Source organism: Capricornis sumatraensis, chromosome 10, assembly GCF_032405125.1.
Source record: "Capricornis sumatraensis isolate serow.1 chromosome 10, serow.2, whole genome shotgun sequence".
NCBI classification, from domain to species: Eukaryota; Metazoa; Chordata; class Mammalia; order Artiodactyla; family Bovidae; genus Capricornis; species Capricornis sumatraensis.
This window is the reverse complement of record NC_091078.1, coordinates 14,296,291-14,439,915: the sequence shown is the minus strand read 5'-3', so window position 1 is coordinate 14,439,915 and position 143,625 is coordinate 14,296,291. Positions and strand designations below refer to the sequence as shown.

The 143,625-nt window shown below is 45.0% G+C and overlaps 2 protein-coding genes and 1 long non-coding RNA gene across 4 annotated transcripts; 2 read left to right on the top strand and 1 right to left on the bottom strand.

The window, feature by feature from the left end:
• Positions 1-8,253: 8,253 nt before the first annotated feature.
• VDAC2 (voltage dependent anion channel 2) lies at positions 8,254-22,395 on the top strand. Of its 2 annotated transcripts, XM_068982779.1 has the most exons (10): positions 8,254-8,384; positions 8,588-8,642; positions 9,707-9,775; positions 10,585-10,634; positions 13,977-14,129; positions 14,222-14,274; positions 15,288-15,515; positions 16,498-16,648; positions 20,591-20,648; positions 21,865-22,393. In XM_068982779.1, exons 2-10 carry the CDS (start codon positions 8,612-8,614, stop codon positions 21,954-21,956), a joined length of 885 nt encoding a protein of 294 aa, XP_068838880.1. In that variant the 5' UTR covers positions 8,254-8,384; positions 8,588-8,611; the 3' UTR covers positions 21,957-22,393. The 2 variants fall into 2 exon arrangements, with proteins under 2 accessions (XP_068838880.1, XP_068838879.1); XM_068982778.1 differs by lacking the exons at positions 8,254-8,384; positions 8,588-8,642 and adding an exon at positions 9,048-9,150 and having other exon boundaries at positions 21,865-22,395.
• Positions 22,396-24,592: 2,197 nt separating this feature from the next.
• COMTD1 (catechol-O-methyltransferase domain containing 1) lies at positions 24,593-26,641 on the bottom strand. The gene is made up of 7 exons (XM_068982112.1): positions 26,445-26,641; positions 26,170-26,297; positions 25,820-25,925; positions 25,613-25,731; positions 25,458-25,512; positions 25,071-25,204; positions 24,593-24,825 (listed from the first exon to the last, which is right to left on the bottom strand). The coding sequence occupies exons 1-7, from the start codon at positions 26,536-26,538 to the stop codon at positions 24,673-24,675; spliced, it is 789 nt and encodes a 262-aa protein (XP_068838213.1). The 5' UTR covers positions 26,539-26,641; the 3' UTR covers positions 24,593-24,672.
• Positions 26,642-31,541: 4,900 nt separating this feature from the next.
• On the top strand, positions 31,542-113,888 carry LOC138087416 (uncharacterized). The gene is made up of 6 exons (XR_011145477.1): positions 31,542-32,127; positions 32,946-32,993; positions 36,352-36,452; positions 37,208-37,370; positions 107,967-108,100; positions 112,434-113,888. It is a non-coding gene; the product is annotated as an uncharacterized lncRNA (long non-coding RNA).
• The last annotated feature ends 29,737 nt before the right edge of the window (positions 113,889-143,625 follow it).

The window sequence follows — 143,625 nt, the reverse complement described above, 5'->3', positions numbered from 1 at the left end:
AGCAAAAAACCACCATTTCCCATTGAAATACGGTATCCCACGGAAAACTACTCATTTTCCTACATTGTCCAACATCCTAGGGCTGCACCTGGGGACAGGAAGGGTGGCCACAGTCTTAATTCCTCCTCCCTATTATAAAATCATCTCCTTTGAGATTCGTGCCATCAGTTCTACCATTCTTCACTGTGGTCATCCTTTATGACCAGCTTCCTGTGTTCCCTGAGGACTTTGGGACCTGACTCAGTTTTCCCCTCTACTACTTATCCTTGCAACATCCTGGTAACTTCTGTATCTCTGCCAGCAACTTGGACCTCTTCCACTATTGTATATTGGGTGTTGGGGAGTGGGCGGCTCCAACAGCCAAGCCTCACCTGTCCTTGACCACCTTCAACTCCGGGGAACTTCACTTCCACTTCATCTTTCCATGGCTGCTCACCACCCAGGCTGCTCCACTGCTAAATTACATTCCAACATCCCACATTCTAACCATAATCACAGCTTAGGGTTCTTTCTGTCTCTTTCACTTGTCTCACTTCAATAAATGTGTGTTTCAATTGCATAAAGATTCCCAGTGCCTATCCCTTAAACCTGAGCAAAAGGAGCCCCCAACCTGAGCCTCATGCTTGAGGGGGCTCCACTCTAACCCAAACCAGTCAATCCTAAAGGAAATTGACCCTGGATATTCATTGGAAGGACTGATGCTAAAGCTGAAGCTCCAATACTTTGGCTACTGGATGCGAAGAGGCAATTCATTGGAAAAGACCCTGATGCTGGGGAAGCTTGAAGGCCAAAGGAAGAGAGTGGCAGAGGATGAGATGGTTAGATAGCATCACGGACTCAATGGACATGAGTTTGAACAAACTCCGGGAGATAGTGGAGGACAGGGAAGCCTAGCATGCTGCAGTCCATGGGGTCACAAAGAGTCAGACATGACTTAGCAACTGAACAACAACACTCTAACCCTTCTCAGATTGTGCCTATTCCCCCAGGGTGAGGAGTCTGCAAGGCCGAAGAAACAAGCTCATCAAAGCCATCAAATCCTGTCCACCCTCTTCATATCTGGACCAAACTCTGAATACAGATCTCGATTTTCCCTGTTGAAGCGGCCCTAGGGCTGCTTCCGGGGCCTGCATGGACTTTGTCCTCAGAGTTGTTTGTCCTGAGCATGGACTGAACTGCCAGTGACACACTGCCATGGGATGGTCAAGGAGTGGGCTGTGTGGGAGGGTGGAGCTTGCATGCAGCGGCTAGGGTATACCCTCACACTGTGGGCCGGAGCCTGGGGCAGGAAGACAAGGTGCGAGTCCACGGCTGGCTCTCCCCACGTGACGTCATCTGGCACCGTCAGGAACAGGACTGAGTCGTAATAAGGGAACGTTGGAGATTGGCCCGGTGGGATTGCAGAACTGCTGTGGGCTCCACTGTAGGTCCTGTTTCCCTCCTTTCACCAGGGATTTCTCTTAGCGGTTTCTGTGTGCCTAACCTACTCTGTGTGTGTTGGATATGTGTACGTATGGGAGTAGGCAGCTTCTCTTTAGTTCATAGAGCTTCAGATTAAGGGAAACTGTACTGGAACTGCCGTACTTAAAGAAACTATACCAGAGAAGCCTCTTGCTGATACCGTGAATGTGGCGATGTGAGGGAGGTTTTAGGAGGGAGTTAGTGTATTTTCTGTGTAGAAGAAATGTCATGTGACCAGAGTGTTGACTATGATAGTTTAAAATATATCCACAAATTCTTTGACACTCCTTCAGAAGGAAGAGACTAATTTTTCTTGCCTTAATGACAATCCACTCCAGTATTCTTGCCTGGAGAATCCCATGGACAGAGAAGCCTAGTAGGTTACAGTCCACGGGGTCGCAAAGAGTCGGACATGACTGAGCAACTTCACCTTCACCTTAGGGGCGGACTGGTCTTAGTTAACTCACTTCTAACAAATAGAATAAGGCAGAAGTGACAGTGTGATTTTTGAGGTGGGATCATGTAAGAAATTGTGGTTTTTGTCTCTGGGATCACCGGCTCTGGGAGGAACCAGGGGCTTTGTCAGGAAGACACTCAAGCAGTCGCTCTATGGAAAGAGCCATGTGGGGAGGAATGGAGGCTTCTTACCAAGAGCTACATGAGGGAGCCACCTTGGAAGCCAGTCCATTAGCACAGTCAGCCCTTCATATGACTGCTGCTGCTGCTGCTGCTAAGTCACTTCAGTCGTCTCTGACTCTGTGTGACTCCATAGACGGCAGCCCACCAGGCTCCGCCGTCCCTGAGATTCTCCAAGCAAGAACGGTGGAGTGGATTGCCATTTCCTTCTCCAATGCATGAAAATAAAAAGTGAAAGTGAAGTTGCTTAGTCGTGTCCAGCTCTTAGCGATTCCATGGACTGCAGCCTACCAGGCTCCTCTGTCCATGGGATTTTCCAGGCAAGAGTACTGGAGTGGGGTGCCATTGCCTTCTCCCATATGACTAGCCCAGCTAAAACCTCATGGGAGACTCCGAGCCAGAGCTACTTAGCTAAGCTTAATTTTTAACCCATGGGAAGTTTCAGATACTAAAATGCTTGTTGTTTGAAGCTATTAAGTTTTGGGGTGATTGGTTACACAGTAATAGTAACGAATGGTCAGTCAGTCTTGACCTCACTTGACCACTCCTCAGGATATGACACTGCTCAGCACTTCTTCTCCCATTGAGGCTTCCAAGAAAGTACCTCCCCTTGAGTTCTTTTTTTAACTCGGCCAGTCTTTGTCAGTTTTCTTCATTAGCTTTTCCCTGAAATAACCAATTCTCCTAAGATTTCTACTAGCTTTATTCCTATCACATTGCTTACTGACTTTAGTCACAGCTATAATTCAGTCAGTCAGTTCATACACACAATGGAATATTATTTAGCCTTAAAAATGAGAGTTTCTGACATATGCTAAAACATGGTGAACCTTGAAGATACTATGCAAAGGAGAATAAGGCAGACATGAAAGGACAAACATTGTAGAATTCCACTGGTTGTGTCTCAACTCAGTTCAGTTCAGTTGCTCAATCATGTCTGACTCTCTGCAACCCCATGGACTGCAGAACACCAGGCCTCCCTGTCCATCCACCAACTCCCAGAGCTTGTTTAAACTTCTGTCCATCCAACTGGATGATGCCATCCAACCATCTCATCCTCTGTTGTCCCCTTCTCCTCCCACCTTCAGTCTTTCCCAGTATCAGGGTCTTTTCAAATGAGTCAGTTCTTCACATCAGGTGGCCAAAGTATTGGAGTTTCAGCTTCAGTATCAGTCCTTCCAATGAATATTTAGGACTGATCTCCTTTAGAATTGACTGGTTGGATCTCCTTGCTGTCCAAGGGACTCTCAAGAGTCTTCTCCCAACACCACAGTTCAAAAGCATCAATTCTTCGGCATTCATCCTTCTTTATGGTCCAACTCTTATGTCCGTACATGACCACCGGAAAAACCATAGTTTTGACTAGACAGGCATTTGTTGCAAGGTAACGTCTCTGCTTTTTAATATGCTGTCTAGGTTGATCATAGCTTTTCTTCTAAGGAGCAAGTGTCTTTTAATTTCATGATTGCAATTACCATCTGCAGTGATTTTGGAGCCCCCAAAAACAAAGTCCCTCACTGTTTCCATTGTTTCTCCATCTATTTGCATGAACTGATGCAACTGGATGCCATGATCTTAGTTTATTTTTTTAGGAATAATGGATTTTTATTTTGAGATAATCTTATATTAACATGCAGTTGCAGAAACTAGTACAGAGAAATCCACTGTGTTCTTCATCCAGTTTCCCATAGTGGTGACATTTTGCAATACTCTAAAATGAAGAAATGACAATGGTTTAATCCACTGACAATATTCAAATTTCAACAGTTTTAGTCGATTTTATAATCCTTTTTCTTCCAAATGAAACATGTCTTTAGAAAGTTTTGAATATTTGACTTCATGATCTTAGTTTTTTGAATGTTGAGTTTTAAGCCAACTTTTCCAGTCTTCTCTTTCATTTTCATCAAGAGGCTCTTTAGTTCCTCTTCACTTTCTGCCATAAGGGTGGTGTCATCTGTGTATCTGAATCATAATTAAAACTAAAATTTTCATGCCAATGCCTCCTACCCAGACCTTTTTCCTGGGCTTTGTAACTGCTTACAGGAAATAAACTGTGGAAAATTCTGAAAGAGATGGGAATACCAGACCACCTGACCTGTCTCTTGAGAAACCTATATGCAGGTCAGGAGGCAACAGTTAGAACTGGACATGGAACAACAGACTGGTTCCAAATAGGAAAAGGAATATGTCAAGACTGTATATTGTCACCCTGCTTATTTAACTTCTATGCAGAGTACATCATGAGAAACGCTGGGCTGGAAGAAGCACAAGCTGGAATCAAGATTGCCAGGAGAAATATCAATCACCTCAGATATGCAAATAACATCACCCTTATGGCAGAAAGTGAAGAAGAACTAAAAAGCCTCTTGATGAAAGTGAAAGAAGAGAGTGAAAACATTGGCTTAAAGCTCAACATTCAGAAAATGAAGATCATGGCATCCAGTCCCATCACTTCATGGGAAATAGATGGGGAAACAGTGCACACAGTGTCAGACTTTATTTTTTGGGCTCCAGAATCACTGCAGATGGTGGCTGCAACCATGAAATTAAAAGATGCTTACTCCTTGGAAGGAAAGTTATGACCAATCTAGATAGCATATTCAAAAGCAGAGACATTACTTTGCCAACAAAGGTCTGTCCGGTCAAGGCTGTGGTTTTTCCAGTGGTCATGTATGGATGTGAAAGTTGGACCGTGAAGAAAGCTGAGTGTCGAAGAATTGATGCTTTTGAACTGTGGTGTTGGAGAAGACTCTTGAGAGTCCCATGGACTGCAAGGAGATCCAACCAGTCCATCCTAAAGAAGATCAGCCCTGGGTGTTCATTGGAAGGGCTGCTGCTAAAGCTGAAACTCCAATACTTTGGCCACCTCATGTGAAGAGTTGACTCATTGGAAAAGACTCTGATGCTGGGAGGGATTGGGGGCAGGAGGAGGAGGGGACGACAGAGGATGAGATGGCAGGATGGCATCACCGACTCGATGGAGGTGAACTTGAGTGAACTCTGGGAGTTGGTGATGGACAGGGAGGCCTGGTGTGCTGCAGTTCATGGGGTCGCAAAGAGTCGGACGCGACTGAGTGACTGAACTGAACTGAACTGAGAGGCAAACTCTAGCTAGAGTTGCTGGTCCTGGCTCCTCATGCTTATTTGAAATGGAATCGCCCTCTTGGCCCTCACACCTGTCCCTTTCCCACAGTCCTTGCAACAGGTAGTGGTGCCACTGTCCTCACAGCGGCTTAAGTCAGAGTTGTTGCTCCCAGGCACCCCAGGCTCCTCCTCGAGTGCTGCTTTCAGGACCTTAGGCTTTCGCCTCCAGCCAGTATCTTTAGACTAACCCTGCAACGTTTTCTACAGGTTTTTCCAGCTTTACTTAATTACTTGTGGTTTCCAAACAATTCTTGCCATTTCAAACTCCTGTGTGGCTTTGCACAAGCCTCTTTCTAGAATTTGTTTTTCTTTCCTTGATCTGTTGGCTTTCCACCCTTGGTAAGTCCTGCTTTCAAACTTTAGTGCAAGAGTCTCCTCAGCCTGACTGCGCCCATAGTTCTCTTTGCTTATGTTTAGCATCATGCTTGCAACTTTTGAATTCTCCATCCTAATTTGTAGGACAATTTTCCATGTTATTTCTATGTGTCTTATGAGTGACAGCTTTTATCTCACACTATCTTCTCAAACAGTCTTGGGAGAGAGGGGTAACTTCTTCTGGGACAAGAGGCAGATTTTATGTCCACTGAAGTATAATAATGTAATGTATGTCTCTTGGACAAAGGTGGGGCAGGTTAGCAGCTCCTTATAAAGCAGGACGTTTTCTAAGCTTAGAATTCCTCAACTGTGACACAAACACATGGTATGCAGTTTCTACCTAGGGTGCTTTGCATTACCTCTGTGGAACACGGAAGGCAAGGGGAACTGATGTGAACACAGACGTTATGCTGCATGCTGAGCCATTAAGTAATAAAGTCCTTTGATCTTCGAGTTTCATGTCTTTCGCCAGCATCTATGAACCTGTGAAACTATGGCAGGCTAACCTGCTAGCTTACACCCAGAGAAAATCTTGAACTCTTCCCAGTTCTTGCCACCTTGCCACCTGCTGGACTGTAAGTACCTTGAGAGAAGGAGCTGTGTCTGAATGGACTTTGCTTCCCTTGTGAGTGACACAAGGTAGTTGCTCTGTAAGTGGTGGCTGCTACAGATGCTTTGGTCCAAAGGGGTTTGGATGTAAGCACTCAAGACATATTTACTGAATACAACTTTGAAATCACTGCCATGATTCTGCTCCTGGTTATTAGGTACTGTGTACATTCCTTGGAGTTGTAGAGGGTGAAGCCTCAGATCTATGTTCTGTGGCACAGTGAAATTCTTTGGGGGTTATAAATGCTAGACAGTTCACAGAGTGAATAAGCCCTGCTGCAAGTAACGTACCTGAGCAGAGTCTAGGGTTTTCTGGGAGGTGGTGTATTATGCTGCAGTTGTGATGGGATGGCATTCTCTGCCAAGAGCCTCACAGTAGCATCAAACATGGCCCAAGCAGACCAATTCCTTGCGGAACCAGGCTGATTTCAGACCAACTTGTTTGTGCTTGAATGAAGGAATTAACCAGTGCTTCTGGTGCTTGGGCTTCCCTTGTGGCTCAGCTGGTCAAGAATCCATCTGTAATATGGGAGACCTGGGTTCAATCTCTGGGTTGAGAAGATCCCCTGGAGAAGGAAAAGGCTACCCACTCCAGTATTCTGGCCTGGGGAATTCCATGGAGTATACAGTCCAAGGATTGCAAAGAGTTGGACAGGACTGAACAACTTTCACTTCACTTCACTTCTAGTGCGTGAACTTTACCAGCAAAGACTCTTACCTTCGTCTAACCCTTTACAATGAGTAATCCCAACCACGATGAAGCAAGATTGCTGGCTGGGGTTGCACTGGGAGGGAAATCCAACAACCTGCAGCTTTTTATTCAGGTTTGCATTGTGAAAACCTATCTAATTATCCTTTTTTCCTGGTTTAGGAGGATATGGAACCTTGGCAGCATTTGAGCAGAGGTGACTTTCAGAGCCAGAGTCCGGGAAGGAAAAAAGGCTTTGCTCATAGTCTACGGTTGTTAATGGCTATTAAAGACCACTTCATCTCATTTAAACTTAAAAGAAGCTGGGGTACAGAGGGGATAAACTGCTGATATTGGCGATAGATTCCGAAGCCTAAACTGACTCTACTTATATCTCATTAGATGGCTCGTTTTTTCTTATTCCCTTGGTTCTCCCACTCTTCTTGCACACCCAGTGAACTTGAGTGCACCATTCTAACGCTTGGTCAGCATGTTTCCCAAAATTTCCAGCAGGATTGACTCATTAAAACATCTTCAGTTCTCTGAGCGTGTAAGGCAATCTTACCTCTAACCGGGACAGAGGCGGCAGAAAACGAACCCTAGGGCCTTAGCCCGGGTGGGGGCGGGGGATCGAGGCAAGGTGGGGCACCCCGAGACACGCTCAAGTTTGTTCAGGGAGGGGCAGCCCAAGATAGCTTCTCAGGCCGAGTCCTGCTCAGCAGGGCAATTACACCGGGACGAAGATAGGGAGTGCCCGAGGAGCAGGAGGTGCGCCTGTGCTCCACTCCTTTCTCCCTGGGCCAGGAGACACACAGGGTTTTTCAGAAGCGCACGCTGCACACGCTCAGTGTAAAAGAGGTAGTGCTCAGCTGACTCCTTCCTAGACTGGGGATTGGCTCTGCAGGGTGTGCGAACCACAGGGGAGAAAGGGAGTTGGAGAGATGTACGTGACCAGCGGGGTGTGCAGCCGCGCCCAGTCGAGCCGAGCCCCGCGCAGACACGCTCCTGACGCCCCGCCCCGCCCGTGACGTGCGCGCGCGGGGCCTCCACCCCATCCCCCCGCCCGCGCGTTACCCCCCGCGCTGCCTCCGCCGTTCCCCGCCCCCTCGACTCTGGGGCTGCCCTCGTCGCTGCCTGACCCAAGGTCCGGCAGCTTCTACTTTTCCGGCCCCCGCCGAGGGACCGAGGCGGCCCACCCCAGGGGAACGGGTGCGCTCGGGACACGTGGTCGTTTCGGAGCAGGTTGGAGTGAGTAGCGGGCGGCGCTGCGGGGACAGGCGCGGCGGGCAGCCCCAGGGGCAGCGGCAGGGTCCTGGCGGGGGGAGGACAGGGTTGCGGCGGGCGGAACGGTGTCTCCTTCACTTCGCCCTCCAGCCGCGGCAGCTGCAGCCCGACGCCGAGCGAGCCGAGCGGCCTCAGCTGCTAGCGGAGCGGCAGCGGCGCCTTCCCTTCCCCCCCTGGAGACCACCAGGTACCACCACGCCCGCCTCACTCGGACCCTGGGCCTAGGCCCCGGCGGCCAAGCAAGACGCCTGAGTCGGACTCGGGGTCGGCCCTGACTCCCTAAGATGGCCGCGCTGCCCCGCGGCCCCTCTTCCCGATATCTGAGACCCCCTTCTGGCCCCTCGATTCGCTTTTGACCCCTGCTGACCGCACTTCTTGTCCCTCCCTCAGATCACCTCTCCCCACGGCCTCGCCATGGCGACCTACGGACAGAACTGCGCGCGGCGTAAGTCTAGCGGGGTTCTCTGCGGGGTGGGGCGGCGGTGTCCGGGCAGCCGAAGCCTGTTGACCAGAAAACCACAGCTTCTTTTCTCGTATCTTTCCAAGGGCTTGTAAACTCACCCCTTTCGGTAGCCAGTCCACTGTCTGACTTCCCTGGCTCTGCGGAGGAGGGTGTAAGTGGCATGGATTTCGGATAGGGGGACTAGGCCTGGGTAGTTGGTCTGTGGCCGCATTCAATTTCAGTTTTTGGACGTGCGTTTGATGAACTCAGAAGCAAAAAGTTATTTGTCGGATTCAGCCTGTGGAGGATTGGGCCGGTCACTTTTCTAGAGGAAGTAGTAACTCCCCTTCTGAGAGCGCAAGGTCATTACATGTGCTCCTAAGGGCGTGGACGCGCTATGTAGAATGAATGAGCTGGTGTGGCGAGTTCAGATTGCTTGCCCTTAAGCCTCATAGCATTGGCCGAGGACTTGAGTGTCATATTAATATGTTTAAAGTGTATTGGATGTTTAGTTGATGCAGACGGTTGAGTTAAACATAGGTAGCTGGATTTTTTTAAGTTCCAGTGTTTAGGTTGCCCAAATATGAGTTACTTTTCTCTTTCCATTCTAGAATATTGCTTTGGCCTCAGTGCGGATACTAAAGGATAAATGAGGGAGCGAAGGGGACATGTCTTAGTATTTTATTTTAACTCATTTGGTTAAATTGGCCCATTCAAGTGGATTTTGGCAGATAGATTTTTACATATAGGTATATATGTGTATGTGTTCAATTTTTTGTACTAGTCCCTAGGAAGTGAGGTTATAAACACTGTAAATTTAGGAATAGAAAGTCTGGAGGGAGTTTCCCAAGTTTGTATAGTTACTTAACTGTTATTATCCATTTTAGAAATAAGCCTTTGGTGCTGATATTTCCCTCATGGAGTTTTATTGTCTTTTTATTGTAGCTTCTAGTGGTTTCAAAACCAAGGTGGCCTTCTTGGATTTAATGATACAGTGGGTCCTAAGTTAGTTTTGGGGCAGACTGGGAGAACAAGGACATTAACACAGGAATGTTTCTTCCCACCAGCAATGTGTATTCCTCCATCATATGCTGACCTTGGCAAAGCTGCCAGAGATATTTTCAACAAAGGATTTGGTAAGAACTGTTTAAAAATTCTAGATTAGAAGTGAAGATGTGTAAGTTTGTACTGCTCGGTGAAATTAATAATTTCTTCAGATAACTCTCCTGGTGAAAGAGTACCGTAACAATCTATATTCCCCCTCCATCCCAGTTTTCTCCATTTTTTCATTCTTTAGTTCAAGAAATTTACCTTTAAGGGAAAAAAAAAAATGTATGCTTTTATGCTCAATGATACAGTTTAGGCCTTGGTTGACTAGAATTACGTGGTTTTTTTTTTTTTTTTTTTTTTACTGTTTTGGGCTTTTATGGTGGTGACTTCTAAAGGATTATGGGGTTTTTCAAATAAATTTGGGTTTTCTTGACGATTTTGTCCCATATCCCACCCTCCCTATCCTTTTAGCTCTTTCTGAAGTTGTTTAGATTATTGATCCCAAACTGCAGTATGCTTTTGGGACAAATGTTGTAAATGCTTGTATTTTAATAAGTTGTTGACAATTCTCGTATTTAAATTGAATCGATTGTCTGATCTGATATTTAGGTTTGAAAAGCATTCTTTAGTACGTGCTTTGTTAAAAATGATTTGAAAGCCTTTTTGAGGATGGGTGCTAAATACACACTGACACACTAGGCATAGCTTCCTAGAGATGTTCTGTCCTTTACATGTTAGTTTATAGAGTAAAATTGTTTTCATTTAAATACTGTGTATTAACACATTTATCTTTCTCTAAATATGTGAAATTTTTTTTTATATGTGGAGTCAGCCATTGGTATGCATCTTTTTGTACAAAAGAATCATTTTGTTCTTTTTTGCTTTCTTCTTGAAGGTTTTGGGTTGGTGAAACTGGATGTGAAAACAAAGTCGTGCAGCGGCGTGGTGAGTGTTAGGTATTTGATAAGTTCTGACAAACTTTTATGTAACTTTTCAACACATAAAATAGTTATAACTGAAAGATGTCTACCCACTTTATTTTAAAGAAGAGGGAAAAGATAATTTCATTTTAAGAGAATTTTATCTTGATGTATTTTGGCTTTAGATATGATTTCTGATTTTCATGTGTTTTGCCATGCATGAGAAATTCAGAAAAGACACTTAAGTCTTGTTTGCAAGCTTGAAGGTAGGAAACTTGTTACACTTTTTTGTAACCCATTTAATACCTTTGAAAAGCGTTCAGGGGGACTTCCTGATGGTCCAATGGCTGAAACTTCGTGTTCGAAGTGTTGATCCCTGGTCAGGGAACTAGATCCCACATGCTACAATTAAAGGATTCGACATGCTGTAACCAAAAAAAGGATCTTGTATTGCTGCAGCTGAGACCCAGCACAGGCAAATGAATAGATAAATAAATATCTTTTGAAAAAAGGAAAAATACTTAAGAGTCCTGGGCATAAACATACTCAATAACTCTTAATTTGAGTGTACTAATTATTTATATAATGGTCATAATCTAGCAGCCCTCCTTGGGGGGAAATTTCCACTTGTATTTTGTGAATTTAGAGAGTCTTAAATTTGAGTTTTTTTTTTTTTTTAAATTTGAGTATTTTTAAAGAGGTTAATATTTTTATATTTGGATGTCTTGATTCTGCCTAACAAACTCCCTCAAAGAGAGTAAAGTAAAATTATATTTTTTGTAATTTTTTTTCCTCCTAAAAACTTTTTTAGATTCTTTAGGGGATGGGTATAGTGTGTGCATATTGAATGTTATTGATTATTTTAATAAATTCTTTCTATAGTTAACTCCCTTAGTATATTTAGTGCACTTTGCAGTTGGTATTTACTTAAATTAATAATTTTGTAGTTTCTTAATGCCTAGATTTGGATTTCTTGGATTTTATATTGGTCACATCTGTTTGGTTTCTTTGGTCAGAAAGGAAGCCTGAGTATTCAGTGTGGGTGAGTGACTTACTAGCCCAGGGTAACAGGTTACAGAGAGCAGTGGCTTGGTGTTTGTTTGTGTTCACTCTTCTGACTTGTTGGCCCCTTTTAAATAAGTTGCTGAAACACAAAGCCCTTCTTAAAAAAAGTAGAAGATTGAGTTCTAGTGTTTAAGATTTTACTTGCTGGCTGAAGGGACAAAATCAGCTTTAAACTGGGTAATAATCAGAGCAGTATATCTAGTACTAGATTGTTTGATAAATCAAAATCTTTGTTTGAAAGGAATGGTTTACTGTGGACAGGAATGTATTTTATATTGTTTTCATAATGCATTCCTTTTGTGTTCAGTTCAGTCGTTCAGTCGTGTCTGACTCTTTGCGACCCCATGAACTGCAGCACACCAGGCCTCCCTGTCCATCACCAACTCCCAGAGTTCACCCAAACCCATATCCATTGAGTTGGTGATGCCATCCAACCATCTCATCCTCTGTTGCCCCCTTCTTCTCTTGCCCTTAATCTTTCCCAGCATCAGGGTCTTTTCAAATGAGTCAGCTCTTCACATCAGGTGGCCAAACTATTGGGAGTTTCAGCTTCAACATCAGTCCTTCGAATGAACACCCAGGACTGATCTCCTTTAAGATGGACTGGTTGGATCTTCTGCAATCCAAGGGGCTCGCAAGAGTCTTCTCCAACACCACAGTTCAAACGCATCAATTCTTCTGCATTCAGCTTTCTTTAGAGTCCAACTCTCACATCCATACATGACCACTGGAAAAACCATAACCTTGACTAGATGGACCTTTGTTGACAAAGTAATGTCTCTGCTTTTTAATATGGTTTTTAATATCCTTTTGTGTAGAGCACGTGAAAATAGGCAAAACTTTGACAAAATCAGACCTATTTAATCCTCCAGAGATAGGAGGCTAAAACTTTTTAAAGTTGCGATAACTGAGACCCGGAAAAGTGTCTTCCTTAGTGTTACTCATTTAGTAAATGCCAGCCAGAACTTGATATCAGGACTCCTGATTTTATATCCAGTGTTCTTTGCTAACACAATCTGGTGCTTTTTACTATGGGCGTTGAGTGCCGAGTTTTGACTCAGTTTCTATTGATGAAAGCATCTAATTTCAGGAGACAATGTGTAAGACTCTTATATAGTATATATGACCCGAAGAATTGAGTCTGTGTCACTGCAGAGCAGCAGCTACACAAATGATGTTTTGTAAGTGAAAGATGATTGGTCTTTTCTCCAATGGATACAGCTTTGGATATTTCCGCATTCTGCAAGTATCACAATTTCAGGTTGAAATTCTCTTCTTATCTCTAAAAAGTTCATATCAGCCATTTTTAAATTTGGCTTTCCCATATAGAGTATAACATTGGTAGTCAAATTAGAACCCTCAAGGCATTTTAATATTTTATGTTGGAAGAGTTCAACTGCTTGCCTGTATACTAAGCTCATAAAGATTAGATTTCTGGATTATCTGTAGCAGATTTTAAATTTCAGATAAGCTCTTTCCATATTATATCTTCCTTTTCAGTTGGTGTACAGTTAGGGATTGGCAAGTTATTTATATTTGCTACAAACAGAAGATTATATGATATATCTCAAATCAGTCACTGCACAGATTTTTCTCTAGTGATCATCTGTTCTACAGAGTATAGTTTATATTATAGATGATACGAACCAGTTAAAGGGAATTTCCTTCCACCAATTTTTTTTTTTATTGAAAATGTGAAAGGTGATTGGAAAGGCATAGAACCTGATGAAGACTGTGTCAGAAAAACAGAATATTGAGGTTACCAAAGAATTAAAAACTTTGTGTCATAGATTCTTTCAGTAGAGTGCTTTCCTTTTAGGGAATTTCAGGGACCATTTCATAGTAAATTGTGTGTAAACTGATTTTAATGGAGGGAGTCTATGATTAGCCATGCTGACCTAGTTAGTGTTTCATTGAATATCTGGTAGATTGGAAGCAGTTCTGAAATATCCATTCACTATCCCTCTCCCCCCACTGATTTTTTTTTTTTTTTTTAACTCAGGATCACTTTAGCAGAAATTTCCTTAAAAACTTTATAGTTTGTTGTTCACTTGAGAATCATATTCAAGTAACTTTTGATCTATTGGTTGAAAATGTCAGCAGTAACAAGATGGTAGTCAGTAATTAACAAGCTAGTTTGTCACTCTTGTATTTACTCAGTAGCAGAGGGTTAGGAGTGTTTGGGAAGCTAGAAAAAGGGATTAGTGAATTACTAAGGGTTTCAGTGGGGTTTATGCAAGTTAGAAAGTGTATTATTGTAGGCTTACGAGAAAGTTTCTGAACTTTTTTATTGTCTTGTTAGGAATTCTCAACATCTGGTTCATCTAATACAGACACTGGTAAAGTTACTGGGACCTTGGAGACCAAATATAAATGGTGTGAGTATGGTCTGACTTTCACAGAAAAGTGGAACACTGATAACACTCTGGGAACAGAAATCGCTATTGAAGACCAGGTAACGTTTTGAAAATGTGCTTTAGTATTATTTTATTTTTGTGTTTCAAAAAGGAAATAAACTGAAAAAAAATTCTTTTTCTCTTGAAATAGATTTGCCAAGGTTTGAAACTGACATTTGATACCACCTTTTCACCAAACACAGGGTAAGCATGGGCATTTTTATCTGCTTTAAGTTTAAAGCTTTCTTCAGTGTATTTAAGGAAGGTACACATTCAGGTGCTGTGTGTTGGCAAGTTTTCTGTTTCTGCCTTTGGAGCATGAGCAGTATGGTTCTTGGCTTGCCTTCAGCTATTTGCCTTTTATCACTGTGCCACTAACTTGGAATGAACATTGTTTTAAATAGGTTTTTGTGACTGATAGCAACTCTGCAAAGCATTCTTCCTATAGTAGTGGCAATCTAGTCACCCCAGGTGCCTTTGTCTTTTAGTTCATTGAGCTGTGGGTTTGTTTGGTTTTTTCTTTTTTTAGCCTCTTATGATTATCTTGCCACCTGTTTGGAGGCATACCTTAGAGATATTGGAAGTTTGGTTCCAAATCACCGTAGTAAAGTGAATATTGTGAAAAAGCAAGTCTTCCAGATTCTCTAGTTTCCCAGTGCATATAAAAGTTCCATTTACACTAGAATATTGGCTAGTAAGTGTAAATAGCATTATGTTGGGGGAAAAACAATATACATACCTTAATTTGGATGGCATCACTGACTCGATGGACTGAAGAAAGCCTGCATGCTGCAGTCCATGGGGTTGCAAAGAGTCCGACATGACTGACTGAACTGATACCTTAATTAAAAAACACTTCTTCATCTGAGGCTTCAGTAGTAGCATCAAAAGATGAGTGACCACAGATGACTGTTACAAAGACAGTATAATAATAAAGATGTTTGAAATGCTGTGAGAACTACCAAAATGTGACACAGAGGCACAAAGTGAACAAATGCTGTTGGAAAAAACACCAACAGGTTTGCTTGGTGCAGGATTGCTGTAAACCCTTACTTTGCGTGTGTGTGGGGAAGCACTATAAAGTGAACTTTGATAAAACAGTGAAGTATGTCTCTACTCCCCATTATAGTGAGATTGATTTAAGTCTGTTTTGTACCCTCTGTCTGTAAATCTTTTTTTACTGGCATCAGTTTTAAGTCAGTTTGTTCTTTTTCTAGAAAGAAAAGTGGTAAAATCAAGTCGTCTTACAAGAGGGAATGTATAAACCTTGGTTGTGATGTTGACTTTGATTTTGCTGGACCTGCAATCCATGGTTCGGCCGTCTTCGGTTATGAGGGCTGGCTTGCTGGGTACCAGATGACTTTTGACAGTGCCAAATCAAAGCTGACAAGGAATAACTTTGCAGTGGGCTACAGGACTGGGGACTTCCAGCTACACACTAATGTGTAAGTATTTCTTTCTGGGGATATTATGATGTGGGACCTCAGAGTGGTGTTGCTATCTCTTGTCATCTCTGAATCTTGGTACAACCTAAAGGAGTTCTCCTAACATAAAAATATCATCTTTGGGCATTTCTTGAGTGCCCTCTCAGAAGTATATAGAAATGTTACTCTGTATAAAAAACGTTACTCTGAATTTTGGTCCTGAGAGAGTAAAGTAAGTGTTCATTTCACATTGAGGCTTAATGTGCTTTGGATTTTTGGAAGAGGCTAAGACTTGGTGGTCTCCTTGGTGGTCTCCTGGTTAGGATTTGGCACTTTCTCTGCCGTGGCCTGAGTTCAGTCCCTGGGCGGGGGACTGAGATCCCACAGGCTGCACAGTGTGGCCAGGGGGAAAGCTGAGCTGCTGCCAGACTCTGCTAGTGCTCTCATTTGATTGTCTGATGTGTACGGTGCTCGTTTGGTAGGATTGCCTAAAGTGTATGGAGTCTTTTCTTAACCCAAAGTAAATGTATTTGTGGAAAGGACTTAAAGAACTTTTTCCCCTACAAAAATGATGCATTGGTATGTAACAAGTAAAAGAAGAAAACCAGAATTGTCCATAATCCCACCACCTAGATGTATAATTTTTGTTAACTATTAATGCTTTGATGTTTCACCTTTTTAAATGTGTATATATAAAATACATGCCAGAAAGACTGTTTCATAACCTTGTCCGCTACATTAATGTATTATGATCATTTTCTTATAGTGTTATAATTATGTAGTTTTAGTGATTGTTAGTGGCTGCGTGGTAATTCTGCTGAATGGATATACCATGATTTATTTGACCAATTCATGTTTTTAGAACTTTAAAGCTTTTAGTGAAACACTAGAGACCCGTGTAAGCTGTGGCTTTTATTTAGATGTAATGCTATAGTGTCAGCCATGTGCATTAGACATGATTACATTGTGTAGTCTAGAGTGACTAATTTAAAATATCTCATAGCAATGATGGTACAGAATTTGGAGGATCAATTTATCAGAAAGTATGTGAAGATCTTGACACTTCAGTAAACCTTGCTTGGACATCAGGAACCAACTGCACTCGCTTTGGAATTGCAGCTAAATATCAACTGGATCCCACTGCTTCCATTTCTGTAAGTACTCTTGTGGGCTTAGGGTGGGATTTTCATTGTGGGACTTAATCTTTGGGTCTATTAGATTGTGTTGAAAATTGTAACTGTGGTTGGAAATTGTAATTGTGAACCACAGTTTATACACAGATTGAGATTAGAGCTTGTAACGCTGGTTTTTCTGCGGCGATAGTGTTAGATGTTTGATATCCAGGCCACAGGAGTGTGTTTTAATTAACCTCCAAGCTACTGAAGTAGTACGAAAAGTGAAAGTGTTGGTCGCTCATTGTGTCTGACCCTCTGCAACCCCATGGACTGTAGCCTGTCAGGCCCTTTGTCCATGGGATTCTCCAGGCAAGGATACTGTTGCCATTCCTTTCTCAAGGGGATCTTCCCGACCTGGGAGTTAGACCCAGATCTCCTGCACTGCAGGCAGGTTCGTCACTGTCTGAGCCCCCTGGGAAGCCCACCGAAATAGCACAGATGATGACTGTGTGCCCCAGTCCTGTCCAGGCCGGGGAGGCCAGTGTTTCCGGGTCCTGGGCAGCTCTCCTTGTTGGGAACTAATAGTATTTTGTTACTTTGTGCCTGACTTCAGTGGTTTACAAAATATCTTCTGACTTGATCTCAGCAGCCAGTGGTACACATGCTGTTTTGCAGGTGAAGAAACTACAGCTTGGAGAGGAGGACTTAGTCCACTGCAAGGGAGGGAAGAAAGGAGGGGTAGTCCAGGACTGGACATGCAAGGCTTTCAGTCTCCCTCCTGTCTAGGGTGTCCAGGTAGCTCATTTTGCTTTGCCTGGGACTATCCCTGCTTTAGCACTGGAAGTCCTACAGAAACTTCCCCTTTACCTCAGGTTAATTGAGTTGCATGGCCACCCTAGTCCTGTCCTTGGACCCTTTCTGCCGTTTCTTCCTTCAGTCATAGTGGATTGTGGTAGGAGGGAGTGCAGTGTCTGAGGTGTGGAGCACCGGCTCCAGTTCCAGGCAGATCAGCAACTGTTCTGTGTGTTGGTTGGTTACAGGTCAGGCACTGTTTATACTGGAATAAGAAACCTTCATGAGTTACTTCTGTTACATAAAATGATCTTTATTCTTGGGGACAATATGTTTTAATAATTTAGGCAGTTAAGTTTTAACCCCATTCTTGTTTCTTAGCAGAGTTGTTATCAGAGAGAATGAGAAGCACCCAGAATGCTTTTCCCATTGGCAAAACAGTGATTCATTTATTTTCCTCTTCTCTGTTTCTAACTACACCTCAGCAGTAAAACCCTCAGGATCCACACTGTGCTGTGGTAGCTGCATTGCTGTTCTTTTCAAATGTGTGTCTCTGGCACCCTCACAGGTTTAATACCAGCAGAAGATGCAGCTCTTTCACAGTCTAAAATGGGAAGAATGCAGCTTGGGACTTGTGTATCAGTGAATGACTTCAGAGGATTAATTTGGAAATGTATTTAGCATATCCCACCTAAGTTGTGCTGCTGTTACTGTAATCAGGCATCACCCCTGAAGCCTTGCATAATGCTCCATCAGTTTTGTGGTTGAGTCCTGAAATAGTAGGAGCTGTTTTATTGTCTGGGCTCTTGATTTGTTTGGCAGGCTTCCCAAGAGGCGCAGTGGTAAAGAATCTGCCTGCTGATGCAGGAGATGCAAGTTTGACCCCTGGGTTGTGAAGACCCCCTGAAGAAGGGAAGGGCAGCCCACTCCAGTATTCTTACCTAGAAAAATTCCATGGACAGAGGAGCTGGGCAGTCTGCAGTTCACAGGGTCACAAAGAGTTGGACATGACTGAACTACTCAGCACCCTTGATTGGTTTGGCACAAGATGGTTACTGGTGGACATTTCTTCCTTAGATAACTAACTCACATGGTCATGGGAGGCTCATGGAGATTTGGCTATATATAGTGCCAAGTGAGTACAGGTGTCGTTTATCTGACTTTTGTCTGTATGTCAGGAACTACTTGTTACCTTTTTGTTTCCATAGCACTCAGAATGCTGAAGAGCAAAGAAACCAGACTAGGCAACCTGGGCCATGGAGATTGGGATGAGATTATCCCATTACAGCCATAGGCCTCTGGTGTGGCTTAATGGTCTTAGAAGTGGGAGAGAGTGGAGCTAGAAGCTTCTGACCATGTCTTGCTCTCCAGAATTTCACATAGCCTTTGAAAGTCTGTGACTAAAATCCTAAAATAGTGGAATGGTACAGGGAGGGTAGGGATCTGGACTGGTCAACAGTGCTCCGTTGGAACATCTTCTGAAGCACAGTCTAGTTATATGCAGCCAGGACTCAGGTTTGTACATGAGAGGTGTAGGAAAGTGAGGTAAAGAAGCTGTAGTCAGTCTTTTTCTTCAGAGGAAGTGCTTATCATTTGGAGATTTAGAATATGCATGGTTTAGATTCGTAAGGAAGACCCTTGAAAGTAGTGTGTGTCATAGTCACAACTTTATACACACGCCATATTTTGAAGGTGGTGTGTATGTCATGTTGTGTAGTTACTGAGCCTGGTAAACTTCCATTACATTCTGGTGTGGTTTTGTTGTGTTAGATTAGATTCAGCAAGAACAATTTTTATGAGAGTACTTGGCTTTTGTGCTCTGTGGACAGTTGAGGGTCTGTAGATACATCCTCAAAGATAGCAAGAGTTTTGTGTCCTGCTGACAATTTGAGTTTAGTAGATAAGAATTAAGTGGGGCCTGGTTTTTGCTTCAGTTCAGTTCCGTTGCTCTGTTGTGTCTGGCTTTGCGACCTCATGGACTGCAGCATGCCAGGCTTCCCTCTCCATCACCAACTCTTGGAGCCTACTCAAACTCATGTCCATTATGTTGGTGATGCCATCCAACCATCTCATCCTGTGTCGTCCCCTTCTCCCACCTTCAATCTTTCCCAGCATCAGGGTCTTTTCCAATGAGTCAGTTCTTCACATCAGGTGGCCAAAGTATTGGAGCTTCAGCATCAGTCCTTCCAATGAATATTCAGGACTGATTTCCTTTGTGCTCGACTTGTTGGATGTCCTTGCAGTCCGTGGGCCTCTCAAGAGTCTTCTCCAACACCACAGTTCAAAAGCATCAATTCTTTGGCACTCAGCTTTCTTTAGAGTCCAACTCTCACATCCATATGTGACTACTGGAAAAACCATAGCTTTGACTAGGTGGACCTTTGTGACAGAGGCATGGGTTGGTGGTGGCCTGCTGCAGGGTCGAGGGCATTGAGTGCAGCAGTGCATGGGACCTTTTGAAGGAGGCCGCCATTATCTTCATTAAGGGAACACAGCCCATCAACAGAAAATTGGATTAAAGATTTACTGAACATGGCCCACCCATCAGAACAAAACCCAGTTTCCCCCCTCAGTCTCTCCCGTCAGGGAAGTTTCCATAAGCCTCTTATCCTTATCCATCAGAGGGCAGACAGAATGAAAACCACAATCACAGAAAACCAACCAAACTGATCACATGGACCACAACAGCCTTGTCTAGCTCAAGAAAACTATGAGCCATGCCATGTAGGGCCACCCAAGACAGACAGGTTATGGCGGAGAGACTTCCCTGATGGCTCAGACGGTAAAATGTCTGTCTACAATGCGAGAGACCTGGGTTCGATCCCTGGGTTGGGAAGATCCCCTGGAGAAGGAAATGGCAATCCATTGCAGTACTATTGCCTGGAAAATCCCATGGACAGAGGAGCCTGGTAGGCTACAGTCCATGAGGTCGCAAAGAGTCCGACATGATTGAGCGACTTTACTTTCACTTTCTGACAAAATGTCCACTGGAGAAGGGAATGGCAAACCACTTCAGTATTCTTGCCTTGAACAGTATGAAAAGGTTTTTGCTTAACTTAATACAATATTAAATTTTACTACCTCACATGGAAAAGTGAACATGTCATATTTGCATGATAGGGAAATACCTAGGGCCTTGTCTCTCCATTCAAAGATTTGTCTTACATGTGTTTTTGCATTTTATCTTAGGCAAAAGTCAACAACTCTAGTTTAATTGGAGTGGGCTATACTCAGACTCTGAGGCCTGGTAAGTTTTAAGGGTTGTTCTGATAGTATTTTCAAAATCAGTTTTCATTTCTCAACTTATTTTGTAAACCTTTCAAAACAGAGGAATTGACAAAAGTACATTTTGCTACAATTTTATTTTTATTTTTTTTAATGCTGGGCTATTTGGAAGTTGTAGCTATGATGACATTTCCCTAAATGGTTTAGTATGCAAACATTGTCCTTCATAGGCACAAGACTGGTTATTTACTTTTTTCACTTGTGCCTGAAATGTCTTGTCGTAATTTTTATTTCTCCATTGTTCGCTCATTGCTTTGGTTGTTTGATCTCTAGAGTCTCATTTACTTTACGTAATAATTTGAGCCTTGCTTGTTTTCCAGAGCAGTACTTCTCTAATGCAAGGGTGCCTGAATCACTTTTGGGAATCTTATTAGAGCACATAGATCTGGGGTATGGGGTTCTGTCTTTCTGACAAGCTCTTAGGTGATGCCAGTGTCACTGGCTCTTGAACCAGCATTTGAATAGCAAGGTTCAGAAGCACTTGGAACCTTTTCCCCATACTTTGACTATTCTGAAACCTGAAGAAAAGAATGGTGCCTTGAACACTCAATCTTCCCTACAGTGGCCAGTTACTAACATTTACCGTGTTTGTTTTCTCCCTCCTTGTCTGTATACATAATCCTTTTCTCTTTTTTTTTACCCACATATTCTTACAAATTAAATGTATATTTTGCAAACATACAGACACATTAGCCCTAGCATACATATGAGAGTAAAACATTTTTAACTGCATCACTTTAAAGGCATCATAACTACAGTACTGTTTTCACAGCTAAAGAAATGAACAGTTTAAAATAATACCTAATACATGGTCGATATGCAGATGTCCCTACTTGTCCCAAAATGTGTCTTGCTTGTAGCTTTTCCTTTCCTGGGGTCCACATTGTCTGTTAGTCTGGATAGTGCACTGAACATGATTGTATTTTCTAGAGCTATTTTGAGTTTTTTTTTTTCCTGTTTGAGCTTCATTAACATTTTTATGCTCTGTGGCTTGATGCTTTCCTTGCTCAGGATCGTGCCAAATGAATTGCCTGGTCTCTCAGGTACTCCCAAGTGCCCTCTGGTGGCTGGCACTATAGGTCATCTGGCAAGCTGAGAAAAAGTGACAGGCTGTGAGCTAACTGCTGGGTCCCATGAGGTCTTGCAGGTACATGATGGTTGTCTGCTTTTGTTTACAGGTGTGAAGCTTACACTGTCTGCCCTGGTAGATGGGAAGAGCATTAATGCTGGAGGCCACAAACTTGGGCTTGCCCTGGAATTGGAGGCTTAATTCAGCTGAAAGAAACCTCTGGAAATGGGTATCAAGATTTGGCCTTAATATATTTCCAGTGTGACCAGCAGGCTTCCCCCCGCAGCCCCCGAAGGTGATCAAAACAAAGGATGATCTAAACAAGAGCTGTATTTTAAATATTTAGACAGTTACTTGTTAGCTGGTTTCTAGTTGAATTGGATGTCTATCTAGTTACCAATACTGCAGTCATGCAGTCACCTATACATTATTTAAATGTATTTAACTGTTAAATGCGCTACCCACCAATAATGAAATAGACATTTATGAAAACTGTGCAGCTGTGTGCATGTTTGTTTTTATGCTCCTTTTAATGTTGAATATTGCCGTTGAATGAGATGGATCAGTGGATGTCTTAAGGTTAAGATTTTTTGTTAAATTCAACCATCATTAGAATTACTTTTGGTATCCTGAAACATTACAAATTATGAATAAAATGAGTATATGTTATTAATGACTCCAAGTATTTGCAGAGTTAAAAACTTGGCAGCTAGGGTCAAATATTCCTGGTAGGATATCTAGCTAGTACTTTATTTTTCCAGTGAGCATTTATTTTGCTCTTTTTATAAATATGTGCCACAGAGTCCTCTGACCCGAGAATAACTCCATAAAATGTTTAGACTACAGTAAAATAAGAAGATACATGACTTCATATCTTCAGTTTGTAAATTTGTATAAAATTACATTGGATCATTATTAACTCCAGGAAAGATAAGTGAGTAAGTGATGAAGAAGAGAAATGAAGGGATGGTGCTGAAGGTTGTATGTACACACCATACCCCTTTGGGCTATTGCTATGGAAATGATCCAGGCCCTAGTTAGGTGGGATGGGACTAGGTGTAGTCCCTAGTGGAATAAGTGGAATAAGGAGTAGACAGTGTCAGTACTCAGACAGTCTATATGGGCCCCAGGGAGAGATCTAACTCATCTCTTTCCAGGTAGACACTGAAAAGCTTGGGCCTAAGTTTGTGAGCAGAGTGGCTTCAAGCTAGGTGGCCATTGGCCTTAATCTGAGCTTGAACTGAATGATAGCAATTAATAGATGATTCTGGTTGGAAAAGTAGGAAAGGGGAATTTTGATGGGAGGAGAGTTGGAACAATATCATTGAAAGTTAGAGAAGAGTTTTGTTCAACACATTCATAATACTAGATCTGTGGCATAGTTCGTAGTCAGAGAACAAAGAAGAAAATGTAGTACTTGGACTCATCCAAAAAGTGATACATGTTGAAAATTTCTAGGTCAAGAAGAATCTGATAAGAGAAACCCAGATAAGCTGTCCACACAGATGGAATGTGGGGCACAAAGATCCCTCTGATTTTACTGTTTGTCCTAAGGAACAGGCTGGAATGGCCCACTGTATAAGACACAGACTTAATGGCAATAAGTTGGGATTTGAGCCAGTTTATTTTGAGTCATGCAGGAACTATTGCTAGGAAAGAAGAAAAACAAGAAAAGCTGTCTGCAAGCTAGGTGTGAAAGTGTCTATACCTAAGAGTAAAATGGACCTGTTCACCCATGTGCATCCCGGTATGCTTTTATGATTGGGAGAGCGGAAAATAGGTTTTCACCCAGGTTGCTGAGGGTTGTCTGAAATGCAGGGTATATCCGAGACGCCCAAGGGCTGTGAAAGTTGTCGGCTGTGGGCTCGGGCTCCTGTGGCCTTTCTTCTAGCCTCCTCCAGGTTTCCTTCTACTTCAGGACTAATGTGGGGGCAAAATTGTGTTCTAGGCTGATGCTATTTCTGCCTGAAGCCTGAGGCAGTTTTAGTGGAAAGAACACTTCATATATGAGCCTGATCTTCATTTGTGGTGTAGAGGTAAGAACTTCCTACAGATCGGGGAGGTGCAAACAGGTTTAAACCAGAAGAGTGAAGCACCTGGCACCCTCTGCTCCTCCGCTTACATAGGCTTTCATAGAAAACCTAACGTTCTTTGTCTCTCTCTGGGGAATGTGTTAAAAATTGCCTCCTACCTAGTGGACTGTCTGCTTCACACCTCTGGCCAGTGATCCCATGTCTCATGTTCCTCCAGGACTTATGGGGAGGACAGAATATATGAACTCCAGTCAGCCCTGAGGTCCTCAGTCAAGTGGCCTGGTGCCTCAGGGGATGTTGACTAGGGCCTCCACTGCACAGGTGAAGCCAGGTTCAGTTTTGTGAAGACGTGGGCACATGGCTAGCAGGATTGGTGTAGCCTACAGCGGTGCATAGTGCAAGGCCCGTCTGCTGCCACCAGATGCCAGTTTCTTCTCCACTAGTGTCCTAGCTTCAGTGAACAGTAACTTCATTCATTTGCTTCTCTTAGGAAGAGATGTAAAGAGGGAGTCCAAGAGACCTCTACCAGTCTCCCAGCCCTTCGGTCCCCTGGATGAAAATCTCCATAAGGATCTGGGGTTTCTAACCAGTTGCATGTGGGCGGGTCAGTTAAAACTTAATATCTGCCTCCAGTCAGCTGGAAGTTCCTGTGGTCAGGCCACAGCCCTCTGGCGCCAGCAGGTCCTCTGGAGTGTGCCAGAGAGGAGATGAATGTCTGTGGCCAAAAGGTTCCCTTTTGGTGAAGAAGTGGCCTTCCCTCCCTGCACCACTGAAGCACGAGAAGATCGTGTCCCAGGCCTCACTTTATTGTCGATTCAAAGCAGGTGTGGAATGGCTGGGGTTCCCAGGGCCCCTCCCTTGATGCCACTCACTAGGGGCCAGCCCTAGATCTTGAAGGCTAAGGTGAGGCCGTCGCCCAGGGGCAGGAGGCTGATGTGGACCCTGGCATCCCGCAGAATGCGCTCGTTCAGGTTTCGAACACACTGGACCGCCTTGTCCTGTGGTTTAGGCTGCAACACCTCTCCCTGACACAGGACCTGCGGAGGGGCGGGGCATTGTGGGGGCGGGGCCTGGGGGGCCTGAGCAGGAGATGGGGCGAGAGCTGGCGACCTGGGATGAGCAGGGCAGAATGGAAAGCCCGGGAACTCTGTTGGAATCCCTGGGGGAGGAGCTTAAGTGGCTGTTCTGGGCAGGGCTTTGGAGCACCGGCGAGGAGAAGCCTGAGGAATAGATGCACCCAGGCCAAGAGGGTCTCTTCTACCCCCCGGGGGCTGCCCCTTACACTGAGCAGAGCGAGGACACCTCCGGGCCGCAGCAGCTGCAGACACCGCTCATAGTAGGCGGTGCAGTTTTCCTTATCCGCGTCCACCACAGCGACGTCGAAGGTGCCGGCCTCACCCGCGGCCAGGAGCTCGTCTTGCGGGGGAGGAGGGGCAGAGGCGGCTGAGTCCGCAGGCCCCAGCAGCCAGCAGCCCCCGCCCAGGCCGGCCCAGGCGCTGTGGCCATTCAGGTGCTCGAGGGCGCCGGCCTGCCACCCTGCGTGTGGCCGCGGACCGGGTGGCGGGGGGCTGTCACTGCCCAAGCCCGCCTGGTGGACCGGGTCACTGGCTCGCGCCGGGTGGTCCCATTAGGGAAATGGCGCCCAGGCCCTTTCCACTCCGTTGCTCACCCAGGGTCTCCAGGGCGGGCTTCAACCGAAGGTCGATTTTGTGCTCCTCTTCAGCCTGCAGGAGTGGGGTCAGAGTCAGCATGTCCCTTCTCCTGGAGCTGGGAGTGGTCGGGCTCCAGGGGCCTGACGAAGGCTCAGGTGTGTGGGACACTTACCTGCCTCCACAGGGGACGCCCCAGCTCGGGGGGCCCTGCGTCCACCTCGCAGGTCACCACGCACCCGGCCGGGGGAAGGGCCAAGGCCAACGCTAGGGCTGAGTAGCCTGTGAAAGTGCCTGGGGAAATGGACACGGACAGGCTCAGACCAGAGTAGGGTGACAGCCCGGTGACTCCAGTCCCCGGTGTCCCCGGCCGTATGCCTACCCAGGTCCAGTGCCTTCTTAGCCTTGATGAGGCGAGCCAGGTTGGCCAAGAGCTGGGCCTGCTCACGGGTCATCATGGAATCCCCCTGCGGCTGCTCCAGGGTCAGCTGCGTCGAGGGAGGAGAAGGTCGCACTAGCTCTGCCAGTCACCCCTCTGCACCCGAAGTTTAGAGCTCCAGGGGCGTGGCTGTGGGCGTGGCTCAAGGGCGGACCCTCCGAAGGCTCACTGTGCCTGGCCTAGAGAGCCCGGAAGCCCAGAAAGGGACACTGCCGCAGCCCAAGGTCACACGGCCACGTGGGTCCCTCCCGGCCCGAGCTTGGGCGCCCAGTCCCGCTCTCGGCCCTGCTGACCAGCCGCAGGCTCCGCAGCGCCGGGTGCTCCCGGATGGAACGGCTCAGCAGATACTGCCACAGGGGGCTGTCCTCAGGGGGCAGCAGGCGCTTCTCTCGCCGGGATCGCCAAGGAGGGAACCATCTTCCTGCCGGGGAGGGGTGGTGCCGGGTCAGGGCCTGGGTCTCGAGTGCTAGGGGTTAGTTAGCCTCAGCCGCAGTCAGCCTCGCTTCTGCGCCCGCCCGTCTCCCCGCGAGGCCTTAGGCTAGGGTACCGAAGGCCCGGCGCTACTCACCCAGGAAGAGGCCGCTGGCGAAGGCAGCGCCCAGCGCGGCCGAGCCCAGGGCGAGCGCAGCGGGCACAGAGATTCGGGGCACTGGCTGGGTCATGGTGCGGGCCGGAGGCAGCTGGCGTCCAGGTTACTTGCGCTGGGGGCTACTGGGACCGCCGCAGGACCCGCGGACCCTCGCGGCTCCGCCTTGCCGGGGCAGTGTCCTCGGAGCCGCGGTCTCGACCACCATCTGGCGGCCACATGGCCTTACTGCAAGCCCCCGCCCGAGGGGTTCTGGTGTCATCTGGTGGCCGTTTTAGCAACTGCGCCGCGCAAGGAGGAAGCACTACATCGGATGTTTGGGTTTCTCCGTCCGACGCCAGAGGTCTAGGGGCCTAAGTACCAGAGGAAAATCTGCAGTGGCTCAGATAGTAAAGAGTGTGCCTGCAATGCAGGAGACCCGGGTTCGATCCCTGGGTTGGGAAGATCCCCTGGAGAAGGACAAGACAACCCACTCCAGTAATCTTGTCTGGAAAATCCCATGGATGTAGAAGCCTGGCAGGTACAGTTCATGAGGTCTCAAAGAGTCAGACACGACTGAGCGACTTCACTTTCACCTTCTGGCTCTGCTTCTTCCTCATCTCTACCGTTTTTTTCTGAGAACCCCTTGGGGCATATGTGAGTGGATGAGCGGACTGTCGGTATAATAGGATAGTAACAGGTACAAAATGATAGAAATTAAAGGAGCCCTGGGAGTGACTGAGAGAATCAAAGGAGGCCTCTTGGGGGAGGTCACCAAGGATGTCAGGCTGAAGGAGTGTGTGTCTGGGGGGGACACAACCATAGAAGGGGTTCAGGAGCTGGGGCAGGTCTGGTTGATGGGGTGCTGAGACAATATCCTTAGCTAGAATCCTGGGTGCCAGCTGGACTTGGGTGTGAGATCTCGGCCCCATCAGTCTCTCTGAGCCTCTGTTTTTCCTTTGTGTAAAACTGGGACCATCGTCTTAACATTACTGATACTAGATCACACAGCCTGGCACACAGTAGGTGCTCCAGAAATGGCAGCCGTGGTTATGGTCACAGGTTGGAGGGAAGACATCTTGAGGAGGGGGCATCAGAGGGCAGGTGAGTCCCCCTTGCAGCTCTGTTCAGCAGGGATGCAGGGATACTGTCCGCTGAACAGCGAGGAGAGCACCGGCTGTGTGCTGAATGGGGTGGGCGAATGAGAGAAGCTGTCCTGGCTTGTGTTCATGACGCTGAGCTCAGAGACCACAGGACATAGAGAACTGGTGAGCAATCCCAGCTTCACAATTTCCTCTTCTGTAAAATGGGGTTCTTCATAGTCCCAACCTCCCTAGGGTGGGGCGGGGGCGGGGGGTGTGTGGAGAGAAATGGAGTGAAAAAATCCAGGTGAAGGATTCACATAGAGCCTGGCACTTAGTGGGCTATAAGTGTTACATTTAAATGAGTCCAGTTCCATCGGCCGCTGCTCCAAGGCTGTCCCCTGACACCAGCCTTTCAGAAAACGCACTGGGCAGACTGAAGCTCCGCTGCGGGGAGCTTCCCAGGCGAGGATCGGCCCAGCAAGGCTCAGAGACCGGCTTGCTCGGGGGCTGGCGCGGGGGCGGCTTGGCTGAGGCTGAAGACCCGGGCGAACTGAAGAGGCCCGGAGCCCAGAAATTACCCGAGCTGTGGGAGCCCAGGTACGTGGGTAGACCACGAGGAGTGGAGGGTGGGATCGCCTTGCAGACCCAAAGGTGGGCTGATCCTTTAACCAATCAGCCCGCGGCCCCCCGGGAGGGGTTACGGGAGGAGCCTGTTGTCTGGGTGCTGGGTGGGTTTGAGTCAGCTCTCCTAGTTCCTCCCAGTTCCCCCCAGTGCCCCGTCGCCAGGCAAGCGGCCTGCTGGGAAGGATAGTGCGTTTCCCCTTGCCTTTTGACCTTTTGCATCCTGCTTGTCCCCGTAAATGTTTCTCTGACCTGACTATTCTCCAGGGTAAGGACTGAGGCCACTGTTCTCTCCCCCACCACCCGCTCCCAGCTGAGCACACAGCAAGTGCTAAATAAATGTTCTCTGAATACCGAGCTGGGGAAGCCTCCGGCTCCTGGCTGCTGGAACTGCCTGTCAGGACGGTGCAAATAGTAACAGCGAGGGGCGTTTCACTGAGCATCAGGCACTGTCATCCAGCCTCCTTGTGAGTTCAGTTCAGTTCAGTCGCTCAGTCGTGTCCGACTCTTTGCGACCCCATGAACCGCAACACGCCAGGCCTCCCTGTCCATCACCAACTCTTGGAGCCCACCCAAACCCATGTCCATCGAGTCGGTGATGCCATCCAACCATCACATCCTCTGTTGTCCCCTTCTCCTCCTGCCTTCAATCTTTCCCAGCATCGGGGTCTTTTCAGGTGAGTCAGCTCTTCACATCAGGTAGCCAAAGTATTATTCCCATTTTCTGGAGGAGAAAACCAAAGCTCAGAGAGACTACTTCACACTTACTTCCCCAGCCCTGATTTGTTAACCTCTCTGGCCCCCTGGTTGGGGGTCCCACAGTGAGCTCTTTTGACCCAGAGGAAACCAGACTTCCAAGAAGTGCTTTCCTGGCACCTCCACTGAGACCCTTCCACCAAACCAGGTGGCACTGGGGCCCTGGGCTCAGCCTGGCCTGCAAACCCTCACTCTCCTTCCTGTCTGGAGGTCTGGGTTTGGGCAACCCCCAAGCTCACACCAGAGCCTCCCTCTCTGAGCCTGGCTTCAGCCTGGAGCCTGTGGAGGTGGGGGGCAGCCGGGGAGGGGAGGCATGTCACCATATATCCCCGTCAGATTAAAAAACTAATTTGAAAAGATTAATGTATTCCATTCCTGTTACGCTGGCTCTGATACCTCTGGGCCTGCGGCTGCTCTGCCTCCTGATTATTGAATTTTTATGGCCTGGTAATTAATTGCAGATTCCCTGTTTTGTTCTATTTCTTTTTCTCTGACATTTTAATTTCAACAAAAAGCAGTGGTCTCCATGCAGGTTCTCTCTGGAGATCCTAATGGTCTATAAAACAGAATGACTTATAGACGTGGCACCCACTTCAGTTGGCGAGCGATTGTTTGAAACCTTGCTGATCACGCAAAATTTAATTTTTCCACCTCCCTCCCCTAGTCGCTACTCATTTCTTGTCTCTTCCATTACAGTGCCCGTATCTCAGCTCACAATGAGGGGAGCAAAGTGTCGCCTCTGAAACTGTTACAGTGCCTTTTCCTCGAAGGCCAGGGGGCTAAAGACAAAGTAGGCTTCGATTACTTTCCTTGGAGGTGGCCCCAGTGGTGGTGGTGGGAGCTGGGCCTCCCGAGAGGGCCACATGGATGTGGGCAGCTGCCCCCAGGGGTGAGGGAGAGGGAGGGTCTTTTCTGCCTCTCTCAGTTGCCCTTTAGGCTGAGTGCAACTGCCACATTAAGCACCAAGGTGCCCACAGGCTCATGAGGGCAGGGAGGATGGGTGCCCATATGTGCTCTCAGTCCACACCAGGAAACCAAGGAGGTTGACCCCTGCCAAATTCTTAGCCAGACTGGGTCACTGGAAATAGCTGTTCACAAAGACAGATCTGGAAGAGGCTCCTGCACTCCTACATCTCCCGGCCCTGCTGACATCAGAGGCTGGGCACCTTCCCCTGGGGACCCCCAGGACTGGGCAGGGCAGGGGCAGAAGAATAAGGTCATGGAATCAAGTTGAGCCTAAAGGACTGGAAATTCAGGTACCTTCAGGGGCAGGCAGGCAGGCAAGCGGAGGGTGGCAGGGGGCAGTAGGGACTGTGGCCCAGAACTCACGCCCCATCGGAAGGTGTGGTGGCCACTCAGCTCCAGCCAGCACGGCTGTGTGGGAAGTAGTGTGCATCGCGGCTGGAGCTTCTGATTTTTCAAAAGAGGTTGGAAATCTGGCTTTTAATGCTAAACTTCACAATTTGGAACATTTGGGTTAGTTTTTTTTTTTTTCTGACACTCAGTGTCAGCTAAACTGAATACATCTTTGATCTTTGTGTCTGATCTGGCCCACAGGACAACTGTTTCCTGTGATTTGGAACACAGATCAGAGACACGAGGACACAGAAGTGGATTCTGCTGGGCCCGAAAAGGCCTCACTGGCCAGCTGATGGCCCCCAGTCCCATGGCCCTGCCCCAGGAATCCTCCTTCCACCCCTGGGCTTTCAGTCCTCTTCCTGCCCTCATGGGCTCTTCCCCAGCAGCTGTGGTCTCCCAGAGGTGGTGCCTGTGGGGCTCTGTCCGGGGCTTGCTGTCTTTAGGCCTCCTCTTCACAGAGAAGCCGGTGGCCTGGAGTCCAACCACAGCTGGCTGAGTGATGCTGAGATTTTCACCTAAGACTTTGAGGGGCAGTGACTCCAAAAGTAACTCCAAAAGCCCCCAGACTCCGTGTAACTCCATGGACTCTGGGGGCTGTGGTGGATGGGGTGGGCTGATGCAGACAGCAGCTCATTCTTGCCTTCCTTTTCTACTTTTCAGGGTTCACGTGATTCCTGGGGACCCATCCAAGAGCCAAGGGCCTCTGGGGCCCCACGTTCTGTTTCCACCTCCTCTGTGTTTTGATGCTGCGGAGCCAGTGCTGGAAGTGCCCTGGCTTCGTATGCCTGTTTCCTCACCTGGACAGGCCGAATGGGAAGTGAGAGCATGGGCTCTGGAGTCAGAGGGACTTGGGTTCAAACAGTGATTGGTCCACCGCTCACTCTGTCTGTCTGAGCTCAGAGTTTCTCAGCTAGAAAAATGGGCATGACCCTCCTGTCTTGGTGTTCTGTGCTGTGTAATGAACTATCACACACTGAGTGACTTTAAAAAAGCACACCGTTTTTAATCTCATGGATCTGTAGGTCAGGAGTCAGGTTAGACCAGGCTGATCCTCTGCTCGGGGTCTCACCATGTGAAAGGCAAGGTGGCATCTGTGGGTGCAGCTCTGCTTGGGCTCTGGGCCCTCCTTCAAGGTCTCCAGTTCTTGGCCAAATTTAGTCCCTTCTCACAAAACCCCTCCGTCGCAAGGCCAGCAAAGGCTCCTCGAATACTTCTGGTGCTTCAGCTCATTCTGCCTTCCTTTTCTACTCTGCAGGGTTCACATGATTCCTGGGGCCCATCCAGCTCATCCAGGCTCATCTTTCCTTTTCAAGATGAGCTGGTTAGTGACTCTGGTTCCATCTGCAAAGTCTTCCTTGCCGCTCAAGATGACGAGCGAGAGAGCAGTGGTGGTGGTGGAAAAGATGAGAGGGTGGCAAGATTCAGCACGCCCTCCAGCCTCTCAGCGTTGCTGTGACGATGAAAACCCCCTACCTAGCTCTCTTCCCTCCTCCCTTGAGAACCACGGTGCTAGGCATTTAAACACCCTGCATGGACAGGACGGGCAGTAGGCGTGTCTCTCACAGCCACCCTCCCAAGTAGTTAGCATTGTCCCCACTTTCCAGATGTGCAAACTGAGGGTCAGAAGTCAGGTGACATATAAATGGCAGAGCCAGGATGTGAACCTGTCCCCATCTCAGCTGTACATAAGGGTTGGTCATCTCACCACTGGGCCCAAGTCCAGAGCTCATGTATCTCTGGGAAGTTCACTGAGTTCTCTTGAGAGGCTTCTGCCATGTGCCAGGGATTGACCTGTGATATGATTTTGCAGGTTCAGCCCAGGTCCTGGCATTTGGGTGTCTCTGGGAGTCCCCAGTGGATGACAGGTGTGTGTTTCATGGTGTTACCCGCTTCTTTCTCTTTGAGGGATGGCTGGGGTGCCACTGTCACAGCCATTCCTGAGCATCACGGCTTTTGCTGGACACCTCAGCTGATCCTCAGGAGCCGCCCAGTGGTGAAGACTTTGTGCGGTCCTCTTGAGAAACAGCAAAGAAAAGTCCCCCTGCGGCTCTTCTCTCTCCACCTTGAAACGGTGGCCTGTGTCCTGAGTCCTTTCTTCCCTAAATTAAGATGAATACACATGTCCCAGACTCCCCTGCAGGCATGGGGCCTGGTGCCCACAATCGAATGTACAGTGCAGGACTCACGTGCAAACGTAGCTTGTGAGTCTGTGGTTGGAAGGAGAGTGATGCTGTGGCAATGAGTGTGGCGGAGCTGGAGGTGTCTGTTCCTGCCAAGGGTGGCTGCGGTGGAGCCTCCACTCAGAGGGGTTTTCATGAGAATGGTCCCATGCTGTGTAAAGATGAGATGCTTGGAACTGTAGCAGCTGTCTTGTGGCCATGAGGCAACAAAGTTAAAGATTTAAATAAATAAATAAAAACAGTGAGGTTGCTGAATGGTCCTTGAAGACATTGCCCAGACATTGAACCACCACCAGCAGCTGCTTACCTCCAGCCTCCTTGTTATGTGAGACAATGGAGCCCTTTGTGCTTAAGCAATGATTAGCTATATATTCTTTTATTTGACTCTCAAAGTCTTCCTAACTGATACAGACATGCTAGCAGGATGGTCTGTGCCCAGGGGTGGTTGACAGTTGGTGCTGAGATAACTGTTTTGTGTTTGTTTGTTTGTTTTTTTAATTCAGGATAGAGTTACAGATTCCACACTGAACTCAAAAGCATGCTCTTCAAAGGTAAGGCCCCATTTTCCTCAGGGGGGTTTCCTCACAGGGATGGCCCCATCCCTCTCTCACTTGACAAGTGCTAGTGTGAGTACCAGGCATCCCACCCTTAACCCCAGCGAGGTAGGCATGATCACCCACCCTCTATAGACGGGGCCATCTGAGGTCTCACACCTAGGATGTGGGGATTGGGTCCAGTTCTGTATGGCCTGGGGTCTCCCCATGCCAAAGTGAGTCTCCTTGTTTGTGTCCCGGCCATAGGTGCCAGCGCATCCCAGGTGGTGATGATGGTAAAGAACCCACCTGGCAGTGCAGGAGACACAGGATGCTGGTTCCATCCCTGGGTTGGGAAGCTCCCTTGAGGAAGGAAATGGCAACCCACTCCAGTATTCTTGCCTGGAGAATCCCATGGACAGAGGAGCTTGTTGGGCTACAGTCCATGGGGTCGCAAAGAGTTGGACATGACTGAGCAACTTAGCACACATGCAGGGGGTGCAGGGGCTTCTAGGAGAGTGGAGCACCAGGCAGAGAGCCGGGTTCAGGGCTGGGGAAGCTCACGACCTCCCAGCAGAGCGGTCAGGTTTCTGCTGCAACCAGGGTTGTGCACCAGCCCCAAGTCTCAGCAACTTCCAAAATGACCACCTGCTTTTCTAGCTCCTGGGTCAGAGGGTCATCTGGACTGCTTCTGCTACAGGTTTTGGGTTCACATCTTTCTGCAACAGGGTTTCCCTGATAGCTCACTTGGTAAAGAATCCACCTGCAATGCAGGAGACCCCAGTTCAATTCCTGGGTCGGGAAGATCCACTGGAGAAGGGATAGGCTACTCATTCCAGAATACTTGGGCTTCCCTTGTGGTTCAGCTGGTAAAGAATCCGCCTGCAATACAGGAGATATGGGTTCCATCCCTGGGTTGGGAAGATTCCCTGGAGAAGGGAAAGGCTACCCACTCCAGTATTCTGGCCTGGAGAATTCCATGGACTGTATAGTCCATGGGGGTGCAAAGAGTCAGACACGACTGAGAGACTTCACTTCACTTCACTTGTTTCTGCAACAAGCAGCTGCCTGAAGATGCTCTTTCCCAGAGGACCGCACAGATGCAGGAGGCCAAGCGCCCAGGTGCTCTGAAAGCCTCTGCCTCAGCCAGCTGTGCTGATGCTCCTACGGCCCCAGCAAATCACTTGGCCACGCTCCTCGTGGGGGGCAAGTGTGTGTACTCCTTGCCCTCCATGGGGCAGCCCCTGTGAGGTCACGTGGCAAAGGGTGTGGCTATTATGGGTCAGGGAGGGAAGAGTCAGGGTCAGCAGTCCAAGCTACACACAGATCCCAGGGATCCCCAGGCATCCCCAAAGCCATGAATGCAGAGACCCCCGTGGGGCAGGACCTCAGCAGGGGCAAGTGGACCAGGGTCACTGCCTCAGGCCTGAGCTTCCAACTCCCCAGTCTGTTTCTCAGAGAAGGGACCGGGAGCTGTGGGAGTCAGAGTATTACCTGAGGTCACAGGGCAACCTCCCGCCTCTGCCCATCCCCATCATCCTAAACCCAGATGGGGAGGGGGCAAGGGGTCGGGGCACCTGCCTCCCTGGGGATGACGAGCCCCTTTCTCCCACCCCCATGCTCAAGCATATACCCACTTCCCCCAAGACGGCCGGACACAGAGCCTGGGACTCGAGTATTCCAGCTGCATTGCATGGAGAGCTCTCCGTGCTCGTTGACTTCTGGTGGCCCCTGAGCTGGCCTGGAGACATATTGTTTGCCTTGATCAGTATTTTGTTTCTTTGAATGGAGCCAACATGAAGCAATCAGAAACTTCACATAGAATTCAGATTTGATTTCCGTTTCTTTTGAAAGAGCAGCAGGTTTGGCGACCCTGGGCCCGTGTCGCTGCAGGGCTGGTGGCAGTGTAGCGCCTGCCCGCATCCCCCACGGGTTGTGTGCCCTTGCCCCAGTCCCCACCACTCCCTGCTGCCTCAGATCCAGAGAGCTTCCCCCATATTCCACACTGGTCTTCGTGCTGCTGGAACATGATGCTGGTTTAATCCACTCCCCAGAAGCTCACAGAGGAGAGACACCTGTGCAGGGCACATAGCCCATAATGGGCTTTTGTTTTTCTTTCTCTCTTCCTGAATAAGAATTTCATCTGGATTTCAAAGAGCAATTCCTCTTGTGGGCTCCAAATCAGGACCTCAGACTCTGCTGCCCAGCCTAAGGTCAAACCACTTATATCATGGTTGAATCCCAGAATACTTCTGGCATTGCTTCCCTGAGAGCACAGTCACCTTGACTGGAAAATCTACACTGAGATGAAGCTTTGGGAGATGTTTTGGGGACCCAGGTCCCTGAGTTATGCAGGGAATCCCATTGGATGTATAAAAAAAGATCCTAACTGCTGATACTTACATAGCAATCACTGAATGCCAGTCACTTCTCCTAACTTCATATTAACTCACTTAATCCTCGCATAAACTTTGTAAGGGGGAAGGTACCATTTTTATCCCCATCTTACAGATAAGAAAGATGAAGCACAGGGAGGTTAAGCAACGTTCCCAAATTTGCACATGTTGGAGGTGGTAGAGTTGAGATTTGAACCCAGGCTCTGTGGTTTCAGGGCTTATCGTTCTTAGCCACTGAAGTATCCTAGAGGAAAATACCTGTTGTGCTTAGTCACTCAGTTGTGTCTGGCTTTTTGCAACCCCATGGACTATATAGCCCACCAGGCTCCTCAGTCCATGAGGATTCTCCAGGGAGAATGTTGGAGTGTGTTGCCATGCCCCCCTCCAGGGGATCTTCCCAACTCAGAGACTGAACCCAGGTCTCCCACACTGCACTCAGATTCTTCACCATCTGAGCCACCAGGGAGGCCCAAATACCTATTGAGGTGGCCAAGTTTCCTATAATGTCTCTTTTCACCCTTGAACTTGCCCAACAAGGTAGGGTTGCATTTGGCTGTGAGAGACAGAAAAATCTAAAAGAGAAGCTGATTTCTGTTTTGTATAGATGCAACGTAGAGGTGGCAAGGAGGCTCCAGGGTCAACTGGGGCTCAGGCTTCTCTGCCGTCATCCTCATCATGTGGTGTCTTCTCATTGAACAGGATGACTGCTTGAACTCCAGCCATCACACCTTCAATCCAGTTTTCAGGAAAAAGGAAGGGACAAAATAGAACTAACCTCCTTCCTTTAAGACACTTCTCCAAAGTTTCATAGACTATTGTACTCGCATCCTTTTGATCAGCGCTTAGTCACATGGCCACACTTGAGCCTGGAAATAGTCTATAGTCCAGAAGATAATATGTTTACTGAGAAATCAGTTCTATCATTAAACTTAAAAGAGAGAATGGATATTGACTCAGCACCATCACTGTGTTGTTTACAGATAAAGAAACTAAAACTCAGTGAGCGGAATGACCTGCTGGAGGGAACACAGCTGGGAGGAGGTGGAGCTTGGATCTTCTGTCCCTGGGCCCTTTGGAGCAGGTAGGGCTCTGAAGATACACTCTGCCAGTTTCCTAGGCGGTGAGGAGGACTATGGGTATGTACACGACTCCCTTCCCAGGCCCCAGGAACACCCAGTGCCCAGGTCCTGCCAGCCAAGCAGCTTTGTGCCTGCAAGCCCTGGCAGCCTCTCTGGATGCAGATCCATCACCACAGCACCAGCCATGCCCTGGGCCTGACTCCATCCATCCCTCTAATGTGCACTGACTGTGCTCGGGCACGTTCCTCAGGCAGCCTCAAGAGCGCTGAATAATTCAGGTCTGCGTAATGGGATAATGAATTCACTGACAACCCAGTGTGGTCTCAGTACTTACGTTTCAAGAAATACTGACTCCCCAGGCCCGCTCTGCAGGCTGGAGACGTACACACATCAAGAAACTGTTGCCTTTACCTGCCTTGTGGGGTTCAGGCCTGATTGAGTGGATGCCCTACTTTGGTCTCACTCATTGTTCAACTGCTTGGGCGACTGGGGAGTCTGGAGGGCAGGGGGCCTCTCTGGTTGGAACTGTGGGGCGAGGTGGAAGTGGAATCACAGAAGCTCGGACACACAGAGCCGGAAGGGACCCTTTGGTTCTGCACACGCATCTTATGAACCGGGAAAGTGAGGTTATGACAGGGACAGGCCTCTGCTCCTGCACACTGCGCTCTGTGGCTGGGAATGCCGGGAATGGATCAGGAATCTGGGGAGGAGATCTGCTTTTTTTCCCTCCTAACGCTCTGGTTTCCCCGTCCCTCAGCTGTAGAGAGTTGTTGTTAATGACTCCCAGCTGCCCCTTCCCTGGAGATGGGCCTTCAGCCTAACAAGAGCCGTTCCCGGAAGGCCTGGCCTCCCTGCGCGACCTGGACAGACTGTGGCCCTGACCAGCTGATGTGGTGCCAAAGGCCACCCTGAGCCTCAAGGTAGGATGAACACTGATGCTTTTAAGGGTCCAGAACCCTTGAAGGGACCGGGCTGTGGCTCAACCCCAGCTGAGACCCTGTTCTGGCCTAGCTTTTACTGCTCCTCTGTCCGGCTTCCCTCGCTCCCCTGTTCCTCAGAGCCTCTTCCTGTCCCCACCAACTCCCACCCTACACACCCCCACTGCTGTAAATCATCTGAAGGGAATGCCGGACTCAGGCTCTGCTTCTGCAGAACCCTCCTGAGACAGTTGCGTTTCTGGGTCTGAACCCTCCTTCCTTATTTTTGTTTTTAGCTTTAAAAAAGAATATTTTTTATCAGAGTATAGTTTGCTTTACAGTGTTGTGAATTTCCACTGTACAAAAAAGTGAATCAGCTATACGTATACGTATATCCCCTCTTTTTTGGATTTCCTTCCCACTTAGGTTATCACAGAGCACTGAGTCGAGTTTCCAGAGCTCTAGAGTAGTGAGGGACAGGGAGGCCTAGGTGTGCTGAAGTCCATAGGATTGCCAAGAGTCAGACATGCCTTAGCAACTAGACACCAATAGGAGGTTCTCATGAGTTATTTGTTTTATACAGAGTAGCAACAATGTATTAGAGAAGGGAATGGCTACCCAGTCCAGTATTCTTGCCTGGAGAACTCCATGGACAGAGGAGCCTGGTGGGCTACAAAAGTCAGACACAACTGAGTGGCTAACACACACATCAGTGGTGTATATGTGGCAGTCCCCGTCTCCCAATCATCCAACCCCTGCCCTCCCCCTTGGTATCCATGTTTGTTTTCTACGTCTGTGTCTCTATTTCTGCTTTGTAAATACGATTGTCTATACCAGTTTTTTTCAGATTCCATACATATGTGTTAATATACGATACTGGTTTTTCTCTTTCTGACTTACTTCACTCTGTACGATGACTAGGTCTATCCACATCTCCACAGGTGACCCAATTTCATTTCTTTTTATGGCTGAGGACTGAAGCGACTTAGCAATAGCGATATTCCATTGCATGTATCGTCATCCATTCTTCTGTTGATGGACGTTTGTTTCCATGTCCTGGCTATTGTAAATAATGCTGCTATGGACATTGGGGTGCATGTGTCATTTTGAATTATGCTTTTCTCTGGGTATATGCCCATGAGTGGGATTGCTGGGTCACATGCTGGTTGTATTTTTGTTTTTTTAAGGAACCTACATAACTGTTCTCCATAGAGGCTGTATCAGTTGACATTTCTACCAGCAGTACCGGAGGGTTCCCTTTCCTTCACACCCTCTCCAGCATTTATTGTCTGTAGATTTTGTGATGATGGCTATTCTGACTGGTGTGAGGTATCTCGTTTTAGTTTTGATTTGCATTTCTCTAATACTTACTGATGTTGAGCATCTTTTTGTATGTTTGTTGGCCATCTGTATATCTTCTTTGGAGAAGTGTCTACTTAGGTCTTTCACCCATTTTTTGATTGGGTTGTTTTTTGATTTTGAGCTGCATGAGCTGTTTGTATATTTTGGAGATGAATCCTTTGTCAGTCGCTTCATTTGCAAATATTTTCTCCCATTATGAGGGTTGTCTTTCTGTCTTGTTTATGGTTTCCTGTGCTATGCCAAAGCTTTTAAGTTTAATGAGGTCCTATTCATTTATTTTTGGTTTTATTCTCATTACTCTAGGAGGTGGGTCAGAAAAGATCTTAACTGCGATTTATGTCAAAGAGTGTCCTGCCTATGTTTTCCTCTAAGAGTTTTATAGTGTTTGGCCTTACATTTAGGTCTTTAATCCATTTTGGGGTTAGGGTAAGAGAATGAGATTAGAACACTCTCTAACATCATACACAAAAAAGAACCTTCCATTCTGGGGACTCCTCCTGGAGGGCTAAGCGGCTCAGGGCCAAGAATGCTTGGCCCTGGCTCTGCTGTGCGACCGTGAGGAAACCACTTCTCCACCCTGGGCCTCAGTTTCCCCGCTTGCATGGCTGGGGTTGGGGGAGCCTCTCTCATGCTCCTGCCAGCTCTGAAGGTCTGTGGTATGACCTGAAGCGCCAGGAAGCCAGTGCCACATGTCCATGGAGTCCTACCATCGGGACTTTCTCTGAAGGCTTCTTCAAAATGTAAAAGCATTTGCAATGAGAATGAGTTTCCTTATTTTTTTTTGTAATTATTTATTTATTGGCTGCACTGGGTCTTTGTGGCTGCTCAAGGGCTTTTCTGTAATTGTGGAGGGTGGGGGCGAGTTGTAGCACAGGCTTCTCATTGATGGGCTTCTCTTGTTGTGGAGTGTGGGCTCTGGAGTGCGGACTCGGTAGTCAGGGTACACAGGCTTAGTTGCCCTGCAGCATGAGGCATTCTCCTGGACCAGGGACTGAACTCGTTCCCCCTGCACTAGCAGGCGGATTCTTATCCACCGGGCCACCGGGGAGGCCTTGAGAGTGAGTTTCATGTAAATGACCATGTGGCAGGCAGATTCTCTCAAGGTGGGATCCTCGGGTCACCTGAATCCGTCACTGGATGGGGACTGCCTGGTTGGTACTGTGGGGTGAGGTGGAAGTAGAATCACAGAAGCTTGGACATGCAGAGCTGGAAAGGACCCTTTGGTCCTGGACACCCAGTTTATGAGCCAGGAAAGTAAGGTTGTGGCAGGGATGGACCTCTGTTCCTGCACACTGCGCTCTGTGGCTGAGAATGTTGGGGATGGCTCGGGAATCTGGGCAGGAGACCTGCTTGTTTTCCTTCTAACCCATTGGTTTCCCCATCCCCCAGCTACTGGAGGTTGGTGCTAATGACTCCCAGCTGCCCTTTGCTGGAGACGAGTCTTCAGCCAAATGAAAGCCTTAAGGCCAGCCCACCCAGCATGACCTGGGCAGACTGCAGCTGATGACTGGTTGGTATGCTGTAAAATGGCCACCACTGGGGACTGCCACTGAGTCCTATTATTGGGGACTTTTCCGTGAAGGCTTTTTCAAATGGCAGAAGCATCTGAGATGAGAATGAGTTTCATATTAAGTGATGATGCTGTAGGGCAGACTGTCTCAAGGTGGGATCTTGGATCACTTTAATCCATTACCTGAAGGAATGTATATTATTATTGTTATTTTAAAATAATCATTTATTTGGCTGTTCTGGGTCTTTGTTGTGACATGTGGTATCTTTAGTTGTGGCATGTGGGAATCTAGTTCCCTAACCAGGGATTGAACCCAAGGAGCATGGACTCTTAGCCTGTGGACCACCAGAGAAGTCCCAGGACTGCTTATTATTATTCCCCTTCCCTTCTTCCCTTTTTTGAATATGGTATGTGATGTCTGGAGCTGCAACAGCTATCTTTCAGTCATGAGGAAACAACATGAGATGTAAACAATAAGCTAAGGAGGGACTTCCCTGATGGTCCGGTGGTGAGGAATCCACCTTGCAGTGCAAGGGAAGCAGGTTTGATCCCTGGTCGGGAAACTAAGATTCCACATGCTGTAGGACAGCTAAGCCCGTGCACCACAATGAAGATCCCACATATTGAAATTAAGACCCAATGCAGCCAAATAAATACATTTTTTTTAAAAAAGCTAATGATAGTGAAGCAGAAATACAGAAAGAAACTGATTTTCAATGGCATTTCTGAAACATTGCACAAAACCTGAAAACTGCCTCTAGAATCTCAGTATGTGAAATGATTATCTTTATTGCGCAAGCAAGTCCTGGTTGAATTTTTCTTTTATTTGCAGCCCAAAGTTTTCCAAACAAATCAACAGTCTTTATCTCATTGAATCATAACAGCAATCTTCTAAAGTAGAAGATTTATTATATTATTATTATTATTGGCTCAGATAAGTGACATAGCTAAGGCCACACAGCTGGCAAAGGGCAGCTGGAGCTTTCAGGTTGGGAGGAATTTTGATAATTGATGAAAACGTAACTCGTGTCTCCACTGTGTGTGTCCCGTTGTAGTCTGGCCACTGGGAATAATCTCCCTTGCCATTCTGGTCTTTGGTCATTCTCTCTCTACGCATCCACCCTAGGTGGGTGGATAATCTCAGCTTAGAGATACGGGAAAGGTCCCTTGTGGGGTGGGGAGAAGGAGGTGGCAGGTAGCCACTGTCCTTGCCAAATGGAGTGTGGCCAGATTCTGGTACCAAGGACAAGGGGAAGACTGAACCCATTTTGGAGATGATTCTGGCCTCTACAGTTCTAGTCTCTTGGATGTGGGGTTACAGTGAAAGGGAGAAAGCTCAGACACAGAAATAGACAGAGGTATGGAAGGAGAGGGAGACAGAGGCAGACGCTGAGGAGGAGGGGGAGAGGAAGAAAGAAGGATGACAGGTTTCAGAGATAAACTTTGAGACAAACATAGCAGTGGACCTCAGCTCAGACACAAGCTAGTTCATCCCCCCGCCCCACCCCCTACACCGGCTTCAGCCTCTTCACTGTGTGATGGAGTGCCCTGGGACACCTCCCTCGCTGGGACAGGATGGCCCAGCACTGACCTGTAATGGATGCTAGGTCAGTGGCCCCTTCTGTCCCCACACAGACCAGTCTGTTGGTTTGGAAGGTGCTCTGAGGGTGGAGGCAGGGTGATGCAACCTTAGGTAAACCTTTGTCTTGCCTTTTCTGGAGAGCAGAGGCCTCTTGAAGAAAGGCAGGTAGCACTGATGCGTGTGTGTGTGTGCGCGCGTTTCAGACTAAGTACTTTAAGTGGTCAGAAAGCTGGATATTTCCCTTGACAGAAAAGTAGCCTTCTTGATTAGCAGCAATACCAGAAATGCCTTTGTCTCCTGAACAAGCGGGTGGGGTTGGGTAGGGGGAAGAATTTAAAGAGTCATCAGAACACAAGGAATCTAGGAGCCACTGCTGGGGTTAGCTGGGGGAAGAATCACTGCTCCAGACCCTGAGGCTGAGCCCTCAGACCTCGGGGGTTGATGTGTGTGTGTTGGGGGGGAGCCCTCTGTGAGGGGCCTCCTGTCTACCTTGGATTAGTGGGGAAGCAGGGACAGAAATGGCCCCAGACTGAGGAGTGAAAGAAGGTTCTCTGTCAGGAACATAGAGCACCTGGGGGTGTGGGCAGCGAGGAGCCTGGGGGTCACCTTCACCCTGGTGGTCTCTGGGCAGAGTCTGTTCTCCAGAACCTGGTGCAGAGCCTTGACTGAATGAGTGAGCCCTGGGCTCTGCCAGGCCTGGAGGCTGTGAGTGAGGATGAAGGAGGTGGTGCTGCAGCATCAGCTGGGGGCTCAGGGCCTGGGCAGACAGTGGCCCCTCGCGCCCTGCTCATGTGGCTAACTCCTCCCTCCTGGGGGTTCAGGGAAGCAGACCGTGCTGTCTCCCTCAGGTTGGATGTGCCCTTGACTGAGTTGGTGCAGAGGCTTCAAAATGTGTCTGTGAGTCTTTAGAGCCTCCTCTCATAAAGAAGTGGGGTCTGGGTCCCCTCACCCTGAGCCTGGGTGACCCTCCTTGAAGAGAATGCGATGGAGGCGATGTTCTCTGACTTCGGAGGCTGGTTAGAAAAGGCCACGTGGCATCTCCCAGATTCTCTTGGGAACTTGCTCTGGGAGCCCTGTAAGAGGTCCATCTCCACAGAGGCTGCCATGTGCAGAGACCACATAGCCTGAGAGAGGTGCCTCAAGGCCCCCAACTCGTCCATCCCCAGCTGTTTGAGTCTCCCTTGCCCCGGTGTCAGGCATGTGCTCGAGGAAGCCTTTGAGATGACCCCAGTCTCAGCCATCCTGCCTGTGATGCGTGATGGACCCAGAGTGAGAACTGCCTGCAGTCCAGGCAACATCCAGATCCATGAGTGGAAGAAATGATCATATATGAGGGTCCTACGGCTGCGTAGGTCACAAATGACCACACACTGGAGGCTCGGGTCTAAAGTCAAGGTGCTGGCTTGTTCCTTCCGAGGGCTCTGAGGGCGAATCATCCCTGCCTTCCTCCCAGCTCCTGGTGGTTGTAGGCAGTGCTTGCTTTTCTGGGCCTGTGGATGCTTCATTCTGCCTGCTGCTTCCATCTTCACATTGTGTTTTCGCTGTGTCTCTGTCCATATAAAGGACACTGTCACATTTGATTAGGGATCCCTGGCACAGACATAAAGGACCTGCCTGCCATGTGGGAAACCCAGGTTCCATCCCTGGGTCAGGAAGGTCCCCTGAGAAGGGAATGGTTACCCACCCCAGTATTTTTTCCTGGAGAATTCCATGGAAAGAGGAACCTTGGAGGGCTATAGTCCGTGGGGTTGCAAAGAGTCAGACATGACTGCGTGACTAACACTGTAACTTTTTTACTTTTCCATGTATTCCAGTATTACTTCATCTTGGCTAATTACATATGTAAGGACTCTGTTTCTCAAATAAGATGACATTCTGAAGTAGTGAGGTTGAGAATTTAATATATCTCTTAAATTATCTTAATATATCTCTTAATATATCTCTTAAATTGGGGGGGCACAATTCAACCATGACATATAGTTATTTGAAGCCATTATTATTTAAAAATTATTTATTTATTTGTGGCTGTGCTGGGTCTTTGTAGCTGTGTGTGGGCTTTCACTAGTTTTGGCAAGCTGGGGCTGCTCTCTAGCTGCAGTGTGCCGGCTTCTCATTGCGGTGGCTGATTTTGTTGCTGAGCACAGGCTCCAGGGCATGTGGGTTCAGTAGCTGGAACTCACAGGCTCCAGAGCAAGGGCTCAGTAGTTGTGGTACATGAGCTTAGTTGCCCTGGCAGCATGTGAAATCTTCCCAGACCAGGGATTGAACTCATGTCCCTTGCATTGACAGGCAGATTCTTTACCACTGGAATACCAGTAAAGTCCAAACCCACTATTTTGAACCTATTCATTACGTAACAGTATTTACTCAGAACATGAGAATGAAGGGATGGCTAGGAAAGCAACTGAAACATCAGTGGAAATGTAATTTACCGGAACATCCCTCTAGGAGGCTACTGTATGTGGCTGAGATAATCAGTTTTCTAATTAGCTTGCAGGAGGTGCTGAATCCTCCTCACAAAAGATGAATGTTCCAGCAACATCATGTGGTTGAATAATAACAGACAGCTTCTCTAATGCCTTCTTTTTTTTTTTAAGTTAAATTGTTGATTTTTTTTTTCCTTTTAGTTTTATTTATTTGGCTGTGCTGGGTCTTAGTTGTAGCATGTTTGATCCTTGTTGCTTGCTGAGACATGCAGAATCTTTTTTAGTAGCAGCATGCAAACTCTTAGTTGTGCCGTGCAGAATCTAATTCCCTGACCAGGGATTGAACCCGGGTCCCTGCATGGGGAGCTTGGAGTCTTAGCCAGTGGACCACCAGGCAGGTCACCTTAATGCCTTCTAATGTAGGAAGATAACTTGAGTTTTGCTTTGTAAGATATTCCTCCCTCTTAAATAAATGTTGGATATTAATTTAAAGAGAATCAATGTGATTATTAGAGTGTTTCTGGCCTCCACGTCTATCAGCATGGCCTCGTTTACTAACACCTTCACCATCAGAGGTCTGATTAGCTGTGGGCTACAGTTGCCTGGTTAAGTGTCTAGTTTCTCCATAGACCAGAAGCAATCCTGAGAACAGGGTCGGGCCTTGTCTTGCTGTCTCTTGAATCCCCAGCACACTTTTTGGCACATAGAAGGTGCTTAATAGTCTCTGAAAGCATGGATGTTGGAAAAGGGACAAAGGGACTTAACGTCTATATGATGATGAAAGGTATATATATAAATATATCAGCTACAAATCATCTAAGGATGCTAGAAGAAATATTTTTGAAAATTGAAATTCTTTTCTGTTAATAGAAGAACCTTTAAGAAAATAAGGGAATCGAGAGGCCAGGAACAAATTGGAAACCTCAGTCCAGGGAAATAAGACTGCTGACACCTTGAGGACTTCTACCTAATTTCTACTAATTATCTACCTTATTGGCAGTCTATAGCTTGAGCTTCTGTGGCACAAGAAAGACAAGGAAGAATCAAGGGATGATAAACATGACTGGGAAAAGTTGAAAAAGAACCAAACAACGATTGTGGGAATTTAAATATATCACATATGAAATTAAAAACTCAGTGGGACAGCTAGATAGAATAGACACTGCTGGAGAAGGAATTAGTTAACTGGAAGATGGATCATAGCATAGCACAGAAAGAAAGAATGAAAGAGGTTAAGAAGGTTAAGAGACGTGGAGGATGAAATGAAAAGGTGTATGTCTAATGAGATTTTTAGAAAGTGATTAGAGGAATAATGGTAGAGAAGTGATATTCAGAGAGGTAGTAGCTGAGAATTTTCTATGATTATTAAAAAGCATGAATCTTCAGATTCAGCAATTCCAGTGCTATCAAGGTAAATAAACAGAAGTCCATATACAAATACATCATAATCTAATTAAAGAATATCAAAAGCAAGTAGAGCTCTTAAAAATATCCAACAGAAAAAAAAAAAAATTGTACCATAAGGAGAGTGGTACAGTGGGAATGTGCTGGGCCCAAAACCCAGAGGTCAATGGATTGAAAAAAAAATTGTGTCATTCATGGCTTCTGTAATTAAAAGAAATTAGGCTAAAAGTTTATTAGTTAAAATAGTATAAATAGTAACAATGAAAGACAGAATAATAATAACTTTAAAGGACTTCGCAAATTCACAAGGATTCACAAGGTTGGATTCACAAGGATCCAACCAAGGATCTATTTCTGCTTTATTGACTATGCCAAAGCCTTTGACTGTGTGGATCACAATAAACTGTGGACAATTCTGAACGAGATGGGAATACCAGACCACCTGACCTGCCTCTTGAGAAACCTGTATGCAGGTCAGGAAGCAACAGTTAGAACTGCACATGGAACAACAGACTGGTTCCAAATAGGAAAAGGAGTGCCTCAAGGCTGTATATTGTCACCCTGCTTATTTAACTTATATGCAGAGTACATCATGAGAAACGCTGGGCTGGAAGAAGCACAAGGTGGAATCAAGATTGCTGGGAGAAATATCAATAACCTCAGATATGCAGAGGACACCACCCTTATGGCAGAAAGTGAAGAGGAACTAAAAAGCCTCTTGATGAGAGTGAAAGTGGAGAGTGAAAAAGTCGGCTTAAAGTTCAACATTCAGAAAATGAAGATCATGGCATCCGGTCCCATCACTTCATGGCAAATAGATGGGGAAACAGTGGAAACAGTGTCAGACTTTATTTTTCTGGGCTCCAAAATCACTGCAGATGGTGACTGCAGCCATGAAATTAAAAGATGCTTACTCCTTGGAAGAAAAGTTATGACCAACCTAGATAGCATATTCAAAAGCAGAGACATTACTTTGCCAACAAAGGTTCATCTAGTCAAGGCTATGGTTTTTCCTGTGGTCATGTATGTATGTGAGAGTTGGACTGTGAAGAAGGCTGAGCACCGAAGAATTGATGCGTTTGAACTGTGGTGTTGGAGAAGACTCTTGAGAGTCCCTTGGACTGCAAGGAGATCCAACCAGTCCATCCTAAAGGAGATCAGTCCTGGGTGTTCATTGGAGGGAATGATGCTAAAGCTGAAACTCCAGTACTTTGGATACCTCATGTGAAGAGTTGATTCATTGGAAAAGACTCTGATGCTAGGAGGGATTGGGGGCAGGAAGAGAAGGGGAGGACAGAGGATGAGATGGCTGGATGGCATCACTGACTTGATGGACGTGAGTCTGAGTGAACTCTGGGAGTTGGTGATGGACAGGGAGGCCTGGCATGCTGCAATTCATGGGATCACAAAGAGTCGGACACGACTGAGTGACTGAACTGAACTGAACTGAAGGACTGTATACCCCAGTCTCTAATAAGACTGAAATAATTTCTTAAAAGATAATTTATCTCTTAAGTATAAATCCAGATCCTAGGTATGTACTAAAGAGAATTGAAATAAATGTCCATATAAAAACTTGTACACAAATGTTCATAGCAGTGTTATTTAAGAGTGAAAAAGTAGAAACAACCTAAACAATCTAAATATACACCCGTTTATGAATGGATAAGGGCGTACCTGGTGGCTCAGACAGTAAAGAATCTGCTTGCAATATGTGAGTCTCAGGTTTGATCCCTGGATCAGGAAGATCCCCTGGAGAAGCAAATGGCTACGCACTCCAGTATTCTTGCCTGGAGGATTCTATGGACAGAGGAGCCTGGCAGGCTACATACAGTTCATGGGGTCACAAAGAGTCAGACACAACTGAGCAACTAACATTTTCACTTTTTCATGAGTAGATAAGCAACATGTGATACATCCATACAATAGGGTATTACTTGCCATAAAAAGGAATGAAATTCTGATCCATGCAATAGCATGGATGAAGCTTGAAAACATGCTAAGCAAAAGAAGCCAGACACAAAAGGTCACTAATTGTATGATTTCACCTATATAAAATGTCCAGAATAGTCGAATTCATAGAGACAGAAGGTAGATCTGTGGCTGCTAGAGGCTGGAAGGGAATATGGAGTAACAGCCGATGAGCATGGGCTTTCTTTTCGGGTGATGACATGTTCTAGAATTAGGTTTCTTGTTTGTTTTGTTTTTTGGCTGTGGGTGCTCTTTAGTGTGATCTGCGGGCTTCCCTAGTTGTAGCCCTTGGGTTTAGTTGCTCCATGGCATGAGGGATCTTAGTTCCCTGACCAGGGATTGAACTTGAATCCCTTGCACTGGAAGATGGATTCTTAACCACAGGACCACTAGGGAAGTCCCAGTGGTGAGGTTTGTTAAACCTTACAAATACACTAAAGCCACTTAATTGTACACTTTCAAAGGGTGAATTTTATAGCATGTGAATCACAAAAATGCAAAAAATAGTAATAAAGGTAGAAATAAGGACGTTTTCATTTATAGGCATACCTTGAAGAAAGCAAATATCTTAATAAAGCAAGTCACACAAACTTTTTGGTTTCCTAGTGCATATAAAAGTTATATTTTGGGAATTCCCTGGTGGTTCAGTGGTTAGGATTTGGCACTTCCACTGTGGAAGGCCTGGGCTCCATCCCTGGTCAGGGAACTAAGATCCCGCAAGCAGCACAGAGCAGTTAAAAAAATGTTTTGTTTGTTTACACTATAGTCTGTTAAGGGTGCATTAGCTTTATGTCAAAAAAATGTACATACCTTAATTAAAAAATATTTATGGCTCAGAGGGTAAAGTGGCTGCCTGCAATGTGGGAGACCGGGGTTTGATCCCTGGGAGAAGGAATGGCAACCCACTCCAGTACTTTTGCCTGGAAAATTCCATGGACAGAGTAGCCTGGTAAGCTATAGTCCATGGGATCGCAAAGAGTCGCACATGACTGAGCAACTTTCACTCCAAAAAATGCCAACCGTCTTCTGAACCTTCAGTGAGTTGTAGTAGCAACATCAAAGATCCCTTGTCACAGATCACCACAGCAAATATAATAGTGGAAAATATTTAAAGTATTCTGAGAATTACCAAAAGGTGACACAGAGTGATGAAGTGAGCAAATGCAGTCGGCAAGAACAGTCCTAATGGACTTGCTTGATGCAGAATTGCTACAAATCTTCAATTTCTAATAAACACGTGTGCGTGTGTGTGTGTGAGTGTGCATGCTCAGTCACTGAGTCGTGTCTGACTCTTTGCAATCCCATGGACTGCAGCCTGCCAGGCTCCTCTGTCCATGGAATTTTCCAGGAAGGAATACTGGAATGAGTTGCCACTTCCTACTCCAGGGGATCTTCCTGGCCCAAGGATTGAACCCACATCTCTTGCGTCTCCTGTATTGACAGGTGGATTCTTTACCGCTGCACCACCTGGGAAGTCCCACTGCACAAAAAGACAAATTATGAAGCACAATAAGGTGAAGCTGAATAAAAGTTATGCCTGTTTACTTAAAACTGAGACAGTTTATAAACAAGAGATCCCTATTCAAGGAGTTTCTGAAGGATGAACCTGAGAATAAAAGTGATCTGAGGAAACAAGTCTCAGACACCAGAAATAACGATGAATTGAAAAAAATAATAAAAATAGGGGTAAATATAAACAAACACACTGTCCAAAACAGTGTCTATTCCATGGGGTTAAACAGGAGATGGAGCTAAATGCCTGGACTTTTAAGTGAAAGGAATGAAAGGTTTTGAAGCAGTTTGTATTGTTGCAGAGAAGGGTAAGATATTGATTAACTTTAGGCTAAGTTAAGTTAGGTAATAATTTCAAAATGCTGAGTCACCAATAAGAAAATAGTAGAATGCCCATTCTCTACACAGTACAAGGGGGGAAAAAATGGAATGAGTAAAAAAACCTCAATTAATTCAAAATAATGCAACAAAGAAGATGAAAATAAATTCTTAGGAAGCAGGACAAATTAAAAAGAAAACAAGATCAGAAATGAGGTCAAATATATTTGTAAGCTCTGTAAGTATGAATAGACTGAACTCTCCAGTTAAAATTCATGTGCTGTCAGATTAACAAACAGAATAACCAAATGCTGCTCACATGAAACATGTCCAAGACATGAGGACATATAAAAAATTATAAGTAAAACAGTGAAAAACTATCAGAAAAATGCTAATCAGAGACATGTGTAAAACATGAGGACAGATAAAAAATTGTAAGTGAAAGAGTGAAAAACTATTAGAAAAATTGAAACCAAAACCAAAAGAAAATTGGCATAGTTACATTACTATCGGACAAAATATTAATTGACTTTGAGGCAAAAAGTCACCTTTTCAGATATAGAGGGTCAATGCATGCAATTTAAATTTATAAGGAGAAAATCGTAGTTTTAAATTCATGAATACCAAGTAATGTAAATTCCTTACCAGATATATTATTTGTAAATATTTTTTTACCATTCTGTGGGTTGCATTTTCTCTTTATTGATAGTGTCCATAGAAGCACAGAAGTTTTTTAATTTTATTAATTAAGTTCAATCTATCTTTTTTTTTTCTTATTTTGCTCATGCTTTTGGGGTCATATCTAAGAATACTTTGCCAAATCCAATCTCATGGAGATTTGCCCCTATGTTATCTTGTAAGAGTTTTAAAGTTTTAGCTCTTACATTTAGGTCTTTGATCCATTTTGGGTTAATTTTTGTATATGGTGTGAGGTAAGGGTTCAACTTCATTCTTTTGCCATGTGGATATCCAGGTGTCCTGGCATCATTTGTTGAAAGGACTATGCTTTTTCTATTGAATGACCTTTACACTGTTGTCAAAAGTCAGTTGACCGTAGATATATGGGTGTATCTGTAGTTTCAATTTTAGTTCCTTGATCCATATATCTAGCCCTGTGCAGTACCACACTATCTGGATTGCTGTTGCTTTGTAGCAAATTGAATTCAGCAAGTATGAGTCCTACTTTGTTGTTCTTTTTCAAGATTGTTTTGGCTGTCCCCGATCCTTTGTAAGCCTTCCCGGGTGGCTCAGGTGGTAAAGTGTCTGCCTGCAATGAATCAGCCTGCCAGTTTCTACAAAGAAGTCAGCTGGGTTTCTGACAGAGATTGTGCTGAATCAGTATTCAAGTCTTACATTTCTTTACAAGGGGAGCATATCTCCAATCAGTTGGTACACAAGAGTAGGACCAAAGGACCTTCTTCACCAAGCTGGTCTGGTGTGCCCCCATGTGTGTGTCCTCAAGAAGTCACATTCAGCATGGGTGTCACTGGGACCGGATGTGTGTATTGAGTGTGTAAATAACTGAAATAGAAACCCAAGTCTTCAAGACCCTTCCAAGCTTGTCCTCAGGACTGCAGTAATGGGTGATCTTAAGTTGGGTGCCCCAAGCCACAGACCTTGTGAGGATTTGAGTGAAAGCAGTTATGTGGGAGGTGGTCTCAGGAAGTCCTGGAAGGGGAGTGGGGAAAGGGTCCAGGGAGGGGAGAGAAGTCAGCAGAGTGTGTCTAAATGAGCTGGTCATTGCTGCGGGCATCTGGGACTCAGTTCCACTGGGCACCTTTATGAGAGGATAGAGAACAAGGGTTCTCAACTTCAGCACTACTGACGTGTGCGTGCATGCATGCTAAGTCACTTCAGTCGTGTCCGACTCTGTGGGAACTTATAGACTGTTGGGCTGGATAATTCTTGATTATAGGGAGCTTTCCTGGGCATTGTTGGATGTTCAGCAGCATCCTGGCCTCTACCTGTCAGATACCAGTGGCAACCATCCAACCAAAATGTCTCCAACCATCCAACCAACATGTTGCCAAATGTCCTCTGGGAGGCAAAACTGTATGGTTGAGAATCACTGGTATAGATGTGTTTGTCAGACATCCAAGAGGGAAGGAAGCTGGGGTAGATACACACCAACTCCTCTTCATCAGTGTTAAGGCTGCTCCTGAAGGTTTCAAATCCCTCCACCTTTGTCCTGTCCTGGGGATCTATTGACCATGATCCCAGCCCAGAGAAAGGTCTCAGGCAGTGCTGCAGGTGCCCATAGTAAGAAGCCACCAGCATCCATGGAGATAATGAGGCCTGCAGGGATTGTGGACCCTCACAGTGCATCTACCTGGATTGTGCCCCATGAGGCTTTCAGTTCAGTTCAGTCGCTCAGTCATGTCCGACTCTTTGCCACCCCAAGGACTGCAGCACGCCAGGCTTTCCTGTCCATCACCACCTCCCAGAACTTGTTCAAACTCATGTCCATTGAGTCCAACCATCTCATCCTCTGTTGTCCCCTTCTCCTCCTGCCCTCAATCTTTCCCAGCACTGGGGTCTTTGCCAGTGAGTCGGCCAAAGCATTGGAGTTTCAGCACAGCATCAGTCCTTCTAATGAACATTCAGTACTGATTTCCTTTAGGATAAACTGGTTGGATCTCCTTGCAGTTCAAGGGACTCTCAAGAGTCTTCTCCAACACCACAGTGCAAAAGCATCAATTCTTCGGTGCTGAGCCTTCCTCATGGTACAAATCCCACATCCATATGTGACTACTGGAAAAACCATAGCTTTGACTAGATGGACACCTGTCAGCAAAGTAATTTCTCTGCTTTTTAATATGCTGTCTAGGTTTGTCATAGCCTTTCCTCTAAGGAGTAAGTGTCTACCAGCCTCATGGCTGCAGTCTCTATCCACAGTGATTTTGGAGCCCAAGAAAATAGAGTCTCTCACTGTTTCCATTGTTGCCCCATCTATCTGCCGTGAAGTGATGGGACCAGATGCCATGATTCCAGTTTTCTGCTATGTTGAGTTTTAAGCCCAAATCCTCCCCATGTCTGTAGCTTGGCCTGAATGTCCATGTTCCTGGGGCTTGTGGGTGCCACTGCATCACTGTGTTGAAACCAACCTCCCCCCATTCCCTCCTGCCCCAACAAGGCTTTGGCCCCTCAGCTTGCTTCCTAGTTTTCCCATCTGTCATCATAGGCCTGGCCCAGCTCCTTCAGGTTGAGGAAAGATGACTTGCAAAGACTTATAGACAGAAAAGCCCCTAAATGATGTTTCTCCAGGTGGAAGGCACTGGCGGAAAAGGTGCTCACAGAATTCCGCCCCTCTCCCCGTCTCAGCTCCCCGTACCCACTAGAGCCTCTAAGAATTTTCTTCTTTTTCAGTATGCTCTGTGATTTGAGCAACCTGACCTCTTCTCGGGGCCTCAATCTTCTATGAAAAACATGGAACTGGTCGAGGTGATGCAGATGACCTTGAAATGCCTTTCCATCTCCAGTGGCCTCTGAGAGCCCTGGGAGGCAGTAGGGAGACACCAGGCAACCAGAGTCTAGGGGCCAGCTGGAAACTGTGACAGCTCAGCCCCCAGTGGTGTCGCTGGCCTCTGATCTCCACTGTGTGCCCGACACTCTGGGCCTGGTCACAGCCCAGCGCGGCCCCTCACTCACTCAGGAACATCTGCTACAGCATTTACCACGTTAATAGATTAGCTTTGAGAATCGGGCAGGTGTTTTCCACCCAAGCCAGAAAACATCAAAATCAGATTGCTCTCCAAGCCTTTCCGCACAAGCAATCGAGTTAGAATGACTCATACGGTCTAACAGATAATAAAACACACATAACATTTGCTTTAAGGTACAGGCGGGGGTATTTTGTCCCGCGCTTAGGAGAAACAAAAACTCACTCTATTTGGGAATAGGGTAATTGAATACAGATGGGAGGAGGTAAATGAAAGAATTTAGCAAATATCTCAGTGGAATAGCTAATGGGAATGAGACAGAATAGGAAATTAAAAATTATTCGAAGCAGATGGACCATTCTTTGAGTTTTTAAAAATTTATTAGGGCCGCGAAAAAATGTGTCTGTTTATTTTCTACGGCCATGAAATTAATGACTTGGTGAGTTTTGCTTGTGCAATTTTATGACTGCCATGTCATCTGTCATAATTTGGGGGCTGTTTGATATGGATTTATGAATTTCCCTACCACCCCACCCCTCCCTGATTTATTGGTGTGGGTCATATGTGAGCTAGGCTGTCCCCTATCAAGGGAGCAACACCAACGGCAGCGTAACCCCATGGGCCCCATGGGTGGGGGCCTTGGGGGATTCTTGGCCTGGAGGTGAGTGGAAAAGCTATAGAGGGTGACTCTGGGGCTGTGGGAAAGGGGCAGGCCTGACCTGGCTGAACTTCCTCTGTAGGGATGACCCCAGCCTGCCCGGGCTGGGGAGGAGGTGTTGGGAAGGGGTTTCCTGCAACCCACTGGAAGCAGGAAGCCAAATGGGCTTCTTGTGCTTGGCTGAGAGTGAGGTAGGGGCTATTGCTGTTGCTTCAGCCCAGTCTAAGAGCCACATGGCTTCCTGCCCCTTCAGCCCCCGCAGCTGGGCTCACCTGCCTCCAGATCGGAGGCTCAAGGGAGGAGAAGAAAATGCACACTGATTGGGAATCTGTGTGCCTGGCCACGTGCTGGGGGCTCAAGAGCATCTTCTAGAGCAGTGGTTTTTGGCACAGGGGACTGGGTTCATGGAGGACAGTTTTTCCATGGATAGGGAGTGAGGGGATAGTTGGGGGTGATTCCAGTGCAGTACATTTATTGTGTACTTTATTTCCATTATTATGACGTCAGCTCCACCTCAGATCATGAAGCATTAGATCTTGGAGGTGGGGGATCACTGCTCTAGATGGTAGCTAAAATGGGGCTTTACAACCAGCAGATTTGGGTGCAGTTTAGCTCTGATTCTTCCCAGCTGTGTGCCTTTGGGCTGTTTATTACCCTCTCTGAAATTCAGTTTCCTCCTCTGTAAAGTAGGAGTAGAAATGCCTAATGAAAGGACTGTTTTGAGGCTCAAAGGCTGTGATATAACACCCCAGCACATAGCAAAGTGCTGGCAAATGATTGATAACTATTATCATTATTATTAAGCATCTTGAGGTGGATATTATTATTTCCACTTGACAGATGGGGACACTGAGGCTCAGAGAGATTACATGAAGTCACATGGTTAAAGGGATGGAGCTGGGCTTTCCACACAGATCTGGTGTTTTTTTCCACGACTCCTGAGGCCCAGCCTGTTCTGAACTGGGAAAATCCAGACCCTGGGGGCACAGTTCAGGCGTACAGACTCATGACCCTGTCCACTGGTTCCTTTGCCTGGGCCTGGCCTGGTCCCCATCTGGTCTGGATGTCCACCGCACACTCAGTCCTGGTGACCAGTCCCTTCTGCTGCTTGGGTTGCCTGTGGGGACAGAGCCTCATCTCCACTGCATCACTAGGGCTAGCTGGCCACCTTGTCCAGGTGTGGGTGGGAGGGGCCTCAGGACCAGGCCCATCCTAATCCCCTACCTCCTCTGACCCAGCTCCCAGAAGACACTGGAGGCAGTGGGTGTGGCTCAGAGGCCTCTCAGGCCAAGGAGTTCTTTGGGGACCGATATCTGCCTTGGCCAGATGTCATGGTGTGTGGAGTGTGACTTCCAGACAGGCTGCAGGTAGCTTTGCGTCAAATCTGAGCTCTCTTCCCTTTAGGTCCACCTCTTCCCAAATGTTCAGGCCCTTCACGCCTCTCTCAGCACCTCCAAATAACAACAGTAACAGCTCCTATTTCCCCAGCATCTGAGACGAGCACTGGTTCATGCACTCAGCCATTTATCCGTGCATTGGTTCAGTGTTTATTGAGTGATTTTTATGAGCCTGGCACTGTTCCGGCACTGGAGATACAGTGGAGCCTAAAGCAGACATGGTCCCTGCCCTCACTGAACTTACGTCCCAGTGGGGAAGAGAGGCAACACGTTACTCTCTAACATGTTAGGCAGACTTAAGGACTTTGCAGAAAATTAAAGTAGGCTTCCCAGGTGGTGCTAGTGGTGAGGAACCTGGCTGCCAATGCAGGACACATAAGAGACATGGGTTTGGTCCCTGGGTTGGGAAGACCTCCTGGAGGAGGGCGACAACCATATGTTATTAACCATAATTTTACTGACGAGGATACTGAGACTCAGAGAGATCCGACCACTTGGCCAAGGTCACACAGCATACAAAGAAAGGTTCCATCCCTGAGCCTCTGTGAATTATTCCCACTGTACCACATTACTTCTCTGCATATTACAATTGGGTGACACAGCAGAGTGAGACCTAGGGTCCAGAGGGAGGGTGAGAGCTGGATACAACTGCAAAGTGGTTTGCAGTTTCACATGTCTGGAAGGTGTGGCTCTGAGTGCAGGCAGGGCTTGCTCCTGTGGCCAGGAGGCCCGTGGCAGCCCCAGCTGTAAGGATTCTTTAAGGCTGAAGTGCTGGGCTCTGACAGGGCAAGATGGATGAGAGCGCAGGGCTTAGTACCCGACTGAATTTCCTGAGCAGTTTTCATCCAGATGGTCTCCGGGAGGATAAAGTTTAAGAAGATTGATTCCCTGGGAAGGGAGGACAGGAAGGAGAAAGGGCTCCTGGCCTGTCTGCCCACAGTGGAAACATCTCTCGTCTTCGAATAAAGGAAACTACTGCTTTGAAAGGTGTGACTGGATGGGCTTAGTGGCTCGTGTGATTTGCAGGCCTCAGGAGAGGGGCAGGAGGACAGGAGAGGGGTGGTGCTGGCTTTCCTGTCTGGGAGGAGGGCAGAGGGGGAGGCGCCCATCCCTCTGGATGGGGCCATCTGCAGCCCCTTCAGTGTTAGGGGCCCACTCAGGTCCAGTTTCCTCAGCAACCCCTGGATTTCTCACTTCCTCTTTCAACTCTGGATGACTTAAGGTTCCCTGTTGACCCCAGGTGCTCACAGCTTCATGCCTCCAGGTCTTTTCCCTTGCTGAGTCTGGGCTTGGAAGATCACCATTCTGTGATGGGGTGGCACTGTGTGTGTGTGTGTAAATGATAAATGATATAGGAACTTGTATCATGGCAGGAAAACTGGCATGAAAGTCGCAGAAACCTTCTGGGAGAGACAGGACAGAGACTTGAGGGTCTTAAGAACTTCGGGGATCTGTAAGTTAAATGCTGTGAATGTTCTGAAATGACTTGGTGATAGTTGCACATTTTTGTGACTCAACCCAAAACCAATGAATTGAATACTTTCAATGAGTATACTCATGGGATATGTGCGGAGAAGGCACTGGCACCCCACTCCAGTACTCTTGCCTGGAAAATCCTGTGGACGGAGGAGCCTAGTAGGCTGCAGTCCATGGGGTCGCTAAGAGTCGGACACGACTGAGCGACTTCACTTTCACCTTTCACTTTCCTGCATTGGAGAAGGAAATGGCAACCCACTCCAGTGTTCTTGCCTGGAGGATCCCAGGGACGGGGAAGCCTGGTGGGCTGCCGTCTATGGGGTCGCACAGAGTCGGACACGACTGAAGCGACTTAGCAGCAGTAGCAGCATGGGATATGTGAATTTTATCTCAGTAAAGTGATTATTAAAGCAACAACAAAAAGACACAGCGGCAGGGAAGGCTGTTGAGATCCTTGAGATAAAATCATCGTGGGACAGGCTTGGCCCTGGTGGGTTGGTTGGTGGCAGGCAAGGTGGCTCTAGGTGAGGCAGAGAAGACCAGTTGCTTTAGTCTATGCTCTGAGATTTTGTGTGTAGCAAATTATTGTTTTTTTAAATATATACTTCTAGAAAATTTCAAACAGATGAAGATAACCAAAGGATTCTTTAAGAAAATGTCAATCGGAACACTTTAAATATCCAAAAAGAGAAAGGTATAATGAATTCCTGTGTACCCATCATCCACCTTCAACGATTATCAACTCATGACCATTTTTTTTCATTCACCTCCCCATTCACTATTTTTTTCCCCATTCACTTCTGCCCTTTCTAGATTATAGTGTAGCAAATCCCACACATCACATAATTTCATCTGAAAATAACATTATCGTATGTAAAAAAAAATAGTAATTCTTCAGGATCATTAAATATGCAGTCATTATCCAAATTTTCAAATGCTTCATTAATGTCTTATTTTTTTTTTTTAATTAGAGTCAGGATTTAAATAAGCTGTACATTGTGATGAATTGATATATCTGAATCTTTTTTAATCTACAAGTTTCTCCTTCCATTTTTGTTTTTCTTGAAATTGGCTTGTTGAAGAAACGGGAAGAGATTCTTACAGCATGGATTTTCCAATTGGATGTTTAATAAGCTCCTCTGAATTTTCTGTAAATTGAGAGTTGAGGTCTGATCAGATTCACATTTTGTTTTTTATTTCTGGTTTTGGCGGCTACGTCAGTGGTGGGGGTGTATGGTCCCATCGGGAGACACGTCGTGTCTGGTTGTCTTTCCTTGTGTGATGCTCAATGTCTGTATTCATACATTTGTAAGGGGCTGCGAAATCTGTCATTATTCCTTCTGCATTTGTTAGCACAGAGAGGCTTCTCATCTACTGTCTGGTTTCCCAGTGGTACAGCTCATCTAGAAAAGGCAGGATGAAGCTGGATTTGTCCTTTTATCTACTGGTCTTTAAAAGAATGAGTTAGTTTCCCATCATCCTCTTGAGTTTATTTGCTTTTAGTATCATTATGAACCTGGCGATTGAGACATAATTGGTGAATTTCAATCCATTGCTGTTAGTTTTATTATTGATGCCTTGCTTGTCTCATCTTTGTCCGGTATGAACACTTCACTTGGCCTCCAAATCCTTTTGGCACCACTCTAGTGGTTTTGGGGCTTCCTAGGCAGTGCTAGTGGTAAAGATCCCTCCTGCCAATGTGGGAGAAATAAGAGACACTAGTTTGATCCCTGGGTTGGGAAGAACCCATGGAGGAGGGCATGGCAACCCATTCCAGTATTCTTGCCTGGAGAATCCCAGAGGAGCCTGGCTGGCTGTAATCCATAGGGTCACATAGAGTCAGACACACTGAAGCACCTTAGCACAATGCACTAGTGGTATTTGAAGGGTCCTTGCTAGTTGATATGTGGCTCATCTTGTCCATTCCCTGCCTCAGAGTTAGGATCAGCCATTTCCTGTGGATGAATAAACCTAGGTTCTGGGGCTCTTATATCCTGTGTACTGTTTTGGCTTAGGCACCGTGTGACTCAGAGAGCTCAACCTGGTCCCACTGCTGTGGACAGAGCACATGGCCAAGGTCTCAGTGTAAGCAGCACTTGCTCAAGAAAGCCTTTGCTGCTCCCCCAGACGCTATCACAGCCCCTCTTTCACATCACATTTTAATTTTAATTTTATTTTTGGCTGTGCTGGGTCTGCCCTGCTATGCTGGCTACTCTTTAATTGCAGTGTGCAGGCTTCCCTTGTGGAGCGTGGGCTCTAGGGAATGTGGGCTTCAGTCGTTGCGGCACATGAGCTCAGTGTGCGTCTCTTGGGCTCTAGACAGCAGGCTCAGTAGTTGTAGCACACGAGCTTAGTTGCTCTGTGGCATGTGGGATCTTCCTGGACCAGGGATTGAACCCCTGTCTCCTGCATTGGCAGGCTGATTCTTCACCCCTGAACCATCAGGAAAGCCCCTACGTTTCTTGCTTTGCTCATTTTGGTAACAGTCATTCTTAGTTGCAAGCGATAGAAACTACCTCTGCGAACTTACATGGAAAAGGGGTTGATTTTTTTTTTTTTTAAGTATGTATCAGGATATTGGTTTGGCTGTGCTGACAGATAAAGATAGAGGACTTATTTCTCTCTTGTAAAAATGTGAAAACGATAGGCAGTGGGGCAGGGGAGGCTATAGGGTGACTCTGCTCCTCAGGGTTGTCCAAGACCCAGGTTCCTTCCGTCGTGTTGCTCTCCATCCCGTGGCAACACTATCCAGTAGAAGTTTTGGTGATGATGGAAATCTTCCCTACCTGTGCTGTCCAGTACAGTAGCCACTGGCCACATGTGTCGATTATGGTTACAGTGACTAAGGAACTGAGTCTTAAATTTTATTTCATCCGAATTAAATGAATTTAGGCTCATGTGACAAATGGTGCCAGTGTTGGACAGTGTGCCTTTAGAAGTTGTCCTCCTCTGCCTGGCTATGAAAGGGACTCCATCAATTTACCTTGTAGATTTCAGGATGGAGTGGAGGAGGAGGGGTGAGAAGCTTGCTTCTGAGGACACACACTGTTCTTGTTATATCCCATTGGTCGAGACTGGAGGGACAGGCCTCCCTGAAAGGGAGTCTGGGAAATGAAGTCTCTAGCTGGACGGCTGTGTGTTCAGCTGACACTCAACAGTTGCTTTTACTAAAAAGAAGAGGTGGTGGGGAATAGATATTGGTAGACAGTGAGAGACAAGGAAACTGGGTAGCTTTAAACTGTTGCCAGGAGTCAGGAGGTAAGGAAGACTGAGGCCTCTAAGGCAGACATAAAGCTCAAAGTTCTCACTGTGTTGCCGATCCTGTATCTTTGTCACTCTGTGACTCCTGGGTCACAACTGGGTGACAAATCTTACAGCAGGATCCCCAAGTTCCACAGCTAGCTGTATGTTCATCATTTAACCCTCAAAAAAAATCCTTGGAGAAAAGAACTATTTTTTTTTTAAATCACTAATCTCCCTCCAATCTCAGCTTCCACCTTCACATCACCTTCTCTTTGTGTCTGTCTCGAATCTCCCTCTGCCTCTCTGTCATGAAGACACTTGGCCTTGGATTTAGGGCCCACCTAGATAATACAGGGTATGCTCCTCTTCTAAAGATCCTTAACTTATTCACATCTTTTGCCATATAAGGAAAGACCAGTTCTCAGAAAGGACATAGACGTACCCTTTTGGGGGTCACCCTTCATCTCACTATAGCCCAACTCACAAACCTGGTAAAGAAGGTCGCTGGGTTGCACAGTTCCAGGGACATGGCGTTTAACCTGGTGGCCCTATTGGTGTCAGCAGAGCTAGGATCTGAATCCAGGCCAGCCTGATTCCAAAGTCCACTGTTTCCATCGAGAATTTAACCTCTAGAGCTTTGAAAGTTAGAGCAGTTCAAGAACAGAGAGATGTGGCTGGTGGTGGCACACTTTCCTCATCGTTGAAGAAGTTCTCATCGTGGATGAACCCTCAGCTCTACCATCGTGGGTTTCCTTCCCTCTCTCTCTTCCCTCCCTTAGTCCCTCCCCTGCCCTGGTTGGGTGCGCTGTGCCTCTAGAAGAGAATTGCTCACATCTGTAAAGTGCTTTACCCTTTATGAACAGTTTCATATAAAGTTGAGGACTTTTTTTTTTAAAGAATTGGCACCGCTTATTGTTCTTGATTTGAAAAGCAGAAGAGTTGAGATCCTTTGGTATTTTTCAAGGAAAAATAGCCTCCAGATTAAGTTGATTTTGTAGCTGACCCTTGCTTGATTTCTTCTTGAGGTCAGTTGCCTTTGATAGGAAAACAAAACAAAACAAAACGAACAAAACTCCCCATGCCTACAGCCCGAGGAAATGGACAGACAAAGGAGGCACGAACAGCCCAAGGCAGCCCGGGGCGGGGGCTGCTGCCCAGGGCAGGGGTCTGCGGAGAAGGAGGTGCCCTTAGGCCTTGCTCGCCTCTGTGGGGACGCTGGTTCTGGGCTCTTCAGGGCTGGGTGCCAGGTGGGGAAGCGGTACCCAGGGCATCAGCCTCTGACTGGTTGTGGCTGCTTTTCCCTGAATCCTGGTATGTACACCCTTGAGAATACTCATGCCTGCTCACTGCAAAGCTGCTCACATAACCATACTCAAAACCCACATCAACGCACGCACACACACGCACACACACATGCACACACGCACACACACATGCACACACGCACACACACACACACACTGGTCTATGCTAGCACTTTTTAGCCACTTACTGTGTACTGGGCTTCCCAGGTGGCTCAGTGGATGAAGAGTCCTTCTGCAATGCAGGACATGCAGGAGATGTGAGTTTGATCCCTGGATCGGAAAGACCTCCTGGAGAAGGGAATGGCTCCCCACTTCAGTATTCTTGCCTGGAGAATCCCGTGGACAGAGAAGCCTGGAGGGCTATAGTCCATGGGGTCGCAGAGAGTCAGACACCACTGAGTGAGTTAGCACACATCTTACTTTACTGGCACCATTTGATCAAGTGCTTTTCATTCATGAATTTGTTTCAGTCATTACCACAACCTTGTAAGATAGGTAATATTATTTTCTCTATTTAACAGATGTTGAAACTGAGGCACAAAGAGGCTCAGTCACTTGCGTGAGTTGGATTTGAAGCCAGCCCATCTGGGCCTAGGGCTTCCCAGGTGGTGCTAGTGGTAAAGAATTTGTCTGCCAGTGCAGGAGACACAGGAAACATTGGTTTGATCCCTGGGTTGGGAAGATCTCCTGGAGGAGGAAATGGCAGCCCCCTCCAGTATTCTTGCCTAGAGAATCCCATGGGCAGAGGAGCCTGGCGGGTAGTCCATGGGACTTCAGAGAGTTGGATAAAACTGAACACACGCACACGTGTGCATGCACACACACACACACACACACACACACACATCTGGGCCTAGAGTTTCCACAGTGCTTCACCTTGGCCCCCATCTATTCTGGTGTGACACACGTGGATACACACACACACACACACACACACACACACACACATTGCGCCACTCACAATGCTACCAATTCGTGTGCAAATGCACTCTGACATACGCACTCACTGCTGACCCTACATGTGCACTCTTGCTGCCCCTCTGGCCTTCCTTCCCTCCCAGGGACCTGTTTGCTTCCGAAGCCAGTGACTGAGGCCAGGCCAGCTGGGTGTCAGGGTCAGGATGGGGGTAGGGCGGCTGCTGACAGGGTGATGGAAAGCAGGAAAGTCACAAATAAGCAAACAGCCCCGCCTGGACACAGCTTCGCAGAGTGTTTCCTGAATGTCCAGGGAGTTGTTTATTTTTTGACGACTGTCCAGAGCCGACCCCACGTCTTTTCCTTCCGAATGGCCGTCTTGATGGAGCCACGGTGCTGTGGGTCTGGCTGGCTCAGAGCTGATGTTTACAAATGTCTCTCTTCTCTAACAGAGGCTGGGAGGCCCTCATGGGGTGGGTCCCGTCTTACTTTTCAGCCTTGTCCTTCCAACCCTGGGTTCCGGCTGCTGGCTAGCTTTGTGATCCCTTACCCTTTAGCCCACTCCAGCCCCTCTGCCTTTGTTTGAGCTGTCCTCTGTCTGGGATGGCCAATTCCTGTTCTCTAGGTAAATCCTACTCTCCTTCCTGGATCTAACTCAAATGACACTTCCTGCGAGAAGCCGTCTAAGGTTCTTTCAAGGTATAAGGAATCTCTTCCTTTTCCTGGCACTTAAAAAAATTAAATTTTAATCATGGCAAAGTACACATAACATAAAATTTGCCGTCTTTAAGTGTACAGTTCAGTAGTGTTAAGTACATCCACATTATTGTGCAGCCATCACTACATGCATTGACAGATCTCTTTATATTGCAAAACTGAAGCTCAGTTCCCATTAAACAGTAGCTCTGCAGTCACCCCTCTCTGGCCCCTGCAACTACCATTCTAGACTCTATGAATTTGACAACTCTTGGTACCTCATATCAGTGGAGTCATATAGTCATTTTTATTACTGATTTATTTTACTTAGGATAATATTCTCAGTGTTTATCCACGTTTCAGCGTGCATCAGAATTTCCTTCCTTTTTAAAGGCTGAATAATACTCCATTGCATGTACATACCACATTTTCTTTATTCATCCATCAGTGGACATTTGGATTGCTTCAACTTTTTTGCTGTTGTGAATAATGCTGCTATGAACATGGGTGTATATCTCTTTGGTACTTTGTTCTTTCACAGCCCTTGTTTGTCCATTCATTTGTTGATGGATATTTGACTGTTTTCCAAGTTTTGACTATGACAAATAAAGCTGCTGTAAATATTTGTCTACAGGCCTTTATGTGGATCTATGCTTTCATTTCTCTTGAATAGTTATCTGGGAGTGGGGTGGAAATGCTAGGTGTATATTTAACTATCTAAAGAGACTGTCAAACAGCTTTCCAAAGTGGTCATACCATTCTACATTCCTAGCAGCAATATGTGAGAGTTCCTGTTCCTTCATATCCTCACCAACACTTGATAAATCTTTTTAATTTAAACTATTCTAATAGGTATGGAGTAGTGTCTCATCGTGGTTTTGATTTATATCTCCCTATTGACCATTGTTTCTCATTTATATATATATATTTTTTTCCTTTGGGAAACTGTTCAGATCTTTTGCTGATTTTTTTTTCGTATTGGGTTGTTTTCTTATTACTGAGTTTTCAGAGTTCTTTATATATTCTAGATTTAAGACCTCTATCAGACATGTGATTTGAAAACATTTTTCACAGTCTATGACTTGTCTTTTTTATTATCCTGATAGTGTCTTTAAAGAGTAGAAAAATTCAACTTTGAAGTCCAATTTATTATTTTTTCCTTTATGTCTTATGTTTTCCATGTCATATCTAAGAAACTTTTCCCCAACCCAAGGTCAAAAAAATTTCTGAAATTTATACAGTTTTAGATTTTGCATGTAAGTCATGATCTATTTTGATTTTTTTTGCATGTATATATTTAATATCCTCTTCCATTATAGGTTATTATATGATAGTATAGTTCCCTGTGCTATATAGTAGGTCCTTGTTGGTTATCTATTTTATATGTAGTAGTGTGTATCATTTTAACCCCAAACTCCTCTAATTTATCCCTCTTGCCACTTCATTTTTGGTGGTTTTTTTTTTTTTTCCTGTATTTTTATTTTTAAAATATTTTTAATTGGTGGATAACTGTTTGACAATGCTGTATTGGTTTCTGCTGTACAACAGTGTCAATCAGCTATAAGCATACATATGTCCCCTCCCTCCCATTACCACGACCATCAGTTTGTTTTCTACGTCTGTGAGTCTGTTCTGTTTTGAAAATAGGTTTATTTGTGTCCTTTTTTTTTTTTTAGATTCCATGTATAAGCAATATTATATGATATGTCTTTCTCTGTCTGGCTCACTTAGTGTGATCATCTCTAGGTCCATTCATATTGCTGCAAAGGACATCATTTCATTTTCTTTTTATTCAGTTCAGTTGCTCAGTTGTGTCCGACTTTCTTTGACTGCATGGACTACAGCACACCAGGCCTGCCTGTCCTTCGCCATCTCCCAGAACTTGCTCAAAGTCATGTCCATTGAGTCGGTGATGCCATCCAACCATCTCGTCCTTTGTTGTCCCCTTCTCCTCCTGCCTTCAATCTTTCCCAGCATCAGGATCTTTTCTAATGAGTAGCCCTTTGCTTCAGGTGGCCAAAGTATTGGAGCTTCAGCTTTGACATCCGTCCTTCCAATGAATATTCAGGATTGATTTCCTTTAGGACTGACTGGTTGGATCTCCTTGCAGTCCAAGGGACTCTCAAAAGTCTTCTCCAACACCACAGTTCAGAAGCATCAGTTCCTTGGTTCTCAGCCTTCTTTGTGGTCCAACTCTCACATCCATACATGACTACTGGAAAAAACTTTCTGTAGCTGAATAATATTCCATTGTATATATGTACCACGTTTTCTTTATCCATTCATCTGTTGATGGACACTTAGGTTGCTTTCATGTCTTGGGTATTATAAATAGTGCTGCAATAAACATTAGGGTGCTTCTTTTTGAATTATTTGTTTTTCTCCAGCTATAAGCCCAGGAGTGGGATTGCTGGCTCATATGGTAAGTGTATAGTTTAAGAAACCTCCATACTATTCTCCATGATGGCCGCAATTTATACTACCACCAACAGTGTAGGAGAGTTCCTGTTTTCTCTCTAGCATTTATTATTTGTAGACCTCCTGATGATGACTATTCTGAACTGTGTGAGGTGGCACCTCATTGTAGTTTTGATTTGCATTTCTCTATAATTAGTGATGTTGAGTATTTTTTCATGTGCCTTTTGGCCACATATATAAAATGGCAACCCACTCCAGTACCTTTGCCCGGAAAATCCCATGGATGGAGGAGCCGGTAGGCTACAGTCCATGGAGTCATAAAGAGTTGGACATGACTGAGCGACTTCACTTCACATGTTTTCTTTGGAGAGATGTCTTTAAATCTTCTGCCTATTTCTTGATTTTTTTTTTAACATTGAGCTTATGAGTTATTTGTAATTTTGGAGATTAATTTCTTGTCAGTGGCATTGTTTGCAAATATTTTCTCCCATTCTGTGGGCTGCCTTTTTGTTTCGTTTATGGTTTCCTTTGCTCTGCAAAAGCTTTTAAGTTTAATTAGGTCCCATTTGTTTATTTTTGATTTCATTTCCATTACTCTAGGAAGTGGATCCAAAAAAATCTTGCTGAAGTTTATGTCAAAGAGTGTTCTGCCCATATTTTCCTCTTGGAAATTTTTAGTATCCAGTCTTACATTTAGGCCTTTAATCTATTTGAGTTTATTTCTGTGTATGATGTTAGATAATGTTCTAATTTCATTATTTTATCTGTAACTGTCTTGTTTTCCCAGCATAATTTATTGAAGAAAGCCTTTTTTTCATTGTATATTCTTGCCTCCTTTGTTTCAGATTAATTGACTGTATGTGCATGGGTTTGTTTCTGTGCTTTCTGTGCTGTTCCATTGATCTATATTTCTGTTTTTGTTCCAGTACTATACTGTTTTGATGACTGTAGCTTTGTAGTATAGTCTGAATTCAGGAAGCCTGATTCATCCATCCTCTGTCTTTCTTTCTCAAGATTGCTTTGGCTAGTCACAGTCTTCTGTGTTTCCGTACAAAGTTAAACTTTTTTTTTTTTTCTCTAGTTCTATGAAAATGTAGTTGGTAATTTGACAGGAATTGGATGGAATCTTTAGATTGCCTTGGGTAGTATAATTATTTTGACACTATTGATTCTTTCAATACAAGAACATGGTATATCTTTCTATTTGTGTCACTGTTGATTTGTTTCATTAGCATCTTATAGTTTTTGGAGTACTGGTCTTTTGCCTCCTTAGGTAGGCTTATTCCTAGATGTTTTATTATTTTTGATGCAATGGTAAATGGGGTTGTTTCCTTAATTTTTTTTTCTGACCTTTCATTGTTAGTATATAGAGATACAACAGATTTATGTATATTAATTTTGTATCCTGCAAGTTTACCAAATTCATTGATGAGCTCTAGTAGTTTTCTGGTAACATCTTTAGGATTTTTAATGTATAGTCACGTGTCATCTGCAAACAGTGAAGTTTTACTTCTTTTTAAATTTGTATTCCTTTCATTTCTTCTCTGATTGCTATGGCTAGGACTTTTAAAACTATGTTGAATGATAGTGGTGAGAGTGAACGTCCTTGTCTTGTTCCTGAACTTAGAGGAAATACTTTCAGAGTATGATTTTACCATTGAGTTTGATCTTAGCTGGGGCTTCCCTAGGGGCTCGACGGTAAATAATCTGCCTGTAATGCAGGAGATCCAGGTTTGATCCCTGGGTCGGGAAGATCCCCTGGAGAAGGGCATGGCTACACACTCTAGTATTCTTGCCTGGAGAATTCCACAGACAGAGGACCCTGGAGGACTACAGTCCATGGGATCGCAAAGAGTTGGATACAACTGAAGCAACTTAGCACTCATGATCTTAGCTATGAGTTTATCATATATAGCCTGTATTATGTTGAGGTAGCTTCCCTCTATGCCCACATTCTGGAAAGTTTTTATCATAAATGGATGTTAAATTTTGTCAAAAGCCTTTTTCTGCATCTATTGAGATGATCATATGGTTTTTATCCTTCAGTTTGTTAATGTGGTATATATCACACTGATTGATTTGCAGATATTAAAAAATCCTTGCATCCCTGGGATAAATCCCACTTGATCATAGTGAATGATCCTTTTAATGTACTGTTAGATTCAGTTTGCTGGGAGAAGGCAATGGCAACCCACTCCAGTACTCTTGCCTGGAAAATCCCATGGGTGGAGGAGCCTGGTAGGCTGCAGTTCATGGGGTCGCTAAGAGTCAGACATGACTGAGTGACTTCACTTTGACTTTTCGCTTTCATGCATTGGAGAAGGAAATGGCAACCCACTCCAGTGTTCTTGCCTGGAGGATCCCAGGGATGGGGGAGCCTGGTGGGCTGCCGTCTATGGGGTCGCACAGGGTCAGACACAACTGAAGTGTCTTAGCAGATTCAGTTTGCTAGTATTTTGATAAGGATTTTTTGTGTCTATGTTCATCAGTGATGTTGGCCTGTATTTTTCTATTTGTGTGTGTGGTATTTTTGTCTGGTTTTGGTATCAGGGTGATGGTGGCTTCATGAAATGAATTTGGAAGTGGGTCCTTCCTCTGAAATTTTTTGGAATAGTTTCAAAAGGATAGATGTTAATTAACCCAATTTTTTTAGATGGTATGAGGTATAGATTAAACATCATGTATGTATTCAGCTGTTTCAGTGGCATTGGTTGAAAAGACTATTTTTATTCACTAAATTGCCATTACATCATTGTTGAAAATTAATTCATATCTGTTTATGTGTAGGTCTTTTTCTGTTCCATTGATCTATTTGTCCATCTCAATGTCACTATCACACTATCTTGATCATTGTGGCTTTATAATAGGTCTTGAAATCAAGTAGTGATAGAGTTCCAGCTTTGTTCTTTTTCAAAGTTGTTTGGGCTACTCTAAGTCTTTTGTATTCCATATGGATTTTAGAATCAGCTTGTCAATTTTTTTTAAGTCTGCTAGGATTTTGATTGGGATGGCTTTGATCCTGTACATCAATTTTTGGAGAAATGATATCCTAACCATATCCTGACCTATGAACATGATACATCTCTCTATTTATTTAGGCCTTATTTCCCCCTCAGCAATGGGCATGAGTTTGGGTAAGCTCTGGGAGTTGGTGATGGACAGGGAGGCCTGCCGTGCTCCAGTTCATAGGTTGCAAAGAGTCAGACATGACTGAGTGACTGAACTGAATGGTTTGTAGTTTCTAGTACACAGGCCTTACACATCTTTTGTTAGATTTATTCCCAGGTAGTTCATATTTTTGCTATTGTAAATGATATATTTTTTCATTTTGATTTCCAATTGTTAATTTGTATAGAAGCATAATTGTTTTTGAAATTTATCTTGTGTCCTGTAATCTTTTAAAGTATTAGTCTTAGTAAGTTTTTATAAATTCCAGTGGATTTTCTATATAAATCATCTTGTCGGATACAAATAAAGACAGTTTGCTTTTTTGGCCTTATTGGATTGTCTAGGACCACTAGCACAGTGTTGAATTGGAGTGACAAAATCTAACATCTTTATTTTGTTCCCGATCTTAAGGGAAAACCATTCAGTCTCTCACCGTTAATTATGACGCTGGCTGTGAACTTTTGATAGTGTCCTTTATTAGGTCAAAGATGTTTCCTTTTATTCATGGTGCCTGAAAATTTTCATCTTGAATGGGTGTTGGATTTTGTCAGATTCTTTTTCTGCATCTGTTGAGATAATCAATTAGCTTTAGCCCCTTCATTCTTTTAATATGGTGTATCACATTAATTGATTTTTGGATGTTAAATCAATCTTGCATCCTTGGGGTATAAACCCTTCCTGGTCATGATATGTTACTCTTTATTTACCAGTGGATCCAATTTGCTAAAATTTTGTTGATAATTTTTGTATCAAGTTTTATAAGGTATATTGGTCAATCGTTTTCTTTTTTAATGAAGTCTTTGGTATCAGAGTCATGCTAGCTTCATAAAATGAGTTCAGAAGTATTCTATGCTCTTCAGTTTTCTGGAAGAGTGTGTAAAATTAGAATTGGTATTCTTTCTTACTTAAATGTTCGATAAAATTCACCAGTGAAGTCTCTGGACCTGGGAAGTTTGTAGCTACAAATTCCAATTCAATATCTATAATAGATACAGGAATAGTCAGGATATCTATTTCTTCTTGAGTAAACTTTACTAGTTTGGTGAAAACTTTTGGCCATTATTTCTTCTTTCCCTTCTCCTTTTCTTTGGGGATATATGAGGTATAATACCACATATACAGTAGTCTGCTTGAGTTTTTCCACACTTTGCCGATGACAAGTTAATTTTATCGGGTCTTTTCTGTGTCTTCCATGTCTCTCCATAACATGTTTGCTGTTTCTTCTAGCTTTTAAATATATGGATACAGTTATAATAACTATTTTGGTGTTCTTGTCTGCTAATTCTAATAGTTATATCAGTTCCAGATTTTTACTGATTGATTTTTCTCCTTTTTATTGGTTATACTTTACTATTTTTTTTTGCATGTATGGTGACTTTTGATGGATGCCAGGCATTTAGAATATTACTTTGTTGGTGCTTTGTATTCTTGTAGGTCTTCTAGGGCTTTGTTCTGGATGCTTGGAAACAATTTGATCCTTTTGTGTCTTGCTTTTAAGATTTGTTAGAAACAGAATCATATTAATCTAGGGTTAATCTTGTCTCACTGCTGAGGCAAGACCCTTCTAAGTGTTTGACCCAATGCCTGTTGGAAACAGAAGATATCCTTGGTCTTCTAATCTTTTCTGATAGTTCTTCCCCTGGCCTCAGGTATATACATCCTTGTAAACCATTCACTACTCAGTACTCTGCTAAGAATCGAACTGAGAGCTACCTATGCCTGGGGTTGTCTCTCTGTGCAGCCCTCTCCTCTCCAGGACTCTATCCTGCAAATGCCAGATGCTCTGGTTTTCTCAGAGACCATCGTAGCTCCATCTCCTTAACTCATTAACTAAGCTTTGCCTGGGGCACCCCCTCCCTTTGCGGCATCCTGGAAAAATCTCTCAAGGCAGTAAGTTGGGGAAAGTGCATGGCTCACCTCATTGATTTCCCATCTCTGTTGTTGGATATTCAGTGGCACAAGATTTGTCTCATATACTCTGTACTATGCTTTAGCTGTTTCAGGTGGGAGGGGAAATCCAGTCCTTGTTATTTTCTTGTGGCTGGAAGAGGAGGGTGTCAGTGCCCTTTGGCTTTTAGCAATAGTGCCATCAGACTGGCAGTTCTGGGGGAGACTGAGGTGGGTCATGGGGTTGACCGGATAAGGGTCAGTTTATAGAAAGGATGAGCATCTCTGAGCCTGTAGTTGCGTATCTGTTATCTGTAACTGCACATCCATCTGTACTTCTGTTTGCACATCTGACATGCATCCTGTTGGAGTCTGGGAACCTGTCTATGGCTGGCCCCTGGAACAGAGTCCCTCCTTTTGTCTGCTCAGGTGAAACTCCAGGCTTCTCAAACAATCACTCTGCCAAATTTTTGGATGTCCCACACCAGAGTCCATGAGACCTGGGCTGGCCTGAGGACAGGCTGCAGACGAGGCAAACAGATGTTGCTTTTTGTAGTGTGGTTGGGAAGTAAAGTGGTTTTCCTATTTTGAATCAGCTGGGGCTCATTTAGGGCCCTGTCTCACTTTCCCTGTCCACAGCAGCCCAGTAGGCCCCAGGTTGAACTTTCTGTAGTTTCTGGCTCAAGTGCTGGGCTCTCTGAGCATAGGATGGGCCTAGTTTTTGCTATCAGCCCAGTGCAGGCCTTGGAGGGGCACGACCTGAAGGTTTGCTCTTTGGACTTTTCCATGGGCCTCCAGCAGAGCCTGTACTGTCACACTTCCAGGAGATCCAGTCTCTTCCAGGACTCTCTCCTATCCCTCTCCTGCTCATGCCACCTGTGTCTGGAGGTAAACAAGGGCTGACGCTGCCCAGGCCACCTCCAGAGCATCCCACTCATTCTGTGGCCTTTCATCTAAGGGTGGACAGTAGTGCATAAAACTGTGTCAATAGCAGGTAGCAAGACTCCCATGACGCTTAGAATAGAAGAAAGGTATGCTTTTTCCTTTGTTAACATATATATATTTTATTGACGTATAGTTGACTTACAGTGTTTCAGGAGCACAGGAAGGTGGTTCAGTTATGCCTATACACATATGTTCTTTTTGAAATTATTTTCCATTATAGGTTACTACAAGCTATTGACTGTAGCTCACTATGCTGTACAGTAAACTTTTATTTCTTGTTGCATGTCTACTTTTTAAAATTAGAAATCTAGCATTCTATTTACACTAAGTCAAACACGTGGAATCAAAATGTCATAAATTTTTAAATTAGGCAAAAATTCATAAGTTTTCTAAAGTATATATATTATTTATATATATGCATACAAAACCTTTTCTATTATGCTTGATAAAGCCTTGAGAAAGGACATCAAAATAAAAAAAAAGAGATGGAGATATTGGAAAAGATAAACTAAATGAAACGGGAGCACTGAATATGAAATCGAAAAAGTGAAACAAACTGGGTAAAAGTAAAAGATCAGCATACAGTCCAGTTGTTTTTAAACATGACTGCTCACTAGAGAAAGGTGTATTTTTTAAAAGTCAAATTAAAATTGGTTCAGAGCCCCACTTATTAAGATGGATAATCAGTCCTAAAATTGTAGAGCTTGTTCAGACCAAAAAAAAAAGGGGGGGGGGATTTAATCCAATCTTAATTGGATTAAGTGTAGTAGATATATGTATCCCTGATGACCTGAGAAATCTATATTCTAGGGAAATTTTCTCCCAAGTCCATAAGGGGACATCGAGATGTTCACAGAAACATTGTAGGTTGTGCTGTGGGTTTGGCGGCAGTCTGGCTGATATCCTGCCCGAGGTGGAATACCAAGTGCAGGGATACTCTACCATGGCCTTTGTTTAAATTCCTCCTGTGATGAGCAGCTCAGAGTGACGTCTTAGTTGCTGGGAAGCTCAGATTGTGCCAGAATTGCCTCTCACTGCAGATGATCACAGTGAACCTGGCGGAGGTATGCATTTGGAAGAAACATTGTGTATTCATTCATTCATTCATTCATTCATTTGACAGCTGTGGGTCTACAGCCTCTGCTAGGTTTGGGAGCTGCAAGGCTCTCCACTTACAGTCTAGTGGAGAACCAGATATTAAGCAAGCATGTCGTCACATCTGTGATTCTAGCAATACAGAAAAATAACAGCAGTGGTATGATAGAATTAAAGTCCCTGGGGGGATAAAGGAAGACCCCTCTGAAAAAGGGACACTGAAATGAGACCTGAGAGCTGAGTAGAACTGAGAGGGGAAGGGAGCGGAACAGTGTGTTCCCGGTGGGTCCTAAGGCATTGGCCCCTTCAAGGAATCCTCTGTCTGGCTGGAGGCAGGTATGTGAACCAGAGGGAGCAGAGGAGAGGAGCCTGGGGACAGAGATAGGGAACATGCCAAGCCTGCTGCTTGATACGGTGACCACGTAATTTATCATCCAGACTAGGACACATTGGGGACCGAAAGGGGTGCTACTAATAATGATGAGGGGATAACAGGTCACCCTACTGCAGGTCAATGTAAAGAGCTTGAGCTTTATTCTCAAGGATATGAGAAGCCTCTGGGGTCTGGAGGAAAGGGAGATGTGACCGGATTTGTACCTGGAGGGCCTGAGATGGGACCACAGGACTCAGAAACCTCCCACTTTCTTCCCATACATGTGGAGGAGCCTCTTGAGAAAGGTTTGGGAGATATCGGAAATCTTCAAGTGACAGCAGCAGCCAGGAGCCCAGAAATGGCCTTGGAGGCCAGTGGGAAGGGCAGTGAGCTAGTTACAGTGAGTGTAGCAACCCCACCCCACCTCCCACCCCAGTAGCCTTGGTTTAGGTGCTACCTGTCTCTTGCCTGCTTCCTGACAGAGGCAGCTCCCAGCAAGTGAATCTGCCCCTAGTTGGATAAGGAAATAGTGATGAGAATTTTCCCATGGGTGCCACAGACTTGGGGCAGTGTGGGGGTGAGGCCCTGTCCTGCCCCAGCTGCAGGTGGAGGTGAAAAGGGAACAACCCCTGTATAATCAGTTCAGTTTAGTCACTCAGTTGTGTCTGACTCTTTGAAACCCCATGAATTGCAGCACACCAGGCCTCCCTGTCCATCACCATCTCCCGGAGTTCACTCAGACTCACACCCATTGAGTCCGTGACACCATCCAGCTATCTCATCCTGGGTAGTCCCCTTCTCCTCCTGCCCCCAGTCCCTCCCAACTCTTCGCATGAGGTGTCCAAAGTACTGGAGCTTCAGCTTTAGCATCATTCCTTCCAAAGAAATCCCAGGGTTGCCCTCCTTCAGAATGGACTGGTTGGATCTCCTTGCAGTCCAAGGGACTCTCAAGAGTCTTCTCCAACACCACAGTTTAAAAGCATCAATTCTTCAGTGCTCAGCTTTCTTCACAGTCCAACTCTCACATCCATACATGACCACAGGAAAAACCATAGCCTTGACTAGATGGACCTTAGTCGGCAAAGTAATGTCTCTGCTTTTGAATATACTATCTGGGTTGGTCATAACTTTTCTTCCAAGGAGTAAGCGTCTTTTAATTTCATGGCTGCAGTCACCATCTGCAGTGATTTTGGAGCCCCCAAAAATAAAGTCTGACACTGTTTCTACTGTTTCCCCATCTGCCTAGATCAATTTGACTGTCAAAGATAATATCAAACAAGAGTGTGACATATATGAATAAGATGATAAGGCTTCCATTTTGGTGCCCTTGGTCTCCAGCCTGCTGGTCTCCACCTTCCTGTGGGTGAAGTCTGCTAGGAAGGGCTCTTCTTCCCAAATGAGCAGACAAAGGCTTGACTAGATAATTCCTTTTTCCCTCTCTCTAACCCTTTACCCTCCCTGAACTGAAGACATGATGCTTTGTGGTACAGCAGCCACTTTGTAACCAGAAGGTGAGAAGCTATCAATGGAATGCAAGGATGATGGAGCAGGAAGATAGAAAAAGTCTCTGGGTTCTTGAAGTCATTGTTGAGCTGCCACTCCTGGATGACCTGCCTTGGCCTTCCTGTTATGAGAGACAATTAACCCACATTTGTTTAAGCTGCTATAGCCCAGCATTCAGTGTCATGCCTCCAATGTCTAGCCTTGACTTCCACCCCTGTGAAGCAGCTGAGGCTTCCAGTTTTGGGAAGCCCAAACTGGTCATAGCAAACACCCTCTTGCAACAACACAAGAGAAGACGCTACACATGGACATCACCAGATGGTCAACACCGAAATCAGATTGATTATATTCTTTGCAGCCAAAGATGGAGAAGCTCTATACAGTCAGCAAAAGCAAGATCAGGAGCTGACTGTGGCACAGATCATGAACTCCTTATTGCCAAATTGAGACTTAAACTGAAGAAAGTGGGGAAAATCACTAGACCATTCAGGTATGACCTAAATCAAATCCCTTATGATTATACAGTGGAAGTGAGAAATAGATTTAAGGGACCAGATCTGATAGATAGAGTGCCTGATGAACTATGAACAGAGGTTCATGACATTATACAGGAGACAGGGATCAAGACCATCCCCAAGATAAAGAAATGCAAAAAAGCAAAATGGCTGTCTAAGGAGGCATTACAAATAGCTGTGAAAAGAAGAGAAGCAAAAAGCAAAAGAGAAAAGGAAAGATATAAGCATCTGAATGCAGAGTTCCAAAGAACAGCAAGAAGAGATAAGAAAGCCTTCTTCAGTGATCAGTGCAAAGAAATAGAGCAAAACAATAGAATGGGAAAGACTAGAGATCTCTTTAAGAAAATGAGAGATACCAAGGGAACATTTCATGCAAAATGGGCTCAATAAAGGACAGAAATGGTATGGACCTAACAGAAGCAGAAGATATTAAGAACAGGTGGCAAGAATACACAGAAGAATTGTACAAAAAAGATCTTCACGACCCAGATAATCACGATGGTATGATCACTCACCTAGAGCCAGACATCCTGGAATGTGAAGTCAAGTGGGCCTTAGGAAGTATCACTATGAACAAAGCTAGTGGAGGTGATGGAATTCCAGTTGAGCTATTTCAAATCCTGAAAGATGATGCTGTGAAAGTGCTGTACTCAATTTGTCAGCAAATTTGGAAAACTCAGCAGTGGCCACAGGACTGGAAAAGGTCAGTTTTCATTCCAATCCCAAAGAAAGGCAATGCCAAAGAATGCTGAAACTACCACACAATTGCACTCATCTCACATGCTAGTAAAGTAATGTTCAAAATTCTCCAAGCCAGGCTTCAGCAATATGTGAACTGTGAACTTCCAGATGTTCAAGCTGGTTTTAGAAAAGGCAGAGGAACCAGAGATTAAATTGCCAACATCCGCTGGATCATGGAAAAAGCAAGAGAATTCCAGAAAAACATCTATTTCTGCTTTGTTGACTATGCCAAAGCCCTTGACTGTGTGGATCACAATAAACTGTGGGAAACTCTGAGAGATGGGAATACCAGACCACCTGACCTGCCTCTTGAGAAACCTATATGCAGGTCAGGAAGCAACAGTTAGAACTGGACATGGAACAACAGACTGGTTCCAAATAGGAAAAGGAGTGCCTCAAGGCTGTATATTGTCACCCTGCTTATTTAACTTATATGCAGAGTACATCATGAGAAACGTTGGGCTGGATGAAGCACAAGCTGGAATCAAGATTGCCGGCAGAAATATCAATAACCTTAGATATGAAGATGACACCACCCATATGGCAGAAAGTGAAGAACTAAAAAGCCTCTTGATGAGAGTGAAAGAGGAGAGTGAAAAATTTGGCTTAAAGCTCAACATTCAGAAAACTAAGATCATGACATCTGGTCCCATCACTTCATGGCAAATAGATGGGGAAACAGTGGAAACAGGGTCAGACTTTATTTTGGGGGGGTCCAAAATCACTGCAGATGGTGATTGCAGCCATGAAATTAAAAGACACTTACTGCTTGGAAGGAAAGTTAGGACTAAACTAGACAGCATATTCAAAAGCAGAGACATTACTTTGTCAACAAAGGTCTGTCTAGTCAAGGTTATGATTTTTCCAGTGGTCATGTATAGATGTGAGAGAGTTGGACTATAAAGAAAGCTGAGCGCCGAAGAATGGATGCTTTTGAACTGTGGTGTTGGAGAAGACTCTTGAGAGTCCCTTGGACTGCAAGGAGATCCAACCAGTCCATCCTAAAGGAAATGAGTCCTGGATGTTCATTGGAAGGACTGATGTTGAAGCTGAAACTCCAATATTTTGGCCACCTCATGCAACGAGCTGACTCATTTGAAAAGACCCTGATGTTGGGAAAGATTGAAGGCAGGAGGAGAAGGGGATGACAGAGGATGAGATGGTTAGATGGCATCACTGACTCAATGGACATGAGTTTGGGTAAACTCTGGGATTTGGTGATGGACAGGGAGGCCTGGTGTGCTGTGGTTCATGGGGTCTCAAAGAGTCGGACACGACTGACCGACTGAACTGAACTGAACTGAAACAGATTGTACTAGTGGTAAAGAACCTGCCTGCCAGTTCAGGAGACGTAAGAGACACAGGTTTGATCCCTGGGTCGGGAAGATCCTCCAGAGGAGGGTATGGCAACCTACTCCAGGACTTTTGCCTGTAAAATCCCATGGACAGAGGAGCCTGGCAGACTACCGTCCATAGCGTTGCAGAGTCAGACAGGACTGAGTGACTTAGCAGGTCCCTATCCTTAAAGGAGGAAATGAATGGCAGAAAGAAGTGAAAGCTTCTCTAGATCATGAACCCCAGCCTGTCCTCTCTTCTAAAAGGATGGCCTTCGGTGAATTAACCTTGCTGGATCTCGGTTTACTTGTCTGTACTTTGGAGACAATAGGGAGCACTTGCCTCACAGGGTTGTTGTGAAAAGAATGAGGAAATAAATGGAATAATGAGAAGAAAAGAAAGAAATCCTGGAATCCCTGGATGTAAAGTAGCTGTTCAATAAAAGTCAGCCTCCTGCCCTGTCTGTGAGTTACAGGGAACCACCCCTCCAGCCCCGGCTGTCAATTCGTGCACACACTCACTGTGTCTGTCACCCTTCCCGCCAGGAGAGGATTTTGCATTATGGAACCCTGAGTTTTAAATTAAGTGTCAAATATAATTTGGCCACACTAAGAATTAATTATGTGATTGCCCTAGAAAAGCCAGGGAGCTCGACTCTGACTGTGAAATCGGTGTCCGCCCACAAGGGAGGGACCCCCCTCCCTTCTCCCCGTCCCCCAGGAAAGTGAATGGAGGGGGACAGGCCTTGTGCTTTGCCCACAGCGTCTCCCACCTGGACCCTCAGCACCAGGGCTCCTTGAGGAGCAACCAAGGGGTGGGACTGAGGGCTGGAGTAGAAAATATTTCAAGGAGGTGTGCCCCCTGGCACAGCGGGCCCCACCTCGGCTAGCTCCGCCCTCAGTGGCTAGTGCACATCTGTCGGCTGCAGACGCACATGTGGCTGTGTCCGTCCTTCCCCTTTAAGGGAAGGGAAGCATTTCCTGAAAGGGTGGTGGGGGGAGAGGGAGACAAGCGGCCAGAAGGGAGGCCACATTTGTCTCCATGACAAACCAAGGACAAAAGCTCAGCCTGGAGCATTGCAGGAGGGCCCTGCCTCCTCTGGAGGATGGACAGAGCCATCCTCTTCTGGCCTGGGGTCCAGGGCACTTTAGGAGAAGGGAGAGATGGTGTGCGGGGAGTGGGCAGCTGGGCCTGGGCATCCAGAACCCTCACCAAGTCAGCAGCCGCCACCCCTCACCCAGGCCTCCCCTCGCGGAGGAGTCTGGGTTTAATTTTCTGGTCAGGCCAGAGAGGAGGAGGAAGTGGACGAGGAGGAGGAGAAGAAAGGAGCGAGCTGAAGTCCTAATGCAGTCGGCTGGGATCTGTCACTCAGCGCACAGCCCGCTGACGACTCAGGGCAGCCCCAGCTGTAAGCAGCCCATGATTTATGGACACTGAGTGAACTCCTGCGGCAGAAACCAGCCTTGAGATCAGAGCGGCAATAGGGCCCTTTTTTTGGCAGGAGACAGGGCCTGCATTTTTCTCATTCATGCCAAACTGCTTTGCACGGCAATTAGCTCTGTCCTCATTTACTCTCCAGTCCCAAAGGGTAATGAAAGTCATATATCATCTTCAAGACTGCTAATTATTGAGCTCGCTTACAGGTAGGCTTTGTAACTGTGAGAAGGGCCTGTCGGCCCAATATTTATTACTCTTCCAATAAGTAAGCAAAGAGGGGAGGGTGCTGAGGGAGAGGGGGGAGGGAGGGAAAGAAGCGGGGGAAAAACAACTTTCTCGCGAGGCCGCCCAACCCCAGCCCCGGGATCTCTGACATACCTTCTGCAAATGTGCTCATCAGAGGGGAAACATCTTTATTCCACAGAGCCATTTTTCATGTCCTAACAAACCAACCTGTGAGAGAGAGCTGAGAGTGTTGAAGAGAGAGGCCTGTGGAGGGGGAGGCTGGGGTCTGCTCCGGAGAGTGGGGGAGGGACAGAGTGGGGGCATGGGGGAGGAGAGCACGGGGAGAGAGCAGAGCAGAAGTGAAAGACAGAAGCCATCCAGCCGCCACCCAGGTCCTGAACATTCTCCCACCATCCTCGGGCCTGCCAGATGGATGGTGGGGGCAAGGGTCAGGACCCAGGCAGGGATTAGCTATGTCTGTCACTTCAGGACCTGGCGTGTGGAAGGCTGATGCTGGGAAGGGTTTCACCTGAGCCCTTTGCCTCTATTTAGTTGTCCTGCAACCAAATGGATCTGCGTCTGGATGGTAATCCAAACCAACAGATTTTTGTAGGTGTGGTTAATTGAGGGGAAGGTGGGCCCTTATTTCCACTCTTAAATATAATGACTTTTTAGGAAAACTAAACATAAACATTAACCGAGTTACTGGTGGTTGTTTTAAAACAGTGCGATTAAAGTCAGAGCTAAAGAAATACAAATATTTAAGGACCGTTAGATGCTGTACTCAACGTGCAATTAATAGTTATTAAGTGCGTCCTCAGTAAACATGCCAGATGTTGCTCTATGTATGAGGTTACAGCAGAGATCATGATGGACCAGGTCCTTGCCCTCATGGAGCTTCTAGTCCAACGATCAATCCCTTCTTATTGACTGTGGTTTATTTTCTACCAGACATAAATGGTAATAGTCATAAACATACTAACATCTGTTTTGTGTTTATTACGTGCCAGGCACTGCGCTGAGGGGTTTGTGTTCACATTTCGCATTGAATCCTCACAACCTTATGTGGTTGGCCCTGTTGCGATCCCAGTTTTACAGATAGATTCAGTTACCTATCCAAGGTCATACAGCTAGTTAGGACTGAACAGAACCCATCTGGTTCCAGATTCCATTCCCTAAACCATGGCGATCTATTTTCCTTAATTCATTCTGGACATTTCCATTTCTAGTTGGTGACTTTGGTGCGTTGGTCTGTTTTGGCATTAGAAGTCTTGGACATTTCCATTTCTAGTTAGTAAGTTTGGTGCGTTGGTCTGTTTCGACATTAGAAGTCTTGGACAGATTTCCCTCTTCTGCCATCAGCAACCCTCTCACTCTGAGCCTCCATGGATGTCAAACACATTGATTTCAGGCTAAATTGGAGGAAGACTGTTAGGTTGACTGAAAAGTCCTTGCAGTTAGCATCAGATGCTCTGGAATCGTTTCTTGACGGTGCTGTGCTGGAGTCCTCCCAGCACTATTCAGGGACATCACCCTGGAGCCTTGAAATTGACCGTGGTAGGAGTGTTTGCAGTATGGAAAATGGCAATTGCTACAAGTCAAGTTTTTGTTGGTTTGTTTGTTTCCTGAAGAGATGATTTAACAGCATACCACAGGGAAGGACCCAGGAAAAGGGAAGATATGATGCTGTAGCTCATGGTAAATTCTTGCTAATTTCTCTGCATCCAAGTGAAGTGCAGAGAGCACTAGAGAGAGAGTCTAGTGACCTGAGTTCTAGGCCTGGTTTTTGCCCCTGAAGGATCCTGACTTGAGCTCTTTGTCCTCATTTGCATTGGGTGGCCTCTTGGGTGCTACCACAGTCATAGGATTAGGTATAAAAATACTTTCATAAAAAGCCTAGAGCTACAAAATTAAACTTTTTAAGGTTTTGCTCATAAATATAAGGCAGTTCCCATCAAATATATACAGTGGGCTAGGGCTGTAGATATATGTGCAAAACATATTGCTCTATGAACCATATAGAGTATGGAGGACATTCCTTCTGCTTCCTCTTTCTTCACCATTTCTGGAGCTAGACAGAGTCAGAAAGCTACTTCTTCCCACCTCTGTCACCCTAGACAAGTTGCTTAGCATCTCTGTGCCTTGGTTTTCTTCTGTTTGAGATGAGGGCACTCAGTGGTGTCCATTCACAGGATGTATGAGGATTGAAAAGGATGCTGCGCATTGAATGCTGGGTACTGGCTTGACACAGAGGAAGTCCCAATTCTGCCTCAGTGTTGCTGCCCTCTTTCCCCTGCATTTTCTCTTTCTCTTGGGGGGAAGAGTGCTCTCTACTCACCTCCCAGTTGCCAGGGACCCTGTACAGATGGCCAGGGCTGAGACAGAGGGGCTGCCCTCACTTTCCTAGGAGCTGACCTCCCCTGCTGGAGCCTCCCAGCCCCTAGCAGCTCTGCAAACCTTGCTTTTCATTCCTTAAGCTCCCACCACTGGGAATGAGGTATGTTCCTGGAATCTCCTGTTCTCAGGTGTGGAGGCTCCAGCTGAAGGGGTGTGGCCTGGACTCTGTGGGTGGGTCAGCTGGGAGGACATCAAAGAGGCCACAGGGTTCTCCAGTCCAAGCACCCTTGATGTAGTCTACCTTCTGCCCAAGAGATTCAGAAATGCCCTTCTGCACAGCCAGCTTCTGGTCCTTGGAGGAGGGGCTCATGGTCCTCTCCTTGCGTGGTGACCATCTGTGGGGTAGCTGCCCCACTGCCTGCTGCCTCCCAGGCTGCTGCTCCCTGGCCCTGATGCCCGGAGACTGATTCTCTGATGTCATGCCACTCCCTACTCCAGGTGATGTCCCCGCAGTCTATGAACACGTGAACAGGATGTTCTCTTTTTCCGTCTGTCCCCTGCCCCTGTCCCCTGATCGTGGAGGACAGATGGGTCTACCAGTTTGGCTGCACGCCCTGCCCCTCCCATCCTTGCTCCTCATCCTCTGTCCTGCCTTCTCTCCAGACCACCCTATAACCCACTTTCTACTCCTCCCCACCCTGGGTTTGTCTCCATTTCCTTTCTCAGTCTCCCATTCTTGTTTCTTACCATCCTGTCCCCCACTTACCAGGGTCTGGCCTTGTGATAGCTTCTGGGCTTTTGACTTGAGGCTTCTCGAGAGTAGGCTGAACCCACCAAGTCTGGAGCAGGGCAGTGATGAGGGGAACGGGGGTCCCCAGCAAAGTCAGGCCTCAAGGTCCCTCCCTGGTCCTGCTGCTCTCTGTGGTGATGTCATCATCTGTACCCAGCTTCTCCTCTTAGCAGGGGTATGGCTGCCAAAGCTGTGGCCTCCCATCAGTGCCCTTGGAGGATGAAGGCTATCTGAATGTGGTCTAGTTAAAAATTCCTCAGAAAGATCCTGTTGTCCAGGCTCGGGACCTGGCCTCAACTCTGGAGCCATCACCGTGCTGAGCAGATGGGATTCTAGGATGGGCCAGGCATTGGCCCCCTGCCCACTCTTGTTCATGGTTGGACAGACGTGTTGTCCAGAACAGAGCAGAAGCTATGCTAGTGTAGAGGCATGCCTGTCTGGCAGGTGGACGTGGACTGCCCAACATTCCACAGTGTTAGGGCAGAGCCATTCCTGATGGGCTAAGAAGTGCAAGTTGCTTGAGCCTGGCCTGAAAATGAGCTGTCTGCCTGGCATGAGGGCTGAGGTCAGAGGGAGGACTTTGGGGGAGGAAAAAATCAGAAAAGACTCACTGCAGCCCCTCCTTGTTCTGGGCCTCAACAGATTCTTATTCATGGATGAATATGTTAAAAAAAAAAAGAGTAGGAGCATTTATCGATTTTAGGTGAATCCTCTTGAACTGACACATGCCCTGAACACCTGAGAATACTGGGTTGCAAATGACAAAAACATATCTAAACCTAGTAAAAGCAAGAAAGGGAATGTGCTGACTTACCTGCTGTGAAGGTCCGTGGTAGAGAGGGCTTCAGGCTTAACTAGATCCAGGGACCTGAAGAAGTCATCAGACTTGTCTTTTTGGGCCCTACTACTCTGATTCGCTCCTGCAGTCAGCTGGTTTCCTCTTCCAGGCAGTGGCAGCCTAGTGCTGGCTGCTCTGGGGTCCTAGGCTCACTGTTTTCAATCCAAAGGAATGGAGAACATTTCTCTTTCAGAATCTACATATGAAGACCCAGGGAAGGACTCTGATTGGCCTGACATAGGCCTCATGCCTATCCCTGGGCTAATCTTTTTAGGCAGAATGATAGGATAGAATGACTGGCCAGGCCTGGATCACACGTCTTTCCCAGAGGTCAGGTATCTCGCAGGTATCCAAGGGCAGGAAGCAGTGCAACCAGGACTCATGGGCCAGGAATGGGCCAGTCAAAAATTGAAGCTATGCCATCTTCTGGATCTACCTGGGATTTCTCATCTGCTTCTTTTTGCCCATCTCCTAATTCTCCTACTTCACTTTGAAGATCAGCATTTCCCCCCACTTCTCCAGCATGTTCATGGCTCATCATGGTTGCTCCAGCCCCAAACACTACCTGAATTCATATTTTCAAGGAAAAGAGAATCTGATTGGTTGTAGGGATAAGCATTCACTACTGGAATGATCATCTGTGGCAGATGGTAGGCTTATATGGTGCAGACATGCCTGCAAGGTCTTCCTCTTGAGCAGACCTAGTTGTAGCAGTAGCTTAGAGTAGGGTGCTATGGGTGAGTAGGCACTTCAGAACAAGACCTCATCCTGGTCCCAGGTGACCCAGAGAAGAGCAGAGCATGACACCACCATTCTAGCCCTCAAGTAGCTTCAAGCCTAGTTGAGCAGATAAGATGCTCATCTGAGCCAGGGGTTATAGGAAGTCGAGGAGGGCAAGGTCACTGTATGCCAGGTAAGCAGAACAAGCAGAAATGTGGTGGGAACAGAGCTGGCCTTTCCAGGTGGGCAGAGAAGAAAGGACAAGCTTCTCTAGAGTGTGGAGCAGACGTTTCCCCAACAGATGCTCTCTTCTTCACACCTGAACTGACTCCCTTGCCTTAATATGCAAATGTATTTGAATTGTCATAGGCCTTCTTGCCTCCACCCCCAAATCCCCGCCAGACTCCTCATAACACCCTTGGTCCCTGGCTGACTATGAAGTGACCCATCCCCTCTGTTGCTCACTGTCTCTGGATACATGTGTGGAGGTTGTAGGGAGTTTTTCATGACTTTTTGGAAGATCAAGAATGTCTTCTCTCCCCAAAAGCCAAAATGAAAACAAAAAAGCCCTCCAAGAATAAAAGGAAAATAACTTTGCACCTGGAGAAGGTGAAGAGCCCTGCAGCAGAGACTTCTCCCATGTTTGGATGAAGAAATAGAGGTCTGGGAAAATTTGAGCCTTCTCCAGGTTCTCATGGTGGGACTGGGAACCTGGCTTCTCATCATGGGGCCCTGCTGGCCAGTGGTGAGTGGGCCTGGCAGGAGTAATCTGCGTGTGTGGGCTGAGGTGATGCCCCACCTTCGCACAGAGAGAGTAGAGGCTTGGCCCAGGAAATGTGACCCAAACCAAGTTCTGTTGGGAATCCTGGAGGGTCAGAGAGTGGCTGAGAGGTTGGGCAGCTCTGTCAGGGGGCGGGGTGAAGGTCCATCCAATATGCTTTATCTGGGTAGATTTCATTTCCTGTCAAAAAAAAAGGAAGGGATCTTTGTGTTTCTCTGCTGGTTTTTTTTTTTTTTTTCACTTTTCAGACAGATCAGAAATCAGATCCTGTCAGATAGGCCCAGTTGAAAGGAAGGAGGCAGAGGCCAGCACAAAGAGGTTTCCTGGCCAAAATCACACAGGAAGAACCCAGAGAGACCCTCCCCCTGCAAAGGAGGGAGCAAGGGCTTCATGTGGGCCTCACACCTCACTTTCTCCGAGGATCTTGCTTTAGACTTTTAATATTTCCAAATGAGGTTTTATTTATAGTGATTATTTTGTTATTTGTATGTGGCTAAAAGCCACGGATTGGAAATATAAACTTGAAGATCTCACACTTCTCACTAGGATGTAGCATCTCTGCCTGCTTTCAGGCAGGGGCGACCTAACCAAATGGAAGTAACTCAAACCTCACTTGACCTCTGAGAGGCCCAGAAGGCAGTCACCCGAGGGCAGAGGACTGTGAGGAAAAGGAGAGGGAGGGTAGGGAGGCTCCGAGAGAGTCTGGAAAAGAGGGGTGGGGGCGCCAGGAAGGAAAGAAAGAGGAAAACCGGAGGGAGAAGAAGGCAGAGGGCCAGGGCGAGCGGGGGAGAGGGCAAGGTGACCGCGGGTATCAGTGAGGGGCCCATTGTCAAGGTTCTATCTGCGCGATGATTGATGGGAGCCTGGGTTTTTCTGTCAGCCTGTCACGGCGCAGGAATGTTTAATGTTCTCATTATTGGTTACGCTGTTGTGTATATTTCTCTGTCAGCACCGCGGACCCAGCTGAACTGGCAGAGCACTTCAAAGGCCTGCGGGTCATTCATCATCCCCATGACGCTCCGGCAAATGCTCAGCTTCAGCTCCGCGCCAGGGATTTGTTATGACTTGCGAGCCGGCTGACAGACAGGGCCGCGGCGGCCGTGGGAGGGGACGCAGGAGGGAGGCAGCCGCGCAGCCCTTTTTGTCACTCTGGGTCCGTGGCAGCGCCCAGCAACGGGCTCTGCGGCTCCCGGGGCGATGGGTGCAGACGCGCACATCTCCCCCCTCCCCACGCGGTCACCGGGAGGGGGCCGAGGAGCACCCCGCCGAGGGGCCCCGGCCCCCGCCCCTCGCCCCCGACTCTCCCGTCGAGTCCAGCCGGCGGCGCCCTCTCCCTTCTGTCCACCTTCTCCTCTCCGCTGGCGGTGGGTCTCCAAAAGTTGTGCTGAAAACCCAGAGGTTGGGGGAAAAAAAAAAAGGGAAACTTGCAACCGTCCGGGGGCCCGGGCAGCGGCGGGTGGGGAGGGGTGAGGGGAGAGCTGAATATCGGAGCTTTGTTTCCTTTCCCAGGCCGTGACATGATTAATCGTTTTCTTCTGATCTAATTTTGGAACATGAAAAACAGCACATTTGTCTTGAAGAAAAATGATGTGCCGAACTGCGCAGATGGAAATTTCGAGCAATGAGAAAGATTAAAGTGAAACCCCACTCCTTAGACCTAATCATGAGTTGTAGATTATTCTGTCGGCCCAGCCAGATGGTAGCTCTGATTCCACAGCCCCTTCTTATATTAATGAATACTAGACTGTTATATTTGACTTAGGTAAGTGAAATGTCTATCAGAGCTAATGGACTGCCAGCCAGCATAACACATGTTGTACCGCTAAGGGTCCTTGCTGCATTTTTCATGTTTTATACTAATGTAGAACATTTTGTTTCCTACTGTTTTTCATCATTGTCACTGTTTGCTAAATATTTTCACATGGAAGTGGGGAGAGGGAGACAAAGTCAGGAGGAAAAAGAACCCCCCTCCAAACTTGTGTCCAAAGCTAATTTCCTCCCGTTGGGCTTGGCTATAACTCTACAAGTAAAACAGTCACCCGGAGCAATGCGTACAGGAACTCAATAGTAACGTGATTAAGTTCCTAGTCAACAAGACTACACTCGACTGTATGTTAACAAACCTAATTATAGCCCCGTGGTGATAAATTGGGCCTGGGCCCTTGCTGCACATCTCTGAGGTCATGTCTCCAAGAGCAGCTTGACCCTCTTGTCCCAGGGGAGGGGACTGTCCCAGAGAGGAGTCCCAGGCTCAGCTTGGGAGAGGAGCGGTTCCCCTCTAACCCCTTGGTCCAGCCCCTGAGGAAGGTGGGCAGACGCCAGGAAGCACTGCAGAGCAGGAGGTCAGGGTCTGAGCATCTGGGCAGTAGGCTTTCATGATGGAGGCTAGGTGGGCGTTGGGAGCTATTAGCCCCATCCCCAACGTGAGCAGTATCAGAATATCTGAGATGAGAGTGTAGTGATCCCAGATCATTGGTTCCATGCAGGCATGGGGACTTGCCCACTCGGCCCAGTAGAGGGTGGCTCAGGCCCTTCTTCTTCCAGACGCCTTGCCAGTACACTGGGAAGGCCCTGAAGAGCTCATAGTTCTCTTACTTGTTTGTGAAGGACCTCAGCCTGGGGTAGGGGGTGGTGTTCTGGAGAAAATGCATCCCAGAGATGGACTCGGAAAGGTGTCTGGGTACAGATAAGATGGAGACAGTTGAAGGACATCTTCAAGGGGTGGTGTGTTGAGAAAAAAATGGAAAGAAATACTCAGATGGAGCAGAAACATGAAGATGCCTGGAGAGAGAGAGAAGGAAGAGAAGAATGCAGAGAGGCATAGATGCATGCAAAGAAATGTAGATACCAGCCGAGATGGCTCCTGAACTCAGAGGAAATCTTGGTCCAGCCAAAATGAGTTCTTTGAAAAGCAAGTCTGACCCCTGCTTAGAATTAATTCTCTCTTGGCTGTGACTCCCACAGGAGTTATTTCAAGTGCCTTGTCTGGGAATAGATGACCCTTTGCCCTCTGCACCTAGCTTTCCTCTCTCGCCTCTTCTCTCACCTGTCCTCAACTCTGAACCCTGAACTTCTGGGTATGAACCTTCATTTGAGCCTTCTCTAGGTCTGCAAGAATGCCAGACTTTTTCAGAGCAATTTGCTTTTGTCTGGGTTTATCTCTGTCTACCCCACTTCCTTGCATTCTTTCTCTGGCAAACTCCTACTCATCCTTTAAGATCCAGTTCCCATGTGTTCTTGATTTTCCCCAGGAGGTAGAAACTCATTTAGGCTAGCTCTAGTAATGGGGATTAGTGTTAGAAGGTGGCAGTAAGGATACAAAAATCTTCTAGGGATCCAAGAACAGCTGTAAAGCTGAGCCTCTCAACTTTTCTGATAACTGGGTCATCCATGACCTCTCCCATTTTTTAAACCTTTTTACTGTGGTATAATACATACACAGAAAAGTGCACATATCATTAGAATATAGCTCAACGAATTTTCACAAACGATAACCCACAAAGAGCTCATAAAATAGAACATGCTGTACTCTGGCACCTACCCACTGCCTCCCACTGGTTCCCCTTCTTTGTTTAATTTTTTAAGTGCAATTTCACCCCAACTTTTGTCTGCTGTTTACTATGACATTTTGTGTGTTTTCAGTGGGTTTGGGGTGTTTTTGAACAGCTTTGTTGAGGTAAAATTTATGTACCACAAAATCACCCATTATTAGTGAACAATGTAATGATTTTTAGTAAACTTTAATAATAGGATTGTGCAATTATGATCCCAATCCAGTTTTAGAACATTTCCATCATCCCCTCCCCAATCCATTCTCTTGGGCCATGTCCAGTCAATACTGGGTTCCAGCCCTAGTCCTAGGCAGACTTAGGTCCATGATCCATTCAAAAAAAAATGTGTTACAAGTCTTTTGAGACATAACTCACATGCCATACATTTCATCCTTTAAAAAGGTAAAATTCAGTGGTTTTTACATATATTAACAAAGTTGTGTAAATATCATCACTGCCTAATATTCCGGAACATTTCATCACCTGGAAAAAAAAGAAAACATACCCATTAGCAGTCACTCCCCAATCCTCCTTCCCCCTAGTCTCTGGAAATTACTAATCTACATTTTGTCTCTCTGGATTTGCCTACTATAGACATTCAATATACATGGAATCATATGATATGAGGCCTTTTGTGTCTGGTTTCTTCCACTCAGGAATATGTTTTTAAAGATTCATCCATGTTCCAGCATGTATGAAAACTTCTTTCCTTTTTATGACCAAACAGTATTCCACTTACATGGATTTGCACCATTTTGTCTTTTCATTTCTCACTGATGGACATTTGGGTTGTCTCCACTTTTTGACAGTTATGAATAATGCTGCTATCAACATTTATGTACACATTTTTGCGTGCACATATGTTTTCAGTTTTCTTGGATGTGTATGGTAAGTAGGATCTCTAGGTCATATGCTAACTCTGTGTTTAACTCTTTGACTGTGATTCATTTGAAGTTAATTTTTGTCTATGGTATGAGCTAAGAGTCTAAGTTCATTTGTTTTGCATGTGGATATCCAGTTGTCCCAGCATAACTTAAAAAAATCTTGAACTAGCCCTGAGTTTTATCAAATGCTTTTTCTACATCTACTGAGTGAGGTATTGAAATTTCCAATTATTACTGTTAACTTGTCTGTTTCTCCTTGAAATTATCATATGAGGTTTGTCCTTTATTCTTTTAATATGATATACTGTATTAATCTTTAATATTAAATATTAAACCAACCTTACATTCCCATGATAAATACCACTTAGTAATGGTGTTTAATCCTTTTGATACATTGCTGAATTTGGTTTGCTAGTATTTTGTTAAGGATTCTTTTGTCTCTATTCATGAGGGGTATTAATTTTTTTTTGTGATATGTTTAGCTTTGCTTTCTGGGTGAATCTAGCCTCATAGAATGAACTAGGAAGTAATATTCCCTCCTCCACTCTTTCCTGAATTTGTAAAAGATTGATTTTGTTTCTCCTTTAAATATTTAATATTTGATTACCAATAATTCCATCTGGGTATAGACTTTTCTTCGTGGGAACATTTTTAATTACTCTCAGTTTCATTTTTTATCAAAACTTTATTCAGATTTTCAATTCTTTTTGAGTCTGTTTTGGTGATTTGTGTACTTCTAGAAATGTGTTCATTTTATCTTAATTGTCTAACCTAATGACATAAAAGTTTTTCATGTTTTCTCATAAACCTTCTAATTTTTATAGTATCCATAAGGATATACCTTCTTTTTTCTTGATTTGAGTATTTTCTGTTTTCTCTCTCATTTTCTAGGTAATCTGGCTAGGGGTTTGCCAATTAAGTTTACTTTTTCAAAGAACCAATTTTTGGCTTCATTGATTTTCTCTACTTTTTCTTTCACTGATTTTTTTCTCCAAGGATGTTGTTTAATATACTTTTTTTTTTTGCATTTTTCCCTATTTTGTTCTGTTAGGTTTCTGATTTAGTCTTGTTCTGATCACAGAACATACTTTTTATGATTGCAGTCTTTTATAAGGTATAGAGAACTGTTTTGTGGCCCTGCATATGGTTTATGCTGAAGAATATTCCATTTGCCCTTGAAAAGAATGTTTATTCTGTAGTCTTTGGGTGGGGGTGTTGTATAAAATGTCAATTAGGTCAAGTTGATTGACAGTGTTATTCAATTATTATATATCCTTTTATCTGGTTGTTCTATCAATTATTAAAAGTGAGATGTTGAAATCTCTGTTTATTATTATTGAAATATCTGTTTCTCCTTTCACTTCCATCAGTTTCTGATTTATGTATTTTGGAGCTCTCTTGTTAGGGGCACATACATTTATAATCATTACTTTCTCATATTAACTTACCATAATAAAATTTTCCCATTTTATCTCTAGTGATAGTTCTTATCTTAAAGTCTATTTTGTCTGATATTAATATAAGTACTCCTGCTCTTTTATGATTATTATTTTCCTGAAATATATTTTCCCATCTTTTAACTTCAACCTATTTATGTCTTTGAATCTGTGGTCTTGTTTACTGCACTTGGTTTGGCCTGGCTTTTTTTTTTAATCCAGTTTGATCATCTCTGCCTTTGAATGGGTTTCCTAATTCATCCCCTTTTAATGTAATAATTGATATGGCTGGATTTATACCTCCCATTTTTCTATTTGTTTCATATCTTTTTTGTTTTACTGTTCTTCCTTTACTGCCCTTGAGTGAGTAAGTGAAAGTCACTCAGTTGTGTCCGACTCTTTGCGACCCCGTAGACTGACTATGCAGTCCATGAAATTCTCCAGGCCAGAATACTGGAGTGGGTAGCCTTTCCCTTCTCCAGGGGATCTTCCCAACCCAGGGATCGAACTCAGGTCTCCTGCATTGCAGGCAGATTCTTTACCAGTTGAGCTATCAGGGAAGCCCCCTTTACTGCTCTATTTTATGTTAAATAATTATATATTTAGTTAACCAATAAATATTTTAATCTCTATCTTGTTTTCTTACTGTATTACTTCAAGTTATTTTCTCAGTGGTTGCTCTAGAGATTATAGTATTCATTTTAACTTACTTCAGTCCTTTTCAGAATATTACTGTCTTAATTCTGGTAAAATATAGAAACTTTTTCTAACACATCTTTCATTCTCCTGTTTGTCCTGTGATTGTTACATGTGTTACGTCTATGTGTGTTAATAAACTAAACAGTACTGAGTTATTATTTATTGTTACAATCTTGTATTTTGTTAAAGAAATTAAGAAAAAATATAAAAAAATATACACAGAGTTTCTGTTATATATACTCATGCATTTATCATTTTTGGCAGTCTTTGTTTCATTTTGTGGATTTATGTTATCAATTGGGGTCACCTTCTTTTATCTTGGTTAGTATTTCTTGCAGACAGGCATGGTAGCAACAAATATTCTATATGTTTATCTAGAAATGCTTTTATTTTACTTTTATGTTTGAAGGATTATTTTAGCAGGACACAGAATTCTTGATTGAACAGTTTTCTTTTCTTCCAGTATTTTGCATATGTTGATCCACTGCTTTCTAACCTTCATTGTTTGTGATGAGAAATCAGCTGTTAAGTGTATTCTTATTCTTTGGTACGTGATGAGTTGATTTTTGCCTGCTGCTTTCAAGCTTTTCTCTTTGTCTTAGGCTTTTAACAATTTGACTATGTGGATCCAACTTTGAACCTCTTGTATTGATCCTGGTTAGGATTTATTGAGCTTCTTGGATATGCAAATTAATATTTTTAATACATTTAGAAAGGTTTTGTCCATTATATCTTTACTTTTTATACTCCTTTCACTTTCTAAGATAACCTTTACAGACTTGCTGGCACCCTTAATATTGCCTCACATCTCTGCCTGTGTGCACAGCCTTTGTTGACCATTGATATATGGGTATCTTTGGCCCTCTTTGGTCTCTGCTGTACATGCACACAGCCTCTGGTCAACCCAGGATATGTGAGAAGCTTATCAAGTCCCTTACGGCTATCTTAACTCCTAAAACTTCTTGATAAATTCCTGGCTAGCCCACCAGTCATTTGTTTGTCTGCACCAAGCCTAAAACCTCAGGTTAATGGAGATGATGGTCCTCCCTGTTTGCTTGCTGCTGTGATTATCTCATCAACTGACAATGCTATAAATAAAATGTGCCCCCTCTAGCATCAGTAGTGAAGCTACTGGTTGTCAGGTCACTGATAGAACTGAGGGAAGGGGAATGGGGTGTGAACAGCCATAGACTCGTGGTGTTCTTATGCATGGCTTGATAGTTTTAATAAATAATTTTTTCTTAGCTGTGTGCTTTTGGTTGAGTTCCAAAGTGTGAAATATTTTGGTTTGCTTGCTTGTTTGGCTTGGTTTGGTTTTTGTTTCTGCTGATTGACCTCCATTTAAATATTTCTGTTTTCTCTGTAACAAAAAAGGGAAATAAATGGTATGCTGATTAGAAAACAGTTCATTACTAATGAGAAATGAAAAGTTATGTGTACACAGAAACCCTTACATAAGTGTTTTATAGCACTTTATGTACAATAGGTAATAAGAGTACACAACTCAGATGTCCTTCAATGGGTAAAGGATTTAATTGTGACATATCAATACCATGGAATACTACTCAGCAATTAAAAGAAACAAGCTATTGATACAACAGCCTGGATGAATCTTCAGAGAATGGAGCTAAGTGAAAAAAAGCCAAGCCCTAAAGGTTCTATACTAAATGATTACATCTATGTACTACACTTGAAACGAGAAAATTATAGAATGGAGAACAGATTAGAGATTACGGGGGGCTAAGGTGGGGATAGGAGCTTGAAGGAGCTGGGTATGACTATGAAAGGGTAGCATAGGGATGGAAATGGTTTATATCCTGGCTGTATCTCTGTGAATATCCTGGTTATGGTATCATGGTACAGTTTTGCAAGATGTTACTATTTAGAGAAACTGGGTAAAGGGTATGCAGGATCACCCTGTATTACATAAAAATAAGGAGTTTAGAGAAAAACTGGCCTCAGTCATCTGTGTATGTGTCAGTTGTGATACTTAGAGTAATTAAAAAATATTCTTCTTTTAAAAAATCTATGTCTTCTTTGATATATTCTGTGAATTATTAAGGGAGGTATGTTAAAATAATCCGTTATGATTGAGAAATGTCTGTTTCTTCTTGGAGGTCTGTCAATTTCAGTTTTACGTAGTTTGAGGCTTTGTTATTGCATGCATATACATTTAGAATTACTCAGTCCTCTTGGTTGATTGTGCTTTTAATCACTGTGACTATCACTCTTAATATCTTGTGATGCTTTTTGCCTTAAAGTCTATTTTGTCTGATTTTAGTGTAGTGACACCATCTCTCTTTTTGCTAGTATTTGCAGAGGACTCCCTCCCATTTTTTTCCTTAAAATTTTTTCTAAATCTTTACTTTTTTATGAACTCAGCTTAAAGTTTTCTTTATTAATATGACATTAAATTTTTTGAAAATTTGTACATGCTTGTTATAAAAATATTATAACATACTAATAGAATGAAGTTCAACAACTCAGAAATAACCATGAATAATATCTGGATGAATTTCCTTCCAAAATTTTTACATACATAATTTTACATGATTTATACTCATCAGTATTTTTAAAATTCATGTCGTAATAGTTATGAAAATATTTTCACTTTGGCAAGTATTCATCTATAACATTTTAAGTTGCTGGAGAGTATTTTATAATATGGATATACTACAGCTTATGAGAGATATGTTATTAATAAAATATAGCTTTATTTTTAAAGGATCTCTCTTATAAACAGGGACTTCCCTGGTGGCTCCATGGTAAAGAATCTGTAATTCAGGAGACATGAGTTTGATCCCTGGGTCAAGAAGCTGCCCTGGAGAAGGAAACAGCAACCCACTCCAGTTTTCTTGCCTGGGAAATTCCCTGCAGAGGAGTGTCATGAGCTATATAGTTCATGAGGTCACAAAAAAGTAGGACACAACTTAGCAACTAAACAACTCTGACGAACAACATCTGCAATTATTTTATTTAATATAATATGAAAATTTTGCTTTTTAATTGGGCTATCTTGCTTACTTATATTTAATATAACTACAAATGTATTGGGTTTACATCTACCATTTTATTTATTTAGTATTTATCGCACATATTCTGTATTTCTTTTTTCTCTCATTTCTTGCCTTCCTTTAGATTAAATAAATATTTTTATTATTCCATTTCTTCCCTCTATTGTCTTGCTATTTATGAATTATTTTATTATTATTTTTAATAGTTTCCTTAGAGCACTGTATATACATCTTTGATTTGTTAAAGTTGAATATAAAATAGTACTTTTAGCACTTTCCATATCATGCAAAGGCTTTAGAATGCTTTAATTCTATTTTCCACCTCCAACTTTTATGCTTTTATTTTCATATGTTTCAACTGTACATATATTTTATATCTTACATGATATTATCATTTTTCTGTAGAAACAATATTCATTTTTTCATTTGTTACAGTTTTCCTTTCACTTAGGGTTCTCTCCATATCTTGATTTTTTAAAAACGTTTACATATAGTAAACTTTATTTTTGGCTATGTACTGTTTTATGGATTTTGTCAAATGCACAGTCATTTGATGACTCTCAGAATGGCACAGAGCCACCACCAAAAACTCTTGGTATAGAGCAGTTGCTGCTGCTGCTGCTAAGTCACTTCAGTCGTGTCCAACTCTGTGTGACGCCATAGACGGCAGCCCACCAAGCTCCCTCGTCCCTGGGAATCTCCAGGCAAGAACGCTGGAGTGGGTTGCCATTTCCTTCTCCAATGCATGAAAGTGAAATGTGAAAGTGAAGTTGCTCAGTCTTGTCCGACCCTCAGCGACCCCATGGACTGCACTGCCACTGCCTTCTCCAATAGAGCAGTTTATCACCCTTAAATTCCCTTATGGTCAACTCTGTTCCCAACTCCAACCCCTGAAGATATATGTAGCCTTCCAGGTCTGACTTCTTTCATGTAGGACTATACATTTAAGATTCATACATGTTATTATGTGAATCAATAAATTGTTTCTTTTTATTGCTGAGTAGTATTCTATTGTATAGTTGTCCTGTACTTTGTTTATCCATTTGCTAGCTAAAAGATATCTGGGTTGTGTCCAGTTTGGAATAATTATGAATAAAACTTGTATAAACATTCATTTATCATAAGCATGCATTTTTATTTCTCTTGGATAAATACCTAGGAGTAGGCTTGCTGGGTCATATGGTATGTGTATGTTTAATTTTTTAAGAAACTGCCAAATTATTCAAACAAGTCAGTCAGTCTTTTTAGTTTTAGCCTTTCTAATAGGTATGTAGTAGTACCTCATGGTAGTTTTAATTTGGTTATCCCTAGTGACTAGTTATGCTGAACATCTCTTAATGTGCTTGTTAGCCACCCATATATCTTCTTTGGTGAAGTGTGTGTTTGGGACTTCTGGCAAGTTAGCTATTAGGTTGCTTGTTTTTTCTTTTTATTGTCGGGTTTTTAGAGTTATTTATATATTCTGTATACAACTCTTTGTCAGAAATATAATTTGCAAATATTTTCTTTGAGCCTATGGCTCGCTTTTGAATTCTTTTAGTAGTGTCTTTTGGAAAGCAAGAGTTTTCTGTGTTTTTTTTTTAATTGGAGGATAATTGCTTTACAATATTGTGTTGGCTTCTGCCATACAACAGTGTGAATCAGCCATAAGTACACACAAGTCCCTTCCTGCCTGAACCTCCCCCTCACTCCCCCACCCCATCTCACCCCTCTGGGTTGTCACAAAGCACCAGGTTGAGCTCCCTGTGCCCATACAACAGCTTCTAGTGGCTATCTATTTTACATATGGTAGTGTAAATATTTCAATGCTAGTCTCTTAATTCATCCCACCCTCTCCTTCCCCTACTGTGTCCAAAGTCTGTTCTTTGTGTCTGCGTCTGTTACTGCCCTACAAATGGGTTTATCAGTACCATTTTTTCTAGATTCCATATATATATTAATATACAAAATTTGTTTTTCTCTTTCTGACTTATCTCACTCTGTATAACAGGCTCTAGGTTCACCTAGTTGTGTCCAACTCTTTGTGACCCCATGGACTGTAGCCCATCAGGCTCCTCTGTCCGTGGGGATTCTCCAGGCAAGAGTACTGGTGTGGGTTGCCATGCCCTCCTCCAGGGGATCTTCCCACCCAGGGATTGCACCCAGGTCTTCCACACTGCAGGTGGATTCTTTATTGTCTGAGCCACCAGAGAAACCCTGTGCCCATGCACAGTTTCTTCTACCTCACTAGAACTGACTCACATATGTTCCTTTTCATGGCTGAATCATATACCATTGTGTATATGTACCACAGCTTCTTTATCCATTTATCTACCGGTGGACATCTGGGTTGCTTCCATATCCTAGCTTTGTAAATAGTGCTGCCCTGAACACTACTGGGGCTTCCCTGGTGGCTGAGACGGTAAAGAATCTCCCTTCAATGCAGGAGACCCAGGTTTGATCCCTTGGTTGGGAAGATTGCCCAGAGAAGGACATGGCAATCTACTCCAGTATTGTTGCGTGGAGAATTCCATGGACAGAGGAGCCTTGTGGGTTAGAGTCCATGGAGTCACAGAGAGTCGGACACAACTGACTGCTAACACATTCATGATTACTGGGATACATTTGTAGTTTTCAGTAATTGTTTTCTCACGATATATGCCCAGTAGCAGGATTGCTGGGTCATATGGTAGTTTTAGTCCTAGTTAAAATTTTTTTTTAATTTATTTTTTTATTTTTATTTTTTAATTTATTTTTAATTGAAGGATAATTGGTTTACAGTATTGTGTTGGTTTCTGCCAAATATCAACATGAATCAGCCACAGGTATAAATATGTCCCTTCCCTCTTGAACCTCCCTTCCTATCCCATCCCTCTGGGTTGTTCCAGAGCCCCAACTTGAGTACCCTGAGTCATACAGCAAATTCTCTATTTTACATATGATTATTGCATGTTTCCATGTTACTGTCTCCATATATCCCACCCTCTCGTTCCTCCCCACCGCCACCATGTCCATAAGTCTGTTCTCTATGTCTGTGTCTCCATTACTGTCCTGCAGAGAATTTCATCAGTACCATCTTTCTAGATTCCATATATAGGTGTTAGTATACAATATTTGTTTTTCTCTTTCTGACTTACTTCACTCTGTATAGCAGGCTCCAGGTTCATCTACCTCACTAGAACTGACTCAAATGCATTCCTTTTAATGACTGAATAATATACCATTGTATATATGTACTTGTTTATACATGTATTTCTTTATATATATATATACACATATACTTCTTTATATATATATATATATGCACACACATATATATATATACTTTATACTTCTGCTGATGAACATCTAGGTTACATCCATGTCCTAGCTATTGTAAATAGTGCTGCTATTAACATTGGGGTACACTTGTGTTTTTCAGTTATGCTTTTCTCAGAGTACATGCCAAGCAGTAGAATTGCTGGGTCATATGGTAGTTTTATTCCTAGTTTTTTAAGGACTCTAAATACTATTCTTCATAGTGGCTCTACCAATTTACATTCCTACCAACAGTGCAACAGAGTTTCCTTTTCTTCACACCCTCTCCAGCATTTATTGTCTGTAGATTTTTTGATGATGGCCATTCTGACTGGTATGAGATGATATCTCATTGTAGTTTTGATTTACATTTCTCTAATAATGAGCAATGATGAATATCTTTTCATGTATTTGTTGGACATTTGTATGTCTTCTTTGGAGAAATGTCTGTTTAGGTCTTCCTTTCACTTTTTGATTGGGTATGTTGTTTTTCCAGTTTTGAGCTGCACAAGTTGCTTGTATATTTTGGAGATTAATCATTTGTCAGTTGTTTCATTGGCAATTATTTTCTCCCATTCTGAGGGCTGTCTTTTCACCTTTTTACAGTTTCCTTTGCTATGCCAAAGCATTTAAGTTTAATTAGGTCCCACTTGTTTATTTTTATTTTAATTTCCATTATTTTTGGAGGTGGGTCAGAGAAGATATTTCTGTGATTTATGTTAAAGAATGTTTTGCCTATATTTTCCTCTGAGAGTTTTATAGTTTCTGGCTTTACATTTAGTTTACATTTAGTTTTATAGTTTCTGGCTTTACATTTCTTTAATCCATTTTGAGTTTATTTCCACATATAGTGTTAGGAAGTGTTCTAATTTTATTCTGTCCAATTTTCCTAGCACTACTTATTGAAAGGGCTGTCTTTTCTCCATTGTATATTCTTGCCTCTTTTGTCAAAGATAAGGTGCCCATAGGTATGTGGGTTTTTCTCTGGGTTTTCTATCTTGTTCCATTGATGTGTGTTTCTGTTTTTGTCCCAGTACTATACTGTCTGATTACTGTAGCTTTGTAGTATAGTCTGAGTCAGGAAGGTCGATTTCTCCAGCTCCATTTTTCTTTCTCAAGATTGCACAAAGCAAGAGCTTTAATTTTAATATTCAAGTTATTAATTTTTTCATGGATCATGCTTTTGTGGATTGTGCTTCTAGTGTCTAATGTAGGATTATGCAGATTTTCTCATGTATTTCTAGATACTAGAAGTTTTTTAGTTTCATGTTAAGCATTTAGGTTTATAATCCATTTTGAGTTCATTAAAAAACATTTTATTTTATTGCGATATAATTCACATACCATAAAATTCACCCTTTGAAAGTGTACAATTCAGTGGTTTATAGTGTATTCACAAGGTTATGCAACCATCACCACCAGACATCTAATTCCAGAGCATTTCATCATCTTAAAAAGGAAACCCCAGCAGTCACTGCCCATTGGCCCTCCCCCAGCCTTAGGCAAGTACTAATCTACTTTTTGCCTGTATAGATTCTTTCCTTTAGCCTATTGTTCTCAAGTTTTATCCATTTTGTGGCAAGTATTGGTATGTCATTCCTTTTTATGGCTGAATAATGTTGCATTGTATGAATACATAGATTTATTTATCCATCATTCAGCAAACATTTGGATTTGTTTTTGGGTATTATGAATAATGCTACTATGAATATTCATGTAGAAATTTTTATGTAAACGCATATTTTCAATCATCTTGCATATATACTTAAGAGTGTTTGAGTTAATTTTTATATAAGGTGTGAAACATGGGTTGAGGTTCTTTCTTTTTCTTTTTTTTCATAAGGACATATAGTTATTCCAGCACCACTTTTGGAGATAACTATACTTTCTCCATTAAATTGCCTTTGACCTTTGTCAAAAATCAGATGAATCTATCTTTAGATTGTTTCGTTCTATTGATCTATATGTCTGTCTCTTTGCTAATATCACATTGTCTTGATTACTATAGCTTCATTGATTATGCTAAAGCCTTTGACTGTGTGGATCACAACAAACTGTGGAATATTTTTAAAGAGATGGTAATATCAGACCACCTTACCTGCCTCCTGAGAAACCTGTATGCAGGACAAGAAGCAACAGTTAGAAGTGGACATGGAACAACAGACTGGTTCAAAATTGGGAAAGGAGTACATCAAGGCTGTATGTTGTCACTCTGCTTATTTGTAGAGCACATCATGTGAAATGCCAGCCTGGATGAAGCACAAGCTGTAATCAGAACTGTGGGGAGGAATATCAATAACCTTAGATATGCAGATGACACCATCCTTATGGCAGAAAGCGAAGAAAAACTAAAGAACCTCTTGATGAAAGTGAAGGAGGAGAGTTTAAAAGCTGGCTTAAAACTCAACATTCAAAAAACAGAGATCATGGCACCTGGTCCCATCACTTCATGGAAAATAGATGGGGAAACAATGGAAAGAGTGAGAGACTTTATTTTCTTGGGCTCCAAAATCACTGGAGACGGTGATTGCAGCCATGAAATTAAAAGACACTTGCTCCTTGGAAGAAAATCAGTGACAAACCTAGACAGCATATTAAAAAGCAGAGACATTATTTTGCCAACAAAGGTCTGTCTAGTCAAAGCTATGGTTTTTCCAGTAGTCATGTATGGATGCCAGAACTGGACAGCAAAAAAGACTGAGTGCCAAAGAATTGATGCCTTCAAACTGTGGTGCTGGAGAAAACTCTTGAAAGTCCCTTGGACTCTAAGGTGATCAAACCAGTCAATTAAAGGAAATCAACCGTGAATATCCATTGGGAGGACTGGTGCTGAATTTGAAGCTCCAATACTTTGGCCACCTGATGTGAACAGCTGACTCATTGGAAAAGACCCTGATGCTGGGAATGATTGAGGGAATGAGAAGAAGGGGGCAACAGAGGATGAGATGGTTGGATGGCATCACTGACTCAGTGGGCATGAGTTTGAGCAAACTGAGGGAAATGCTGAAGGACAGGGAAGCCTGGCATGCTGCAGTTCATGGGGTCACAAAGAATTGGACAGGACTTAGCGACTGAACAACAACATAGCTTTTTTTTTAAGTTTTGAAATTAGGTAGTTTAATATCTTCAACATTGTTCTTCCTTTTCAAAATTGTTTTGGTCATTCTAGAGCCTTTGCCATATATATTTTAGAATCAACTGGTCAGTCATGATTCAAAAGGGTATACTGAGATTTTGATTGGGATTGCATTGAATCTATAGATCAATGGAAGGTATTGTTATCTTACTAATTTGATTCTTCCAATCCATAAATATAGATTATCTTTTCATTTATCTAGGTCTTTGCTTTCTTTCATCAATATTTTGCAGTTTTCAACACAGAGATCCTGCATATATTTGTTAGATTTATAACAGTCTTTCATTTTGGGGGTGGTATTTAAATGGTTGAATTGTGGTGCTGGAGAAGACTCTTGAGAGTCCTTGGAATCAAGGAAATCAAACCAGTCAATCCTAAGGAAAATAAACCCTGAATGTCATTGGAAATGAAATGGGAATCTGAGTTCTTGTTTGCAGAGCCGAACAATGAACTTCACGAACACACAGACACTCATGGTAGTAAGTGAATAGGATTTATTGAAGAGAAGGAAAGTATAAAGCTCTCAGCATAGACACTGAGAGGGGGTAAAGAGTCCCCCAAATGCAGAATTTATAGAAGTTTATATCCTTACCAGTATTAATGTGTACATTTTTGGTTGGCTCCTGTCCTTAAAATATGTCATTTCTAACTAATCAGTTTAAAGGTCAAAATGTTTAACTTAACATCTTTATGGATTCTCTTGCTCCTTGGATTAAGTCATCACCCTTTTTCATGACCCCTGGCCATTTTACAATGGATGAGATGTATGAGCTAAAGATTAATGATAACCTTTTTTTTTTCCTCTTGGGCATATGAAAAAGAAGTTAATTACTACCCTTCCCTGGATCTGAGTGCTGATAATAGACCAAGGGCACATTCCGGAAATTTGGGACAAAGGGTATAGCTTTAGGTTAATGGAGCAAGATGTTTATTGAAAACAATACTGAGGTCTCAGAGTTCTACACTGACTACCTAGCAATTTCTACCTCAGAAAGACGGATGTTGAAGCTGATGCTCCAGTACTTTGACCACCTGATGCAAAGAGCTGACTCATTGGAAAAGACCCTGATGCTGGGAAAGAATGAGGGCAGGAGGAGCAGGGGGTGACAGAAGATGAGATGGTTGGATGGCATCACCAACTTAGTGGACAAGAGTTTGAGCAAACCCTAGGAGATAGTAATGGACAGGGAAGCTTGGTGTGCTAGAGTCCATGGCGTCACAAAGAGTTGGACATGACTGAGTGACTGAACAACAACCTTCTTTATGGTCCAGCTCTCACATCCATACATGACTACTGGAAAAAGCATAGCTTTGACTAGATGGACCTTTGTCAGCAACGTGATGTCTCTGCTTTTTACTATGCTGTCTAAACTTGTCATAGCTTTTCTTCCAAGTAGCTAGCATCTTTTAATTTCATAGCTGCAGTTATTGTCTGCAGTGATTTTGGAGCCCAAGAAAATAAAATCTGTCACTGTTTACACTTTTCCCCCATCTATCTTCCATGAAGTGATGGGATAGGGTGCCGTGATCTTAGTTTTTGAATGTTGAGTTTTAAGCCAGCTTTTTCACTCTCTTCTTTCACTCTCATCAAGAGGCTCTTTAGTTCCTCTTCACTTTCTGCCATTAGAGTGTTGTCATCTGCATATCTGAGGTTACTGATATTTCTCCCTGCAATCTTGATTCCAGTTTGTGATTCATCCAGTCCAGCGTTTCACATGATGTACTTTGTGTTGAAGTTAAATATGCAGGGTGACAATATACAGCCTTGTTGTACTCCCTTCCCAATTTTGACCCAGTCCATTGTTCCATGTCCAGTTCTAACTGTTGTTTCTTGACCTGCATACAGGTTTCTCAGGAGACAGGTCAGGTGATCTGGTACTCTCATCTCTTTAAGAATATTCTACAGTTTGTTGTGCTTCACACAATCAAAGGCTTTAGTGTAGTCAATGAAACAGATCTTTTTCTGGAATTCCCTTGCTTTCTCTATGATCCAACAGACGTTGGCAATTTGACCTCTGGTTCCTCTGCTTTTTCTAAAACCATCTTGTACATCTGGAAGTTCTTGGTTCGTGTACTGCTAAAGCTTAGTTTGAAGGATTTTGAGCATAACCTTACTAGCGTGTGAAATGAGTACAACTGTGTGTTAATTTGAACATTCTTTGGCATTGCCCTTCTTTGGGATTGGAATGAATCCCAAAGACCTTTTCCATTCCTGTGGCCACTGCTGAGTTTTCCAAATTTGCTGACATATTGAATGCAGCACCTTATTTAATAGTATCATCTTTTAGGATTTTAAATAACTCAGCTGGAATTCCATCAGCTCCACTAACTCTGTTCGCAGCAATGCTTCCTAAGGCCCACTTGTGGATTGAGCTAGTTTAAATCTGGTTTTCAGCTTTTCTGATGGCTTATCTCTTTATGTAATCTAGAAGTAAAGTTAGCTCTTACTTTTTGGCTATAACTTGTTATGTGTCCCAAATGAAAGCCGGACATGTTTTCTAAGTTACCTATTTTTGGCATCCCAGAATTCATTTTTTAAATTAGTCCAAGGCAACTGCTGAATATCTACTCAGCTTCTGGGACCCTAACATTTGTCTACAAATTTATAGATGCCTGCAGGGGAAAATGTTGCCAAATATTCAGTTTCACACATTGGTCTTCTTTTACCTTTGCTATCTTGGACTCTCAAGTCTTCAGTGCCCTGGTAATTTTTCTTTTTGTTCAAACTTGCTTTCCTAGTTGCTTTTGGGGAAGAGGTTGGTCTGCATAAGCTAATCCACCCTATCCAGAAGCAAACCAAAGATCATGGATTTTGGAGCCAGACCTCCGGGATTCAAATCTCAGTTCTGTAGTTGACTTGTCCTGTGATCATGAACAAGGTATTAACTTTTCTTAAGCCTCACTTTTCTCATCACTTAAAATGGTGATAGTAACAGGAGCTACCTTCTAGGGTTATTGTGATGATTTAACAAGTATATATAAAGTCGTTTATATACACATATGTGTACTTTCCTACCCACCTTGTTGTTCTGGCCTCCACTGTTTCTATAGAGAAGCCAGTTATTGTTATTATTACTGCTTTGAAGGTAATGTTTCTTTTTCCCTCTGTTTTTTAAGGTTTTTCTTTGCCTTTGTCTTTTGGCAGCTTTACTCTGATATGCTGGAGGTGTGAGTATGGTTTTATTTATTTATTTATCCTGTCTGAGCGTCTTAGCATTTCTTATATCATATATACTTTTGAAATATACAGTATATGTCTAAGAAAAGTGCCTGGGATCCAAAAACTGCTCTATTGTTATTCACTCTTATTATTTTTACTTGACATGGTCTTCTTTCCAGTCAGTGCTGTTTCCCACTGTGCTGTGATTTACAGATCTTTAATAGGCTCCACTGGCTAGTAGATGAAGTCCAAACTCATCTTTCTTTAAGTCTTTATTGAATTTGTTACAATATTGTTTCTGTTTTATGTTTTGGTTTTTTTGACCTTGAGTCATGTGGGATCTTAGCTCCCCGACCAGGGATTAAACCCACACTCTCTGTATTGGAAGGTGAAATCTTAAATCACTAGATCACCAGGGAAGCCCCAACCTGTGATATTTTCAAAACTCTGAGGCCCAAATCAAACCAGGCCAATTGCATCAGAATTTTTGAGGTGGGATACAGATATTAATCAGTATTTTTGCAAGAGCCCTGGGTGATTGCAGTGTTCAGCCAATGCTGGGGGCTCTTCACACCTTTGCTTCCCTTCCTTTGAGCAACTTTTGAGGGCCTGGAGAAGTACCTGGGATGCAATATGTTCTAAGGAGAGAGAGGAAACAGATGCAAAAAATGGAAGGAAATAAGTCATGGTGGCACCATGGTGATATGCCTGTGGGAACTCTCCACTCTGGAGAAACAGCAACCACCAACTGCATGCTCCATTTTGTGGTTTGGTTTTGGGGTGGCAGTGTTGGCGACCCCCCTTTCATCTCTATATTGGTCCTTCTCTCAGTTCATGCTCACCTTTCCCTCCTGAATTTGCCTCCCTCCTTTATTCAGAGAGTTGTTGAAATATCTCCAAAAGAAGACTTTTGGACTTATTTGAAGGAGGTTGCATCTCACACATACTAAAAAAAATTTTCAAGGTGGTACTGTCTGAGGAGGGAGATAGGGTTAAGGATGGGAACTTGGGATGGCCAGAGGCACCATGTGACTTGGCAGCAAGTGAGAGAGGAGCATTGGAAAAGAGATGGGAGAGCCTCTGGAAAACCCATCAGAACATAAATTGCCGCCGAGAATAACCTCTGAATGTTTAGGGAGCTGCTTAGTGTGTGCCACTGATGGTAGAGTTTTAGGCACTGTGACTTTGGTGGGCAGATATTTTTTTCAAGAGATAAAGGGAGAAGTCCTATTCTGTGGGCATCTGCCAGCAGCGCGGCAAGCCCTTTGTGCCACGTCTGCTGATGCCTGCAGGGAAGGGAAGTCCTGGGTGGAAAGGAGGAGACTGGGGGAGAGGGGGATGGTGTAGTAGGGAGTAATTTTGAACATTTTGGTGCTAATTAAGCTATGATGACATAGCATGTAGGTCTTCATGAGCCGACCGTGTTTCTCCTGAGCCAATGGAACGGTAGTTTCTGAGGTGCTGAGATTCAGAATGCTTTCTTGGGCTACCTCTCTGCTTAGAGCAAGAAGAAGTGACATGAGATTTAGAATAATAATAATTGCATATAGTGCAGGGCAAGGTCTTTCAGCTGTACTGACGGGAGTATAAATTGTTCAGTTTTTCTTGAGGCATGTGGGCAGCATGAATCAAAAGCCTTAAAGATGTTCCTACAATTTGACCCATCAATTCCACTCCTAGGAATATGGTTCTAAAGAAATAGTTGACAAGTGCACACAGATCTGTGTATATTGTCATTCATTTATAAACTTCTTTACAATAGTAGTGAGCTTCCCTGGTGGCTCAGACAGTAAAGAATCTGCTTCCAGTGCAGGAGTCCCAGGATATCCACAGTTTGAACTAAACTAGGTTACCTGAATTATACTGAATCGAGTGTAGTGATTTTTAACTATAGTCTTAAAGTAGTATATTTTATTAAGAATAGATTTGTGTGTTTGTGAATCTGTGCTGGGGCTTCCCTGGTGGCTCAGGTGGTAAAGAATCTGTCTGAAATGAAGGAGACCCAGGTTCAATTTCTGGGTCAAGAACATCCCCTGGAGAAGGGAATGGCTACCCACCCCAGTACTCTTGCCTAGAGAACTCCATGGACAGAAGCAGGCTACAGTCCATGGGTGGCAGAGAGTCAGACATGACTAAGTGAATACTTTACAGTAGTAAACTGAAAATAGCCAAAATTTCCAGCAATTAGGCATTAAATAATAACTGGGCACATGGAATACTATACAACTAGGAAAACAGATATTACTGCTCCTCCGTATTTATTGAAATGGAAAACTGTTTATGATAATCAAGCAAGAAAAGCAGATCCCAGAACTACACTCGCCATGACCTTGTTTCATTTATTTTGGTGTTTTCTTTTTTCCCCTCTCAGACCGTTCTTTTATTAAGGATGACTTCATGCTAAGACTGTATCACGTGGGGAGCCCAATTTTACACTGACTACTGCCACAGAGTAGTTTATCACTACCAGAAATGTATAAATTTTTGGAGGAGGAAATGGCAACCCACTCCAGTGTTCTTGCCTGGAGAATCCCAGGGACGGGGGAGCCTGGTGGGCTGCTGTCTATGGGGTCACACAGAGTCGGACACGACTGAAGCGACTTAGCAGCAGCAGCAGCAAGGTATAAATTACTTTGCACAGTGTCTGACATATAGTAGGTGTGTAGAGGTAGAAAAAGTAAATATCATTTTCAGAAAGTCTTTTTAATTGTTAGAGACTTTAACTCTTTAGAATGGTTTAGTACTTTAGTTGAATAGTAAGTAGGATGCAAAAATTGGTGAAGTTTGGTGGCAAAAAATCATGTAGTTGGTACAGCCTCAATTTTGAAAAGCATGGAACGTGTGCCAGTAAGGAAAGTCTGCAAAGATATGTTTACCTTATTAATGATGTTTGAGTAATGTTGGATTATAAGTGATTTTTATGTCTCCCCCCTTTTCTTGCTTTAATATGCCCAACTTCCTTGATAGAATAAACTGTATTTATTACTCTTTCTCTTCACTCAAAGTCCTAAAAAAGAAAAAAACCCAGACTTTAATTACTGATATAAAGTAAAACAATAACTTGTTGGTTGGCTGAGAATTGCTAGAAATTAATAAATAGTTTGGAAATTATTTAGTAAATTCTAATTACTTAGCAAAAGTAATTAAAATATTTATAAGTGAACACCCATAAAACACCGCCAAGCGAATACATTACTCAATAAATGGTTTAATTAGTATTTCATTACCAGAAATTAATCTCAGTAACCAAACATTACTACAAATTACGTGTAGGGTGGACAACTTATTTTACTGCTATTAATGATTTCAATTATGAAGTTTGTGCAAGTCTAATTCCTTCCCGCTTCTCCCGCCCTCCTCCCACACCCACCTGGGTGAGTTCCCACACACTGGGCCTGAGTTAGGGTGCTCGGGACTGGTCTGACATCTTCCACATTGTTGAAAATCCTGGGTTAACAGTTTCCCTCAGCTTATTTCCCAGCTGTCTTGCAGAAATACTTGCCCTGGGTGCCTCTTAATCAGCTGGAATCAGACTCCAGGAGCTGGTGGGCTTCTTACCACAGATATACTCTCCTCCAGAGTCTTCTAAATCACTTGGTTGCAAGGCCTGCTTCCCTCCCCAGGACTGTGCCAAGGCCCTCCGGCACTGGTTAGCACTCCTGGTTCAGCTCTCAGGCTGGGCTGGGCTGCTGCTAAGTCATGCCAGGAGCGTCTTCGTGCAGGTGAGAAAAAAGGAGTCCTTTCCACCAGATGCAGTCACACATGAAGGTGGATTTTTGCCCAAACATGTTTCTTTCTCACGTTCCCATGGAACAGATTCTGAGACTTGAGATTTGCATGCAGGCATCTTCCTGAGGAGTGGTCTCAGGAACAGTCCCTGAGTGAGTGGCGAGGGAAGTAGGATTGGGTAGTAAGAACTACAGCCCCACTGGAAGCTCCTGGATTGAGGCAAGGAAGGGGGCAGGCCTTTGTTATTTCAAATGAGCTGACAGCAGAGCAGATGTCACTCTGGGGAAGGACATGCCTCTCTTTGGCTGAGGACAAATCCTGGAGAGGGGCTCAGTTGCCAGCCATTACTGGGCAACACTCTCAGCAGCTGGAGGAGTGAGTGCCTTGGCTCTGAAGGAGGAATATGGGCAGCACACATTGCAGAGAGACCCAGGTTTGATCCCTGGGTTGGGAAGATCCCCTGGAGAAGGGAAAGGCTACTGGCTGCAGTATTCAGGCTTGGAGAATTTCATGGACTGTATAGTCCATGGAGTCGCAAAGAGCTGGACACAACTGAGCAACTTTCACATTCACGTTCACATACCAGCATCCACCCCCTTGTGTCATGGACAGCCTGAGCAACCGCACGTGAAGGTCCTCATGGGAGGGGCCTGAGGCCACGAGTAGAATGAGCTTGAGTTGTCGCCTTGTCTTATTTGGGTTGGGAGGAGTCTTACTTCTGGAGTTAGGATCCTGATTTAGGTACCAGCTGAGACTTACGCCAAGATCACAAGTTCTGCGAGGGCAAGTCTGGATCTCATCGTATCCCCAGAACTTAGCACAGTTCATGGCTCAGTGAATATTTGCTGATTGAATCTATAGTAGTAAAGACAGTCATCCAAATGCATTAATATCCTGTATTACACTTGATGATGGGAAATACATAGAATCTGATCCTGGAGGGGTCAGGGGAAGAAATGAACTTGAGTTGAGACTCAAAGAATGGGTAAGAGTGAGCTGGACAGAGTAGGGTGGGAGTAGGGTGCTTCCCAAGCCTCTGAAGATAGGGGTTTTGCCTTGGCCACCTCTTGAAGGGTGTCTCCACCTGGGGAAACAGAAGGGACTTGAGAAATCACACTCACTGAATTTCTTTTGTTATCTGTTGGTGAAATGCATCCTTTGTTCTCATCACAGCCTTATCTGGTAGAAGACTCACATGTCAGAGAGCTTTTCCACGGTGGTCTGGCTGGGCCATGGCGGCATGAAGGGTGCCTGCAGGTGCTTTCTGAAGTGAGAGATACAGGCCAGGATCAGGATCACAACCAGAGGTAGGGGTGCAGATCCCCTGGGGCCCCCTCCCGGGCATCAGGCATGTGGATATCACGTGTTGTGGAGGAGCTGAGACTGGAAGAGCTGGGCTGCACTGTATCTAATCTCTTCCTTCCTCCTTGTACTCATCTCCCTCCTGCCTCCGGCTTTGTTCTGCTCCGGGCCTGTCTCCAGCTTCCTCGCTGCCCCAGGAGCACGTTCTGCTCATTTCACCCCCACTCCTGCGCATATGTCCTCCCCTTTCTCCAGGACCACCGCTCCACTAAGAAAACCCATCCAAAGCCCCTCCACGGAGCCCTGACTCATGACTCCAGGTCATAGTGAACTCACCCTTTCTGCCTTTCTACAGCCCTCAGTTGTGGATTCTTTAGAACGGAGGCAGGTTTAGAAATCCTCGGCCTGGTACCATACCCGGTTGTGAGCAAGGAGGTGGGGAAAAGCTGGAGGTGAGCAGGAGGCCTGAAGGAAGACCCTGTGTTGCCTGGTTGGCACTGGGCAGTGTGAGCAGTGGCTGGGTATCTGCTGGCCTCCCACCCAGGTGTGCCATGAGGGGTACCGCGGGCCTGGCTTCTGCTGTTGATAGTGGTGGCAACAAGGAAGGGAGGGAGGAAGATGGAAAGTTCCTGTTTATCATGTCTGGGACTTTGCCTGCCTTGTCCTTAATCAGTCTACAGCTAATTAGCTGCCTCCCCCACCCCACTCCCCGCCCTGCCGGCGCTGAGCTCAACGCCATTAATCACCAAGGAGAAGGCTGAAGTCTGCAGGCCTCCTGCTCAGGAGAATCCCGGCTCCTTGGGTGGGCCCTTCTTGCCTGGGGCATTGAGAGGACCACGGATGCAGGAGCTCCTTTGGTAGGAATTTGAGGCTGTTAAGAGGGTGCCGTGGAGCCCTGTGCCGCCTAGAATGACTGTAGGGGGGAGGGTGCGGCATATTCCTCTTTGCTGTGACATTCCAGTTTTGCTTATGGTGACAGGGTCTTCCATTCAGTTCAGTCACTCAGTTGTGGCCGATGCTTTGCGACCCCATGAATCGCAGCACGCCAGGCCTCCCTGTCCATCACCAACTCCCGGAGTTCACTCAGACTCACGTCCATCGAGTCCGTGATGCCATCCAGCCATCTCATCCTCTGTCGTCCCCTTCTCCTCCTGCCCCCAATCCCTCCCAGCATCAGAGTCTTTTCCAATGAATCAGCTCTTCGCATGAGGTGAGCCCAAGACAAATGGCTCACTTTCCCAGACTCCCTTGTAGCCAGGAAAGGCATGGGACACAACTCAGATCAATGGGACATTGAGCTGAAACCTGCTGTGGGCTCTTAGGAAGGCTTTTCCTTTCTTGGTAAGAGCGTTGGATGTTGCTGGTGCTGCCTCTTCTTGCCCTTTCTCCTTTTTGCCTTGAATGCAGACTTAAAGGCTGGAGCTGCAGCGGCCATCAGCCTCTATGAGGGAAGGATCAAGAGAAGTGTTATGACACCACCATGAGCTGATAACCAGTGCCAGAAACTCGCCTACTTCCAGATTTCTGTCAGATGAAAATAATCTCAGTTTAGTCCACTATTGGTTGATATTCTGTCACCTGTAGCTGAATATGCTTCTAATACAGAGGGGAACTCTGGATGGTGCAGGCTTAACTGCAGAGATACCCATGGTACCCAGAGTAATCCAGACATTCCTGGACTCACTAGCCGGTGTTCATGAGGGAGGTTACAGTACTCACATGCCACCTGCTCTGCCCTCTCCTCCTATCCTTCAGCCTTTCAAGTTCTCATTTTCCAATGGTTTTTAGCCACCTATGTTATTAAGAAAGTTGTGAGTGTGACACCGATGGGCTGTCATGTTAAACTCTGTGTAGTGGAGTGCCTAGGAAGACAAAACTAGATTTTATGGCAAACGAGTAGTGCCTCTTTGCCTGTTATGCAGTGCTTTGCAAAGTGGGCGAGCACATTGCTCTGGGAAAAGGCTGGAGAAAGGAATTATGTGATCCTGAGAAGGTTTTGCTGCGCTGATTAAGAGGCAGGATATTTGCATTTGGGAGGACTGAGGTCGAGACCCCGACTGACCTTTCCCTTTTGAGGTTTAAGATTACTGGAGCCTTTCTGACTAACGGAATTGGGCCTCTCTGAGATCCTTTGGCAAGAAAGGATGGAAGGGGTCCCACAGGAGAACCTCGGGATCAGGAAATGGAAAACCTGGATAGGTGAACCAAGCTAATAGCAGGCTTAGGTGCTTGTTAGCGAGGCTGGTGCCCACCCAGCAGCTGACAAGGCAGAGACTCCCAGGCATTCTGGTAGAGGTCGAGCTGTGGGAGCAGTGGATGCACTTAAGAGTGTGAAATAAAAGAGCTATAGCCTGAAGTTTAAATGTGGAGGCCCGCTGTAGCCAGGGTTGGGTCAGGACTGAGCTGTGGATGTCGAGGTGGCAAACTGCGCGGGACCGGTTTTCAACAGCGACCCCTTGTGGCAGCAGGCCGGGCAGACTGTTCCGTTCTGTCTGCTGCTGCTGCTGCTGCTAAGTCGCTTCAGTCGTGTCCGACTCTGTGCGACCCCATAGACAAAAGCCCACCAGGCTCCGCTGTCCCTGGGATTCTCCAGGCAAGAACACCGGAATGGGTTGCCATTTCCTTCTCCAATGCATGCAAGTGAAAAGTGAAAGTGAAGTCACTGAGTCGTGTCCAATTCTTAGCGACCCCATGGACTGCAGCCCACCAGGCTCCTCCGTTTATGGGATTTTCCAGGCAAGAGTACTGGAGTGGGGTTCCATTGCCTTCTCCGTTCGGTTCTGTCTAAGCCTGGCTTTTAGACACTGGACACCTCCTGGTGCATGGCTCCAGTTCCTGGGCAGCTTGTGGGAGGTAAGGGGAGAAGAACCCTAAGGGTAGAGGGGTAGTGTATCACAGTGGTTAGGAGGATGGACTCTGGAGTCTGACTGGGTTCGAGTTTCTACTCTGCTACTTCCCTGGCCTGACCTCATGGGTTGCAGACCTGCACGGTCTCATAGGGGCCTTCCTTAAAGAGCCCCCGTGCTGGGCTTCATGCTTGCTGTCTTGAATGTCTTAATAAATTAAAAAAATCTATGAATCGTATTTTAGTTTTTGGCTTCTTTTTTTAAACTGAAGTATAGTTGATTTACAATGTTGTCTTAGTTTCAAATGTATAGCAAACTGATTCAGTTATATATATATATTTGTTGTTGTTTAATTGCTAAGTTATTTCTGACTCTTTGGAATCTCATGAACTATCACCTGCTGGCTCCCTCTGTCCATGGGATTCCCCAGGCAAGAATACTGGAGTGAGTTGCTATTTCCTATATATACACATTCTTTTTTAGGTTCTTTTCTCCTGTAAATTATTACAAAATATTGATTATAGTTTCTTGTGCTATACAGTAGGTCCTATTGCTTATCTATTTTATATATAGTGCTGTATATATGTTAATCCCAAACTTCGCCCCGCTTTGGTAATGTAAGTTTTTTTTCCTGTGTCTTTGAGTCTATTTCTGTTTTGTAAGTAAGTTCATTTGTATCATTTTTTCAAGATTCCACATATCATATGATATTTGTCTTTATCTGGTTTACTTCACTTAGTATGATAATGTATGCTGCTGCTGCTGCTGCTGCTAAGTCGCTTCAGTCGTGTCTGACTGTGTGACCCCATAGACGGCAGCCCACCAGGCTCCCCCGTCCCTGGGATTCTCCAGGCAAGAGTACTGGAGTGGGCTGCCATTGCCTTCTCTGATGATAATGTATAGGTCCATCCATATTGTGCATTGTTTCATTCTTTTTTTATATTAAATAATTTTTGAACAAGTACCCTCCTCCATTTTCATTTTGCACTTGGCCCTGCTAATTATGAGGAGAAGGCAATGGCACCCCACTCCAGTACTCTTGCCTGGAAAATCCCATGGACTTAGGAGCCTGGTGGGCTGCAGTCCATGGGGTTGCTAAGAGTCGGACACGACTGAGCAACTTCACTTTCACTTTTCACTTTCATGCATTGGAGAAGGAAATGGTAACCCACTCCAGTGTTCTTACCTGGAGAGTCCCAGGGGCGGGGAGCCTGGTGGGCTGCCATCTGTGGGGTCGCACAGAGTCAGACGCAACTGAGGCGACTTAGCAGCAGCAGCTAATTATGCCGTCAGTCCTTCTTGGCAAATGTCTTCTCTGTGCCACAGTTTCCCCATCTATAAGATGGATTAAGAGAAAACAGCAATGACTCTGCCTATCAGAGAGTTGTTGTAAGATTAAGTGAGTTCTATACATAAAGTACTTAGAGCAGAATCTGGCATGTAGTGAGCTCCACGTAAGTGTTAGCCTTTGTTCTTGTTTCTGTTCATTTAGGCTGATGAAGACTTCAGCAATTAATCTGCAAAGTACAGAGACATGACTACATTTGCGTCACCAGCTAGTGAAGCAGAGCATGTCAAGCACTTGGGGAACAACGCAAGGAGAGGAAACTGACCCCTGGACTCGCTTCTCACACAAGATGAGACGCCTCATTAAGCCCACATCCTTCTGGGCCCACAGGGCTGATGAGAGAGGGGAACATGGGGCCTGAGAAGTGTGGAGTCAAGGCCACCTTCCTGCCGCAGAGGCTGGCAGCAGAAGTGGGCATGGCCCAGAGGGGCAGGCTGGGGCACCTCCGGAAGCAGCCTGCCCCCTCCCCGCGGGGTCAGGCTGTCATCGGACTCGCGTCCTTCCTCTCAGGGAAGAATGGCCCCGCCCCAGCCCTCCCTCCAGCCTGGACCCATCTTGCATTTACAGACCCAGATCAGAGGATAGGATGCTGGGAAGGATGCTTTATTAGGATGATGATTCTAAATAAACTGTATCTATTGGCATGTTACCTACTCACAAAAAGAGGAGAAGTCGTAGGTGCCCAGCCCAATGTATCCTCTACATGTGAACTCACTCAGTTCAAGAAATAGGACATTCACAGAAGTCAGGAAGCTCCCAGCCATGCTCCCCAACTAGCCCCTCCCTCCTTCCTCAGTCAGTCACTAGCCAGAGTATCATTTCCTAAAACCATTAGGTTTCACTTTTGCAAACTGTTTGCTTTGGAAAATGTAAAATCTACATTCCAAAGCAAGTTGGAATAATAGAACAGGATCACCCATATACTCATCTCGATACACCAGTTGTTAGCATTTTGCTACGTATTCTCCACTTTCTCTGTCTTTCCTTCTGTGTCTTGTTTTTTCTCCCCCATCTCTACACATAAGATTTTCTGAACCATTTGAGAGTTATCTGCAGATAGCACAACATATTTCAGTATACATCCTGAGAATGAGATCATTTACATGGTGCAGTTATCACAATACAGAAATTTAACATTGCTGCTGCTGCTGCTGCTAAGTCGCTTCAGTCGTGTCCAACTCTGTGTGACCCCATAGACGGCAGCCCACCAGGCTCCCTCGTCCCTGGGACTCTCCAGGCAAGAACGCTGGAGTGGGTTGCCATTTCCTTCTCCAGTGCAGGAAGGTGAAAAGTGAAAGTGAAGTCACTCAGTCGTGTTTGACTCTTAGCGACCCCATGGACTGCAGCCTACCAGGCTCCTCCATCCATGGGATTTTCCAGGCAAGAGTACTGGAGTGGAGTGCCATTGCCTTCTCCTACAACATCATTATATACTATACAGTTGATTTTCATATCGTCCAGTTACCCAATGATATTATACACACACATGTGTGTGTATATAACCCAAGCATGGATCACAGTTTGCATTTAGTTGTATGTCTCTTTCATCTTCTTTAAAACAGATTCTCTCTCTCTTTTTTTTTTTCATGACGCTGACATTTTGGAGAGTATAGGCAAGTTTTCTAGAATATTTCTGAGTTCAGATTATCAGATTGTTTCCTCATAATTTAAACATTCTTGGCAAGAATGCTGTAGGAATTTTATTATATATAGATATATATTCTTTATAATTAATTTATTATGAATGATAGTAGCTTCAACTTATCAAGTGCCCATCATGTGTTTTGGGGATTATGATGTCCATTTTACAGACCAGATGACTGAGGCAAAGAGTGGCTTAAGTAGTTTTCCCAAGGTCACATGGTCAGAAAGAGGAAGTACTAGGATTAGGTTTGTCTGACCCCACGGCCCATGTTCATAGCCAGTTCAACCCACTGTTGGTGATGACTAATCTCATCGGAAAGAGGCCTGAGGCTGCATTCTGGAGGGCAAGGACTGTGTTACATTCTCTGCTGAATTCCAAGCTCAGCCAGGGCCAAATCCAGAGTGAGGTTCCATGATTGTTTATTGAGTGAATGGATGAATGATTGTTTCATGGACAAAGATTAGCCTGGAGTCCATGGACCATTGGCAGTAAAATCATGCAGAAAGTTTGTCAAATACACATCCATGACCATCACTGTCAACCCACGGAACCTGAATCTCTGTTGGTGGGACCTGAGGATCTAACGATAGTTTTTCCCAATATCCTGATGATTGAGTGAAAAAAGCATGTTTCAGAACCAAGTTTTTTCCCAATGTCCTGATTGAGTGAAAAAAGCATGTTTCAGAACAGAGTGTGCTGCTTAATTCTGTGTGTCTTTTTCTCTGTGGTTTAAGCTTGTGCATGAGGCCTCAGTCATGTCCGACTCTTTGTAACCCCATGGATTTTAGCCTGCCAGGCTCCTCCAACCCTAAGATTTTCCAGGCAAGAATACTAGAGTGGGTTGCCATTTCCTCCTCTAGGGGATTTTCCCGACCCAGAAATCAAACTCTTGTCTCTTGAATCTCCTGCATTGGCGGGTGGATTCTTTACCACTGGCTCCCAAGGTTATGTCGTTAGATATAGAGTTACACTTTTGAGAAGGATGTGAGAACTGTTAATAGTATTTACCTCTGAGGCGTAGGGCTGGGGCCCTGGAGAAGGAGAGGAAGACTTGACCTTCTCCTGATGCACTGTTAGAAATGACACAAGTGATTACTTCATACATTCTTTTTGTAAAAAATTAAGCCCTACAGATAAGTAGATTAATTAACTTATCACCCAAACTGAACACCTTTGAGAGTGAAAGGGAGCACTGTTTATAAGTTAAACCAGCAATAGAGGAAACAGGTCATTCTGGGCAAACCTGGGCAAGCGGTCCCCCTGCCCAGGCCAGCGTCCCCTTAGATCACTTACCCTCCTGGTTACAGCCACCCTCTTAATCCGTGATAACCACTGTTTACCAGCCTGATGTGTATTTTACAGACCCTTTAGTATGGTATGTAGCCACTGAAGGCACCTTGTTTGAGACTTCTCATTTTACGCAAGTGATATCACACTAAATATATCAACATGTGAGTTTTTTTTTCTCACTCAACAATATATGTCTTGGAGATTTGGCCATGTCAAGCCCATCTGGGGGGTCTGCTTCATTCCTTTTAACTGTTGCTGAGTGTTCCATACATGGACTTTTTTCCATTCTCTAGTGGCTGGATATTTGAGTTCTTTCCAGCTCCTTAGAATGACTAACCACACTGATGAGTGTGCCGAGTATGATACTGTCCCGACAGCGGAACCACCTCGTGTCCATCAGAGGTCAGTCTAACGTTAAAATAGTCTCAGGAGATGACATTTTTGAGGAATAACTGGACTTATGAGCAAGGTTCCTTACCAGGCTTAAGGCTCCTCCACATGCCCTCTTCAGGGAAGGCAGAGGTTTCAGAGGTGGGACTGCCCCCAGGTTGACCCTCAGAGACTCTCCCAGTGGCCTTGGCCTCCAGGCCGTTCCTGCAGTTGGGGTCCGCCAGAAGCTCCTCTCCCCAGGCCTGGCCCCTCCAGCCCCACTGCCCTTCCCCTTCTCCTCTTGCCTCTCCTGCTCACGGGGTTCTTGTACTCATCTAGGTGCTTGCACTCATCTGTGATGTTGGCTGTGGTGGAAAGAGACACAGTGTTTGGTTCCCAGTTCTACCACTGATGGACTGTGTGACCTTGAGTGAATCCCTTTCCCTTTCTGGGTCTTCAGTTCTTCATTTGTGGGATGGGGAAAACGGTGCCCACCTCCCGGGCTTGTGAGCTCTTATGTGGGATAACAGAACAGGTCACGCGTGTGCCCCATCCCTACCATGAGGGTGCTCCGTAAGTGGTCACTTCAGTCCCCTTGCCCTGTCTCCCCACTTGTATGGATTACTGTCCACACAAACAGAAAAGCTGGTGGACGCTCCTGAGGATAGACACTGTGTCATCTCTCACTTTGGCACCATCCCCACCCCCTCAAGTCCTGGCGTAAGTTTAGGACACATTTGGGGGTCCCAGGAGGGGGGAGTGATATAAGGAGGCTGTATTTATTCACAGTCCTGGGAGGCTAGAATGAGAATGGCAGGGAGACAATACCCTGCTCTGGGACAGATCCCCTGTTCATGGGAGTTTTTAATCTGATGGGACAATGGTTCCTAATTCTAGGATCTCCTGTTTGGTGGAAGAGACTGTTTCTGCCTCCAGAGGATTTCTACTCCCCTGATGGGAGGGGAGTGGTCAGTATACCCTGAAGTACCTTGTCTGTTGATGGAGACACGTTATCAATTCCCAGGGAAGTTTCCAGACTGATGGAGGAGACATACATCTGGGGTGTCTCCCTAACTTTCACTGACAATTTCCATTTTGTGTGAACCTTCCTTCCAGCATCTGTTCCTTAACATACATGTGTGCTGTCTGCTCTGTCTATAGGACTGTGAGTTTCATGAGGGCAGAATTGATATCTCATCTGTGGGATTTCTGGTCCCAGCCTGTTGTGGGGCATCCTAAGGAGTGCTTGAAGATTTGCCACATTCTCAGGGGCTCCCAAGAGTCAGCGTTCTCAAGCTACGCAAGGGCAGACAAATCAATCGAGAGAATGAGAGGGAGGCCTCAGAGGGGACAGCGAGGGGTGGCCTGGGGTCTGCCCTCACGGCCTCTCTCTGCTTCCTTCTGGAAGCCGCCGTAGCTCTGTCTACGGCATCTCACAGGAACGCCCCCTGCAGTCTCTCCCCTCACAGGAGCTGGGTGCTGAGGTGGGCCCCTCGGTCTGTGTAGAAGAGGAGACACATCAGACCCAGGGCTGATGCGCAAGTCAAAGCTTCTGGGTAAATGGCTTTATAGTAGTGGCCATTTATGAATTAATGAAAGAGAAAATAGGCACATTATACATACAGATTTGTCCTTAATGAGGGGAAAAGGCATTGTTTACTGACGTTCAATTCTAATTCTCCACGCGCAGGGCCAGCTTTTCTCCAGCAGCCCCATGTGCCCCCACTCTCCTGTCTTCCATTATGTTCCTTTAACCTCTTCAGCGTCCAGCTGGGCACCTACTCATCCCTCAAAGCATCAGCTCCCTGTGCTGCCTGAGCAGCCAGCTCCTGGGTGAGTCTGCAGGACCTTTGACCCTGAGACTCCCAGCTGGTATCATCTCCTCTGCTCAGCGGGCAGGCAGATGGAGGAGAATTCTGCTAAGGCCGTCAGGGCAGCACCCTTGGAGAGAGGCATAGCTCAGGAATGGCTGCTTTTCTGGGGGAGGGGGCTGCAGGGTAGCCAGCAGGACCTAACGGAGAGGGCAGATGGGGGTTGGGGGCTGCAAGCTGGGGAATCCCCAGGAAGCAAGGGCTCAGGAGCACTACCCAGCAGTCCCATCCTTTGTGGGTTCTCTGAAACTATCAAGAGGGAAGGGGGCCCCACTGGGAAAGGTGAATAGCAGGGTCCCTCCCACACGGGCACCTCCCTGAAGCCATGGCTGAGGTGACACCCGTCCATTTCCTACTTTAGCAGAAGCCCACATGAGGTCACTCTGGGCCAAACAGATAACCCCTCACTGCCCCATAAGCTCCTCTTTCCTCCCCAGGTCCCAGCCATTACCCCAGCCTGCTAACTGTTGCTTGTCCTCCGCGGGGAAATAAACTAGCAACTGAGATGGGAGTTGGGACATGTGTGGCTATTGCCAAGGTGAGGTCACTGATGTCCCTGCCCAGCTGAGGACATCAGTGAGGAGAGAGGAAGCTGAAGGAGTGATGCACTGGAAGGCGGTGGGGGAGGTGCCCCAAGCCCTTATCATCAGGGGCACACTTGAGCTGTCTTCTGGAGCCTAGGCTGGGAGGGGAGGTGGTTTTCCCTTGAACTTTCTGGATGGGTGACAGGTAGGAGTTCTAACTTGTTGATGCTCAGAGTGCCTTCACCACTCTGGCAGTAGGGTGTGGGGAGGGGGAAAGTTGGGGAGGTGAGAGAGGTCCAGGAAAGTGTGGCTCAAGTTTACACACAGGCTGTTACACTGGAGGCAAAAACTCTATCTCCATGACCCCTGGACAGGAGCACGTGCAGTGACCTCACAGTACAATTCTGAGGGCTTGATAGAAGGGAGGACTCAGTGGCTGATTCAATAGGCAGCAGAACAACTTCTGTTTGAAAATACATTTGAAAATTTAGATAAAATGGACAAAGTCCTAGGAAAACACAAATGGCCAAAGCTGACGATGTTGTTGTGTGTTAGTTGCTCAGTTGTTTCTGACTCTGCAACCCCCATGGACTGTAGCCCACCAGGCTCCTCTGTCCATGGAATTCTCCAGGCAAGAATACTGGAGGGAGTTGCCATTTCCTCCTCCAGGGGGATTGAACCCAGGTCTCCTGCATTGCAAACAGATTCTTTACCATCTGAGCCACCAGGGAAGCCTCAAACTGACAATAGAAGGCCTAAATTAAATCATCCTATAACTATTAAAGAATATGAACCCTTTTTTAAAAATTGAAGTATAGTTGATTTACAGTATTACAATGTGTTAGTTCGGAGAAGGCAGTGACACCCCACTCCAGTACTCTTGCCTGGAAAATCCCATGGATGGAGGAGCCTGGTAGGCTGCAGAACATGGGGTCGCAAAGAGTCAGACACAACTGAGTGACTTCACTTTCACACGTTAGAGAAGGAAATGGCAACCCACTCCAGTGTTCTTGCCTGGAGAATCCCAGGGATGGGGGAGCCTGGTGGGCTGCCGTCTCTGGGGTCGCACAGAGTCGGACACGACTGAAGCGACTTAGCAGCAGCAGCAGCAGCAACAATGTGTTAGTTTCTGGTGCATAGCAAAATGATTCAGTTACACACACACACACGCGCGCACACACATTCTTTTACATATGCTTTTCCATTATGTTTCATCACAGGATATTGAATAGAGCTCCCCGTGCTCTACAGTAGGACCTTGTTGGCCTGTTTTATACATAGCAGTGTGTATCTGCTAATCCCATACTCCTATTTTCTCCCTCCCTCACCGCCTCTCCCCTTTGGTAACCGTATGTTTGTTTTCTCTGTCTGTGCATCTGTTTCATAAATGGATTCGTTTGTGTCGTATTCTAGATTCCATATCTTAAGTGACATCGTATGGTATTTGTCTTTCTCTTTGTGGCTTACTTCACTTGGTATGATAATCTCTAGGTTTGCTCATGTTGCGAATGTTACCATTTCATTCTTTTTTAGGGCTAAATAATACTCCATTATATGTGTCCACATATAGCTTGTCTCTCTTATCCAGTCATCTTTTGTCGGCCTTTTAGTTGCTTTCCTGTCTTGGCTGCTGTACACAGTGCTGCTCCGTAGCGTGGGATGCATGCATCTTTCTGAGTGACAGCTTTCGCTGAATGGTTGCCCAGGAGTGGAAATGCTGGATCATGTTGCAGCTCTATCTTGAGTGTTTTAAGGAACACCCACTCTTTTCTACAGTGCTGCACCAATTTACATTCCTACCATAGTGTAGGAGAGTTCTCTTTTCTCCACCCTCTCCAGTATTTGATATTTATAGATTTTTAAAATTCTGACTGGTGTGAGGCAGTACCTTGTTGTAGTTTTGAGTTGCATTTCTCTAGTAATTAGTGATACTGAGCATCTTTTCATGTGCCTGTTGGCCATGTGTGTGTCTTCTTTGGAGAAATGTCTGTTTAGGTCTCCTGCCCTTATTTTGATTGGGTTTGTTGTTGTTGTTGTTGTTGTTAACTTGTATGAGCTGTTTATATACTTTGGAAATTAAACCCTTGTCAGGGCATCATTTGCAAATATTTGCTCCCAGTCTGTAGGTTGTCTTTTTGTGTGTCTTTGTGTGTGTTTCCTTATTGTGCAAAGGCTTATTGTGCATACGTTTCATTAGGTCCCATTTGTATGCTTTTGTTTTTATTTATATTGCTTTGGGAGATTAACCTAAGAAAAAATGAGTATCGTTTATGTCAGAGAATGTTTTGCCTGTGTTTTCTTCTAGGTGTTTTATGATGTCACATCTTATATTTAAGTCTTTAAGCCATTTTGAGTTTATTTTTTTGTACAATGTGAGGGTATGTTCTAATTTCATGGACCTACATGCAGCTGTCCAACTTTCCCAACACCATATGCTGAAGAGACTGTCTTTTTTTCCATTGTATATTCTTGTCTCCTTTGTTGAAGATAAATTGACTGTAGGTGTTTATTTATTTGGGGGCCTCTGTATTCTGTTCCACTGATCTGTGTGTTTGTTTTTGTGCCAGTACCATTCTGGGTTTTTTGTTTAGTTTTTCTAAAAAAATACCTGTTTTGGCCATGCATTGTGGCTTCTGGGATCTTAGTTCCCTGAACAGGCATTGAACCCCAGGCCATGGCAGTGAAAGCGCTGAGTCCTAACCACTGGGCCAGCAGGGAATTACCTACCACACTGTTTTGATTACTGTACGTTTGTAGTATTATCTGAAGCTGAGAGGGTTATGCCTCCAGCTTTGTTCTTTTCCCTCAGGATTGCTTTGATAATTCTGGGTCTTTTATGGTTCCATATAAAATTTAGGATTATTTATTATTATTCATCCTAGTCCTATGAAAAATGTCATGGGTAATTTGATAGGGGTCACGATAAATCTTCAGATTGCTTTGGGTGGTGTGGTCATTTTAACAGTAATAATTCTTCCAATCCAAGAGGATGGAGTATCTTTTCATTTCTTTGAATCATATTCAGTTTTCACTGTTGAGTATGTTATTGGCTGTGGGTTTGTCATAAATAGCATGGATTATGTTGAGAGATGTTCCCTCTATATCCACTTTGGTAAGAGTTTTTATCATGAACAGATGTTGAATTTTATCAAATGCCTTTTATACTTCTATTGAGATGATCACGTGTTCTTTTCTTTTCTCTCTTTGGTATGATATATTGCATTGATTGATTTGAGGATGTTAAATCATCCCTGTGACCCTGGGATGAGACCAGCTTGATTATGGTGTGATATGGTGATCTTTCTCATGTGTCGTTAGATTTGGTTTGCTAACATTTTGTTGAGAATGTTTGTATCTGTGTTCATCAGAGTTATTGGTCTGTGGTTTTCTTTTTTGGTAGTGTCTTTGGTTTTGGTGACGGGATGAGGGTGGCATCATTGAATGACTTTGGGAATATTCTCTCCTCTTCAGTCTTTTGGAAGAGTTTGGGAAGGATTTGTTTGTTTGGTAGAATTCCCCAGTGAAGCCATCAGGTCTTGGACTTTTGTTTACAAAGAATCTGAATCCTTAATTGAAGATTTCCTCACAGAGAAAATGCCAGGCTCCAACTGCAGCCCTTCCTGGGGCAATTGTTGGGCATTTGCTGCTATTAATAAAGCTGGGACTTCAATCCACAGTCACTTTCCTATACCTGTTTTCTATACATTAAAACCCTGAGAGAAGTGAGTTATGTTTTAATCCTCACTCAACCCAGAAGAAATGTCCTGCAGCATTTTTCATAAGCACCTCCTATTTATTTGCAGATTTGAGGGCAACCAAAAGACCTTTGCAGAGAAGGAAATGGCAACCCACTCCAGTACCCTTGCCTGGAGAACCCCATAGACGGAGGAGCCTGGTAGGCTGCAGTCCATGGGGTCACTAAGAGTCAGACAGGACTGAGTGACTTCACTTTCACTTTTCACTTTCATACATTGGAGAAGGAAATGGCCACCCACTCCAGTGTTCTTACCTGGAGAATCCCAGGGATGGGGGAGCCTGGTGGGCTGCCATTTATGGGGTCACACAGGGTCAAACATGACTGAAGCGACTTAGCAGCAGCAAAGGACCTTTCATGGGAATATTTATTAAGGGTCTATGTTCCAAGCAAGTCAGCTCTATTGATCTTATTTAATCCATACAAGCACACTGCAAAAGAGACATTATCATCTTCATCTGAGGTTCAGAGAAGTGGAGTGACCTGTCCAAGCCATAGAGTTAGTGAGGGGCCATCTGACTCCAAAGTCTCCTCCTTTCCTACTGGACCGCCATGCTGCCAGAACAAGCCTGCCCTTCCTCAGGGAAAGGAAGGTCATGACTAAGTCCTATCCCCACCCCACATACCAGCTCCCATCTCCAGCTTTCAACATCTAGGTTAGAGTTCCAAGTCCCTCCCATCCATAGATGGATATTCTGGTTATCTATTGCTAGGTTAAAAATTACTCCAAACTTAGTGGTGTGAAACAACTGTTGATTATGCTTTTAGACTCTGTGGAGCAGAAGTTCAGATAGCATACAGCAAGCGTGCTTGATCTCTGTTCAGCGATGTGGGATCCTCAGGTGGGAGTTTCAAAGGCCGTAGGTGACTCAGGCACTGGGGCTGGAGTCATCTGAAGGCTTGTTCATACATGTCTCTGGTGGCTGGTGGTGGCTGTTGTCTGGGACCTTAGCTGGGACTCTCAGCCAGAATATCTACATGAGGCCTCTGCAGATAGCTTTGGCTTCCTCACATTATGGTAGCTAGATTCCCATGAGACAACCAAGTGTGAGCATATTGCCTTTTTTGACTAGTTCTGCTAGTTATACAATATCATGACTGCAACATTTTGTTAAGTTACCATGAAGCCCAGCCCGATTTCAAGGGGAGGAGAAATAGACTCCACTTCTTGATAAGAGAATGTCAAGGTTCTAGAAGGGCAGGTGGGACTGGACATTGTTACTATGGCCATTTTGGGAAAATATACTGTGCTTCACCGGGCCAGCTTAAGAGGAAAGTCTCCACACAGGAGGAGCTAAGAGGTGAGCGTGATTTACAACTTCACTCATTCAGTACACACATGGTGTTCACCACACGCTGGGCATTGCCTCCCCGACTGCTCCCCGGCTGCCCAGCTGTTCAGCCCCAGCCCCACCCCCGCCCAGGTGCATCCCGTAAGGTCCCAAGGGATTTGATCAAGAGGAGGGAACTTTGGGCTTAATTTTCTCCAGCCTTCCGGGAAACGTTGCTCTGGGTCACTGTGGCTACACCCCAGAGAATAATTTCTCCCTCTGGGGACTGCTGTTGAATTGAGATTTTATACTCCTGTTTCTGAAACAGCAGACATATTGAACAGTTTCTGTTTTCTGAAGAAAATAATAAGTTGTTTTTTACTTACGTATATAGCTTTTATTTTGTGGCCCCTGTGAAACAAGTGGTTTCTTAATAGGAAAGAGGTTCCTGCCCTTGGGTGAGAATCAGAAGTAGGAGAATCTTTTTGGTCCCTGTGGTGTAAAGAAAGGAGCTAAGAGAGCTCCTTAACCCTTGTCTTTAGCATGTGAGTGTGGCTAGTATGACTAGTTCACTAACTATCACTCCGGAAAATATAATGAGCTGGTCAAGACAAGTTCGGGCTTAGCTCATATAATGATAATCACAATAATAACCAATATGTGTCATACTCCAAGCTCTGGGTTGAACATTTTATACACTGTTCGTTTAATACTCTTAATAGTGCTGTAAAGAAGGTACTAAAATTGTTTTCACAGATGAGGAAAGTCCTTACTAAGGTTCAGGGAAGTTAAGTGATTTGCCCAAGGACACACAGCTAGACAGTGGTCGGACTGAGATTTGAATCTAGACCCACAAACTGCAGAGACTGTTCTCTTAACATTGCGCCATGCAGTGCAGATAGAAGTCCTGGTAGCTTACAGGGGGAGTCAGGAATCAGAGCACCATAGGCTGGGTGTTGGGCCTGTCTTGGGTACCAAGGGGTTACTTTGATGCCTCAGTCTGCTTATCTGTAAATGGGGATAATACCTACCTGAGTGAGTTACATAAAGCACCAATATTGCCCTCCAGACCCAGTGGACATTCAGTGCCCGACTGGGGCATCCCCTTCCCTCCCTCCTTCCTCTGTAATTTACTTGAGCTGCTCCTTAGAGGGGGCCTCCCTGCCCAGAAGTAGAGGGATGGACAAGATGACTTACCCTTGATTGTTCTAAAATCCCTGGTTCCCTGAGCTCCTTCTGGATTTCGAGATTTCGATCCCTCTCACTGTGCTTTTCATTGGGAGAACTTGAAATGATTTTTATAAAAACTGCAAATGTACAAGGTAATTGAGTCTTCTGTTTTATTACCCTGAGCTGCCTGGACCTAGCCTGGCCTCCTCCTCACTCACTGAGCTGCTGGAATAAAGTTGGAAGTGTTTGCACTGGTAATATATAGGACTTAATTAACCTGGCCTTTTATAGCATTTCCAATGGAGGGTTGGAACGAACTTCGAGGCAGCTTGAGAAAAGGGAAGGGGGGCCGGGGTGGGAGCGTGTATGTATGTACAACGCTCGATATTGTTTTTTTTTTTTTTCTTTCCTGTTCTTTTCTCCAGTACTTTAATCAGCATTTAATGGCCCAGTTGAAAATCCATCATTCGGACCCAGGCACTGGTGGGAAGGGCTGGAGGGGAAGCCTGCCTTCTTCCTTCCATCCCAAGCCCTGCAGCAGGCCATGGCATGGTCAGCGAATCTGGCTACACCAGCCTCATTCCCAGAAACTTCCAGCCGTGGCCAGCTCAGCTCATCTCAGATAGAAGATGATGAATGGACATTAACACGTGGACTCTCTAGTTGGCCACTACCACTCCCTACTCAAATGCATACCAACCTAAGAAGGCTCCGTGGGGTCGTGTCCTCATTCCAGGGAGCCTGAGTCAATCTCCTGTCCTCTCTACTGCTCCCCTGCCCCCGCCCCGCTCCCCTTCTCAACATTCCCGCTTCTTTCCCCTCCTAGCCCAAAGCCATCCCTGAGCCGGATACCCTCCTAAACCAGCCCAGGAAAAAGTGACTCAACTCAGATCCTCCCTGGGCACAGGGACACGGGTTTATAACAGCAAAGGTAGCTTCATGCCTTCCAACCATTATTTTAGGGAGGTTTCCAAGAAAGGGCAGTCAGGGTAAGAGCCTCTCAGCAGCTGCCTGCTCCAACCATCGCTCCACATACCATAGCTCATAAATCCTGCCCTGACGCTGCCGAGTGGTTACATCATCCCAAACCTCATGCAACAATTCGATCTGGAAATAAAAAGGCAGGTGTTAATTGACTCACTCCCTCTGCACCTTTGCGGTGCCCCTGACCCTCGATAGCTTTTAACCTCGCAGTTAATAAAAGTTTGGGGCCCAGCCCCAGCACAGTTCCTCATTCATTCTTTCATAACGTCAGCACATTCCTACTGAATGACTGTAATGCACATGTCATTGACCAGTCCCTTCAGGGAGAGGGTTAGGTGGCTGAAGATGAGCAAGAAGCATTTCATGCCTAAAGAAAGCTTCTAGAAGATACTCACAAATGACACTGATTTGGGCAGCAGGTGTTCTGGGCTGCCCAGAGAAGGCTTGGGTGTGCCCGGGGTTTTAGAAGAGTCGCCAGCTTTTGAGTTGATGGCTCTTTAGTTTGTCTGCTTAGCATCCATCCCTCCTCTGAGAGCAGCCAGATTCTCCTTTGGGGAACCCATATCACTTCTACTAAGTCTCCATGGTTTCAAATGGGGTTGGATGTCTGGGGTCCTCTGGGCTCAGCCCACGAGTAGAACTGGATCGTCAGAGGAGGTCAACCCCCTGGCCACAGTGGTTAGTTCAGTTATGGATGTGGTACAGGAGCCATGCTAATAAAATCTCTTGGTGCACCTACCAGGAAGGAGAAATTATTTTTTTCCATCGGGTTGGCCAGCTGTCACCTTGCTCTTGTACAGTAGTTGCTTCCTGAGCCTCAGAGTGAAGCCATCACTTTACTCCTTCCTGTAGGAGCGTGTTTAGCTTCAGGTCATGCTGCCCCCTGCACCACCATGAGCAGCTTCAGTTCTTATGTGTGTGTATTATCCTCGGTCCAAGTGACCCTCCATCTGCCTCCAACTAGATTGTGCCCAGGAAGAATTTCAAGGAAAGCAGAGCTGAGAGATAGAAAGAAAAAGATTGTTGATGGGTAACTGGATCCAGCCTCATCTAAGGCTTAACCCTTGAACTTTCAGTTAAATGAGCCTGTGAGTGGCTGAAATTCTATCTCTGCTTACATTTTGTGTAAGTCAGTTTCCTTAGAATTTCCATTGCTGGTTCAGTCCTCGAGTCCCAGGCTTTTTAGATACTGGGGCCAATTGGAAGTCAGCCTGTCTGTCCCCCAGCTTAGTGGTTAGGGGACCTAGGCTCCTTTCCACGTCTGCATTTGTGATAGCACTACAGTGCCAAGCCTGACAATAGAGTGGATGGAGCAGATAACCATAGGGCACTTTTTAAAAGTCCTGCACTCGGGAATTCCCTGGTGGGCCAGTGGTTAGGACTCTGCACTGTCACTGCTGAGGGCCCAGGTGTGATCCTTGGTCAGGGAAATGAGATCCCACAAGCCGTGGGGCATGGCCAAAAAAAAAAAGGCCTGCACTACCGTGACTCTGAAAGTGAATGCTTCCTTCATTTGGCACCCTGGACTCCTCTCATCTGCCTGCTAGTCCTGGCCCTGTTGAGGGTGCTGAGCATCCACACCTATCTCGAGACCCAACCTGAAGAATTCAGAGCTGAATACTACTGCCCTTCTCCCCCGCCAGAGGTGGGCATGGTCCCTTTTCTAGGCCTTGGAGGATAATATTCCACCAAGGCCTGTTCTGGGGCGTTGGTAGGCCAGACCAGGACGGGACCAAGAGCAGACTCATCCCAGCCTGAGTATCCTGCCAAAGGAATAGCATCCTTTGAGCAGAGGCTCAGGCACAGAGAAGTCGATGGAGAATTTTCAAATCATGGGTGGGCTCAGATCCTCGTGGACGCCTGATTTACTCTTGTCTTTATTTTGTCATGTTCATCCATAATTTGACTTATCCTAGGATGAGACAGTGCATCCTAAGGGAACACAGACTGATTGGAGGTAGACAGAGGGTTGGGCAGTAGACCTGGGGAGATGATTCCTGGGGTAAAATACACACACGGAAACCAAGACCTGCTCACTGGGGTGCAGAAGGCAGCGTGGCCTGAAGCCAGAGATCCTCCCTTGATCACACCAATTGCTGTGTGTCCTTCAGTATAGCTCCTAATTCCTCTGATCTCTGTTTCCTAGATCTGGAGGGGCAGACTGTACAGGATGAGCCATGGAGGCAGAGAGATCTGGTTACATCCCAGCCCTCACTCCCTCGGGCAAGTCCCACTCTGAGACTCGCTTCCTCATTATTATTCCTCAAAAGGAATCATAAAGGTACTTCCCTTTTCGAGTCATTTTAAGATTCAGTGAGATAATTAAGTGCTTAGCACAGGGCCTGATATAATTTCTCAATTGTTATTAGTGTTAATATTATTCTATAAAACAAAGGGCATATTAGAAGATCAAAAGTGCTTGCCAAGAATTGAAGCGCTAATGAGAACAATCGTTGTTTTCAGGGCATTCAAAAGCCAGTGTGAATTGAACACCTACTATGAGCTCTTTGGGCTTGCAGTGTGAACTGAACACCTACTATGAGCTCTTTGGGCTTCCCAGGTGGCACAGTGGTAAAGAATCCCCCTGCTGGTGCAGGAAATCTAAGAGAAGCAGGTGCGATCCCTGGGTTAGGAAGATCCCCTGTAGTAGGAAATGGCAACCTACTCCAGTGTTCTTGCCTGAAAAATCCTATGTGCAGAGGAGCCGGCTGGGCTACAGTCCATGGGATCGCAAAGACATGGCTGAGTGAGCACACACGCATGCACATGCATGCACGCACGTGCTTTTTGCGGGAAAGAGCCAAGTCCTGTTTTTTCCACTTTGAGAGGTCCTTACCACTTTTGAAAGTGGGAGTTGCTCAGTTGTGTCTGACCCCATGGACTGTAGCCAGCCAGGCTCCTCTGTCCATCAATTACCACCTCTAGTGCACAGCAAATCTCCATCAGGATTCCTCTCGGGCAGTGGTTTTCACTCCCCTTCCCGTCTTCTTAATAGTGGTATCTTTTCCTTTTCCTGAGAAAACTTATAAGGGAACTTGTATCCCTCACATATGTCACTCAGGGGACTCTTAAACTCTATGCATCCTGACTGCTAATTTCTTTTCAGATGTGTGTCCTTTTCCCTAGTTAGATCATCAGTACCTTGAAGGCAGGGACAGGTCTTAAACTTCTTGGTGTCCCATAAATCTAGGTACAGAGCAGGCCTTTACTTATCAGTATTAGGCCCAGGAGCCCTTGTCCAGCGGGGACTGTGTGTACAGTTTGCGTCCAGACTGGACAAGAGAGAGCACTACGCGGATTCTTAGGAGTGAAGAGGCCCTCTGCCTGACTGCAGAAGGGATGCTATATTCTTTCTGGTCAAGCTGACTATTCAGAATGTTCTTTCTGAAACAGTAGCAGTCAGAAAGACCTGAGGACTCACTCACCTGAAGCCCTGCCCAAGGCCACAGCTACCCTGGGTAGCCAGCCTGGCCTCCCCACCAACCCCAGGGCTGTAGCTGAATAGTGTTGGCCTCCTAATAAACACAGTACCAGTGCCGAGTCCTAACTCCACTGAAGAAATAGCCCCGGACCCCTCGATCCCATGAACATTTCACACCTTAATGTGGCCATATTTTTGGAAAGCCAATATGAGCTGAATAGCTTATTGGTATGCAGCTCTGGGTGGAGGTGGGGGCTCCAGGGAGGTGGGGGGCTCACTGCAGAGGGGAGGTAATTAAGCCTCAGAATGTTTGATGTATTCCCCACAAGGAAGGTGTCTGGGGGTGTGAGTGTAAGAGCAACGGGCTTGTCTAGGTGGTTCGTGTGCACAAAAGCTTGACCACTCTTGGGAAGTCCCAGCACGGCTCCCACCCTCGCTCGGCCCGAGCTCCCACCCCAGCAGGGCCACCCACTCACCCTTTGGGTCGGTAACTTTACATTTCCCAAGCAGACCCTATCAGCAGCTCTTCTCAGATAAAATACATCATCATTTGCTCCATTAGAAAATAAATGTATGGCTATATTATGGGATTTGCATTCCATTACCTTGGTTTGCATGCCATAAAACATTTATTACACCCTTGGGCTAAAGTCTTAATAATGACTGGGTGCGAGGCACTAATGTGGGACTGGTCCTGCTCGGGAACCAGAGATTAATGCCTTTTGATGTCACCCAGCTAATAGTCGTGCTCACCAATTTGTCCCATCAGAAGACATTAGAGTCAGGTCCTGTGCAGGGATTGTTGGGGACCACTGTTCAGCTTTAACTGGGAGTTGGGGCTCCTTTTTCCTGCCCCCTGCAATCTGGTCTTATTCAAAATGACCAGAATAAAATCTCAGAGCCCTCTGTGTACAATCCCCCCACTTTCCACTGCTATGCCATGGGCAAGTCCCCACCCTTGGGTTCGATGAAGCTACAATGAGGGTTTAAATGTTTGCTTTCCTGCCAGACACAGCAGCAGCAACAGCAGCAGCAGCGAGTGCACAGACACACACACACCACACACACACTCACTCATACAAACCCATGGATGCCTTTCCTTCACCCTAGGGAATGATGGCGTTCACCCTTGAATTCACCCTAGATGGAGTGAATTCAAGGCTTCCTATTATTTCCTCTTCCTCCCAGGAGACCACACCATCATCCTTCCTTGATGTAGTGACAGCAGTGTTCACTCTGCCCCAATACTGTGTGGCCCACCTCATCACTGAAAAGTTCATTGAAACCACCATTCTTCAAGTCAGCTGCCACTTAGGAGGCCAAAGGCCCCCAGCAGCCTGTTGGTTAAATCTATGTCCCTCCTAGGCTGGCCCTACCCTATACCCAACCAACCTCAAGTCCCTTGGATCTCTAGAGGTCCCAAGAGAGATAAGCCCATGCCCTGGGGGAGATTCTGGTTGTGACAGAGGGCGAAAAACACTCTACAAGGGTGTGATGGGTCTGCAAAAGTCACAGATGAAGCACCGTGAGAGCACATTGCTTCTGATTCTGCACTTCTGGGAAGGCTAATGAATAAGTTGGTGCCTAAGGGCAGAGATGGAGAGGAGGTGATATGGAGGATGGGGTTGCCCAGGAAGGGGAATGGTAGGAGCAAAGTATGGAGGGGAGAATGCTTGGAGAATGGGAGGTGGTGGAGGAAAGATTACTATGAAAAGATGGAATCAGAGCAAGAAGCACTGTCACTGTGGGGCTGGACCCTGAGGGCAGGGGCATGAGAGAGAGAAGGGTCTTTGTCCTGTAGTGCTGGGCAGGTTCCTTGGCTGGAGTGGCTGAGCTCAGAAGCAGGGAGCCCAGGCGGATGTCTCTACTGGTCCAGAAGTGAGGCCATAAAGGCTGGACTGGGGCAGGAGTGGGAAGAAAGGGATGAAGGAAGGAAGCAGTAAAGAGAAATCAAGATGAGACTGGGAACCACCAGCGGTGGGAGAGTCTGCAGCCACTGATGCCTCTAAGGTAATGGTTCTTAGTGGGGCAGTGCTGCCCAGGGGCTAGTTTGGGCATTTGTGGGGGTTATTTATGATAATAATGTTGGCATTTAGTATGTGGGGAGGGAACCAGGAGTGCTTTCTGTATACCACAATGTGCAGGACAGTTTCTCACACAGTGAAGAATTCACCCTCATCCCATGTAACTTCAAAAATTCCTTTTGCACAACAAAGGAAACTATAAGCAAGGTGAAAAGACAACCTTCAGGATGGGAGAAAATAATAGCAAATGAAGCAACTGACAGAATTAATCTCAAAAATATACAAGCAACTCATGCAGCTCAATACCAGAAAAATAAACGACTCAATCAAAAAATGGGCCAAAGAACTAAACAGACGTTTCTCCAAAGAAAACATACAGATGGCTAACAAGCACATGAAAAGATGCTCAACATCACTCATTATCAGAGAAATGCAAATCAAAACCACAATGAGGTACCATCTCACACCAGTCAGAATGGCTGTGATGCAAAAGTCTACAAACAATAAATGCTGGACAGGATGCGGAGAAAAGGGAACCCTCTTACACTCTTGTTGGGAATGCAAACTAGTACAGCCACTGTGGAGAACAGTGTTGAGATTCCTTGAAAAACTGCCATATGACCCAGCAATCCCACTGCTGGTCATACACACCGAGGAAACCAGAACTGAAAGAGACACGTGTACCCCAATGTTCATCGCAGCACTGTTTATAATAGCCAGGACATGGAAGCAACCTAGATGTCCATCAGCAGATGAATGGACAAGAAAGCTGTGATACATATACACAATGGAGTATTACTCAGCCATTGAAAAGAATACATTTGAATCAGTTCTAATGAGGTGGATGAAACTGGAGCCTGTTATACAGAGTGAAGTGAGCCAGAAAGAAAAACACTAATACAGTATACTAACACATATATATGGAATTTAAAAAGATGGTAATGATAACCCTGTATGCGAGACAGCAAAAGAGACACAGATGTATAGAACAGGCTTTTTGACTCTGGGAGAGAAGGCGAGGGTGGGATGAGTTGAGAGAATACCATTGAATCATGGATATTACCACATGTGAAATAGATCACCAGTCCAGGTTTGATGCATGAGACAGGGTGCTCAGGGCTGGTGCACTGGGACGGCCTTGAGGGATGGGATGCGGAGGGAGGTGGGAGGGGGGGTCAGGATGGAGGACACATGTACACCCATGGCTGATTCATGTCAATGTATGGCAAAAACCACTACAGTATTGTAAAGTAATTAGCCTCCAATGAAAATAAATAAAAGAGAGAATGCATGAGAAGTAAACATTATCATTAGAGTGAATAAATATCAGATTTTTTCTGTTAAAAAAAAAGAAAAAATTCCAAGCAAGTACCTGTGGACCCTGCAACCGTAGGGGCCACTACAGTAAGTCCCCAACTTACCAGCTTTCAAGTTGTGGACTTTCAAATACGTGAACCTGCATTTGCATGTCCAATTCCGCAAGGTAGTTCATGTAGTTAGTTCTGGCGTACATGGTCACAGTCTGTGCTTTTGGTACTTTACGGTACCGTGGCTGTGCATCATAAGGAGCTTACTGGTGAAGACCTGATAGAATTGGAGGACCAGAGGAAGGACAAAGAGAGACAAGAGGAGGAAGAAGTCACTGAAGAACCAAAGAGGCTCACAATGCAGGAAAGGGCAAGGGGGTTTGCTTTACTTGAGGAGACACTGTTAGTTTTTCAGGCACAGGACCCAGACGTGGAATGGTACATGAAAACGCAGCAGGCATTCCGAATGCAGTCCACTGCTACTGAATCATCAATGGGGAGGAAAAAAAAAAGCTACTACCCAGACATCACTGGATCATTGTCTCAAGCGGGTAGATAGAATTGAATCCAGTAAGGAACCAGAACCTGTGCCACTAATGTCAGGCACGAGTGAAATTGCAGCCTGCCCTCCGTCTCCTGTTGTTGACGGTCCTTCAGCTCTGCCATCTCCCACCGCTTTCCCCTCCTCCAGTTGGTAGCTCTTCTTGCTTGTTCACTTGATGCTAGCCCCTGTGTGCCGGCTGTTGTACTGTCCTACTGTACCTTTCAAGGTACTGTACTATATAAGACTAAACATGTTTTTATTTTTTGTGCTTTTTAAAAACATTTGTGTGAAAAGTATCATAAACCTATTTCAGTACAGTAATATATAGACATTTGCGTTAGTTAGGGTACCTAGGCTAATTTTGTTGGACTTACAGACAAATTAGACTTACCAATGTGCCCTTGGAACAGAATTCATTCATATGTAGGGGACTAACTGGATTCACTTGTGTGATGAAGTAAATGATTGTGCAGTGAGCAACCTGTGCAACTGCCAGTTGGTCCTAGGTGTGACATTGATCCTGGTGGAAAAATTTGTTTACAAGGACGTGAGTCTAAATCCGGCTTTGTTTTACATATATACACAGAATATCTTTGCATGGTTTTAATATACTCTGAATTTTCTGGGAATGGAACTCCCGTGACAACTGAGGGGACAACTGTCTTCTGTTCTGAATCTCTGTACTGAACTTTACCAAGAGTTGGTCACCATTTCAGAAACTGCTCTTCATGCGGGCACAGTACTCATGGCCCTTCAGTCACCAGCACACCCCTCTCCGTGGCCAGAGGCACTGACAGCGATCTCCTCATGTGGTTTCATGTTTAGGTGTAAGTATTTGACTTCCTGATTGTTGCTGAGCATTTACATATGGAAATATGTATTCTTTTATTGTAAGTTACTTTGATTTCTCCTTTATATTATAGTTGGGTCAATATATTGATTTTTTTGAAATTATGTGGCTAGATTGGTTGTATTATCTCTGCTCTCCATCCTGGGATAGTAAATGAGGCGTGAGAAACCTGATAATTAAAGGAGGCTGTGGGTCTGATCGGCTGAGAGCTGCAGTTAGGAGAATTCTAGCCTTGACAACTTCTCCAAGAAGCCTGTCTGGCCACTTTAATCCCACAGTCCCACAGAAGCCTGCTTTTCTGCCTTCCTAAATGAAGTTCTTTGTTAGATCTATTTTCCACTTCTTTCCATGACTGTCATCTCCTGAACAAATCTTGTCAACTGTGTTCCTATAAACATGTAAGCTCTCCAGATACAACCTTGAAGGGATCACTCTTTATGGCCCTACCCAGGCTTTGAAGAGAAGAGCCTTGGTGACTGAAGTGCTCAACTCAGGTGGTGATGAGGCACCTGTGGGTCAACAGAGGAAAGGGGCATCCGCTGGAAGTAACGCAAAATCCAGAAACCCCATCACGCAGCGTGAGAGAGACCCTTGACTCTAGAATAGAAAGGTCGCAAGTCTCGACAGTGTAAAGACTGACTCTGCGTGCGTGCCAAGTCGCTTCAGTCGTGTCCGACTCTTTGCGACCCTGTGTGCTGTAGCCTGCAGATTCCTCTGTTCATGAGATTCTCCAGGCAAGAATACTGAACTGGGTTCCCATTTCCTCCTCCAGGGGATCTTCCTGACCCAGGGATCAAACCCATGTCTCTTATGTCACCTGCATTGGAAGGCAGGTTCTTTACGACTAACACCACCAAAGGTTGATTAGGAAAAAAAAAAAAATTAGTGTGAAATCACTGAAAAAACAAACAAGCCACCCCAGTTCTGGGACCACTGGAAAACAATGTATCAGAAGTTCAAAGACTGGACATGTTGAGGACTTGAAAAAAGTATCAGATGTGGTGAGATGGTAGCTTCAAAGCGACTTATGCAGGTAAAGAGGCTCCCTTTGTAGATGGGAAGATTGATCAGGCACAGAGACAGGGTTTAGATAAGTTAATGGATGACAGGGTCGTCAAGGGTGATTAAGGGGAGCTTGGCTCCTCTGGGGGTAAACCGTGTCTTGGCGTCCTCACCCGAGGTAGACAATGAACCTGGGCCGTGGAAAGAAGGAGGGAACGCTGGGTCTCCAGTTATTTCTAGGGGTCCCCTGAATGGATGCAACGATCCACTTCCATTTTTTAAACAGAAAAGAATAAAAAGAGAAGTGGTTAGATCACACACAGTCTGGGTCTTTAGAAAGAGGGTTTTTTTGGTGGGTATTTCAGTTCAGGGGAAGCATGAGACAGAACTCGGTGGGAGTGCAGAGGGTGTCCAGAATTCCTAATGTAGTTGATGTCGTCACTGAAGTTCTAGGACTCAGACTGCCTGAGTTCACATCCTGCCTCCATCGTTAAGTAGCTGGGTGACCTTAGGCAAGTTACCTAACCTCCCTGTGCCTCAGTTTTATCACCCATAAAATGGACATCATGGAATTTTTACCAAACTCCAACTGCTCACCACTTGAAAGCCAACACTCAAGAGACTAGAATTCAAAGGAAAGGAAAGTTTGCTTTATTCAGGAGGCTGGCAACCTGGGGAGAAGGTAGATTTGTGTCCAAAGGCCAATACCCCATTACTGATCAGGGGTCAAGAGCTTTTAAAGAAGAGTTTCAGAGTTGCAGCAAACTGAATCCATCATACATACATATATACAGCCACTCTTTTTTAGATTACTTGCCCATATAGACCATTAGAGTATTGAGTAGGGTTTCCTGTGCTATACAGTAGGTCCTTATTAGTTAATCTGCCTTATATATGAAAGTGAAAGTTGCTCAGTCATGTTTGACTCTTTGTGACCCCATGGATGGATAGTTCATGGAATTCTATAAGCCAGAATACTGAAGTGGGTAGCTGGTCCCTTCTCCAAGGGATCTTCCCAACCTAGGGATCAAACCCAGGTCTCCCAGTTCTCTCTCTTATATATAGCAGTGTGTATATGTCAATCTCAGTCTTCCAGTTTGTCCTTCCCTCCACCCTTAGCCTCCAGTAGCCATAAGTTCAATGGCACCCCACTCCAGTACTCTTGCCTGGAAAATCCCATGGATGGAGGAGCCTGGTAGGCTGCAGTCCATGGGGTCGCTAAGAGTCGGACACGACTGAACAACTTCACTTTCACTTTTCACTTTCATGCATTGGAGAAGGGAATGGCAACCCACTCCAGTATTCCTGCCTAGAGAATCCCAGGGATGGGGGAGCCTGGTGGGCTGCCATCTATGGGGTTGCACAGAGTCAGACACGACTGAAGCAACTTAGCAGCAGCAGCAGCAGCCATAAGTTTGTTTCCTACATCTGTGACTATTTCTGCTTAGTAGGTAAGTTCATTTGTATCCTTTTTTTAAGATTCCCCATACAAACTGTTTGTCTTTCTCTAACTTCAAACTAACATTGTAAATCAACTATACTCGAACAAAAGGTTTTTAAAAATCAATCAATGTAATTAACCATCAGTTCAGTTCAGTTGCTCAGTCGTGTCCGACTCTTTGCAACCCCATGAATCGCAGCACGCCAGGCCTCCCTGTCCATCACCAACTCCCGGAGTTCACTCAGACTTGCGTCCATCGAGTCAGTGATGCCATCCAGCCATCTCATGCTCTGTCATCCCCTTCTCCTCCTGCCCCCAATCCCTCCCAGCATCAGAGTCTTTTCCAATGAGTCAACTCTTCGCACGAGGTGGCCAAAGTACTGGAGCTTCAGCTTTAGCATCATTCTTCCCAAAGAAATCCCAGGGCTGATCTCCTTCAGAATGGACTGGTTGGATCTCCTTGCAGTCCAAAGGACTCTCAAGAGTCTTCTCCAACACCACAGTTCTAAAGCATCAATTCTTCGGCACTCAGCTTTCTTCACAGGCCAACTCTCACATCCATACATGACCACTGGAAAAACCATAGCCTTGACTAGACAGACCTTAGTCGGCAAAGTAATGTCTCTGCTTTTGAATATACTATCTAGGTTGATCATAACTTTTCTTCCAAGGAGTAAGTGTCTTTTAATTTCATGGCTGCAATCACCATCTGCAGTGATTTTGGAGCCCCCCAAAATAAAGTCTGACCCTGTTTCCACTGTTTCCCCATCTATTTCTCATGAAGTGATGGGACCAGATGCCATGATCTTAGTTTTCTGAATGTTGAGCTTTAAGCCAACTTTTTCACTCTCCTCTTTCACTTTCATCAAGAGGCTTTTTAGTTCCTCTTCACTTTCTGCCATAAGGGTGGTGTCATCTGCATATCTGAGGTTACTGATATTTCTCCTGGCAATCTTGATTCCAGCTTGTGCTTCTTCCAGTCCATCGTTTCTCATGATGTACTCTGCATAGAAGTTAAATAAGCAGGGTGACAATATACAGCCTTGACGTACTCCTTTTCCTATTTGGAACCTGTTGTTGTTCCATGTCCAGTTCTAACTGTTGCTTCCTGACCTGTATACAGGTTTCTCAAGAGGCGGGTCAGATGGTCTGGTATTCCCATCTCTTTCAGAATTGTCCACAGTTGATTGTGATCCACACAGTCAAAGGCTTTGGCATAGTCAAGAAAGCAGAAATAGATGTTTTTCTGGAACTCCCTTGCCTTTTGCATAATCCAGCGGATGTTGGCAATTTGATCTCTGGTTCCTCTGCCTTTTCTAAAACCAGCTTGAACATCAGGAAGTTCACGGTTCACGTATTGCTGAAGCCTGGGTTGGAGAATTTTGAGCATTACTTTACTAGCGTGTGAGATGAGTGCAATTGTGTGGTAGTTTGAGCATTCTTTGGCATTGCCTTTCTTTGGGATTGGAATGAAAACTGACCTTTTCCAGTCCTGTGGCCACTGCTAAGTTTTCCCAATTTGTTGGCATATTGAGTGCAGCACTTTCACAGCATCATCTTTCAGGATTTGAAACAGCTCAACTGGAATTCCATCCCTCCACTAACTTTGTTCGTAGTGATGCTTTCTAAGGCCCGCTTGACTTCACATTCCAGGATCTCTGGCTCTAGGTGAGTGATCACACCATCGTGATTATCTGGGTCATGAAGATCTTTTCTGTACAGTTCTTCTGTGTATTCTTGCCACCTGTTCTTAATATCTTCTGCTTCTGTTACGTCCATACCATTTCTGTCCTTTATTGAGCCCATCTTTGCATGAAATGTTCCCTTGGTATCTCTAATTTTCTTGGAGATCTCTAGTCTTTCCCATTCTGTTCTTTTCCTGTATTTCTTTGCACTGATCACTGAAGAAGGCTTTCTTATCTTTTCTTGCTATTCTTTGGAACTCTGCATTCAGATGCTTATATCTTTCCTTTTCTCCTTGGCTTTTTGCTTCTCTTCTTTTCACAGCTATTTGTAAGGCCTCCCCAGACAGCCATTTTGCTTTTTTGCATTTCTTTTCCATGGGGATGGTCTTGATCCCTGTCTCCTGTACAGTGTCATGAACCTCCATCCATAGTTCATCAGACACTGTCTATCAGATCTAGGCCCTTAAATCTATTTCTCACTTCCACTGTATAATCATAAGGGATTTGATTTAGGTCATACCTGAATGGTCTAGCGGTTTTCCCTACTTTCTTCAATTTAAGTCTGAATTTGGTAATAAGGAGTTCATGATCTGAGCCACAGTCAGCTCCTGGTCTTGTTTTTGTTGACTGTATAGAGCTTCTCCATCTTTTGCTGCATAGTATATAATCAATCTGATTTCAGTGTTGACCATCTGGTGATGTACAAACCATGGTGTAAAAAAGAAAAAAGAGGAGCTTAAGGGTGTGGAATGACACAGTTCCGACAATCATCTTGAAATCGGTCATGCAGTAGAGCTGCATTATCTTGCCTGTTTTAGGTACAGTTAATCTTCAGTTCCAGGGTCAGTTTGTTCCCATTTCCTTGGGGCCTGTTCTTGGAATTGTGTACAATGGAGCAGCATACGTCATGGCTCCAGCCCAGTCATCATGTATTTAACTTCTTCCACCTGGTGGGAATTTCTGTATCTGCAAAACAGCTTAAAGGATATGGCTCAGAATATTATCTACAGCCCTTGAGGGGAAATGAGAAGTCCTTGACTTTGTTTAGCGGTTAACTATTATTATTTTGTCTTGTTTGACTGTTTTCCTTTCTTTCTGCATTTTCTCACTTCTCTGATTAAATTTATTCTTTGGCTAAAGTTTCTCTACAGACAGGAGGCATGGCGGGGGTGGGAGGATGGGGATGGAGCGGGAATCTGTCCCTGGGAAGGCCTGTTAAGGTCCCGTTCCATTACAGGATTACTTTACTGAGTTGTGAAGATAAAAGTAGATAACATGATATATGAAAATGTTTAGAATAGCACATGGTGTATGTAGTGTTTGATACACATGTGTGATAGTTGTTCTTATTACTCCTGAGAATAAGGCCGAGCATCATTAGCCCCACCTCCCTCCCTACTGATGAACCAATGAAGTACGGCTCTGGGGAGCCAAGGAAGGGAGGAGATGGGAGTCAGAGAAGTCAAGGCATGGAGGTCAAGCGCCTTGGCCCTGGTTCTCTAACCACTGTCCAGAGTAGCAGAGGATTAGAAGTGGAGGTGAGGTGAGCCCCTTGGCCCCAAAGCTTCAGCTCAGTAGGGGGCAAAGAGTGACTGCATGCCCCCAAAACATTGGATTGGAGAATGTGGCACTCAGGAGGGGGTACTCTCTCTGGTTTCATCTCTTATGTATGAGCCATTGCTTAGAAGCAATCCTATTGAGAGGGTTGCTGAATCCTAGATTCTGGAGAGAAAGCACCAGGATGGTTGGAGGGAATGAAACCTAGGCAGCTCACAAGAGCCTAGGTCCCTCAGTGGCAGGAGGGTGGGGAAAGGCAGGCATCCTGACTTCTCATTCCTTCTCTGCCAAGCTCAGTGGCCCACTTACCCTCTCTGCCTGTTTCTCCCCATATAAATGCCGTAGAGGGCATTGTTTCTGAGGCGTACTAGGGAACTGTAGGACTTCAGACCTGCAAGGGATCCTAGAGGGTACAGCAGACACTGCCGGTGCCCACCCCATCCCCTTGTCCTTACCACGTGGGTGCTCTGAGCCCGACTTCTGGCTCCAGCATCTGCAGTTCTTTGCCCAAGAGTTTTCTCCAGCCACTGATGCACCTTTGTGTGCAGCAGCTCAGAAGCAGCCCTCCACCAGAGACCAACAGGATCATTGTATAAATACCCTAGCTCCTCCAGCCCATGGATGGCAACAGCTCTGAGATGTAGTTCTAGGTTGTTCCCAGTGGGAGTGAGCTCCAGGTACCCGCAGGACTAACTTGCTTCATCACACACCCCTTATCCTTTTCTTCCCCTTCCTGATTCGCTTCCCTACTCCCGGGGTCACCTCCCAAATAAGCTACCTGCCCAAAGCTTCATCTCAGCATCTGCTCCTGCTGCACTAAGGCAGAGGTTATCTGGCTGAGCGACTTGGGGTTACCGAAGTGAGATAATCACCAGAACACGCTTGCCTGTGTGTGCAGGGAGTAATAAATGCCCACCTAGCAGGGCCCCCACATGGGCCAGAAAGCATCAGAACATTTGGATCATTAGGAAGACGTCCCTCCCTCCGCTCAGGAAATGATCATCCCTCCATCCCCAATCTGGGGAATCCTGTTGGAGGTAAAAGCTCTATAGTGAGACCTCCTTCTGGCTTCCCTCTCACCAGCCGTCTGTTCCTAATAACCCCACCCACGCACTGGAGCCTCTCTGACTTGATAGTGCAGGACGCTGTCACTTGAAATTAATTGCAACTAATTAAAAATGATCCGGTTAGGACAATTGCACAATGGCGCTCCGGAGACTGCTTCATTCCCAGAGGTTCGGTGGCGTTTGCGACTGCCGCAGCCCCAGTGGGCCGTGCGGAGCCATACATCATCGTGTCATTTTACATTGTTATTTCTCTGAAAGCAGCAATTTAAAAGAGTCTCAGATGAACCTTGAGCAACTTCGCACTAAAAAGAAAAATGTTACTGTCCAAGATCTGTAAAATATAACATATAGGCTCAAAGAGGCTGCTTGACATGAAAAGCGGCCTTAAGTTTGTGCTGTGATTTGCATATAATATATAATGTTGTAGTAAAAGGAACCCACAAAGCAGGCAGTGGCTATAGAGCATCGATCCTCAGCCTCTTTGTTCAAACTGGGTCACCAACTGTTCCCAGTTATTATTTTATCATGGCCATTCCTCACGTGAGGAGAAGGGATGGCACCTAATCCACTGGGTTCTAAGCACTGCCGTCTCTCTGCCATACGAGTGAGAGACCCCGGTCCTCCTGGAGTCTGACTCTGGAAGCGCTGCAAGTCCCAAGCTGCCCTGTCGCTTTCCAAGCTGATGCCGCTAGGACAAGAGGCAGTTCCGAGACTTGGAAGTCCTGCTGAGCAACCTAGCAGACCCCCACACCTTATTTCAAGGGAACCTAGACAGCTCAGTAGTGAATGGTGAGCCTATGTATTTGGGCTACAAATCTCTCCTTTCAAGCCCCCAGCTGCCTCGCCTCACTTTTGTGGTCTCCATGGCACCCTCCAAACCTCTCCACATCTACATGGCAGGGGAAAAGCAGGCATTTGAACAGAAAGGGGTATGTCAGAAAAAAGCGTCTTCCAAAATTATTTTTCTAATGCTCTGGTTTATTCTGCAATTAAAAAATGAGGTGACTTTCTAGGGTACTAACAACAACAACAAAAAACTCTGCAAAAGAGAAAAAGAAGTTAAAAAATTAAAAATCAAGATTTTAAAAACTAAATGGCTAGGAGAAATGTAAGAGACTACACAGATGAGAGGGGGGGAAATGGCAAGCGGGTATGCATACCAAGTTTTATGTAATTACTAAAATTGGGCTCTGGGCTTCCTGGACACCAGAGCAAAAATGGAAAATAAGAAACATGATTAATTATCAATGTCAAGTGATCCTTAAAGCAAAAGCAAACCAGCTCCTTAGAAGAAACAAGACTTTTTTTTTTGCATGGATCTTGTGTGGGTCATGCAGTGGTCAATATCCTCATGACATCCTGCTGGTTGAGGCAGGGGCAAGGCTTGTGAAGACCTCTGCATTGGAAATTGGGGCCATAATCTGGTGAAGTCACCTCTCTGGGAGATCCAGGAGATGAGGATTAAATGTGCAGTTCACCACTGGCTGGCTTTATTCAGGGATAAGACAGAGGTACTACAGGAATGCAGGGACTAACTCCAGCCTCAAATATTTTATGACACACTCATATGTGGAATCTAATTTTAAAAAATGATACAAATGAACTTATTTACAAAACAAAAATAGACCCACAGACATAGAAACCAAATTTATGGTTACCAAAGTGGAAAGTGGGGAGGGGATAGGGATAAATTAGGAATTAGGGATTAGTATATACACACATCCCCAAATTACTCTCCATGAATGTTTCTTTATAGCAGCTCTACTTTTTTCCCTTTAGCACCTTCTTTTTTTTTTTTTTAATTTAAGTATAGTTGATTTACAGTGTTGTGTTTAAGGTATAGCACAAAGAATCAATTAAACATATATATACACACATATATATAGTATGTATACATATTCTTTTTTGGATTCTCTTTCCTTATAGGTTATTAAAAATATTGATTATAGTTTCTGATGCTATATAGTAGGTCCTTGTTGCTTATTTTATAAATGGTAATGTGTATATGTTAATCCCAAATTCCTAGTTTATCCCCATCCCCTCCCCACTTTCCGCTTTGGTAACCGTAAATTTGTTTTCTGTGTCTGTGGGTCTATTTTTGTTTTGTGAATAAGTTCATTTGACTCCTTTTTAAAAATCTGAGTCCACATGTGAGAGTGTCATATAATACTTGTCTTCTTCCTCTGTCTGACTTACTTCAATTAGTATCATAATCGCAAGTTTCATCCATGCTGCTTCGAGTGGCATATTTCGCTCTTTTTAATGGCTGAATAATATTCCATTGTTTATACGTGCCCCCTCTTTGTCCATTCCTCTGTCAATGCACATTTAGGCTGCATCCGTGTCTTGGCAATTGTATAGAATGCTGCAGTGAACATTGGGGTACATGTATATTTTTGAATTATAATTTTCTCCTTGCTATCATTATGCATTATTTGGAGGTTTTTTAAAAACAATTTTTTAAAAGTCAAGAAAACGATGCAATTGTGTTAAGAAGAATGAAGCAGATCAGTGTTACTGAAAAAGTGAGATGGGAAGAGAAAATCTGGGTAAATATAGATCAGATGTCAAAAGTGGTTATCTTGGGGAGCTAAGATTATAGAAGACTTTCACTTTCAAGTTAATCCTTTCTGTAACATTTTTATAAGAGATATTTCTTACACTTTTTTTTATTTGGCTGCACTGGGTCTCCGTCGCGGTGCACAGGCTTCCCGCTGCGGCAGCTTCTCTCGTTGCAGAGCACAGGCCCTGGGACATGGGCTTCAGTAGCTGTGGCGCAGGCTTAGTTGCCCCGCCGCATGTGGGCATCTTCCTGGACTAGGGATCGAACCTACGTTCCCTGCATTGGCAGGCAGATTCTCAACCACTGAACCACTAGGGAAATACCAGAACTTATACATCTATTTCCGCTTTATTGACTATGCCAAAGCCTTTGACTGTGTGGATCACAATAAACTGTGGACAATTCTGAAAGAGATGGGAATACCAGACCACCTGACCTGCCTCTTGAGAAATCTGTATGCAGGCCAGGAAGCAACAGTTAGAACTGTACATGGAACAACAGACTGGTTCCAAATAGGAAAAGGAGCACGTCAAGGCTGTATATTGTCACCCTGCTTATTTAACTTCTATGTGGAGTACATGATGAGAAACGCTGGGGTGGAAGAAGCACAAGCTGGAATCAAGATTGCCAGGAGAAATATCAGTAACCTCAGATATGCAGATGACACCACACTTATGGCAGAAAGTGAAGAACTAAAGAGCCTCTTGATGAAAGAGGAGAGTGAAAAAGTTGGCTTAAAGCTCAAAATTCAGAAAACTAAGATCATGCATGGCATCTGGTCCCATCACTTCATGGGAAATAGATGGGGAAACAGTGGAAACAGGGTCAGACTTTATTTTTGGGGGCTCCAAAATCACTGCAGATGGTGACTGCAGCCATGAAATTAAAAGACGCTTACTCCTTGGAAGGAAAGTTATGACCAAATTAGATAGCATATTCAAAAGCAGAGACATTACTTTGCCAAGAAAGGTCCATCTAGTCAAGGCTATGGTTTTTC

Excerpts from the sequence above, each read along its gene's own strand:
- VDAC2 (XM_068982778.1), top strand. The coding sequence starts at position 9,048 with ATGAGCTGGTGTGGCGAGTTCAGATTGCTTGCCCTTAAGCCTCATAGC. Across the intron at positions 10,635-13,976 it reads CAAAGTCGTGCAGCGGCGTG|GAATTCTCAACATCTGGTTC; the intron begins GTGAGTGTTAGG and ends TTGTCTTGTTAG. Across the intron at positions 15,516-16,497 it reads TTCCAGCTACACACTAATGT|CAATGATGGTACAGAATTTG; the intron begins GTAAGTATTTCT and ends AATATCTCATAG.
- COMTD1 (XM_068982112.1), bottom strand. The coding sequence starts at position 26,538 with ATGACCCAGCCAGTGCCCCGAATCTCTGTGCCCGCTGCGCTCGCCCTG. Across the intron at positions 25,926-26,169 it reads CGCTGCGGAGCCTGCGGCTG|CTGACCCTGGAGCAGCCGCA; the intron begins GTCAGCAGGGCC and ends CCCTCGACGCAG. Across the intron at positions 24,826-25,070 it reads GTGTCCTCGCTCTGCTCAGT|GTCCTGTGTCAGGGAGAGGT; the intron begins GTAAGGGGCAGC and ends GCCCCTCCGCAG.